Source organism: Coloeus monedula (genome assembly GCF_965178545.1).
Source record: "Coloeus monedula genome assembly, chromosome: 3".
NCBI classification, from domain to species: Eukaryota; Metazoa; Chordata; class Aves; order Passeriformes; family Corvidae; genus Coloeus; species Coloeus monedula.
Window position 1 is genome coordinate 103,047,564 of NC_138783.1, and position 110,749 is coordinate 103,158,312.

Consider the following 110,749-nt stretch of genomic DNA (forward strand, 5'->3'; position numbering starts at 1 on the left):
GTGAAGCTTGATTTCATCTCAGAAATATCCAAGAAGGTCTCTGGATGCTGATTGCTACAGATTCTTATCACACCACGGGGTGTAAGAAACTAACTTCAGTTTCCATGGGTGCCCCATAAAGCATCCCTTTCCTCAGATTGTTCTTCTAGTCTTTGCTTTGTTTTTCATGGCCAGTCACTAACTATCCAATTGATTGATGCAGAAGGCTGTGAGGACAGGTTGCTTTTGGCATCAAGCAACTTTTAAAAAAAAAACTTGCATTAAGGAAAGCCGGAGATGAGGTTTGTCTGAGGCCCATACGGACAGAACCAAAAGACCTGTTAGACCCCCTAGTAAGGTAGAGAGCAGAATGATGTCATGTTCTGTACTGTCATTAAGAAAATGCACCTCAGCAAAGGGTTAACATTACTTGAGCATGTCTTACCCAGGTTTTTGTGAGAGCACTTAGTGCACTACCCAGCACACCTTAAGCTTTGAAGGACTTACACAGAAAGGGAACAGAAACAGGTTCAGCCTGCTGCAGGCACCCTGCCATTGTGACTGAATTGTGGTGTTACACAAGTGTAATCCCAACAGCCCCAGTGCTGTTCAGGCATGGACATATAAATGAAATGCAGTGTTCAGAACAGAGGCATTACGCCTTGCCTTGCATCACAGCACACAGCCCAGCCCAGATGCCTTTTGCGCAACCTGGCCCCAGAACCTCTGAATTCCTGACTCCACAACAACTCCTAGTGCTCAGCAGCAGAGCAGAAGGGCAGAACTCGAGCTGTGCATTTGCCCCTAAAGGCAGCTTTCCTGATTCCCAGCCCAGCCTTATTACAGAGCAGGGTTCCTGTAGGGCACAGAGGAGGGTTTCTGAATCCCTGGAGGAGGAGGAGGAGATGAGGTCAAAGATTATGCTGGAGTGAAGAGCTCGGCAAGAGAACTCATTGTACGACCTGGAATTGCAGTGTTCACTGTGGAGATACATCACAGGCTCAATACCTCTCCTTTGTTCCTGTTCCAGCTGAGCACTCAATGTTCCAATTCTCTCCTAATCAGCATCACCCTTTGTGAGCAACACAGAAAGTTTCACATTTTCTAGATACATCAAAATAATGCCTTGATTGAATCTCCTCCCTGTAGAGAAGCAGAGGGAGAAAGACCTTCTTCCCTCTCTGTCCCCATACTAAGAGCCCTTTAGTGCAGCCTTATAAAAAATACTCAGAAAAAAATCTAGCTCACTGCCTTCAGAGCTGAAAAACAGGACAATCGGGAATAGCATAAAATCTACGCGGTCACTGCTTTAAAGTGCCCTTTAACAGACAGCTCTTAAACCAGGCATCAGAACAGAAGCATGTCCAGGCAGAGAATGACTTAAGATGCAGTGTGACTAGTTTACAAAACCTAGGCCACTTCATCTCATTTGTTCTGAAGTTTATCTCCATAGTCTTGGACTCACTAAGTAACTGCAAACACTCAGTGAACACAGATTGTCTTCTTAAAATGAGGGTCTAGTACTCTGTGACACTCAGCACTAGTAGAACCATAGCTAAAATACCCTAGTTGGATAGAGACAATACACGGCTGCTAGGCAATACATATATTTTTGCAAGCAGTTCCTCTTGGAAGTCTTGAAAATCATGCAATATGGTTATTTAAACACTTGGCTTGGCTACTGCAGAGAGACAACTTCAGATATAAAAAGATAGTATCAGTTTGTGGGAACTTTATTCCATGGTCTGATGGTCTTTGGGGCAGCACAAGAGAACCTGTGCACGGAACAAGGAAACAAGCAAGTAATCGGTGATCCTGACAAATTGCATAGACATTTATTCTAATTAACCAAATTTAATTGCTGGAGTCAGAGAAACTGTCTTTCTACAACCAGCCAACAAAATCAATACCGAGGATTTGTCATAGCAAATTTAGTAGTGAGGCCTGTTAGGAAAGTGGCTGGACATTTCATATTAGAAGACCTGCTTTTGAGCTAATTATTCCTTACACAATTTCATCTGTCTGAACTGAAATTGTCCATATGTGATATCTAATTCTGACTAATTCTTCCAGAAAATTTTATCAAGAAGAGTACAACCATTTCCAAGAATCAAAGCAGTGAACAGGATACTGCTTAGCCATGTAACTTTCCAGAGCCTTTATTTCTACCTTCTTACCCTTTGGTTCAGAGGAGGGACTTAAAATACAGTAGAAAGTGGAAGCTAGCATCAGAAACTACAACTGTCCTTCCCATAGGGTCTAGATAAACTCAGCTAAGCTTCACAGTCCTCAGACACTCCACAGATGCTCTGGAGAGTTTGGCAGCTGAAATGCCCAGAAGTGCAGCCCTCTCTGAGGACAGTGCACCCATTTCCCTCACTGACACAACCCAGAAAACCTCTCAATGTGCAGGAGCACTGGGAAACTCCCCTGGACAGCTGCTGTAAGTCATTTGGGACCTACCTGGGATAAACAAAGAATTTGTACTTAATTGTACCTTCAGTGGCATTCAAGCAACCCGAGGGAGGGACCAGCTCTTTATGAATGAGGATGCAAATCAAAACAACAAGAAATAAAAAGATTGTCCAGGTACAGCAGAGTCAGACCTAGGTCTGGGACAGGAAGAAGAGGAGGCAGGGGCAGAGGAGCCAAAGGACCAGAAGCTCAAGAACTGGGGCCATGGAAACCTCATGAGGTTCAACAGAGCCAAGTGCAAGGTGCTGCACCTGTGTGAGGGCAATCACCAGTATCCAAAGAAAAGCTGGACATGAGCTGGCAAAGTGCACTTGCAGCCCAGAAAGCCACCTGTATCCCAGGCTGTATCAAACACTGTGTGGCCAGCAGGGCGAGGGAGAGGCTTCTGGCCCTCTACTCTGCTGTCATGAGACCCTACATGGAATACTGCATCCAGCTCTGGGGTCCCTGACCCAGGAATGACATCAGCTTTCCAGAGAGAGTCCAGAGGAGGCCATGAAAATGATCAGAGGGCTGGAGCACCTCTCCCATGAAGACAGGCTGAGAGAGCTAGGGTTGTTAGGCCTTGAGAGAAAGTTATGGGGTGACATCATAGCATCTTCCTAACGGGAAAGGTACCTAAAGGGAGCTACAAGAGAGCTGGGGACGAACTTTTTACAAGGACATGTAGAGATAGGACAAGGCGTAATGGCTTTAAACTGAATGAGGAAAGGTTTTGATTAGATATGAGGAAGAAATTCTTGACTGTGAAGGTGGTGAGGCACTGGAACAGGCTGCCCAGAGAGATAGTGGATGCCCCATCCCTGGAAACATTCAAGGTCAGGCTGAATGGGGCTCTGAGCAACCTGATTTAGTTGAAGATGTCCCTGCTCACTGCAGAGGGGTTTGGTCTAAATGACCTTTAAAGGTCCCTCTCAACTCAAACCATTCTATGATTTTATGTTGAGACAACTACCCGAGTGGTGGCTCAAGTCCATATTCCGTGGAGGCTCTCACACGTATCAGTGTCCTCTCCAAAGTGGTTTCCGTGTGGACAAAGTTCCCTGGGTGCAAGCCAGACAGAAACTTCAGTGCAGTCCAAGAGGTTCCTCAGGGCAATGAGGAATGCCAGGACAAGGGGAAGAACAGGGACTTGAAGGAAGCAGAGGATATGGCACATCACTAGGCAGGAGAAAATACTGCTGTGAGTGACAGAAAAAAGATTAATATTTCTTATAAAAGCAAAATTCCAATCAATACATATTAAAATGTCAGTAAGGCAAAATAAACACATTAATTGTTATTAATCCTCTTCTCTTCTAGCATGTGTGCTGACTATTCCTGGCCCACAACAGAAGAGGCAACCAAGCTTTATCCAACCAGGCAAAGAAGCCATCAATAACTGTTGCCACAATGCCTAAGGGAATTCTCTCCTAACCCATTTAAGTCCCAGCGAGCTTAGGAGTAGCTGTCAGAGCAGACCTTGATGATCTTTCTAATAATCTTTTCAGGCCACTGGGGAAGAAATAAAACTGAACATTTTATTATCTGGCTTGCTGTGGGTTTGGGCTTGGCTTTTTTTCATTTCTTGCTTGAGAAATCCAGCCTTTCAAGGACAGTCTTCAAAATGTTTCTACTCATTTCCTTGGGTGGGGCCTTCAAAGGGAAATATAACCATGGTCATACATGCTCTACAGAAATGACTGTTGAACCATTTTTTATCCCTTCCCTGCTGAGAGGAACACTTCTCCATCCAAATGAGGAGAACTGATTTGAGTTCTTTTTAATCAGTCCTGTACCAGCTGCTATGTTGATTTAATATTCACTAGAAGAGAATTTTACCTGCTCTGGCTTACTTTACCCTGAGGGGGACAAAAAGACCTTGTATTTGCTCCACCTGGGGGAGCAATCCCATCTGAAATCATCACAGGTATTCCAGCAGGACTGATCTATCTCCAGCTTCAGCTTATGTTGTGCAAATGTTTAGCACAAGTTTATGTCCCAGAGCATCTGTTTGCTGCCAAAATTTAGTCCTAGTAATACCAAAAAAAAAAAAAAAAAAGAAAAAAAAGAAAACAAAACAGGTGCTGCTGTGTTTCAGTAGTTGTCAAACATTTGGGCTGGAGATGTTGGGTGGCATACAAACACCAAGAGATAAACAAAGTAAACTCCGGTCTTTATTCACATTAGGGTTCCCTGTCATATCTGTCTGTTATGGGAGAAAGCCAGCTTATTGCCTGTTTCTCCTCTCCTGTGAATCTGAATTCTGAAAACGTATGAAAAAAATCCAGCAAAAGCAATTCAAACATGAATTAAATCATGCTTTGTAAAAAAAGTGACATAAATTTGCATGGACCAAAAAGGCCACACACAGAGAAAACATTAGAATGCAGCACACAGGCAATTCTCTCTTTTAGTTTAATCTCAGAATAATTTAGCTTTAGTGTTCTTAAAAAGCAAGTGTCACTGTAGAATACTGAATCAGACATGCAGAGCTGTGGCTGATGAGAAGTTCAAACAGCAGTCCAACCTGGCATTCCTGCTATTTTGCTTCATCAGACAGAGCCCCTGATGTGTCTGCTACTTGTCTATAGCAGTCATGAAAACAGCAGTGTAAGTACCACACCATCTCCCTTCAGCTTCCCTATCTGCACTGGTGGGAAAGGAGCCATGAAGCAACTGGAGACACACTTAAATTCTTAGAATCTCAAATCATTCTTCACAAAATAGGTTGAAAACCTGGAATCTTGTTTCAATCTATGCTAGCTATCAGATAACCTGATGTTTTTCAGGGCAGGTTTTTAGCTGTCTCACATCTTGGAGAAAAGCCATGGTGCAAGGACTGTTCCACAGCCACATTTAGAAAACTGTGGTTTCAGACATAGCAAAGGACTAATCCCATTTCAGGCAAGTATAAGGAGAGGGAGGGGAGAACAGAAACCCACTTTCCTTTCTTCATCTCAAAATACAGCATTTAATGGTGTAAGCACTGCAGTGGTCAAGTCTGGCTGAGAGCCCCTCACGTAAATTGTTCCATGGAAAAGAAAGACGTTCAGGAGATGAAAGCCCAGGCAGGCATCACACCTGTGATTCTCTTCCCTTGGCAGGCACTTCTGGCTCTAGAGAGTGTAGGGGTCATCTTAAGGAAACTACAGCAAGCAGTGTGAATAACTTTTTCCATGCACTAGTTCACTTTAGATTTGCTGCCATTTTTTTAATTTGGAGCATTGCTATAACACTTTGATACAAGAAAATAATCACTGATGGGAGCTAGTAATTATCTATTGCAGAGATCACAAGGAGAAAAGAAAGAAATGATAAAACATCGGCTGTGTCGTAGCCCATTACTTTGATGCCTTCAAATTCTCCTCAGCTTTCATCTCAATTTTTTTTTATACTTTCTGCAACTCATCTCTGTGTGGCCTCCTATGGTTCCTGATCCCTTCCATCCAAAAGGCATATATTAAACCTCAGAACTGTGTCAGGCTTTTTCCCAATGAACAACTGTCAAAAAAAAAGAAGAGAAAAATATGACAAATCAACAACTTTTTTAAGTCACTGCATAACCTTACCCTCTGGCTTATCTTACTTCCAGCTCCAAACATCTCTTATTCATGTAAGAATCAAATAGGGAATATCTTTTGTTTTCATACAATGTGTCTTCCTGGTCTTATTGCAACACGCATTTGTTGTCATCCTTGTAGAAATAAAAAGTGCAGCTGTTCATTATAAAAACATGAAGCTTTAGGAGAAAAAAGCCTCATGGGGCTCATATATCTCTGTTCCCTCTAGTCCTAGTCACTCCCTATGATCCTTGGGGTGAGGCTACAGACAATATGGCTGTTTGAAGGACACTATGACCTTATCTTTTCAAACCCCAGGTGGCTACACTGCTCCCTGATTAATGCCATAAGGAGTCCTTCCTTGCAGCTGTCTTGATGCACAGATGCTTGACTCTCCACAGGACTGGTTTGCTGGTGACAGGACAGACCTGTGTGCTCTGTGCCCCAGCCCCTGAAAGCCACCAAATGAACCAGAGCAAGGATTTAGATATTTAAGCAGCACACGCTCTCTAGCCCTGAGCCCTGTGAATAATGACGAAGTTTAAATACCAAAGCTCTCACAGCCTCATACCTTTGTCATCATGAGTTATTTCACTTTGATAAACTGTATTAGTGCTTCTGTGTCTCTCATGACCAAAGCCAGCCTTGATCTAAAGACTCAGTAATTCTTTTGGTGACACTTATGCCCAGATTTTCACAGTGTGCTAAAATCTTTGTAATATCTGGATCCAATTATATCGAAGAGGAGATCTGGCCTCTTAATGCGTGTATCATAGTGAGACTAGAGAAAGTCTAATGAAATCCATGCTGGGATATTTCATTATCTTGCAGGCAATAAAGCCATCAAAACAAAGCCATTCATTATCTTTCCTATTAGGGAAGAAAACAAGTGATCTATATCATTTAGATTATCTCATTGTCCTCCCTGTTCAAAAATGATAGCAGCATAATGAACATTAAAAAAAGCAATGTATATTATTCACTTGTTTCTTTCCACAGTAAGAAAGCAGTGCCTTAGAAGGAAGAATAAGCTTGAGGGCTCAGCTGCATAAAAATTGCCTATTTTACAGCTCATTGCATTGTTAAGTAACATTATAGTGTAATTTGGCCTTTGGGATATAGTTTTACATAGGGTAGACTAGCACTTGCAAATTTTTTAAAATATTCTTTTCCCCCAAATATGTTACACATAACCAAATTCAATATTTGGATTTTCAAATCTGCACTAAGTGGAAATGACTATGAGCATACATGACAGTAGGCTGCTTCTGGACTCCAATTCAGAAAACATAATTGTTTCTAAAGTGATATATTAAACACTTCAGAATTGCTCATCTCTACTGTCTATCTTTTTAAAACAGATTATAGGGTCTTTATGATAAGAGCTCTGTCACATTGACATGCCATAAGGCTGTGATTGTAGTAAGAGATTTGGGATGTTAAAAAATTACAATTATTATAATAATTTTTGTCCTGTTTTCATAAGAAAAAAATTATTTTTGTGACTGCAGCATTTTTCCCTATCCCTTCTCAGTTTGTCAGTTCTCACAGCTTCCAGGAAGTTTTCAAACAAGCACAACACAGAAACCTGAGTGTCATAAATGCTAAATTCCTCAAAATCTTGTGGAAATAGGCTAGAAATGCCTAGGTAACAGGCAGCTATTACTGCCAAAAGAAACCAGAGAGTCAGGGAAGTGCATTGGCTCCACTGCTATCAAAGCAAGCCTTGGTAGGAGCACTTCTGGCCTGAAGTCACAGGCAACTGCTCTGGGCTTTCCTCTCATCTCTGATGGCAACGAGAATGCTTAAACAGGGCATTTAATGTGCTCCAAAAACCACATCTTCCACAGCTGTCTAGAACACTGGGGACAAATAAAAAAACACCTCAGCTGCAGAATCGCCATTGGCAGCATGGCAAAGACACTCGGTATAGACACTGTAATGAAGATTACACTAGAAGCAGACCAAGGCAACAGTGAGGTAGGTTTAGCCAGTATTTCAATTCAACAAGGCTAGGATTTTACATCTAGGGAATGCCTTTTCACAGTTTCCATGGCATTTTTATTTCAATTAAGCCAAAATGAGATTCTGGTCTCCTTGACTGTGGGAAGTAAACCAAAGCCAAAATATATTGCTTAGAGGCAGTAACTGAAATCAAATGGAAATTCAGAAGAATGCATCATTATATTGCCCATTTCTAGATGACTAAAGAAAACAGCATATAAAAGAGCAGAATCATATCTTTTACTTCCAGACTGGATTCTCTTACAAATAAATAGCTAAAAGTCCTGTTGGTAGTAAGGACAACCAGACTGTGTGAAAGCAAAAATGTTCCAGGTTCCCCCTAATAAGAAATTGCTCTACAAAGAACATGACCAGCACACATCATTTCTTTAAAAGCTCACTTGCAATAAGGTATTTTTATTTAATAGAAGAAATTAAAATTAGGAAGAAAATAGTGGTATTTCATCTCACAAGGGGAGTGGAAAATCTGGATTATGTTCTGGAATTCAGTTCTTAATAAACAAATGGATTATTAAATAATTATTAATTCCGGCAACTAAAATGGTTATCCTGTGGTAGCACCTTAGTCTTGTATTACAGATTCACCATAATATACAAATCTTTAATTGTAAGTTGGCAGTAAAAGGTCCTTTGTGGTAACTTAGCTTTAAATCAATTAAGTTCTTAATGCCACTGTAACATATATTTTCCCTACCATTTTCAGCTTAGCTGAAAGGAGAAGGCCAAATTTTTCCTTTGGGCACCTGAAGGTGGAAGTAAGGAACACGGTTAAAAAAACCTCTGCCTTGGACTTCCAGAGGGTGGCCTGTTCAGGACACTGGTTCAGAGAGTTCCTTGGGAAATAGCCCTTAGGGGTCCATGGAGGCTGGACATACTTTAAATAAGGAAATCTTAAAGGCACAGGAGCAGCTCATCCCGATGTGCTGAAAAATAAGCCAGTGGGGAAGACTAGTCTGGCTAAACAGGAAGCTTTCTCTTGGGGGGGAAAAGAGAGTTTACGGTATTTGGAAGAAGGGGCAGGCAATTCAGGCAGAGTACAAGGATGTCGGCAGGTCATGTAGAGAGAAAATCAGAAAGGCAAAAGCTCAGCTAGAACTCAATCTGGCCACTGCTGTGAAAGATAATAAAAAGTGGTTTCATAAATACATTAACAACAAAAGGAGGGCTAAGGAAAATCTTCATCTTTGGTTGGATGTAGAGGCAAACACTGTAACCAAGGGCGAGAAAAAGGCTGAGATGGAAAGGCTGGAAAATGCCTTCTTTGCTTCAGTCTTCAACATAAAGATTTATTAGCCCCAGGGCAACTGGGTGAGCTGGAGGACAAGGATGGGGAGCAGAATAGACCCCCTGCAATCCAGAGGAAGTAGTTAGTGACCTGCTGTGCCACTTAGATGCTCACAGGTCTATGGGGACAGATGGGATCTGAGGAACTACAGGTCTGTCAGCCTGTCCTCAGTGCTGGGGAAGGTCATGGAACAGCTCACCTTGAGTGCCATCATACAGGTCAACCAGGGGATCAGGCCAGCCAGCACGGATTTAGGAAAGGCAGCTCCTGCTTGACCAACCTGACCTCCTTTTATGACAAGGTGACCTGCCTGGCAGGAGAGGGAAAGGCAGTGGATGTATCTACCCAGACATCAGTAAAGCCTTTATAGGTCTCCCACAGCATTTTTCTGGAGAAGCTGGCAGCCCATGGTTTGGACAGGTGGACTCCTCGCTGGGTTAAGAACAGGCTGATGGCTGGGTCCAGGGAGTGGTGGTGAATGGAGAAACATCCAGCTGGTGCCCGGTCACCAGTGTGGTCCCTCAAGGCTCATTATTGGGGCCAGTCCTATTTAACACCCTTATCAATGCTCTGGACAAGGAAATCAAGTGCACCCTCAGTCAGTTTGTAGATGATACCAAGTTGTGCAGGAGGGAGTGTTTATCTGCTGGAGTGTAGGAAGGCTCTGCAGAGGGATCTGGATTTTTGGGGTGAAGTAGTGTTTTTATTATATCAAGACATATTGCTGGGGAAAAAAACCTAAATTTCAGGTACACAGGCTCTCCTTCAGATGACCCAAAAGCTTGTCAAAACACTTCTACATAAATATTTCCATTTCATGAAGACAGTTATATCTGCTATCAAGTTTGCTTCTCCTCTAACTTCACAGTCAAAGTGTTAACCCATGTGCAAAGAGTCAGCACAGCAGAGGGTATTGGTTCAGACAGCAGCAGACATACTTTTATCAGATTTATGTTCCTGAACACTACAGCAAATATTACCAGAATTTTTTAAGCCTGTGCAGTAGGAACAAAAATGACATAAATTAGCAGCCTTGTAAATTAGGGCTCCTTATTGTTAAAGAACAAAACAAACAGACTGAGTCTTTTATCTTTTTCACGCTCACATATTCTTCTCACACAATGAGATGACCAACAGATGTTGAACAAATCATCTTGGAAAAAGCAGTTTCAGAGGACTGCCACTGGCACATTTTGTACCTAGATTTTGACTTTGCAGTCATATTTTAAGCTATGATCTTGGCTGAACTTTTACATGTGCAGCACTGCAACTTTAAATATAAAAAGTACATAAGCATGAACTTTGTGTGATTCCTCTGACCCGCCCTAGTAAGCTTTCTGTCAAAAGTCTCAAATAACACAATCACCGTTCTTCTACACACTTCTCTAATTAACAAGCAATCATGTCTTTGTTCCACAGCAAATTCAGAGTAAAGAGCAAATCATTACATGTATAATCTCATCCCTAATTCAATTAGTTATGTGAGTAGCAAACCTCCTACTTCATGCCCCTCAGGAGGTCTGATTCTCTCTAGCTCACAGTATTACACTGCTCTCTAACTTCATGTAGTTAGAGGAGAGCTCTGTATCTTCAATGAGTTGGAGAGAAACCTTTGTTGGTCAAAACCTTTCTTTCTTAAAGCTTGTGTAAAACTGAGGAGAGACTCTCAAGAGTGATATCCCTGTAAATTTGTAAACAAATGTCTGGCAGTAAGATAACATACACAGAAAGACCTTTAGATTTTGAACCTGCTTTATATTCCACTATACACTAGCACTGACCAAACTTTGTAAAAGATGGCACATTATGCTCCCAAGACTAAACACAGGGAAAGTACATTAGCCAGCCACAAGCCCTAGAAGTCAATGTTCAAAATTTTGGATGCTTTCTCAATTTCTCAAACCTAGAGACTCAACCAAGGCATATTATTAGGCAGCTATGTCAAGAAGAGTTCAAGCTCTTCCAGGCATTGGAACGACACTGAGAATAGTTTTCTTTTATGTGTATAGGCTTCCTTCTATCCTTTTTTGGAATAAACTAAATTAAAATCCTGGGTAGGACAGATGATGAGTAGCATATCCAGCAAAGATAATAAGCTAGTGCCTGAGGCTGGCACTAGCAGAAGTACAAGCTGGCACAGGCTCTCACAAGCCAGCAGGAACAATAACTGGATGGACAAAGCAATGTTGCAGCAACTTCCATCCATAGGAGAGAAAAAAGAGGTTGAGGTGCTATCACTCCTTCCTGTTCAGTCTGTGCCACCCCAGAGAACAGGGTTCAAGACTTACTTGCCCAAAACCAGAAAGACTCTTTGTTATGGCACTGGTTTAACAAATGAGAGTCCTGTGCTCTGGCTCCTTTTCCAATCACAGTTTCTGTCTTTTGTTCAGTATCTACTTAAAATTCATACACAGTCTAAAGACATGGGCTCAGGTGCTCTCCCTCCCTCCCAAGGAACCTCTTGTTGCCTCACCTATGCTGGCTGTTTCTCCAACACAGGACCAGTGAGGATTTTGGCAGATGGTCCTGATACTATGAAGCTATGAATGCTGGTACTGAGAACTGGCTTTAACCTTGTGGAGTGGGCAGCCCCCAGAGGAAAGGGGGCCTGGCTGCTTCTGAAACTCAGGAAGAAATTGGTCATGTCTCCTACATCCTGGGGGAGTGCTCTGGGAAAAGGATTATTATTTGTCGAGGGAGGAAGGCACTGCACAATAACTCATGACAACAGACTCTGCTGCTGCTGCATCTTGTGTGGAGCTGGTCCCAGCAAGGGCGGTCAGAACGTTTACCCAAGCACCCACACTGGGGACACACAGGGACAGGCCCCTGGCTGGGCTTCAGCAAGAAAGGGTTGCTAAATTCAAGACTTTGACTAGCACGAAAATGGGTTTGAGGCCCAAGAGAAGAATGAATTTTGTACTCTGGGGAAGTTCAGGCTCTTCAGGGGTGAGACTGTAATACTGTCCCTGCCCGGCTCCGTGGGGTCCCGCGTGCCCCCACAGCCGCACGGGTGGGTTCAGTGCTGCAGTCGGCAGCAAAGAGTGGAGAAGGGCATTTGGGTGCGTTCTGCCAGGAGCATTTATTGCTGCTACACTGACGAAGGGTGCAGAGGCAAATCCAAACATGATCCCAAAGCTCACAGTTTTATCTGGGGGTGAGGAAAAGGCCGGACTAGGGAACGGGGGCCAATGGGGAAGCTCTGGGGGAGTGACAAGGGGTAGAGGCTGACAGGCAACCGGGGAATCCAAACTGGGATAGATTAACATAACAGAACAAGCATCCTGGGAGAAGCCTTTCTGGTCACCCTAACATGAAGTGGTTCTTGTGGTACTGGGGACTTGTCTTACTGAGAACTCTCTGTCCTTGTATGTATGTTCACTGGCCCACCACAAGACTGCTCAACTGAGCCCCCAAAAACAAGGGAGACAGATATATCTAGCCGATTAGTAACAATGAGCTGATGGTAATGACTGATTCCCAGTTCAGCACCTATACATCAGAAATAGAATCATCTCACCAAACGTATGTATCTCAGACATTTAGGCCAGGCTCTTTAGTAAGGTTCATGCCAAGAAAAAAACAATATCCACAGGTGATTCATCTGATCTGCTAAGGATGACTGAAAAGTTCCTGGTTTGTCTGCCGAGTGCAAAAGGAGCCTGTGGTGAGTAGCTCATATATAGGCATCAATATTTAGTTGTGCAGGTGCTTATGTAAGCCTGGCCCACAAGGCCCACAAGGACTTTCTGTGATGCTGCATTTTGCAGTGTCTCATCACTCAAGTAGGACACTTACCAAGCTCAAAGAGGACTCAGGTCAGGCGACTCCAGGACTGTGCTGCCTGGTTTCTGGTCTTAGTGAGAACACGTCCCCAGCAACTCAGAGCATGGTGCCTGTGTGGAAGCTTGAGGAAGCTTTCAACAAGAATGACAAAACAAAACAAATCAAAACAAAACAAAACAAAGATGATAGGAAGGTGAATACAACACCCATACAGGATAGAAAAAATTTTTGGGTATCACAGGAACATGCCATGGTTTGAAAGCTTTCTGTTGGCACACACTCACTGGATGCACATCAGAGGCATCTGTGGCAGTGTTCTTTCCTTGGGTGGGTTCAGAACCGAATCACACCAGGTTTTTGAACGAATCTTCAAATTTTATTTCCTCTGAAAAGATCTGAGGTCTGGTGCACAACAACTGCTGTGGGAAATCAATCACATGAAGTAAGACAGTTTGCTCCAATACTGCACTATTTCTCCAAATTGCAAATCTATACTGAGGCAATGAGGAGCATGTTCTAAAAGTAGCAAAAGTGTTATTCAAACAAAAAGACACCTAAAGTCGTGGTTTTATTGCTCTGATTGACTCTGTGATATCAGGGGTTTATTGAAGCTGCTATTGGATGAGGACATGTTATGCAGAAGCTCAGAGCAAACTATCCTAACTACTCCTTTAAACATATGGAGTCTTGGATTATGCTTTAATCCAAGACTTGGGTCAGTACTTAGGTGTCTTGGTTTGAAAGACAGGTGTCTGCTAAGGAAGGCAGAAGCCTCCCTTGGAATGGCAGATGCAACCCCCTTCCCTCCAAGTTATTATAATTTTGAAATCAAGGGGCTTTTAGGCAAAGATATGGGAAATAGTAATATCAGTTCTTTGCTATTATATATCTATATGTGTATAACCAGTCAAACAAACAGCAATAACCATGGCAGTACCAGCAAACAATCACAAACCCAGTCCCAGCCTTCTCGGCTGTCGGGCCCTTTCCCCTCGGGTGCAGTTCCGCTCGCAGCCGGCAGGGGCGCTGGCGGCTCCCGGTGAGCAGGGCAGGTGCGATGGTTCCCCCGCGGCTGCAGGGGGCGCTCCGGAGCGAGCTCGGGGAGCACGCGGCACTGGCGGCCTGGGATCCCGGGAAGGGATGGGACAAAGGCTTCACAAACCCCTGGGCAGCCGATCCCGGTGTCCGGGAACAGTTCCTCGGGAACAGCAGCTGGAGCGGCAGGGACGAGCACAAATCCCGGGTGGCAGACGAGGTGTATCCAAGCGGGGAACCCCCCGGAGGTCTGGGCAGGCAGCGCGAGCGCGGCTACAGCGCAGCGAAGGCTCGAAGCAGCGGCGGGGCAGGGCGGCCACGGCCCGGCTCCCAGCGGGGCAGGGAAGGCGGGCTGGGGATCCCGGGGCTTCTGCAGCAGAAGGAAAAGCAGCCGAAGAAAGCAGCCTCCCTGTCTGTCCGAATGCCGGAGACCGACTGCCCACACACCCAGGTGAAACAAAAGAGTAGCGGTCCATAGGAGCAGAAAAGATAGCCTTACCTTTCCAGGAAAATTCCTGAAACACAGAATGTTGTCCACACTTCAGGAATAGCTGGTTTTCTAGACTCTGATCCAAATTTGTGAGAGCATGTTACCGGGAGTCCAATAAAGCAACCAATTTCTCTAAATGAATTAGGATATTACAAGCAGAGAAAATATTCCATATACAAACAAATCATCAAAGTATAAAGATTAAAGTACACAATTTTTACAAGATGAAAGACATTTTAATAGACTTTATTCTAGCAGTAGGTCAGCTAGGTCACAGCAGGATGTCAAATCCTGCAATCCATGAGGTATTTTAAAGAGCAAGAAACCAGACAGTACTGAAGATTGCTTACTTTTATACGAATAAAGAACAATAGAACTGGTCCACTTTTGCATTTTAATGAAAAGTTAATTCACATTAAAAAAAAAAAGGTTAAAAAAAATGTTTACAGATAAAATCAAGACAATCAACCAGAGACTGGGAAATCAGCATTTCTGGAATTGCTATTCAGAGGGAGTTTCCAACTGAGGCAACACAGACATTTTCTTTGGACATCTAATAGTCACTGATATAAAGATTCTGAATCATTTTAGGGGAGCTATACAAATATGAGCCTTCTACATAGTAAAACACATGTAGACTCTTTCAATAGAATTATTTTAGATGAGTTCTTAATTCATTTCACCCTGTTAGAACATGGTAGTTACCAATTCAGACACAACTGAACACCTGAAAAATCTAGACAGTACCCAATAAAGGGAGAAATATCTGAGATACTAAGTTCATTGTCATCAAAAATACAAAGGCTGCTACCTGGGAAACTGTGAGAAATCCTTGAACAAAGTACCAACCAGTGGGGACAGGGTGAAGTGGTAAGAGGAAGAGTTTGTCTGGAAGTTATCACAGAGCTAACAGCTACCAATTCACTTTGCTAGCAGGGAAAAACTAAGCACTGTATGGGATAAGATGCCGAGGCACAGAAATACACCACAACTCCCATGCAGACATCCCAGAGAAGAAGCCTCCTACTTGTGTGCAAGGATGAGGTGTTATTCAGCCTTAGGTACATAAACAATTGTATCATTTGTTCACTTTCCCTGTCATGTTGCAGTGAGTTTCCGCAGGATGCTGGAAGAGGTCACATGTTCTCCCAAGGGCAATATTATTCTGCTTCCCCCTTGCTCCACCTCGCTCCCTTTCTCAGCAGATTTTAGTCACCTCATATATGCAAACAGTGAAGTTGTGGGAAATGAGCTTCAGCCAGTCCCACATAGGTTTGCACAGCTCCTGTTCACTTCTGTGCTGATCTGGCTTTGCTGCCAGCTCAGAAGTCCTCTAGGCTGGAATCAACACTCCCTACTGTCATTGATACACACAGGGTTTCAAACTTTCATTTGTATTGCCATGGCAGCTGTAACACAGCTCTCATGAGGAGGTTAGCTCAGGTTGGTAAGTCATTTGTTGCTTTTACACTTGACTCTCTCTTATCTCTTCCACATCCTTTTGGGCAGCAAGCCCCTGCCCTTGTGATTGTTGACAATCTGCCTTTTCTTTCCCAAAACCTTCCTTTAGCTTGGGGCTGCAATTCCTGCTTACACAGGTTCTTGCAGAGATCTCAACCTCTACTTTTAAGGCATTGCTAAAAACCTCCAGTGTCTTCCTGGCAAGCCAGCCTCTAGAGGATTTCAGGAGAAGTATGCCAGAGTCCCATGAATCTCGGGTCACAGTAAGCCTTCTTTGGTACTACTCTGAATCAACAGTCACACTCTGATATTAATACAGCTTCAGAAAAACAGCAACCTAATGCAGCATCTGGCCCACCCTCCCACAAGAACTGCCTGGTGAGGAATAGTCTGTTTGGTCAAGCAAATCCTCCTCAATAGATCCAACCTCTGCAGGCATTAAACCCTAGCACATGAAGGTTATCTCTCTGAGCAGGTAAATAAGGGAAGGAGGAGTGGACGCATACAAAGGATCCAAAAGGATCTGAGGTCTGGTGCACAACAGTTGTTGTGGGAAATCAATCACATGTAGTAAGACAGGTTGCTCCAAAACTGCACTATTTCTCCAAATTGCAAATCTATACGCAGGCAATGAGCAACATGTTCCAAAGGTAGCAAAAGCGATATTCAAACAAAAAGAAACCTCAGCTTCAGGGTAGGACATGCTAAGTACGTTAGGCAGGTGCTAAAGGACCCCACCTGTAAAGCTGACAGTGAAACAGGAACCCATGCTGCTGAGATGCAATACTTGACTGGAGATACTCACTTTCTCACAGACAATAAAACTGGGACATGATTAAATGATGAATTCTCTCCTTAACACCACAGTTCACAAATGGCACCATGATTCTTTAGTAGATAGCCAAACACTTCCAAATAACACTATTTATTGAAAATGTTTTGAAAATACATTTGCACATTACAGACAATCTTAGGAAATTCTTCACTTTTCACAAAGCAGTGGCCAGTGTCTCTCATGGGGGAAGACACACACTGACACCAATTCTGCTGTCAGTACTTCTAAGGCACATATTCACGAACTACTTGAGGAAAGTGCTGCCATAAAAATACATTTTGTTTCATTACCATTAAAGCTTCTTTTAGTGAAGAGACAAATTTACTGTGTAACCTGAGATTTTCGAGAGCAATGCACAGCCCTCAAACTTGCTGTTTTACAAAGCTGTAATAATGAACATGGTGCTTTTTATTTTTGTGCAGATACTGACTTTTGATGAATTAAAGAAGCCACTTTGCCCAAAACCAAAATGAAACACAATGGTCAAAATGCAGAATTTTTCTATAAAGTATGTTCCAAGCATCTGGAGCCCATCAGTTACACAGCCCGGGTTCAGCTTCTGTGACACATTTGATGATGCCCCACTGCTGATGGGATCCAGCCTTACACCTAGAACAGCACCTCTCACCTTACACTTCTGTCCCAGTGGCTCAGGCTCCAGCCCTGGTTTGCAGGGCTGCCTGCAGTTCTGATGCAGTGGAATAACCTGTGATTTCTAAATTAAAATACATCATTCCAATCTACAGGGGAATAAGTGCCACGACGATGGAGTGGTCACAGGATGCAGGAAAACGAGGGTGAACCTTACTTAATTTGCTTCATACTTATTTACTGCAATTAACTAAGTGTGGCACAGCTGGAGCCCAGATAACACCCCAGGTTTATGACTGGTTTTTCTACGACTTTCACACAAGTGTTCAAACTAGAGTTTAACATATGAACATACTTACTTTCTCTCTTACAAAACCCAAATACAAAACCACCTTCTAATATCACTTCTGCAATTTTGTAGGTCAGAATTACGTTCAGTATTATCAGGCTTCCAGGAGAAATAGAGCAAATGAATTTATATGAAATTAAATTGCTTATCAAAACAAAGTGAAAAATTTTGTATCCAACATTAATTATTATAATCACAAAGAGCTGAAATACAGCAACCATTTTTCATTTGTACATATTGAACAGCAAATAAAGTAAACAATATATATACAAGCTTAATAAGGAAAAAAACCTGAAACAGTTTTCTACTGCTCAAGAATACGACAATCTTCCCTTAAATGTTTTAGTGCATTCCCCCTCATTCCCAAGAACTAATGCATTTTGTCTTCCTGTTCTAAGGCAAACTGAAACCAGTCGAATTTTCCTTCAAATCAAGAACAGCTGTGAACCAGGTAATTGATACATATTCACCTGAGATCACTCTGAAATATAGGACAAGATGAATGGTGATTAACAGCTAAGGTGCACAACCTTTTGGTAACTTTTGAAGAGAAACAGCATTTATACAGAACAGTTTTTGCTACAGAACAGTAAAACTGTCATCTGTAATGAGAATTATTGAAAACAGTAGACGAAGAAACAGTATGAGGACTGCAAGCAGCTTACTCTTCTACTTTTGTCTATTCAACATTGTCCTGTTCCCAAGTTTCTGTAACATAAAAAGAGGGAGAGGAAGGAAAAATCAATGCAAAAAAAAATCAATTATTAAAACTATTTCATCTGTAACTCAGTTTATTTCATGCTTTTGTAATTTTCACTCAAATTTGTTGACTGATTTCAAAGTAGTCCTATGTAAATAGCTCAAGTAGTTGCATTTCATCTGGATCAAACAGCAAAAAGCAAAACCATGAAGCTAAATGCAGTTTACATGTGTATCCAGCTCTGATTAATGGGTAGAATTAATCACAAGATAAAAATAAATGAGACAATGCTTCTATCATTCTTTTATATCTGGATTTAGTTATTTAATCCTTTCTAGAGTAACTCTGTTGAATACAATTGGTATCCACTAGTGACATGTTCCAACAAAATCAGCTTGGCTACTGATAACCATTTAAAAGCATCACAACAGTACATTCATCCAAGCACTGAGCAAGTCACTCTGAGACTGTAAACAGAGAACTACCATTCATAAATTCCATTGAGGGAAGCAAGGGCTTTTCCAGAGGGACTATCCTGTACCTTGTGTTGCTCTCAAGAAACAGAACCATTGTGATGTTTGGACATGGGAAGGATCCAGGAAAGAGTGAAAAGGAACATTTTGTCTGCTTATTTATTGGTTATTTTGGGACAGGCATCAGTACTGTATGTACATGTACCAGGTCATTAACTCATTTAACATTCTGTTCTTCACTCTCATAGTTTGGGGATGGATAATTATCTGTAACACATGGTACATGAGAGCGAAAAAATTCAATTGAAAATCACAGGAGAAACCCATGCCGCATCTAAGGACTGAACTCCAATTTCTAGTATCTCATGCTACTACTTTGATCAGGAGACCATCAGGCAGAAATGCATCATTCATATGTAGCCTTAATTGTCTGCTTGGCACAGCTGCTTAGCATCTACACCATGTGAAACATAATCAGAGGGGAAAGCTGTGCCCTCCTTACAAAAGTGCTCAGAAATACTGAGAAGCTGAATGAGTGCCATACCAGCCCCAGCTCTGACGAATCTGCATAGGAAAAATAAAGTAAGACTAAGTTTCAAGTCCAGATCCTGCAGAGATCAGGTGTCTCACAGGAAATACAACCTCCAAATTGAAAGGAAATATACTACTACCATGCTTACAGGTGAATAAACAACCAATCCAACACCACTCTGGCAAAGCCTATGGCAAACAAAGCTACAATTTTATAAAACTTGTTTGTATCTCTATCACTGCAGATTAAAACCAAGTATTTATGTTGGGATGTCTTTGTGGTATCAATGCATCAGATGCAATTACAGGTGAATATTAATGCAAAATTCAAAGTCATCTCTATATAGTGTACTTGAAGTGAATCCAACTTGTAAACTGAAGACATGAACTGTCCCCATCCCCCCCCCCATAATTTAAAAATGTATTTTTAATGTATCTTCAAACTCTAACACATCTTGGTTTTGTACAGCATCCTACATATAAGATGTACCCCAAACACTTAGCAGATTTTAGCATCTCAGTTGCAGATTTAAGCAGCAGAAACAAAAACAATTAAATGCTACAGACAAGAAAGAAGACATAAGCTCTCAGATGGGACTTTAAACAAAATTACAAGAATTAAGTCAACTTTATCTCCTGTTTTAAGTCTAGAATAAATCAGTGTCATAAAGCACTACCAAAACATTTCAGCTTACCTCAATAGCATCATCCATTTCTGTGCTCTCATACAATCATTTCAGCTTGTGTCAGAATAAGCAAACTCTTTTTCTGGAGAGCTGTCATCGCTTAGGTCACTGTAGCTGTCACTGTTGGAACCAATAAGAATTCAGAAGGATCTAAACCAAATATTTTATTACAAGCCCTCCAACCCATTATGCATATGATAAACACTTTCCTCAAATGCAACCCATTTCCAGAAAACTTCTTTAAGCTCATGCTTGAAGTACAGTATTTTAGAACACCTTCCTCTAAAGGAATGGGGTGAAGTTTGGAGTTTAAGACCTGATGCTAAAGAATGTTCTACCTAATAAATGTTCAATTTCTTTTTGCTTGGCTCCTGTACTTTCGTTCTCCATTTTGCTGGTACTGTGTGTCTATGATCATGGTTAACAACATAGAGAATAACAGGTATTCAGAGCTAAACCAAAAGGAATTTCTCCCTTATGGTAAAGAAAATCATTGTTTTAACAAAAAAAAAAAGTTAAGACAACTTTATTAGCTCAGAATTCTTCAATTTACACTTAAATTATAATTCTTGATCTTCTAGTCAGAATTCAAATAATTTTCATTGCACCAAGCAATATCCTGACAGCTTTTCTAGAGGTTTTATTCCTTTTTGCTGTGTCCTGCAAGAAGCAGACTGGTTTTCACAGACCAAACTGCCATGCAAGTGATTGTTTTGTAAGCAGCAAGGACAAGGAAACTGTGAAGAACAGGAACACCACAGTGACTGAGAGAAAGAAGTGCCCACAAACCACATTTTCAGTCACTATGATGTTTATTGGATCTCCAAGTTTATCTTAAACCCGAGTGCACTTCAGAAGTGCCTCCAGCCTCAACCCCTCCCTACTATACTAAACTTCTGCAGTCTGCTTCCCAGATACTTGAATTTCCCCAGATGAGAAGCCAGCAAAGGGAACCCAGGAAACTGACAAATACATTTGAGCAGCAGTAATTCTGGTCAGTCCTGTGACCCTTCAGAGCACATGGTTAGCACAGTACAGGTGGGGATCTCAGACCTCATTCGCATGGGAACATTGTGACAGCCTTGGGTACCAACTCTACTGCACAGCTGTCTTGTCACATCTCCCTTTCACCACACACCCCTTCATCCTCCAGACAACAGGAGCCCACTCATGTCGAGTTCTCATCTCTGGGGATCTCCTACTGAGACATCAAGCACATGACCCACGCAGACAGAGCCTTAGCAGTGGATCCCAGTGACTGCCTGCTGGGTAGTGCTTCAAGGGAGCCATGCAGCCCCACAGCTGGAGATCTTTGATCGAGACTGCACTGTGGAACAGTGAACAAACTGCACTCAGCTACTCTGGTGCTTGTTACTGAGCACTGCTTGGTAGCCTGAATTTCACCCCCTCTTCTTTGAGAGAAAAGGAAAACCAAAGAAAGAATACGTAAAAAACCAGACACTTAAACAGAGTGGGACAGGAGAAATGGCACCAACAGTCACCTTGTTTAATTTCTACTTCTGTTAGGAAAGTCTCCCACAGTTACAGCAAGTCACTGTACCAAATTTGTGTAAAACAACACAGATATTCTGGCTGTTCTAACATTAAGACTTTGTCTACAGCACTCTGCCCTTTGTCTGCATGCCACACACACTGTTGATGTGGTTCTTATAAAGAGTGTGTCGTATCAGGCTAGTGTGAAATGCTCAATTTGATCATTTCACCAGCTGGTGATCAATTACACAGTTCAAGTGAGGAAAGTGTTGTTAACAGTATGATCAAGCAGGCCAGATGCACACAGACAAACACAACATCACCAATGTTCTACTTACTTTTTTCTGAAAGTATCCATGGAAACAGGGAACAAAAATTCAGTATTATTAAAACAGCTTTGCATTTTCACATCACAGCAAAATAGCAAATACTGTCCACAGAACAGAGAGTAAAACCAATTGTAGAGAACTGCTTAATCTTATGACAGCCCTGATTTAAGTCCAAAGTCTTCAGAGAACTTCTCTTTTTTAATTAGCCCTGCTGTCCACTGGCAATAGCAGCCAAAAAACATGCCAGAGCTCTGTATACAACACAGTATGGGAATCAGATGTTCATGTACAAGTGCCCATGGACCAGTGAGGTGAGTGGAGAACTGCCAAGCTTCATCTCCTGGAGGCAGTAAGGTGTTGATCCCCACCCAGCACTCTCATCACAGGTTCTCCCCCACTCAATGACACAGGTTTTCGAGGATTTGCCCACAGAAGCAGTCATACAACCTGGATTCCTCTGTGATTTCACTGACTTACCACCCCAACTTCCTAAGCCTGTTTTCAGTTTGCTGAAGCTGAGGCTCACTTGGCCACTAGCACAGAGGCTGAAACACTTACTCAGCTGGTGACAATTTTGCTCCTGTTTCTACACTGCCCAATTTCTGTACAAGATCTGACACCACATCCCAGAGAAGAGCTGTCATCATCACATTCTTGACTTCTGCAGTAGTACCTCACAGTCTCCCCTACTTTAGGGCTGCTCTATGGGGTGTAAGTCTCACAAGCAGGCCACAGGGCAAGAAAGGTAGGGGAAATACCCAGGTTAGGATCAGCCCTTGGGCTTCAGACTCAGGTAGCTGTCAGTCTCTCAGTTTCAGCTGCTTGAATGATATCTCTAAGTACACCCAGAACCTGTGGCATCATCTTAAAAATAACAACTTGGACCGCAAGGAAACCAGAACTTCAAGAGTTAAGCTGCCAGTGGACTTGAAATCAAAGAGGAACTTGTGAAACTTGGCATATCTACATCTGTGTGCTACAGCTTCAAACCAGCACTGGTGTCAAGTTTCTAAGATTTATTCTGATGTCAAACATATTAAACTCATGTAATCTGAAGGAAAACTGCAGGTGGCATTAACCATAAACAAGCCATCTTTTCTCTTTGGAATAAATGTGTACTTTGTTCCAAATTACAATGAGTTGTATACAGATACTAAACACAAAACCCAAATCGATGCTTCGTGCTCACAGCTGGTAATATTAAGTAACCTTACTTAAATCTGCTTGCTGTGAAAGTGGTAGGGGTGAGAAATCAAATAGACCCAGCTTCCCTTTATGAAATTCTTTTTCACACTGAGCCAACTACTGAAGAAATATGCTTACATTTGCTTCAGCAAGTTTTCTCTCAGTTTGTGTTCAAATAAATTATCTTCGGCAGGAGCCTGACACCCACTTCATTTTATTTGTGACAATTCTTACAACAGCGGACTCCAACAAAAAGAAGCTACTGAGCATATTTGAGGCCACCAGTCCTAAAACCTAACCCAAATGGGTTGGTTTTTTTGGTGGGGTTTTTTTTGTTTTGTTTTGTTTTTTTGGGGTTTGGGTTGTTTTTTTTTTTTTTGGTGGGATCTGGAGTATAAAGAAGTGGCCAAGGATAAAAAAAAATAACAAAACTCTATGCAGTGTCACTGCATCTAATCAGTCACTTTAGTTTTTAAGATAAAGAATTTTGGTCACTTTGCTCCTGTAAAATGGGTACTCTTTGAACATTCTGTTTTTCACTTGGAAAATCCAGATCAATATTCTTTAGAAACAAAGCATTTGGCAGTTTCAGGGGAGCTTTTCTTTCATTCATTTTTAATGTAAAATTGACAAATAACTCCTTTTCCAGAAACATAAGGAATTTAAACAATTATTCAGTAATGCTATGCCCTGCAAGGAGCCAAGCAAAGTGCATTTCTTCCTCAGTGCAAATTAAAAATACATGAAGTACAGATAAATTTAGTGCAGGCTGCAGTTGTTTAAGTTGTTTAGCTTTTGAGGACTCACTGAAAGGAAATCTGTAAATTACTATCATTTATTTCCCCCCAAAAGCTGAATTATTAAATCATTAAAACATTATTTTGAATAAATGCATACTTGATTGTGCAATTGTTACAACTGCAGTCACCCATACCCCTGGTGTGTATTTTATGATCATTATGTGGTCATAAAAATCATAGATATAATTTATGGTCATAAAAATTATATATATCATTTATTATGATGGTCATCATGATACAATCATGTGCTTCCATAAAACATCATTTCATTTGGGAGTCCCTCACCACATACCCAAGACTCCCCAGTTCTGACCTGCCAGCCACCTGCACTCACATAACTGGACCTAGGATAACATCTTCATCTGGGATAGGCTCCAGCAGCTCCCTACAATCACTGGAGAGAAACAGGCACTTGCAGCATGTAATGCATGACTGACCCACAGAACAGTTATAATGAGCTATTTGCTTCTTTAAAGTGCATTTTCACTTAACAACTACAGAAAAAGACTTGAGGTGAGTAGCTCAGAAGGGTTTTCACTGTAAACATCTAACATTTAAATGACAAAGTTAGCTGACATAACTAACCATTACTAAGTACCGGTATGGCTCAGAAAGGATTTCCTTTAAAACTTTTCCACAGTTTTCTGTAAGAGCTCAGAGGGTAACAGGGTCTTCGTTGCCCCAACAGGGTCTTTGGTGCCCTCACCTGGGACCTGCGCCACTGGAAGGTCACTGGAGCCAGAGCACTTGCCTTCTGTGGTGATTGTGTTACTGACTCCTGCTGGTGAGGATGCCATCCCTACCACGACAGCTCCCACCCCTGGCTCCTGGATTGCCTTCTTTTGTGGAGCAGTCCTTCCCTTGCTGCTCTCTTGACAATCTTCAAATCACATTTCCTTCAATCATATGTCTGGATTTGGCCAATGCCAGAAGCATGATGCTGTGCCAAATGTGTTCTTGATTGGGGACAACATACAGGGGACATCAGGCACCAGAACGTTTCACACGGGTTGTTTTCTGTTCTCTTCATAGGTGCTTTCCTCCACAGCTGATCTGGGAGAGAGCTGGACCATGATAATGCAGTAAGCACCATATGGGCAAATTTTCTGAGTTTTTTGGTGTTTTATTTAATGCACCACTCCTTCTGTCCTCTGGCCACTTTTGTTCCTTGTCTCTGAACACAGCTCATATGTCATCTTTCATTAATAACCTGCCCAGAACTCAAGAGTCCTCTGTGACTAGCTGGCATTGGATTGGTGCCTCACATTAGCATACTCACTAATGCTTTGCGAAAGTTTCTTCTGGCACCAGTCAGAGCTGCCCACGCTTACTTGCCTAGGAACACCTCTCACTTCCTGCATTTCCTCCCATGTACTGGACATTTGTGTTTAAATTATTTATCTTTAGCTTATCCTCTTCCTCCAAAGATGTCATTATATTCAGCAGAGATGACTAAATTCCCTACATATTTTTTTGTTATTTCTTTGTTCTGAATAGCGCTTTCAGCTTTAATTCAAATGACATTATTTGAAAATATAATTAATGCACTCTGACTTACTCTTGCAGGCCATTAATAAAGGTGCTGGTTTTAGACAAAGAAGAAACAAAGCCTGCTGATGCTAAACTGGATAAGGAAAAAAAAACAAACCAAACCAAAACAAGCAACATGGCTTTATTGTACACCAGTGGTTTTGCAACCCACATTACACTGTTCCCAAAGATAAGTCAGTTTTTATTGATTTTTTCAAATGAAACTATGTAAGTCTCAGTAAAAGCCAACAACATTACATGTGAAGTTCTCTTCTTCATCCACTAGTTTCCTATTAAAACCTTTTGTTTTCTCTTATAAAGCAGTGTATTTTTGGGTATTGTACACTTCAAGTCTCATGTGGTTTTGGTTTTCTCTGTCCTTGAAAATGCAAATGTAAACTAGCAGCCTCCCAACATCTTACTCACTTCTCTATGAAATGGTGACTTCAGTATTTCCATGGAAAGGTTTGGAAAAGGTCATGATCTAAAACCATTCACAAGGAAATGAAGTGCACAGCATTGTTTGATGGTTGGGCACTCGTGCCATAAAGCACAAGAGGCTGAAACCACAAAGACAACTTGGGTGCCCAACTACCACTTCAGGTAAATAATTAACAATTAATCATCAAGTTACTCTGATCCTTTTGGTCAGTTCTTGACTGCCTCTATATACACCCAAGTTTCTGGGAACTAAATTTACCCCAGAGAATGCATTCCAGTCTCAAACTAGGTATGCTCATGCCTATGTAGGCCTATGTCTGTACCAGACTAGGCCTCACAAAAATTTAAGAGAAGGTTTATTCACTTTCATTTATTTAGGGCACTCTCCTGGAAGTTGTAATGCATCTTTAAATTTATTATTAGCTTTGCTTACAAGCTAGGGCTTCTGTCCAGGTGTCAAATATTCTAAAATTGCACCCTAATTATGGGGCTGTTAAATGTTCTGCAGTAATAGTTTCCTGTTAAGACTCTCATGCTGAAATACATATTTCCTTTTGTCTCAGGACTTCATCATTCACTCTCTTTTTAGTGTTTATGGTAGCCTTGCATAGGTAATCTGCTCAACTTGCTGGTCTCCACAAATTCTCTTGCAGCTTCCTTTGCTCTAGTCAACAGCACAGCCACAACTCATGTGGGCAGTGCTGGCTGAGGTGTGCAGAAAATCCTCTCCTCAGATTTCTTTCAGCCTTGTTATGACATGCCTTAGCTTTACAACTTAATGAAATCATCAGCATTCTGGGGTTTAAGGGCTTACACTGGCAATCTTTCCACTCAGCAGGTGGGTATGTTAGTATGACTGGGTGTGCTGTAACTAGCACTATGACTCCCTCCTGAACATTCTTCCCTACAAAATGTTCCCCTTTTGGCCTCAAAATGCTTTCCTATTCCAGTGCTCTTTCTCAAGCCACAGGGGTTTTGATTGATTGCTGTGTAACTAGGTAAATAGCAAAATCTGTCATTTTAGATACTAAGTTTTGGGGTGTGGATTTTTGTCTTTGCTAAATGTTTTAAGATTTGGTAGGAGTTTATTCTACTAATACGAAGAAAAAAGAGATGGGTATACATTTTGAATGGTTAATTCAAGTAAGTCTAAGTGGGGCACATTCAGTAATGGCTGAAACTTTAGGTCAAGGTTAGATAGCATAGTTGCTATAATGCTAAGGGATATAAATTAGCAGGACACATGCAGATCACTCATTAAAAAAAAGTAATTTTTCAATATCTCAGAGAAATAAATAGGTTTACTTATGAGACAAAGCAGTGTAAGGAAGTATACTGGGAGCTATGAAGCAAGATGAATTGTGAGCCAGAGTGCCCACCAAGAGGGTAAGACTGAAGATAACTGTGATGGAAGACTCTGCCTTGCCAAGCACCACAAAAATTTGATCTGTGTATTGCACCAGCAAAGATTTTAAAAGGTCCTAACGTTCTGACCACTACTAACAATGGCAGGCTAAGGTAACAGGAGTGTTTCAATCCAGCTGTAGTTCGCAGATCAGAAATTCATTCTCTTTGTATGCACGTCATTCCACAACTGGGCAGAGTGAACAAAACCTGATACCCATAAAGGAGTAGGGAACCAAAACAGATTGGTCTGACCTGGCTAGTTTCCCATTACTACTCAAACTTGAATAAAGCTTCTATTTCTCTCTTAACAAATGGACCTCATTTTAATAAAACACAAGACTCAGGAAAAAAAAGAAAAAAGCCCAACCCACAGCATTAGTAAGTTTGGTGTCTTGTTTAGAGGAAAAGCCAACATGCCAAAGCTGGATCTGTTCAATGTTATTATTCAGTCATTTTATGATTTTTTTTCATTTTTTGTTATTGTGCCCAATCTTCCCTCTGACTTATTATTGCTATTATAATAAAATTGTAACTGCTATTAATATCATTGAAATAAACAAGAATTAGTTAACCCTGGCTAAAAAAAAAAACATTGCCACATTCAATAAACCAAAGCCTGTGTGTCCAAGAGACCAAGGACAGAGTTTTGGCTGAACCATCCAGTTCTGACTGAGATCCAAACCCTGTAAGTCTAAAGGTATCCCAACTGTTTTATTTAAGGCCTGTCTCTGAAAGACAGTATTTATTATTTAGCTACTGCAAAATAAAATCAGTGTTTTCTTTGTTATTGCTATCATCATTCAAGTACAACTAGGTAAGAATTTCACTTCACTGCTTGATTCTCTAGCAAATCTCTTTCCCTATGAAGCCATGGAAGTTAACACAGGAGGCTGCTATCTTCATTTGAATTTACTAAAGGTTTTTTACTTTTTTTCTGATTGTAATGTGGGGTTCTGGCTTTAGCCCTAATAACCTCTGAAAAGGAAGAAGAGAGGAACTGTACTTCCTGCTTACAGTTATTTTACACCTGGGTTTATGACAGGCACACACAGCAGCAAGCAAATCAATACATCCTTTTCCTCTTCTGGGCTTCTGAACTGAAGGATGGGCTAGTCCCTCCAAAAATGTGACTGTCAAACTGCAGGCAAGCAACAAAGAAAGATTACCTTGGAGACAATTTACATCCACGCTGCAGGTATGCATTCAGTGTCCCAGTTGCTGCTAGCAACAGTCCAAGGTACGGAGGTGAAGGCTTCATAGGTCTTGAGGAAAATTCTGGGTGGAACTGAACTCCCACAAAATATGGGTGATCTACAAGACAGACATCAAGGAAAATTACACAGTTTAGGAAGAAGATAGTAGAAAAACTTTCAGGAAAAAACCTTATTGAAGATTTCAGGCAGGTGTCCAGAAGCCAGAGCAGCACATGTCAATTTAAGGGTGAGGCAGCAGCAAACTTCTTTCCACAAAAAGCAACTGACAATAGAGGCAGAAGGTTAGTAGGTCAAACTAAGGAAAAATCATCCTGTGATTCATAAAAACTGAAAAATAAACCTGTACCAACATGTAAGGGTTGGAGGAGGGGGGTACAAGTGGAAAAGTCACAAAGTTTACATTTATTTCTTTCGATTCCCAATATCTATTTAGGCATGTCTATTCAGAACAATATGCTGCTTCATCCACTCTTACATCTTCACCTGTTTCTCACGCAAAGCACCTTTTTACTACTGCTTCTGCTTCCCTTCTGTCTTCTTCAAAAGAATAGAGGAGGAAGAAAGTTTTTGTACTCTTTCATGCTGAGAACCTGTTCCTTCTCTGTTTTAAAGGAGCTAACATTAACCACTTCTAGTGCCAGGGCATTGGACAAAACTAACTGCAGATTCTTGTTCAACAGTTTCCAAAATAATTCCCAACATTCAAGGAAATACTCTGCAGTACAAAGTAAGTGATGAGAAGAAATCAGGGGTTTTCTTCTAGGAAGGTAAGCTATATGGTCTAGTATACTGTTCTCTCTGCTGCTGTATATTAAAGAGAACCTGGATCCTAGATTTATCCCATAACTTCAACAACAAAGCACCAAATATTTCCTGTGGGGATATTTTGCTTAAAAGCATGGCCTAAGCTAGCTGGTGTACTGTTATTTCTGTGCTTCTACTCCAACCCACTCTACTCCCTATGATGATTGTTTTTCTTTAGTAACCCATCTCCTTGCAGCCCACTGTGAAATAATTTCAGATTTTACTGCTGCTTTTCTTTCTTCCACAGTAACATGCAATTTAAAATTTCTGCCTGACTGATTTCTCAGTGCTCTCTACAGAAGTTTTTTCATGCAGGGCAGACAAAATAACCTCCCAACACCAGCACGTGTAACAGAGATAATCTGTCAGGAACAAACTAATCCAAGAACATCCATGACAATTAGTAGTTCACGAATTCACATCTATCCTTTGCTCTCAGATTACTCTCTGTGGCACAGTTGCTTGACATTATATGTCAGTGGCCACATTCCAACCCTGGTTCAAAATCACAGCACTGTTCTTCAACATACCATGGAATGTACTAAATGAATTCTCAGGTGCATCATGCCACAAGTAGCACTCCACAGGCTAATAATGTATTCTGATTATGATTTTATGTTTCTGTGCATGGAATTTATCTTGACCAATGGCAATTAGGGGTCACGTAAGAAAGGGGAATAAAAAAAACTTGTAGTCTGCATCTTCAGGTGCCTGATAATTATCTAGCCAACAGTGACTTAACACTAAGGAGTTAATCAAACATCCAATCAAAATCAAAAAGATAGTTTTGAAAAGCTACTCTGTGTACCATTCAATGAACACATGCAGTGTAACTCTTTTTTATTTCAGAACCTTTTAGAGAAGACATCAAGTCTTACTTGGTAAAGTAGTATTTCCAAAGTATCAAATACTCATCTCTCTGAATCTTCTTCTTTCACTTCTGTGAAAGAAAGGAGCTTGCTTTCTATCTGACTTTCATACTTTCATTTATATGATTCTAACCAGAGGGTAACTGAAAGAGACAAAATGATTGGATGGCACATTGGGAGGTCTCTATTCCCTACCTCCCGCTCAAAGCAGGGACAAATTCAAAGTTAAATCAGGTTGCTGACAGCTTTGTCTAGTCAAGTTTTGAAGGTCTCTACTGCAAGGATGAAGATTTCACAGACTCTCTAGGTAATATACTCTGTTATGACAGCTAAATATTGTGCCTACATGTTGTTTAACAACCTATAGTTTATACAGTTTTAACAGATGAATAAGTATTACAAACAAGTAAGACACTCACTCTCCAGTTCAATAATTTCCATCCTGTTCCCTTCTGTATCATGGCCAACAAATTTCAAACCTTTCTCTTCAAAGCAGTGAGTCAACTCAGGGTTCACCTGAAACATTGAAAGCAATAGTAATTGTCGTTCTGTTTATTTTTGGATTTAACAAACAGTAGCAGTTAATTGTAATGTTTTTTTACATGCATACAAGAATGAAAAGAATTGGGTAAGGGTTGGGAAATTTTCCTTTCCTGTTTTAACAACTCTGGCATAAATTTGTAAAAGTGGGCATGTTTATTAAATAAAGATATTAATCAGTAAAAGTTACTATGCAACATTCAAAAATTAAAGCCAGGGTCCCTTCTGCTTGCTGCCCACCTGAATCCAAGCAGCCTGCATTCCCCCTTTTTTTAAATGGCCCACTAGATGTAGGTGTAGACTGACCTCCCCTTCAAACACTGCATTTCAGTGGTTATGACAAAAGCTGTGATTCAGCTCTTCCTTCAAACTGAGGAGCTCTGCAGTGAGCTGTTTCATTTCCTTGATGATGTTCTACCCACTCAGTTAACAGCCAAACTTTGCGCAGGTTTACCACCATCACACTTTCCTCCCTTTTAAGGAAGGTTAATACTGTCTGAATCAGTTATAGCATGCACATATCTGATAGTTCACACCCCTTTGGAGACACTGATGGAGTCAGACCCCTTTTGAACTACCTCAGAGATAACTCCAGAAGTCCACCTCTTGCCTGTCTCCTTGAATGACAATATTTTGAAAGTATTCAGGCACCTTTTCTCAGATATTTGCACACAGAGGAGTGGTCCCATACAGAGGAGTTGGATGGCAGGAAGCAAGTGATCTGAACCAGCCTCTGAGCTGCAGATGCCTGAAGTCTCCCCACATTTAGACCACAAAAGAATGTGCACTACCCAAACATAATCTGTGCCTTTAAATAAGCCAAACTGGCCAGCACATTTAAGCATTACAAGCCTTTACTTTTCAAATATTTCCCAGGAGGCCAAGCCAGGTAATCTCTAACACTGCTTTCCAAGACCATTTTTCTAGATACTGCATCTTCTCTCCCACAAAAACTGCATACAACATTATTCCCCTCTACTGAACAACTGCAGGAACACCTCAGCAATAGCTTGGGTGGTGTCAGGCCCCTCAGCACAAGAAAGAGATTGACATGAGTCCATAGGAGGCCCAACCACAATGGTTAGGGGCTGGTCCACATGCAACATAAGAGGAGACTGGATGAGCTGGATTTGTTCAGCCTGGGAAAGGGAAAGCAATGAGTGGATCTCATGGCTGACTTCAGCTATCTATAGTATAAAGAAACTCTGCTCAGAAATGCATAGCATGTGACTGAGACCAAAAGAGAAACACTCAAGAAGTCTCCTATTAGATACAAGGGAAAAGGTTCACAATGAAGTGGTTAAGCGTCGGAACGAAATGTCAAAAGATGCTGTGGATTCTCTCTTCAAAGAGATTCAAAATTAGATGGAACAAAATCCTGAGTGATCTAATTTTACAGATGGCTCAGCTCCAAACAAGGAGTTGGACCAAAAGACTTATTGAGAGAGGTTTCTTTCAATCTAAATTATACTACCTAACCACTACTGAATTTTGGTTTATGTTTATGTAAGAAATCTCCCACTAGCTTTTTTCTGCCTACCAAGGGAAACACAATATGTCAAGCTTTACTTTTGAGCACTAAGTACATTAGCAGTGCTTACCTCATATCGATGCCTGTGTCGCTCCTCTACAAACATTTCATCACCATAAAGTTTCTCTGAATATACAACAAAAGAGAAATTAATGCCAATGTGTTGCTTTAATAGTTACTACAATTATTTCTTGTAATTTAAACCTCAAAAAAGTCACATTTAGCACATGTTAAACATAACAAGACATTATTCATCTCACTGCACTTTTCAGTTTTTCCTGAGTGATGACCAGTTTCTTTTCATTTACTGTTACCTGAGTTTATTCAGGATTCATATTCAACATTCCTTGACTCGAAATACCTTAGGCAGACTAGAATCTAAACAGGCTTTAACTAATTTAAATTGTAAAGCTCAAATAAATAAAAAAATGTCTGAGTGAACCAGCAATGTAAAATCCCTTTAGGGTTTTACAACAGTTGCACACAAAAGATTCAGGGAAGGAAGCCTTAGCATCTGTTCCATTTTAATAGATTATGCATGGCACCTGGCATAATACCTCCAAAGAACAAACACAGAATATTGCTTTTCTCTGTTTTCCTGATCTCATTACCCAAATGACTCTTGCAGTCCTCTGTGCGTAATCTTGAACACTCCAAATTTCACAGCAACAAGGAGCAAGTCAGAGGTAGGCAGTAAACCAGATCTTAATCATATCTCTCACTTATCATCATGGCTCAAACTTTGCTCTCAATTTACCCTAAGATCATTAGGATTACTACCTTGCTAGGGGGTTGGTACAAGAACTAGACTGCCCGGAACATCTTCAAAAATTGCAGAATAATAGTACTGCCATTCAAAAAAAAAAATGGTGTACGTCTTAATTTTAAGACAAATTACTTATGGGATAATACTTTTTTTCAAAAGTATTATTTCCATTCAAGTTGTAGAGCATAACAAAAAGAAATCAGATTTCCTGATTAAATTACCAGAACTTTTTGACTCTTTCTAAAGAAAGATCTAAACAGACCTAAACAGCTCATAACATTGGTCAAGAGTTACAACACATGTCAATTTTTATTAACTTTTCCAAGAAGTGCTTAGGCCACAGAACAACTTGGACATTGTGATATGCACATCTGTATCACATGTAGGCAAAGCATCACCCAGGTTAGTTAGATCACCACTATGGCCATCTCTAGAAACACAGATTTTTCATTAAATGTGCATATTTATTACACTTTGGTCTCCTACTGAAGTAGATGTCATTTTTACACACTCAGAAGGATATATTCCTAAGTTCAACATAGCTAAATAGAGAACAGCTCAGCTCAGTATCAGGGGCAGGGCAATAAAAGAAATATGCACATATTTAATCAATAGACAAGAAACTACATTTGACACAATTGCAGCATCACCTGTATTACTACTGTATAAAGGGCTGATTAATAGGAGACAAGTATTACTTCAATTTTAAAATACACATAGATCAAATTAAACAATTTGTTCTATATTCTGGGGTTTTTTTATTTTGTTATCTGAAGCATCCTGTTACAGCAAATCATGTGCCTTTCCTGCAACAGATACTTTGCTTTCCCGAAACAAGACTGCTTCCAAGGCCAGGCTAGAAAATAGGAAGAAAGTGCTCTGACCTTCCCAAGGATATAATGAATTAAACTGCCATGAAATGAATTTCAGTTTTCTCAACATTTTACTCATTGTTTTTAAAAAAGCATTAGACCCTAACTGACAGTTTCACTGGGAGTTACGGATGTCTCTCATTTCTTTTTTACATTCCAATTCTCAATAAATGTAAATAACAGGATCAGAGTGAATGAGCTCAGGGAAGCTGTCACCCAACTGTTTGCTTTAGGTTATAGCATTTTTGATTTTCCAGGTTACAAAGTTCCTATCCAAAAGGCAAGTCATAAGAGCAGAAAAATAACTTACTTAAAACAGAATTTTCAGTTTTGAAAACTGTCCTCCTCTTCCCCAGTCTCATTGTTCCTCCCATATCTCCAGGATTGTGTTCTGGCATGTCAATAACCTGTAGAGAAAAGTTGTATAGACATTGTTTCATTCAACAAATAAAAAAATCCCTAAAACAAGCTTGCCTTGCAAGCTGCACAGATGTATAAGTGGAACTTTATGTATTTTACCTCCAATTCCCAATTATTATTTCTCTTTGGTTTTTCTAATGCTTTGTTCTTCAGTACTGGCAGTGTAATAGACTGACATTGTTAACCAATTGGTAACAAACTTTTTCAATTAATGTTAAGGTTAACAAAAGCAACTTACTAATTTCTTATTTTAATTTTTGGGGTAGAAAAAAACCCCTTCCTTTTAAAAATTATACCCAAATGTTACCAATAGGATAACTCTGCCCAAAGCTTTCTTTGTGGTAGGAGTCCACAGATTTTTAAAAATTCAAATCCACAGACCAAAAAAATCCACCAAGTGATAAAGACACGATCTCTGGAAAAACAAAGTCCCTGAACCTCACAGTGTTAGAGGCTGAAAGATTATCCTGAGCAAATATTCCTGTAAATTCTGCCATTTCTTATATTGCTCTTTCTTATGCTAAGAGGCCCAAACAGCTGTGTTATCAAGTGAGAAGACAATCTCCTTCTTGGGAAGTGGGAAGAGGGAAAGGACAGGCAGCAGCAGAGCGAAGAGGAAAGAGGACACTTGTAGGGAGACTGTAATGTTGTAAAAGCAGAGTATGAGAAGAGGTGACTCCAGTATGTGTGTGCTATTTCAGATTAGAGATGTAACTAATTTATCACAGGAAATGGAAAACCATTCCCCCCCTGCATTCACCTCTACTAAAGGGTTTCTCAGCTTGCTGAAGAGTTCACAGAATACTGGGTTGCCTTGTATGAAGAATATGCTATTTAACATAAAATTTAAAGACAAGGATATACAAATACTGGGTTTGAGGACTGAAGCAGATGGGTCAAATGGCTGCTAGGTGGGTCAAGTGAAACCCAGGCTGGTGGGATTCAGGGTACATGAGAAACCACAGCTTAGTGGAAGAAGTGCACTTAATTTTGCTCAGTTTGAAAAATCCTGCAGGGTCTCACAACCCTGTTTAGAGGAAACCCGTCCAAGAGAGGTAAAACAATTCAAACTTGTAGAAAAATGAGCCGAAGCTTTGACTTACATACTTGTATTCACATATACACGGTCAGTGAGGAATGTAATTGACAAAGAAAAGTTCTAAAAATACAAATATTCACATATATGGGTAATCTAGAATGGATTTTTATTAACCTTAATTTGCCCTCTGTGAGTAATGAAAACAATTTCTGAGGATACACTTCATAAAGTGAAGTTATTCAATATAGGAGGGATGGTGGAAAGTGCTTAACCTTTGGCCTTGTGCCAAAGCATTTCAGCTGTGTAATTATCTCTGTACAAGCTTATACCTTCAAAATGTTATTTATAAGCTATATATACTCATTATAAAATGCTAGGAGCAGGAGTTGTGATCAAACCAATGGGATATTACAAATCCTTCAATTACCACTCAAATCACAAAGGTGAGGACTGTGGAAAGACACTGAGCTACCCACCCTTCCACAAATTCAAAAAATATAAGAAAACCCATTAATTGAATCCTTATTATTTTAAAAGTATGAAATTTACTGAATTTATTTTATTTCCTTTCATTTAATTTCACTTTTTTCCTGAAGTAATGGCCACCAAAAAAAGAGGGCATCAGAAACAGAGCATCTGTTCTGCTGAAGCCTTCTGTCATCCTCTGGGTCAGACACCAATGTGGGGCTGCAAGCCCTGCAAAATGGCCTCATAAGGAAGATTCAGGTGAGTTTCAACACCAAGTGTGTGTGTGTATGTGTTTTCAGCTCTCCATCTTTCCCAATACTTTTAGATTTATAGCAAAAAATGGAAAAGGTTTGACATATTAACTTTTGTAGTCAGGTGACAAAAGGAGCTACTTATGAAGTAACACCTTGGAACTGTGTGGCTCAGATGAACTCCAGCAACTACAACAGCACAGCCCTCAATGTTTACTTATTACTTGAGTTTCTCTGCAACAAAGTCTGTGCAAGAAGCTTTTGAAACCAAAGTGGCACTGCTGCTCTACAGCCCAAAGGAAGTAACGAGAATCAGAAAAGCAACTCCTATTAATGAAATATTTTGCCATATTAAACAGAATTTATTTGATCAGAAAAAGGTGAGCTTTCAAATAGTGGTCATTTTGAATAACTGTGCAACTGAATAGATTCTTCAAAGAGCTTATGCTTCCTGGCACAGAATAAATCAGCTCTTCCTATGCATTAATTCTTTGAAGGGTAGAGAACAACACAGAACAGGCACCACAAGCAACAAAAAATATCAGTAGGGAGGATGTAAGAATAGACAAGGCATCAATTAGGTCTTTTTTACCCAAACCTCAACTGACAACACTACAGGGATTTTACAGAGAACATGTATTATACCAGCCAGCAAACATGAAATTAAGAATGAATCACTGTAACACCATACAAAGCACATTCTAGATAGAAAGCAATTTGATCAGTATTAAATCATGTTACTAATGAATAGTGACTTCAACTATTAATGAATAGAAATCTTCTTTCAGATATCTACTGCTTGGATTGTTTCATTGCTGTTAGAAAACATATAAAAGCTAATGAGAAAACCTTTCAAGCCCTGACACACAACACAGAGCAGCCAAGGCCCTGAAAGCCCCACACCTATCATTTTAGTAATCACCCCAGGAGCATTACATTTTATCTTTGTTTTGCCTCATGTCTTGCAATGCCATTTTGAGAAATACATCTACTCTGGTTACCTTGGCAGGGGAAGAGGGGATGTGGGGGGTGTCTGGTTGGGGTTTGTTTGCAGGCCTGGTTTTCCAGGAGTTGGGGAGGGAGACGAACATTACTTGATTTGAACAACTCATTGCTGAACTGCTTTGGAAGCATGTTTTTACAAGTTTGGGGGCTGGGTTTTTTTGTCTTTTTACCCTGCCCTTGACTGGTGAGCAAAAGATTTATCAATGCTGAAAAAAATTACTACACATGTAAGTGCTGATCAAAGCATCCGGAGATGCCACGACCCTGGAGATTAACTGAACCCTGAAAAGAGGCTCTAAACACTCAGCACACAAGAGATGTGTAGAGAGAAAGCTGACAGGAGCAGGGAATACAGTGACAGGTACTGATGAATACTAATCCCTGCTGAATACAGCTGTGAAAAAAAATGCAGCAGCACAAACTGACAAGGACTTAACCCAAACTTAAGGAACTAATCGTTTTATTGACTCTTCCATCATTTCTCTGCAGGATTTGTCAGGACTTGCTAGATTTGATCTGATCAATCAATCACAAGTTCATCAGTAAACAAACCCAGACACCTACAAACGGGATGTTTGTATTAACATCTACTCTGTTTTAGAAAGCAACTTAGTACAAACATTTTAAAGAAAAAGCTGACAACTGCAACACTACTACCAGTGGCACTGAGAGCTTCCAACTTGGCAAGGAAACCAAAAAGACAGACTTTCCCTGTTCATTAAAAAAGAGGGTTACATTTTCAGTTACTGAAAGAATGCGCAAATATTACATCTGCCTTTTCCCCCAGAGATATCCTAGCTCCAAGCAAACCCCATCACTGCCCACCTATCTAAAGCACTCAGCCCACTAGGACTGAATCAGCTGCCAACAAAGCCACTTGCAGATTTCAGACTACTCAGTCCTCCATTACTCTGACTGACATAATTCTGTTTTTAAAAAGATGACCACCATCATGTATAAGATCAAAGCAGAAATCATCAACAGGTGATCCGTGCAGTTACATACTGATATGAGTAACCAGCTTGAAAAATCCTTTTCTCTACTCTCTTTACTAAACTACAGCACAGTATCCAAACATTCCAGCAAATACCAGTTTAAATTTCTTAGAACTCCTAAAATCCCATAGAATACTACTGTCAATTATTTTCCAGTTTGGGTGATCACCTTCTCCACAGATTTGCTGTTTCCTATTTTAGAATTAAGTAACTGCCATGGACCATTTATTTATAAAAGTCTAAAAGCTCTCTAAGGATTCTCTCTGAATAAGCAGAAATTCTGCTACAGAGTGTTTTGTAACATTTTCTCTAGAAGTATTCATAAAGGGTGTGGCTTCTTTTCAAACAGTGCTAACACACTTGTAAGCAGAGTGCAGTGAACTGAGGAAGTTAATGGAGATGTTGATATGCAAAGCCCATACAGATATTGCTTAACAGCATTTTGAGAACTCATTCAAGTTATTCCAAATGTATGTCACAGAGTCAGCTGAAAGACTTAATCAAGCAGAAAGTTTCAGACTGTTAGCATTAGTGAAAGGCACAGGACTGGATAGTGCTGGCTATAGAAATACACTGGAGTGTCAGTCACGCCATGCCACGAAGGGCAGGATTTGCCACAGACTTGAATAACTAAAAAGAATGTGGAAGAATGTTTTCAGACTTCAGACTGGCCCATCTCACATTATCATTAATCACTGAATACTAATTTAATTTCAGAAAGATCAGCAAATCTGTAGCTAGGAAAAATCCTTCATCCTATCACATACATCTTTAAAAAATTAGAACTCTGTTACTGTTTTTGAAGGGGACTTATCCAGCTGCAATTCCTAGTAGGTGAAATTTTGCCCTTACCAAATGCCCTTAAATCTACATCAGGTATATCAGAAAGAGGAAAGCATGAAGCAAGTCTGTGTCTCTGAGCATCCTAAAGCATCCTAGAGAGTGAGATAGAGCCTGGTGCTCTCGTCATCAAACATCCCAGCCACAGTGGTGAGACAGGAACAATCAAACACAGCCTGTTTGAACAGTACTGTGCTTGGATGGTCTCTGACTCAAGAGAATTATTATATCCTGCAGGCAACTGCCATGGAAGACAGCGCCACGGACAAGCCCCATTACCTAAACCACAAAAAGTAGCCACACAAGCACAAGATTGTCCCTGGTAGAGACAAAGAACAGCACGTGTTCTACCCTCAAAACTGTCCAGTGTTCTATGCTTGCCCTTCCCCGAGTTATCATGCCTGAGCAAGCATCCATTCCACTTGTTTCTCGTTCACTAATAGAGCTGTGCTAGTTAGAACAACGTCATTATCAGTTATCTCTGCCTTCTGCAAGCAAGACAGAAGGAAAATTGCTTACTTGAAGGAAAGTAAGCAGGAAAACAGATTATTTCAGGTGTCACTGCTCCAGACCTTCACTGAGGAGAATTACTGAGATCAGCTTTCAGGAAATGCTCAGTGCCATGTCCTACACTATCCTAGTACTTCTTGAAGAAATTCTGTTCATCTGTCGTAAAAAACACTATCCTCACAGGGAAGATGAGAAGAACTAGCAACTGTTCTTCATCCCATTTCCCTAAAGTAATGAGACCACCACCAGACTTTTAAGAAAGACTGCCTGGATTCCAACCACTGATCCCCCTCACAGAATGGTGTCACCAATCATTCTGATATTCTGTCCACCTTACAAATGTGCTCAGTGATGATTTGGTACTTGATAACCAGGGACACAGAAACTGAGGCATTTCTTTTAGAAAGCAAGTGAATGGGCAGCAAGTAGAAAATTACAGATTGACCCATTTTAATTCTTATTCTAGTTGGAAAGTACTTTTGTTGTAGTGTAAAACTTCCCAGATAAATGTAGAGCTGAGAACAAATCCCTGAAGGAAGTCCTGGATCAGCTGAAAGACATCCGTGGACTATTTATTTTATTTACTGGATATGGAAAAACATCCTCTCAAAAGCACAAAATTCCTATTTGAATAGAAAAAAATATATATATATAAGGTACCTTAGTTGAAAAGTTGAGAAACAGACTGGAAGTTTTCAAGTAAGAGCTCTACTCACACAAGAAAAAAGTGCAAATGCTATCTAGAGCATGAAATCCATGTCAGTCTTAAGAACACAAACATGAACATCTGTACTTTTTTGTGGTTTTGCTTCAGTTTTAAGAGAAATTACTTTTTATGTTTCAGCCTGATAAATTGTTTTTACATTATCAGACAACACATGCTTGATTGAAGATTAAACAACTTCTAGCAGCTAAAGTGATTTCACCAACTAGGTTTACTTGCATCTGATTAATATATCATTAAATTGAGGTTTTAAACTGAAAGAAAAAAATACACAATCACACTGGTTGGTACTGACAAAAGAAATTGCCTTACTTAAAATTTGGAGTAAATTAATGAAACAGAAAGAAAGGATTCTAGCTCCATAAGGATTTCTCTGCTACAGATATGTAGGAAGCAGCCCAGCACCACTCCTAATTAGGATATCTTGCTTCATATTATGCCCAAAGATCAGTGGCTGACCGTCAGCTTAATGGCTGATTCATCACCTTTTGAAACAGACATCAGAATTTAAAATCTGACATTTCCATATTAAAAAGAATTTTCTACTAGTTGGACTAAATTGGTATCTCTGATGAACATTCTATGAAAATCAGATGAATAGAAGGATAAACAATACATTTATGCGGAAAAAAATGCTAATTTTTAACTCTTTTAAGAACAAAATACCCATAATACAATTCAAGATCCCAGGGAAAAGCAAAGTAGTGAGAAAATATCTTGAAATGTGTTAAAGACACCACTGAGCAAGCATGCTAAACTGCTACAAGGTATTTTGCAGGCTGTATGTCTTTGGGAAAAAAATCCCACTAAAGATAACTTCAGACAGTTGTGAAAGTAAATCTTGATCTACACCCAGTGCCAAAATCTTGCACCAATCTGATTGCTTTAACAAGCAGCTCAGCTGAGTCCACTCTGGAAAACCACACAAAGCAGCCAGCTCATGCCAACCACTGTAACCTTTAATTGAAGCAATTTGTTCTCATACACACGTCTATTTTCTCTTCAAACTGTTCTTTTACATTTAAGCTGCAGCTTTTTAGAAGTGAAAATAGATGTAGATAACGAAGCAATGTAGATAATGAAGGCTGGAGTAGTTCTCATACTAATTTACAGTATAGTCATGCCTCTTCCTACCTTCCACCCCATTCTTTTCTTCATTTACATCTTTGCATTTTGAAACAGCATCTCACTAAGGATCACAACCAGGAAGAATACTGTGCAAGCTAAAGTAACTGGTGTGGAAAGGCATGCAGGATCACTTCAACTGTTTAAACCAATTCATATCTACCATGTAGATATCTTGAAATATTTTACATGCATTTTTGTATTGTCATCCTTCTCTCTTCCTCTTTGAACCCTCCTGGTTTGGTTTAAATCCTGTGTCATGCCAGATGTCATGCCAGTTCCCTCTGCTACCTACTCCCCATAACAAAGCATACAAAATGAAAGGCCCTCTAGAACTGAACCTGACCACTCCATTATTTAGGTCCTCCCACTCAATTTACTAATTTGAGAAATTCTAGTAATGTTAATCTTATGGATTAAGAGCAGAACAGACATATTATAACAGGGAATTTCTAGGCAAACATCAGTCTGGCACAATCACTCTAATTTTAATTACTATTCTTGTCTTCCATTGCATGCCCAGAACAATAAATGTACTTTGACCTATCGTCTCCTTCATGTCTGTAACTTTTCCTAAATTACAGAGAACATGAATGCTGGGTGTCTCGTTAGGCATACAGTACTGACATTTATTCTTCTGGAAAGCTCTCCAGCAACAATGAATGGGATTTTCTTTCCCCTATGAATTCAATAGCGGATTACTTCCATGAGTCCTTACCCTCCCTCCCACATATACATCATCATGTCTCTCATTCCAGCTGAAGAACTGGGAGAACTAAAGGAAGAGCTGGATATCATATAATGGCAGTCAAGGTGCTGACTTGTAATTCTAGGATTTTCTAAATCCTATCGTTTCCTATTGTAAACTATATTAGGAAAAAAAGATAGCATAGGGGGATAATTACAATGACACAATTTTAAACAGATTATCTTGCAAGTAAGTACTTCGGCATTTTCCTTACTGTCTATCCAGTAACAGTAAACATCAGCTTCAGAAAACCAAAAGTAATGATATATCTTAATATCATAGCAGAGATTAATTACCTTGATTACCTCTGCCAAGCATTTCAGGGATGCTTTGAGACACATGCTTTACTTTACAATTAATAGCTTCCTGCTTCCACTTCGGAAAAGCTTCAGTTGGCCAAAGACCATTGTGTCTGAAAGAATCTTAATTCTGGTAAAATACACTAATTTTTATAAAATTCTGAAAAAAACCATTTATGACCTACAATCCAATTTTTTTTTATTTCAAGCAGAAACCATGATGTTTTCCTTCTGAGCAGGATCCCTCCTGTCTCACTTTGTCTGTTCTACTTCCTCCAAAAACCTGATAAACATCACTGTTCAGATCACAATTTAATTCTGCACTTCCTGTGATCTTTTCCACCAGCACATTAACTCTATTTCCTTCACCATGAAATGACAAGAATTCTTTGGAATTTGCTTTCCTTAACTGTGTTTATAGGGTACATCAGGGGGTCAAGTTCAGACAGCATTTAAAAGGACAAGTGGCTTGACCAGTTCCACCCATGCCACCTAGATCAAACACTAATTGCTTCCTTCCCCAAAAGGGCACCAGTCAGCACCACTGGGATGCCTGGATTCATGTAACGAGGTCCAGAGTTAACATGACAGTACTGACATGCCTTTGCAGTTCTTGTTTGCCAACAGAGCATAAAACCAGAATTGCAAATCTTCATATTCATTTTTAGGGATGAACATGGTACACACTTTTAAAATATAAACCAACAGGAAGAGCTACATGTGAGGAAGTAAGAAGAGAGAAGCAGAGAGAATATGTGCATGCATATGGCAAAAAGGTCAGAGAGGAGGAGAAATGGATCTTCAGATCACTTCTTATTTACCAACAAGATGGTGAAAGCCTATAGGAAAAATTTTACCAATATTGTTTCCAATAAAGTAACAACTATAGAGTCAACTTATACTAATGCAGATCAAGCAGGCATTTAATTAGCATGACATCAGCCCAACACACCCAGCAGAATTCCAGACACCCTCTGTGAAAAGTGTGGGTGGCCAGGTACAGATTAATTCAACAGATAATGCAGTGATCTACTCAAATGCTACAAATGTTTACTAAGCAACCAAAAGACATTGCCACACAGCCAAAGTTCCAGGCTGTGTAACCACAGTGGCACACAGCAGGCACCTAGCACAGGCAATCTCACAAAGGCGAAGTTTTTCAATGGTGCCCATACAAAAACCATTTTTATCCTTCACCTGCACCCCAGATAGTCTCCAACAGCAGAATGAAGAGTCAGAGAGTGTGAGAAAAAACTTACTTTAAAAGCACAGATCTACACTGAATCATTGTCAAACCCATTGCAAATGCAGTTCTGTTGTTTAGTGCCTAACTCTCCAGTATGGAACATCATATTATCACATACAATGAAGGATGGAAGGCAAATATATACAGAATTAAGAAAACAGAAAACCTCACTAACAAGAAGGTCTTCCTTTCGGGGAACTTCCATATTTTATTCTATTTCATGTTAATTTTCTTCCATCAGATTAATTCGGGGGGGGGGGGGGGGGGGGGATGGGAGAGGGCAAAGAATTTATTAAAAATAAAACTTTAGCTACTAGCTTCTCATTCATTTTTAATAAAAACTAAATACTTCACAACATAATGTAAAAGCTCTTCGCATCTCATAAAATACACCCTCCAATACAACCATTCAACTGATTTGAATCCCTTGGTTTTTATTGCCCATGCACTTCCAGGCACATGTTCAATTCCAGTACTCACTCCCAGGTGTCTACAAGGCTATTAGGAAAAGGGTGGAAGTCCTCAGCTGCTGCACAGACCTTTCTCTGCAGCTACCAAGCCACTTTACAAAAGCAAGTGTGTTTCATTTCCTCCATTTGGTACGGGAAAAATAAGGTAGATAAAACAAATTTTTTTAACCTAGCAGAACCAGGACTTCTGTGATATCTAATCTTGTTCCTACACTTTAGAAACAAGGCAGCTAAGAATACAGAAACCACACATTCCCCAGTGAGCTTCTAACAAGGCCAGTGCCTTAATATAACTTCATCCCTTATCTAGGTAAGAGAAGCTTCTACAGAAACGGCATTCATAAAATTGGAGAAGACTTCATGCAGTTTTCAACATATGAACTCCAGTAACGTATTGAATTATGCAGAAATCTGTGAACAGGCAACCTAGTTCATGTTCCTTAATTTTTAAATTTTTCAGTAATACATAATTTCTGCAAGCTTGTTTTAAGGCCAGTGGGTGGAGGAGATGTTTTGGAGGTGTTACATTCATCAATATAATCCCATCATTAAGGGATCTGGACAATCTCTTTCCAAACTTCCTTTCTTTACATTATTAACTTGTCAAACAGGACAATGGTGAGGAAGTTGTCACTAGTTAGACTGCTTCCCCTGTGTATGGGAATCATCTCACATAACTTCAGCTGCATAACCTTTAGATAAATAATTTAAGGGAACCACCTGAGTGCTTCTCTCTGTAGGGACCAGAACACAGACAGGGGCCAATACATTCCAAATCACACCAAAACATGTGGCAGCTTGAAATGCTCATCTAAGCCATGTGGTAAGGAGTGCTGTTCTGCCCTAACATGTACTACACGCTTGCACAAAAACCTATTTGTGAATGTCCCTTCAACATCCATTCTTTGTCAACACTATATATACCATCCCAGAGCATCCTTAGTTCATTCTGAAGTGACACACAATATATTGCAGCATTACCAATGCAGACTTGGGCATACAGCTCTACATTAAATACAATGTGCTCTGCTTGTTAAATCAAACACTGAGAGACACTCACCTATGTCCACTTCATCCAGAAAAATGTTTTGTACATAATATAAATTTCCCTATTTGTTTTACAATTAGCTACACATAATTCCTTTTGTAAGTACTGGAAAGGGCAAAGCTTTTTTGATAATTCAACATGCAATTCTTCTTAGACAAATGCTTTTTTATGAAGAAAATCTTAAGAAAGGAAAAAGGTGGGAGGTTATTAACAGGAAGAATGCATTTTTCACAGAAACTAAATGTCTAAATGAAGAAATGCAAATACCTTTAAGTTAAAGATATAAATACCAAATCATTAATCTCATTCCCCAAATATTTAAGAAGAAACTTGTAAAAGGCATCAATAACTGAGATTTTTAATTATTTTCATTTGTTTTCATTTAAGGACAAAAATGGCATTGTGAAGTTAATCAATTATCAGGACTAAAAGATCAAACTGATACTCAGAACTATGACCATGGCATAAAAAACATGAGCATTCTGTTTGTGTGCAGTGTCAAGGAGTTGAAAGACATTCCCAAGCTAAAACCCATCCTATGGGGAAACTCTGATGTGCCCATCTCAAATTGGAGTGTTAAAAGAAGTGGTTCCAAAACAGACAGTAAAGAATCACTGGAAACAGATGGTACTCATTCAATTTTGTGGCAGTGGAAGGGTGAAACAGCTGATCCAGTACCTGTGGTGAGTTAACTGCCCATTGATTGGCCTTGTCACCCAGAGCTGCCCAAGTGGCAAATGCCTCAGTGGAGACACAGAGACCCACAGTCTGAACTACCTGATGGCCATGCCAGGCAATGTAGCTGATGCTTTAACAGAAATGTAGAAGTACAGGGCACCTGGGCAGCTATAACAGTTTGGGACACTGCCAACACAGATTTTGTAAAGGGAGAGACAGGTCATGGGCCAAGTGGGCCTTTGGTCTAGATGGAGCTGTGGTCTTACCCAGTGTGCTCTTCTTAAAGTAAAGGGGATACCATAATATGCCCTGTAGAACACACACATTGCCTTTCTGTGATATAATCATAGGTGTGCTTAGCTCACAAATGTATTTCATCAGCTCAGTTTGGGTTCTAAGAGAAAAGCAGGGTTCTCTCCTTTTAATTCCTTATCCCAAATAAAGGTCTTCCCAAGTGCTGTTTGTCACTTGACGTTCAGGTTTTGCTGAGTTTGCAAGTATGTGGTGGAACGAAGAAAATAAGTTCACTGACAAAAGGATTTTTAGAAACTTTTTCAGTTGTTTGCTTAAGTATTGGCTCTCTTAATGCCTCCAAGAAGACAGATTTTATTAAATGTCTCATTACTTAAGTTTCAGCTCAGAAAATGCAGGTAAAAGTGAGTTAAGTTGTATGAGAAGGTGATAATATAAATATATTCACCACATAACGGCGTTAATGATACTAAATCTCAAAAATGGTAATTTACTTTGTATTAGTGAATTCATGTATTTTCTTTATAGTATCACTTAAAATTCCACATTCACAGTGAGAGAAACAGCAAGACAACACAAACCTTGCAAGAACTCTAATTATCTCTACGTAGAATGGATTATTCTGAGAAAGATTAGAATATTTCTTTGCCACAAGACAAAAAAGTTGTGCACAAAGTCAAGCTGTGCAAGAAAGCACTGTCACTGATCTGTGTTGATTGCAGACACAGCATGTCTGCTGTGATTTGTCAAAATTAATTTTTCATTTTACAGATTGAGCAATACTGAGGTTTTGGTGTTTTTCCCAGGCTCTTGGGCAACTATTGGGCTTCCTTCTCATCAGTGAAGACCAAAGTTAACAGTTTCATGGCAAGGTTACGTCTCTGATGCCTACACAGGCTCTCCCTAATTAGCCAGGCCAAATGACAATGTCAGTGGAAGCCACGGCTAATCAATCCTATTATCTTTCAGCTGAAATGCAATAATCACCAAGTGGTTTTAGACATATATTTTCCTTATTCAAATTTATAATTCCAGACTCTTCACAGCTAGATATTAGGGCTTTTTAATACTAGGATCCAGTGGGCAATAGAAGGTGACTGTGCAGAGGTGCTGGGAAAAATAGACTTTAGTAATGCCTCAGAGGAAAACCAATGTTTCTCCCTTTTTGACATTTTGGCATAGCATGCACAGGTATCTTGGGGTTACACAGGTCTGTTCCAAACTGATGCCAGCCTTAAGGCTGAGCTCCACATGGCATCTGGTGCACAGCCTTACAAGCTACAGACACTTAAAACTTCCTTATAACATTCTCTCCACTCTTGATTTTGAATCCTAGTAAATTACTTAAGGCTCCAATTTGTTACAGCTTAGCTGTGAACTCCTGTGTATTACAGGAAGAAAAAAAAAAAAACAAAAAACCAAAATCCTTTTGTGTTGAAGTGAAGACTAGTCACTAAACTGGCTTTAAGGCAAACTCAACTTAATTGATAGTTGGTTTCCCCACCAGCACAGCCGAGAAGTGACTTATGGCTGAGGTGGATAATTTGTTAATTTCAGCTTACAACAAAATGCAAATTTACTTCTTCAGAAGTTCTAGTTTACAGATGTTTATAAATTCCTCACTTGATGCAGTTGTGTAAACTGAGAAATTCCAAACTGCTACTGCTGTTACTTATTGAACTTAGCATAATTTGATTTTGATTTAATAATCAAATTGGGTAATTAGAAAATCTAAAATTAAGATAGGTATACAAGCATTATCCTTTCTTGACTACAATCACTGTAAGTAGCAATAACTTAATTTCTTTCAATAAGCCATAATCACTTATAAGATAGTTAGAAAACTGATTGCTCTATACTGTTAGTTAGACAACTGCTACTCTTCTCATAAGCCTCACTAGTCCCTCTAATTTCTTTGATTTTCCCTCATATCCCACTCTTACTTGGTCAAAACAGATGATGGGGGGGAGACTTTTCTAGCAGCTTCTTGCTTCCATTGTCCTAAATTCCCTTATCAGAGAGATCTGAAAGTTATTAATGGTAATTCTGACAGTTTTCCTTTGGAAATAATTTAGCAAACATCTATTATATCTAGATACTGATACATCAAAATGCTAATAGATGAGGGATTTCTATGCCAAGGTAAAGCCATTAGTCTGTAGCATCATTTTTGTTATGTTTCCCATTGGTAATGAAACATACCCCAGAATACCACTAATAATCTGATTTTACATGGCATGGCTTACTTGTAGACTACTGACTGAGAATTAGTAACTTCTGGAGCTCTACTGGTGCATGTAAGCACCTCTTTCTTTGAATCAAAGAGAGAGCTCCACAGTTCTTACCACTGTCCTATTTATTCCCCTGCCTTTGCATTTTGTGCTGCTGAGTCTGATCAGGCCAGCAAGGCTGACCATGCAGGTACACAGTGCTGAAGGTGAAGAAATTGAACAGAGATTCAGATGTTTCTAGCCAAAAATGACCTCCATTTCTTTCTCCCTAAGGGCACCTCTCACGGTTGCTGCTGTTTTCCCAGTACCTGTTCGCGGAGGAACGCAGGCGGTCATTATCTAGCACAAGCGCCTTTAGCTCAGTGTTGTGGCACTATCTCAGTAATTCCCTTCCACTTCAGCAGCAAAGTCAGCACAGCTCCAGCAGGGTCACAGGGACTAAAGGGTCACTGCAGCACAACTCTGATAAAAGACCTCAATCTCTGATTTCTAGGGGCTTGAACATTGTTAAATGTGCTGAGAGCCCCCTGTCCCGACCCAGTCTACACCCACAGAGGAGTGCACACTGGTCCATGGGGTCAAAACACCAGAATACTCATTCTCCCAGCTGTTTAATAGAAAAGCCAAAATTGTTTTAGAGAACCCAGAATCCAGGATTCCCCATCTTTCCCACATGCACACAAAGCAAATCAAGAGCATCCTATCATGTCACCATACCATCATCTCAAACTGTAGGCTTTACAAGAAAGTTACACAAACTCAAATGGTATCAGATTCCTGTCTGTCAAATCACTTTAAATAAATCCTAAGAATACAAAATGGATTATACCCTTCCAGGATCAAGACAACCAGATACAACATTTCTGACTCACTAGTAGGATTATTACATTAACAGACAGTAGTCCTGGATTCACATGAGAACAGATTATAACTATTTCTAGCTAAAAAGTATGTTGGGCAGGGGAGTTTCTTAGCAGTACATTTCCCCTTTTGAGAAGAGGCATCTCAGTGTCATGTAATCCCTAAATTATGTGCCCATGTGCCTTATTAGATGCACCTCTAGACCTCTTTTAAACAATCCATCAGGTTTGCATTGTTGAGAGCAACAACATGCTCTGAAAATGAATTACAAACTTGATTCCAACTCTCCTCATCGATTTTTTCTTCAGGATGAAGAAAGGTTTTCAGATAAAGCTGTGACATCTAGAGACTCCAGGCATCTCCAGTGTCAAAGGAGAGCTGAGAAAAGACCTAATCTCACCAGAAATAACAAACTCACTAGTGCCTCTTGTACAGCATTACCTTAACTTTGCCCTACCTGAAAACTCAACCACAGTCACTCCTCCATAAATCCATGTATGTTTTGCTGGAATGGAGATTTACACATTTTTGAACACTCTAAAGAATTTCGAGAAACAAATCCAAGTTTAGTACTGAACAAAAAGGTTTAGGGTTTTAGCAACTACGTAACTGTAAATTTCAGCTGTGGCAGTAACAACCATATTGCACTGCTGCACAAGTCAAGGTTCACAAAACGGAAGGATAAAATCTGTTATTGAAACACATTCTCCCTCAAAACTATCTTGTGCAATATAGAATACCTACCTCACAGGGAGTTTCACCAATAAATTAGTCTGCCAGATGTGTATGTATGGCAGCAACAGCTGACACATATAGCTACAATGAATAACACATCACCAATTTAAAGCTGACTACAAACAATGCATCTTATTAAATCATTCATCCCCGTAGCAGTCGCACCCAGTCCTGGTTAGGGAGACACCTTCAACAGCTCATTAGGTATATGTCACAAGGGAGGGTCTGCAAGAGACTCTTGTCAGGATAACCCATATAGCTCAAGTTTAATTTGTGAGATGAGACAACCCTTTTACACATCGCCACTACAGGTTTTACAAACAATGACAATTTTAACATAGGGAATGCATCACCTGTGACACATAAAGGATTTTACAACTCATCCCAACTTCCATCTAACAGTTCCATCCCTCAAAGCAATGCCATGTTCTCTACAATGGCTGTGATGCAGTTTGCTGAACTTCTCACCCGTAATTATTTCATCTTTTTCAGAAAGTTTGTTCACTGGATATTCTTTTTCTCTCAGTCAGTCCTTTGTCTCCTCCTAGACTAACAGTAAGAACCAACTGACAACACTGAGAAGTTCTATCACAACTCCCCTATTTCCACTACAGAGCTAGTTCCCACATCTGCCAGCCACCACACATCTTGAAAAAGTTACCCATGTGTTAGACTGGCTCTCAGTATCCCAACTTAAAAGCCTTTTCCTTTTTGCAGACAGGTCAAGAATGTCTGAAGATGACTGCGTGAAGTTGCAGGACTGATTCTCCACAAAACTCACCAAAGCCCTTAGAGCTGAAATGAATACATCCCGTGATAGTAGCAGACATCTGCATCTCCATGGTTTTCATTATTTGCAAATTATCTACAGTACAGTGCATCCCATATTTAACTTCAGATGCAGCGTGGGGATCAGTAATTTACACAGGCACAGACACATGTACATTATTTATACTAGCCCTAGTTCTATACAAATTCTACTCTGCTTTTTCACTCAATAAGAACCAAACTTACTTGACACCTGTGCAAGATTTCTTTGCAAATCAGATAGGACTCATATGTTCCACAGAGTCCCTGATCCAACTCAATTTACTTTAATTGTCCCATCATCTTTCTCCCACTACAGAAAATAAGCAAAGTCAACAAAGGGCTTTGATCTAGCGATGGATGTCTGCAAGCTTGAGATGATGCACAAGCACTACATAAGTAGAAATAAGTGAACACTAAGCACAAAGCTGCTTCCTGCTCTTTCAAGTGCTCAGCATCCACAAAGGTATGTTCTCCATTACAGCAAACTTCACCTTGACAGCAGGTATTTCAGTACTGTGACAAGGCTGTAACACAAACCTCACAGAGATTCCTCAACTAGCTTTAAAGCTGCTGGGGTCACATACGAGTACGTCTGGTGCTGCTACAATAAAATATACCAAAGAAGGTGGAAAAATACTGGAGGGTTAGGGCGTTAACCCATCACCAGGGGATTAAAAAAGATAATGTGAGATAGTTGCTGCCCTCAGGTGACGGCCCCACCCCTGTGGACAGTGCCCTGTCCCTTCCAACAGTGTCAATGAATGGCATAGAAAATCACTTGCAGACCAACCCAATTTATAGTCCAGCACCTTAAGGTAAACAACAAGCACAGATCCACATAACATTCAGCCATCAGTGGTGGCAGGAAGGATGTGACAAGGGCAAAAGAGACAGCACCTGAATTACCATCCCATTTAATCTATCGTTAAATGCACATGACTGTGATGCCATAAACTTCACCCCTCCTACCACTAGTGGTGTTGCCCAAACTTCGGTCATCCTTGCAGCTTGTGTTCTCTTAAGTCTCCAATGTGACTGGAATTGTTTACTCCAAATATGCCAACAAACCAGTTTACTAGAGAAATATTCACCAGTGGCCAGTTTTGAGTGAATACTGAATCTGCACACACCATCACTGAAAGAAAATGACACACAACCATCACAGGGACATGTGATGTGCATCCTTAAACAAACTTAGAAGACATCACCCACTTAGTCCTCTTTTTGCTAATGGCTTTGTGTCTAAACTAAAATAAAAATGTCAATTCCAAAAGGATACTGTGCTTACTAATATGACTTCTCTAGCCCAGGGCAAACCCAATTGAATTATGTCATGGAATGATATATTTTCATACATGCAGGAATAATATATTTTCATACAAGCGAGAAAGAGCAGCAAGGCACTGTAACCAAAACTGGATTGCTGCTTCTATGCTGGAAGTCAGCTTGCACAGACTTAAAAGCTCCAAGTGCTGTTCTTTAGCACAGATAAATGCTGCTGTCTGCTAGTCACACATCATCTAACAGCAGCAACAGTAACATACTATCTTCCTCTACTTTTGTTCAAATTCTTAGTGAGCAACCAGAATTCCTTACACCTGGATATCATTCTGCCATTGTTGGGCTGTGCTGTGTAAGATGGATGTATTTCAGAACAGCACTTAAGTCCTACAAAGAGGTCTTCTGGAAAACACAATGTACTGGGGCCTGTCAAACTGAGTTCTGTGGCTGATTCCAATACAGAGTTCAGAGATGCCACAAACCATTGGAGGAGGGCACTGCAGGCTAAATGAGAATGAAGAGAACAAAGAGTCAGGAGACCAAACTCTAAATCCCAGTTCCACCAGTCTTTCACTCAAATAGCCTCATAGATTACAGTGCCTTGTGAATAAAGCTGATTTGAGGACACTGGATTCATCCCCAGATTTCGCACACAACTCTTGAGGAAATCACCCAAACTTCCAGACGCTAGTCTCTCACTTTCATGGGAAGATGTTTCAGTCAGACCGGTTACGCTATTTTGCAATTAGGTGGTGTTCTTTAATCAACCCTTAGCAAATTAACAAGGCTAATGTGCTGAATTTCCCGAGTTGTGATCCCTCGAAATGCAGCTTTTCCATACTACTAAGCATCTTACTACTGCATTTTATACTCAGGGAGGTACCTTAGGTACAAAGAGAAGTCATTTGAATACTTAAAACAAATCTTGCAAATACTGTAATGTCAACAGTACAGAGCAGGCACACCAGCTTGCCAGCACTGCTTCCAAAAGGGATAAAGCAGTAAGGATGGTGAGGCTACAAGACAGGAGCTGCAAGGAGGAATTAGCAGATCACCTGGTCATGCAGTACTACTAAAATTTCACCACCTACCAAAGGTGGAAAAGAGGATGAAAGGAGAAAGAGATAGATATTTCTTTTTCATTTTGTTGGCAGAAAGAAAAAGAAGACAAAAGGACTTATGGTTATCTTATTGTCATGAATGACCACAGAGTTCATGCCCCAGTTGATGAATGGGACTCACCCTAACCCATACAATGCATTCCAGGCCATGAGTCCCACACCTTCTTGCACTGCTACTCCCATATCCCACAGCAGCAGGAGAGGTTCTGCAAGTATAGACAGCAGAAGCTCCTGAATTTCTGTAGAGCCAAAAAGCAAACACAGGAGAAAGTGTATTTCCAGCTTTGTCCCTCAACAGGACTGGACAGATACTGGGGGATGCCTTGCCTCAGTACTGTGAACCTCAAGCTAATGCCAAGCTTTTGCAACGAATATGAAATCGGTGTATTTGTTCTCTCCACAATCTTGAAATTAAGTGTCAAGAAACTTGACAAAGTCTTCCACTGTTAAAAACCTGTAGCTGGAGACCTCTGTGTAAAATAACATAGAGATTGTTCTTATCAACCAAATGCCTCTGAACTATTTAAATCTGCAACACCATGAGCACCCAGAGTGGTAAACAACTGGTACAACTTTGGACATGGCATCTCAGGCAGAATGGGAACCAACGGAATAAAGTCAGGAAGAAATTACCAGATCTAAGCAGCAGAACTCACAAAGGAAGCCCAAACCAGCAAGGATTTCTAAATCAAAAAAAAAGGAGGACAGGGAATTTTGCTGATGTCAAAGGCCATTTTAAGAAGGAAGATGATAGGTCTGTTCTGCCTATCTGTGGAGACAAGGAGAATCAAAGGGCTTAAGTGCAGCAAGGCTTGTGGAAATACAGTCTAAAAAACCCACAAGGAATAGACCAGATAAGGAGGCTGTGGATTCCCCATTATTTAAGGTACTTAAGTTCAGCAGACATCCAGCACAAATATTGGTGATCCCACTCCAGGTAAAAGGAAAGCATTAATTATATGATCTCTAGGGACTCTTCTAATACTCTTCTGACACTTGGAAGTCAGTACAAGTACATTCAAATGGGCAGCTAATGCAAGGTATCTATGTAATTCATCTACCAAAGTTTGCCTGGTCTTCTCAGGAAGACTCTTACTATTATGGAATCCTACATCCATGCACCTGCAGTTCCAAAAACAACCCTTCTATCCTATCCATCTCCTACAGACCCACAAAGCTCTTGGTTTAGAGGTGTAAGTGATGCAATGACAACTGATTCTCAAGAAGTGATGAACAGGGTGAAAAATCTAGTCAGTGGGTCTGGAGCCAACCATAAAAAAAATTACAACAGACAGCAGGCAGATTACAAACCACAAGGAGAAACCACAGCCAGAGCCAGCAACTCAGTAGTTGCAAAATTAACAGTGTTGGGTCATGAAGCATCAACCACAGGCTGATTATCAACTCCAGGATGTTCCACAGAGAATCAATGGAACATGATAAAACCATTGGAGCATTTGGAATGGCACATTCAGAACCTGCAGAACACAATACTCAGTTATAAAGGTGTTCCTGAGAAGGGACTGTTTGTCTGAACCTTACATTCAACTCTCTCATTTAGAACGCTTCTGGTTTTTTCCATTAACATCGTGGAATATTTTGATTCTTAACACTAGCAACCAGAATTTTATTCCAGAGGAAATTCATCTCTTTCCAGTGCTAAGAAATAGTACAAAATTTGGGTAAGTGTGATTATGTACTCATACAAAGAGTGAGTAGCTTCTTAATATTTTATTTACATATCTGGATATTTTTAAAAAACCCCTTATATTTGCAATTTTCCAAAAGGCCACTGTAATAACAAATGCTATACATATCCCCATAGGAGTCTTCTTCACACCTCTTTGAGTGTAGTTCATCTTGAAGTGAAGAATACACAAATTCAAGCAAGAAAACCTCTCCAGCATCACCTATAAAGACCAAGTAAATATACATCAAGTGCAGTGGAGGATGATGACACATTTCAGAGATAAAAAAAATATTATTCATTTCTACTGCTAAAGTATCCAATTCCTTTGACTACTGAAAACACAATAACTAGTGCACTGACTCAATGACACATGCTAGTTTCATAATTAGGGTGGAGCATGCAAGCAACTATAAAGGTTGCCCCAGTCTGAGACTCTCACTGCTGGATACATCTGAAAGCTCCGGGTTCTGAGTGAGGTAAGCATAACCTAAATATATTGGATCTTTCAAATCCTTAAACCTAACTTAGATCATTTCCTTTCTTGGGAAAGTTGATCAATTTTACAGAAGAAAAACCCCAACTCTTTTCATCTAGGTTAAGTATTATTCATTAAACGGTTAACTAAACAATGGAAAGAGTGTCAGATATATTTCAAATTCTGATTGTTATTGTCTGCTTTGTTTGCAGTTATTCTTCAAGACAACATCTGAGAAAACATGGAACATCTACTCAACGAAAACCTTCTGAAGTATTTTACCCAGTATGCTTTACAGGAGGGCAGCACCAGTGCACTGTCCATTGATGGGCTGAAGAATCTCCTTCAGAATCAGTTTGCACAGTACCTGAAGGTAAGTTTTGCTCTCACTGTATTCACTGTGCTTCCATGAAATGCATAGAAAAAGGAAATACAGGCAATGATGTTCAGGGCAGATTACTGTGCCTAAATGGTTTCACTAAATCCCTAATTCTTAAATAAGGTTTGGCTTATAAAACTTCATTTACATTGATGAACAGTAGCTCCAAACAGATATTTGAGCACAGAGTTTTAACAAAGTCCTATGAAACAAAACGGAAAAAATCTAAGAAGCTGTTCTGTTTGGGTTTGGTTTTTTGGTGTTTTTTTTAATGCAAGCCAAATTTCACCTGAAATATTGTAGCTGAATCTTATAAAGTATTTTTCATTTCAGTCTAATTAACTAATCTTGAATCTATAAAATATATAGGAAAAATATCTATAAATCAAGTAAAACAGTAGAACACATTTAAAACCAAGAGACCTCAGCCAATTTCTATCTAGGTTAAATTACCACCATCACAAAATAAAAAAAGTTTTGCCATTCCAGAATGATGCCAAGTAAAGTAATGAGATGCCACCAAGCTAGAGAGAGAAATACTCACTTCCTTTAGCTTGAAAAAAAAGATATGTTCTGATTTTAAATATATCCTCTGCCAAATCTTTCCTGAACTGCATTAGGACTCAATTTAGATTCTTTTGCTAGACAAATCTTTAAATACTGTGGTTTGGATATCTCACAAAAGCAATTTTTGCTGAAGATCTGAAATAAGTGGCACTCCCATAGAAAAATATGTATTTTGAGAACTACAATAATCCAATTTAGTCATTTCAATTAACGTGAAATGGCTTATTAACAACAGACTCCCCAAAAAACTGCAATAAAACACAAAGGGTTTTTTCTTTCCCTTAAAAGACAGCTTAGAAATTAACTGCCGAAAATTAATAGAAATGTGATAGCAAATTCAGAAAAATAATGCTTTTTGTGTTAGCTGAAGACAATTCAGCATCATACCCATTTTCCCAGATATGTGGAAATGGAACTGTTCAGAAAAAGCAATACTGATGTTTTCTATCTGGACCTCAGACATTTTCAAGCAACCAGTCTGTTTGCAGACATTTATGGCACCATAATAAATCAATATCAAAACGTAACAGGATGTTACAAAACATGCAGAGATTCATGGTATGAAAAAAAGAAAACATTTTAAGAATTTAAATTATAACTCCAGATTTGGTTGATATTATTTAATTAGCCTGATCAGGGTTGTTATCAGAATATTCACTGCATGCATAAGTGCCACATGCACTCTTACCAGACACAACAAATAAAAGAAGCTACTAATCTAAACTAGATTTAATACATTAGCAAGATGTTTTTCAACAGTGAATACAGTATTCCTACTAAAGAGGGGGGAAAGGGAGGGAAAGAGACCCTCAGATCCTGGCCCAAAGCATAAAGACAGTAGCAGTATGTTTTTCAAATAGTGCATGCAGGGCCCAATTTAATACCTAACAAAGGATTAGGTGACATGCATATTAATTTTTACTGGTGATTATGTACCTGCTGCAGCTATTTCACCTGCTCTGTTTCCCATATTCCAAATTTACCCAGAAGACTGAAGTAACCCATCTGAGTAACACTTCATATTTCTCAAATGGTTATTTATCTTTGTTAACATTTTTGGCAGGCAATAGCAGACACTGTCCTACTAGTTTAACCAGTCAAACTAGTAAACACAACACCACCAGTAACATCTTCAAGTAACACTGTTATTGACTGAGTCACTTCTTGGCAACACTCTTCATAGAAAAATGCTCATGGAGATCTAATTATTTCATTCTTTCTTTTTTTTTAATTCTCGTCCCATAAAAACAGGATCAATTCTCACTTGATAACATAATTAAATCGTTGGACAAAAATAAGGATGGATCTGTCAGCTTTGATGAGTTTATGATGATTGTAAAAAGGATAACTAGCACAGGACAGTGAGGCATCTGCAAGAACGAGTACCACTGCTTTGAAGAAGAGCCTGGCATTTGTTTACATTGTGTGTACATCTAAACCCACAGATTTGTTATTATTTTGAAGCATATGGAATAAAGATTTAACAGATAACACAGTATGTCTGTATTGTGTTTCCTCCACAGTCACCAGCCACACATTCCAGCTGAAATGCCTTCCAACTAGCTCAGAACTACTGTTTCTATTTCACGCTACATTTGAGACTTTATTTAACAAATCCTGCTTCACCTGGGCTATTATTTGGACCTCTAGAGAAATTCAAAGCACACAGTTTCTAAAACACACAGTAAGAAAGGTGCAGCATTCCATTTCAGGAGTGTTTCCTAGTGTATACTATTCAATTGTCCTCCCAGTTCAGTTTCATCATTCACAAAAGATGACACTTCATACAACAAGCAGTTCAGATTTTTAGAAAATGAAGTACTTATCTTCAATAGCAATGTAACAAGGCCAAGTATGATAAGCGCAACATAAGATGCTCATTTTAAATTATATTTACCTAAGTATGTACTTTTTTTGTTATGACTCTGTAAATGGGAACTCGAGTATTTATTTATAAACTGTTGTAGTTAAAATTCATTAGCTTTATTTGGTGCAGTCTTAACCTTTTCATTGCATGGTGCCTGTAACAGATGCGTTTTCACACATGATTCATGCGCATTATTATTTACTTCAAGAAGAAATTAGTGAAAGAGAAATATGAAGAACAGACATTTTAAAGACAAGTAATCAGTGGATTAGGCACTAATCCTACTAGATAACGAATTTTGGACTGAATTTTAACACCAACATCATCCATTATCTTGATAAATCACTTAGATCTCAGAGTTACTTAAGGACTTAAAGACTCAGCTTAATTACAAAGCCTGTCAAGTGCATTCAATATCCCATACTACTGTGGTTCCTAACCCTGAATTTCTCCCCCATGAAATGAGAAATATAGTACTCCACACCAGTGATGCATGAATAGAAGCCCTAAAAATATGATCTTTAAACATGCTATGAATGTCCTAACATGCTCCCAGGCCATTCTTTTACAAAAGCCCTTTAATTCATGAAATGTATTATTTCTTGGAAGAAAGAAAATCATATTTATTACTTTTTTTCTGGTTTATGAAAATACTCTAAATTAAGAATATGCTATGATTTCAAAATTAAATACACTACATGCACATTATGTTAACTAAGCTCCACTAGGGACTTTACACACACACCTAAGTACAGTAACAGAATTTTAAGAGGTGCTTTTGCATGTTTGAGACATACATACCTTTTCATCTCTTAGACAACCTTAGAAATTTTGGAATTCAATCAGGTTACTGACACCCTGAATAAGAAACATGGGCACCAGGAAACTAACATGTTTTAAGAGTGTCACCTACTGGCAAAATATACTTCTGCACAATTTCTTGAACATAAAGAAAATGCAGTTATTTTACCCAGTGCAGTTAAGTTCAGGTTCATGATCCTATACAAGGTGGTCATGAAGAACAACAGTCACAATTAAAATTAGTTTTTTAATCCAAGAAAAAAAAAAAGGAAAATTATTTCCAGGAAGAGTCTTTTTTTATTTCAGAACAGTATTAGATGCAGTTGCAAAAAAATTGAAAAAGAACATAATTAAAAGGACCATTAAAAAAAAAAATCCAAGTTTAATAGTAGAGGAAGATGAGGGAAATGGAACAAAACAAATAACTCTTCATCCATCCAGCGAATCCACTTCACTAGCAGTTCAGACTATACAGTTTCCCTTTTAAAGGAGCTCTTTTTGAAATTACCATTTGCATGAGAAAATTCATACCAAGCTCTATGCTCAAGCAAATGCATTACTTTTCTGAACAGCCATCCTCTCCTGCAAAGAACACTAAAAATTTTAAAAAGGCTAGAAAGCAAAGCAGAAAGCTTAAAAATACATAATGGGAAAATCACCTGCAAATAACCAAGATGAGAACAAGAACTTGGGCTGTGCTCAGAGTTCACATACTTCCCTCATCTTCCCTACCGATCTAGGGCAACACTCCAGGCTTGGGAAAGAGTGGCTGGAAAGCTGCCCTGGGGAAAAGGACACTGAGGTGCTGGAGCATGTCCAGAAAAGGGCAACAGAGCTGATGAAGGGTCTGGAGCACAAGTCTGATGTGGAGCTGCTGAGGGAGCTGGTGCTTATCCTGGAGAAAAGGAGGCTCAGGGGTGACCTTATCACTCTCCCACAAGTGCCTGACAGGACATTGTAGCCAGATGGGGATCGGGCTCTTCTCTCAGGCAGCCAGTGACAGGATGAGAGGAAATGGCCTCAAGCTGTGCCACAGGAGGTTCAGGTTGGAAATCGGGAATAATTTATTCATTGAAAGGGTTGTTAAGCATTGGAATGGGCTGCCCAGGGACATGGTGGGGCCATCCTCTCTGGAGGTGTTCAAGACATGACTGTACGTGGTACTCAGGGCCATGGTCTAGTCAACAAGGTCGCATTTGGTTTAAGGTTGGACTTAATGATCTTGGAGGTTTTTTCCTATCTAAATGATTCTGTGATTCTGTGTAATACTGAGTTATGTGAGTACTTCATAACTTGTAGTTTCTATTTGCAACAAAAAGGTTCAAATTTCCATAGATGCAGACAACAAAGGAAAACAAAGGAGACTGAAATATTTTCTAAGCCCTTTAGAGGAAAAGATCAACTTCAGTAGTACAGTTCTGAGTACCTGAATGCTTAGCAAATTAAGAAGCGATGTAAGTAGCTGCATAGTTTATGATGCTACTCAGTTCCCCTGCCAAACTACGTTTCAAGTTTTGTCTCTTTTTAAAAAATAAAAGGGAATGTAACTACTGCCTCACCAGTACCTTTCTGCTCCCTCTTCAGTTTCCAAAGAAGGGGAAACCAAAAGAAAGGTACACTGCTTCAGTCCTAAGTTAGCACACAGTGGCATCACAAGGTATTATCAATGCTGATATATTCCAATTAACTTTCTTGGACAATGAAACATCTACATCAGTTTGGTAGTTCACAAGCTTCAGTAATCTGCTTCTCTCCCAACTGTTTTTATTGATTATATAGAATATCCAAACAGCTTTCGCACAAGATGGACTCTGCTAAGGCAGATTATTTAGCAGCTCTAATTACTGGTAGTGCAAATCTCCCACTTGGAATGATTTACATCTGTTTCTTGTCCAGAACTGAGGTGTCAAAGATCAGATTAAGATGCTGAAATATGACTGTCGATAACCAATTTCAGAACCTTACTGTAGCTCAGAAAAACAGAACATCCATTATACATACTGCAATGATGACACTTCCATTGTAAACAATGTATTACTCTTCTACAACACATACCTTCATTCCATTATTTTCTTAACTTTATGTCCACATAATTTTCTCTTTAACATATCTACCTTACTTGCCCTTGAATGCAAACTGCAAATCACCCAAATACAGTTAAATAAAACTGGCACTCAAAATGCTCTAGAAGCAAGGATGCCCCAGAATCAGTTTTCTATTTTGTCTCTTCTTACAACCTAGAATTTTACAGTAAGCTTTCAACATCTTCCACATTTTACAACATATTGCTGTTATGAAATTGACCCCTGCAGTGAAAGAGTACATGTTTGCACACATTCAAGGAGGAAGGAAGAAAGCTCTAACTATGGCAAGGCCACAGATTTGATGCCAAAAGCAAAGTTTACCTTCACACACCTGAGGATTTCGCCAAACTCCACCAAGTTTTAGCAGCAAGTCTCACATTGAAACTCTGAAGGTCTTTAATTTACCTTCAAAAGTTCAGACTAGATTCTCTTTTCTATGCAAACAAGCAACTTTGACAGACAGGGCAAACGCTCTGAAAACCCTCCTATTTGCAAATTTCAGACTAAGCAGACATGAAAAAAAGTATGTTTTACTTGCAAATCCCAACAAAATTCTTTTGAAGGAAATTCATACAGAAATAGTAGGTCACTGTGAGCAACCCACCTAATTTGTCTCTAGAGCGGATGTTTATATCTCACACCAAGATAATTGCTTTATTTCTCATATTTATTTCTGTTCATCTTCTTAAAAACCCTCTTTCACTGATCACTTTTAAGTTTTACTACATTAATAGTGTGACAAAATCCACTCTAAAATCCTACCATCAGCCTATGATGCAGAGAGCCCTGCCATATCTGGGGCATTGAAATTTTTGTCAAAAAATAAGATGCATGGGGAGGAGGGGTGTAGTGGTTATTTATACTATATATGTAAAGGAAATATAAGAATTTTTTTAACCCATTCCATTTAATCCTTATCTTGTCATATAAATTTTTATTTTGGTAATAGCTTTGTGCTACACCTTTCAGTTCCCTTTTATATTTTATTCCCTAGTAAAGACAACCTAATCATTATTGTCTACTCCCAGCATGAGTTTACAGACAAGGAAACTATTAGAAAAATAACAACAATAAAGCTAAGGCAATTCACAGAAGCAAACAGACAATGGCAAGAGACTATCAAAAGAAAATACCTTTTGAAATAATATTGAATAAGGACTGGCACCATGAGATACCACCTCATGTCCTACCACATAAAAATATAGATAGATTTTAACTCCCTTTTTAACAAAGATGTATGCTCACAAAACACATGCAGGAAAAAAACAGTACTTACAACGGGGTTTTTTGTGTCTGGGTCAAATTCTGTAGAATTTGCATCTGGAATAGAAGTTCAGAGTAAACACAGTACATTTGCTCTACATGCACTACAAACTCAGAACAGCTCTGTGGCATTTCAAGGTTTGTCCACATCTATGTTACAATGTCATGTGCTGAAACGCATCCTGCGCCACGTTTGAAGCGACCACAGGAAGCATATGACCTCAGACACATACATTCCCTTTCCTGCTTTACAAAACACTTTCCTCTCAGCTCTTACTATTAGAAATTCATTGATAAGTTAAATCTCTTCATACTACTACTGCAATTGCTCTTGTTTGGCTACTCTGGGAAATGAAGGCAAGTGAGAAAACCACTCCTCCCATTTTACTCCTCACTGCCTGCCCACTTCAGAAAGAGACTACAGAGGTAACTCTAAGCACACTTTCTTCTACACTCTTTAGATCAAGAAGCAGGTTTCAAGCAAACTGCATAACAAAGAGTTCTTAGTCCCTTGCACAGAGAGGTAGCACAGGGTACTTAGCTGAAAATCATCTTGCTGCAAGAGCTAAGTATCTAACAACCACAGGATCTGTAAATGGTTCTAATAATAGACATACATTTCACACAGAGAATAAAAATTCTTCTAAATAAATCATATTCACACTAGCATACTAAGCTCACCTTCCCAATTCAAACAGTTTCTTGCAAATTCCACAACTGCTAACTGCATTCCCAGGCAAACTCCTAGAAGAGAAAACAAAAACTCCAGAATTTACCAGGACAAAGAGTAGGACTAAGTACTTGTTGTTCTGTCTTAAACTTGACTGCTTTGAAATCTTGGTATTCATTGCATATACACAGACTTACAAAAAGTTAAACCAAAAGTGGCTGCTCAGTGTAAAACTCACACTTCAAACTTGGCACACTATAAATACATGTGATACAATTATGTGCTTTAAGCCCTTTCAAAGGTATTTTTTTCCTCTCATCTATTTTACCAATAATTACTGCAAAGACAAACAGAAGCTGAAAGCCTGGGTATATCCAGATTCAAACTTTGCTTTGGCAACTACTCAGACACTTAAAAATAAGTAAGAAATGTGGAGTAGGAAGCAAAGCCTCAGCAGCACTTACACAAACAGCACTTAGCTTATAGGCCAGATGACGCCTTTAGACTTTCCCATAACATAAACCAGTAAATCAAAAAAAAAAAAAAAAACACTTAATATAGCAAAAGTGGTCCAAAGATCCCTGTGATTTCTGCACACTGTTTAATAAAGGGAATGATACTGATTTAATTACAATGAGAAGCAAAGACTCTCCATTTTTGTACATAGCAAATTAAACCTTTGCAGTAGGGATTGTCTTTTTTCCTTCCTTAAACAGCAGACGTGGTACACAACTATGATCTTGGGGATTCTTTACATGGCAGATAGTCACAACAGCACACACACTTCCCAAAGACAGGATCCCTCCCTAATGTGGGGATTTGGGGGTTTTTTTAATCAAATCAATTAGTTTGCTATACATCTCCTAAACACAGTCATTTCTCACTCTAATGATCTTACCAAGAAAAGGCTTTTTCTTTGTTCTTGCCCAGGAGATAGCTTGGAGTTTGCCTTCTGTTCCCCTAATTCCAAAACCTCCTGGGACCAGAATGCCACTGTAATGACAGCCATATATAAAAGAACCAACATGTAGAATAAAGCCAACAGAGTAATCCATACAACTTGAAGGCTTTTGAGATTATAACTAAGCAGGCACAATGCATGAAAGGCATGTTTTATATGACCACTCAGAATACAAAATTAACTCTAAATTTGGAGATTTGTTTCATCTACCCACCCTGATTCTCATCTGACCAATACCACACTTCACAGTGAAATTCCCGCTGCTTAAATAAATACTGCTCAAATAAACTAGCTACATATTCACTACTTAGAATCTTAACACCCAAAGTTTAGATCTTCTAATACCAAAAAAACTGAATGCATCTACCCAAGAAACAACATCCCTTTAAAAATACAAATTGAAATCCTGGCAATGATTCTTAACAGAGACATTTGCAGAGTGTCACTAGCATTTACAAGCACCTCTCAATATGCTGAATGTTGACAACAAAACCTTTGTCAACTGACCTGCACTCTAAAGAAAGTCCAGATATCTCAAAAAGCAAAACAACAACAAAAACCCCCAAAATCCTTAACCAACAAACTAAAAACTACTTTTCTAACGATATTAGGCAGAGTTTGAGGATATGGGTTGATACTTTAATTTGCTGAAGCTTGTCACCAACCATGCAATCTATCCTTTCATGTAAGTAATAGAAGTTTGGATGCATTGAGAAATTATTTGATTTATTGAAGCATTTTTCATCACATGAAAGAAATATCATGGTCTGCACCTGGGATACAGAATGCCCAATGTCACTTACTCTGCTTTGCATAGTTTGTGCCATGCCTGGTGATATTTCACTGAGTTCTCTGCTTCCGTAGAACGTTCAAGTTCTGTTGAATCTATGTACTAACAAAAGAAAAATATGCAATGAAATGGTTTCTTCTTCCACAGAAAGAGCAGCAGACAGTATATAATCAAGCATTAAGAGAAATTATTAAGAGTTTCAAGTGAATTTGCCAATAAAGCTGTAACGACTTCACTGAAGACCCAGTATTTGCTTTTAAGACCGAGTGTTTGCTCTAACTGCAGCAAGCTGTGCCCCTTTCTTTGCACATACCTTAGGAGTTCTGCCTGCCTTCAGCTCTGTCTGGCACCCTCCAGGCAGGCAGACTTACTAGAATGCTTTGTAACTGTGAACCCAGGTTATCTTCCTATGGCAACCAGGGCCAAACAAGGAGTGGTGCTGACCTAACTTATCCTGTTATCCCAATGGGATGTGGCCAGGACGTTTCTTTCCTGGCTTTTGGGTGCCACAGCTTATCCAATCTTATTATGAGACTGGAAAAATCTGTATTTTCCGTGAGAAAGGAGTTCCTGAGGCCTCTTCGCTAGAAAGGGAGACAAACTCATTATCTATGCCCTACTAGAAATACTGCATTAGAATCCCCAGTGCCATTAAAAAGCACAGCTCCTGAGGCACTCCTAGAGTGAAGTGAGGGGATAATGCACTGCACTGGGGACATAAAAGATCAGAGTTTGATTCTGGGTTTTGCCAGTCTTTTTCTCAGATTAACATAATTAACCACATCCTGATGTAGAGTCCATCCTCTATAAAAATGACATCATCTGAAATGGCAGAACTCACCTGTGTGCAGAAAAATGCAACTGACAAGGAGATTGCTGAGTTTCCCAGACAGGACTGCTTTCTAGCAAATATTTTCTACTTTTTCCACATTCCAGAAGGCATCAAAAATACAACAGAAAAATAACTACTTTTGAATGTTGCTATTCTATACTAGAAGGATATTACAGGATAAAAGGACAATATAATACTGCAAGGTTGGAAAGAGAAACTAATGACAGTTGGAGTTAATAGTATTTTCTTTGCCAAACATACTGAGAAAGCATATTTATCAGTTCAAGAAGTATCAACATTTCATCATTCAGATTAAGCAGTTCCTTCAGAGCAAGGGATTATACTGAGAGCCTTTGGGCATAAACACTAAAATGAGGTTTGGACACGCAGGTAAGTACAGTGGGAGTTGTGTCTTTTAACATTTCAACACTGCACTGGAGCTCAGCAACCATCAGTTCTCATGTTTGTTAATGCAGAAGCCCCACCAAACTTAAGACCAGCTGCACACGAAGCTTGCCATGCATTTGCAGACAGGGCACCTTTCACCTTTTTTGCTATAAGCAAAGCTATTTTTCATATCATAAAAATTTCCCACTCTGCAGCTGTCAGTACAACACACTACAGTGACACAATAGCTCAGAAAGGACCTTGGGAAGTCTCAAGCCCCACTCCCTGCTCAAAGCAAGTCAAATTAGAGCAGGCTGCTTAGGGTCATTTCCAGTCAGGATCTAAAAATCTCCATGGATCAATTCTGGCTGTTCCCACTTTCTTGTTTTTTCATGCACAAAGAAACAACTTTTTGGAGTATTTGGTACTAATCTTTTAGGGAACAAGGAAAGGCTGACCACCTGCCACTTCCCCAAATCCTAATTTTTGCGCTATTTTAAGATTGGTACATTTGCCCTTCTCTAGTCACAGAATAATTAGACTGGAAAGGATCTCTAAGATCATTGAATCCAACTGTTAACCCAGGATTGACAAGTTTACCATAAAACCATGTGTCATGAAAACAAGTGAAATCTAACTTTGATAGTAAATACAAATTTGCAGACAAAGTCTGCTTTTTCATCAGATCCAGTTTTGGGTAACTTCAGTGTTCCTTTCAGATAAGTTTAGTTACAAATAAAATAATTAAACCTGTAAACATTTCTTTTTAAAAATTAGATGCTTGGCCAGTCTATTTATCTGCATGATCCATTTTCTAATTTTCACATGAATTAAAACTGCCTCACATGATGGCAACTAGTAGGTTACCAAAGAGTGATACAATAGTAGATTCAAAGTATCCTTGAAAGCAGAAACCAGAAATATCCTCACCATTAAATCCAGTTTGTAATTAATTGCCAGCGCAGAGTGTTCCAGAGCTTTGAAAACAGATGCATAGCAGTCGCTTAGTTTTGTGTACTTGCCAACGAGAGCTATGGAACACACCTTCAGCAACCTTTCGTATCTGACAAAAACAAGGTCTTCAGTTACTACACCAAATTTCACCAAAGAAAACCATTTTAACAGTGTTTGCTTTTTCTTTAACTCTACAAAACATCTCCTAAGATTTCTGAACTGCCAATGGTTTTAAGCCCAGGCCATTCACATGTGTTGATCAGCACTATCCCCTGTCCAGTTTGGTGACTTCACAGTAGCTAAAAACTAAACTAAAGCACTTCTAGAGAAAGCAGCAGGATGTAGAATACCTGCAAGCCATTTTCTTCCACTTCATTAGAAGATCGCTTGGCTGGTCATCAATAGGTAAATTTAGCCTCTGTTTAAAATACTTAATGATGCCTTGCTCCTCCAATAGGATTGGTACTCGGTAAGTAGAAGAAACATCATGAATAAATATCACCTGAGAAAAAAAAAGCAGAACATAAAAAACTTATGTAAATTTTTCGTAGGAAACATTCATTCTATTTTTGGATATTGCATGTATTTTTTTATTCTACACACATTCTGATTTCTAAATACCTTCTTTCTGAATGAGCCAGACAGCACAGCTAATATTCTAGGCTCCATTAAATCTACAAGAACAAAGTTACTCAAAAGGCAAAAATGTGTTTTATTTCTCCTTCATAACATCATACAGGCTTGTCAAGCCTATCAATGCATCAGTTTCAATGCAAACATCTGGCCCCACAAGCACTCATGCTTGCTAGCACTTCCTTCCCCCTCACAAACTTGAACAGTATTAACCATGAAAGCAAGAAAACAAATTAAATCTAACAAAACAGACCCAATTTGATCGTCATAAAATCTCCTAAATATATTTTGTTAGCGAAGTAGGCTATGTAATTACTGAGTACAGCCCATTTAAGGACCTTTTTGTTAAGAACACATTTATAAACTGCATCCAAGCTCCAGCAATTAAGGTGATTGTGCTTGGCTTACCTGAGATCACAGAGCTCAGAATCCTGAGCACAAGTGTTCTCTTCCCTGACAGATATGAGCAGTAGAGGACACTCGCTTTGTTACCCTTGAGCTGCTTCTGTTCATCACATAACTTTGAACATGTGCGTGCTGCCCCATGCCTCCCTATGTGCCCATTCAATTTGAAATGCCACATAACCACTTGCATCTGTCCTACCTTTAGTATTACTCATTACATTGAAGAGTAAAATGCTCTCACTTGCAAAAATATTAAAGAGCAGTTGATTAATCAAAATTAGTATGTGAATAGCAATTAATTGCAAACTATTAAGGGAAAAAATCACACATGAATTACAAAAGAACATCTACCTACACATTGGATGCATGCTTAAGGGCATAAATAGCCTACTACATGTTATCACAGTAAGAGTGCCCATGTGACTGTGACCATCTGCGGACATAAGCACATCAGTTAGCTTTAACCACACTTTGTTCATCCATTATGATCACCTGAGATGATTTATGGGCAATAACCAACCACAGTTGTGAAAACTATGCAGTTTCATGCTATGTATAACAACTAACCATGCACTCAAAATCTATTCCTTTTATTAGCTTTTACACAATATGCATTTAAATTATAAATGACCGTTTGACATAAAACTTAACATGGATACTCCAGATATTTTGAAAATGCTGTAACATCCATAACAGCAAGACAAGAATTATAAGAACAATTACATAGTTATGAAGCAGTCTGAAAACAGAAATGCACAGAAATATTTGTATACTTTCCCACATGTAGTATTGAAGTACAGACCTGCTCAGGCTCCACATGACAAAACATGGAAATCTTCTCCTTCACGGCCATCTCTATAGGTTTTGCACTTCTGCAGACTATCTGTCATAACAGAAGGAAAAACTTCAAATATTTACTAGGCAAACCAATAGAACATCCTCAATACTTCACAGAGAAAGTAATCTCCTTTAGAAGCAGAGCACAAACAAATGTGCCTTTTTCTACTCTTTCCCCTCTTTTGGAGCTCTATGATATATCATAGCTCATAAATATCTACCTAGCAAGGCAGAAGTACATCAGTCACTTGCCCATACGGACCCATTTTCATTCATCTTTCACTGACATTCTCTGTCATACTGCTTCCTCGTGTTCTCCTTTCTTGCAGCTACTATTGTAATACTCTTTGCCTCAAGTCTAGCAGCTCTGTAAGTACTAGTATGATGAATCAAAAGGAATACTGTAATCTTATCGGGATCAGATTTAAATTGAAAGCAATAATACTTAGCTTACATGCATAAGTATTTCAGCATCTTTTTAATTTACACATCATGACAAAAAGGAAGCCAAAGAAGAGAAAACTAATTCATAATTGTATGGAGTTTTTACTGGTGCAATTATTCTGCTAGTATTTTGCTGATACATTTAAACCCCAGTAATTTTAGAAAATACTGATAATTTTTAACCAACGAAGAAAGTAATTATATGTTTTGGTGTTTTTTGGAAGGGGTCCTTTTTTACACTATGTACTTCCAGGCAACTAAATCAAAATGCAGGACTGCTCTATCAAAGTGCCTATTGATTACTCAGTCTACTCCCTTAAGTTATTTTGAAACCTGAAAGTATAACAGAAAGTAGGATGATCCTGTTACAAGATTAGTTCATTACTTTCCCCATCCCTCTAGCAAATTCAACTACTTAATGCATTAAGCCCTTTTGTTCAGAAACATGCAGCTGACCTTTGATCACCTTGTTAATGCAGCTTTACTACACTGCTACTGATGGAGTCTAATTAACTTACCCTACTCTCACAAGTAATTCCAGAAACAGAAGAAAAATGCTAAGTATATGGGAAAATTAGCACACATTCAAATCAAAATGTAATTAGGAAACAATTCGTACGTCCTATTCACTTAAGCACAAGTCATACTTAAAAATTTTGTACAGTTTGAAGCTGAAGGTGTAATTCATAAACCTTGATAGTATGAGCACATGACTAAACCCACTTTGAAATCTATCGTCCATCTTGTGGAGACAAATTTAAAGTTAATGCAGACACAGAAATCAAAAACATCACAATCAGCATGAAAATAACAAAACTACAGTAACAGTGGCAGAGATGCACCACAAAGGAACATAACACACAGAAGACGAGGGAGGAACAACTGAATCCAACCGGGCAGCACTGACAAGCACATACTCCAAGTGCTGCATCAGAGCACATGATCTCTGCAGCTCCAGCGTGTTCATTTGGCACTCACAACACCCCACAGAACAGGATGAGCCAGGCTCAGCTTGGCAGCACAGCTCACCAAGGAAGCTTTTCTGGCTGCTGCTGTAGGAGCTGCCCCATGTGCTGCCCTGGCAGCAAGGATTTAAATATTGTCCTGAAGCAGAGCTCAAGGAACTTTATGAGGGCGCCCAGAGGCTGCACCTCGAGTGAGATCTGTCCCTGCTTCAGGTGTCAACAGCAGCAGTCAAAAGCCAAAAATGATACTGTGCTCCTGGCAGTCCCAGAACTGGCCTGTGCAAGGACCCAAGATGTAACACAGTGACTATGTTTGTCTATTCTCCTTTTATTATACACACCCACTTAGCAGGCTTTTTTTTAAAAAATTGTTTTTTGGAGGGGAGGGAGAAGTCAGGCCTTAAAGGCCTTCAAAAAGCACTTGCAACTTTCCCTATGCAATTAGCACTTCAAGAGGGATTTTGGAAATTAGGAAACTTGGAATACAGTACAGCATTACATTAATACAAGTCTCTCCTTCCACAAGCTGGTTACAATTACCATGTCACAACCATCTGACACCAAACACATCTTTCACATATCCTGTTTACAAATCCATTCGTTTTTAGTTAAAAACACACTCATTCATAAATGTAAAATGCAAGAACTCAAAAAAAAAAAAAAACAGAAAGAACACAAAATTTAGTTCTGTGACTATCTTCTTAAGAATCATTTTTCTGTTTTGAGGATATACACATTGCTTCTTCTTAATAATGCATTAAAAAAATTCTGAATGTTAGAAGACAGAAACATTCTAGGTCTTCCTACAAAGTGAACTGAGATTTCAATTACTTTTAGCAGCGAAGAACTATTTTTGCAAAGAGATGCCTTAAAAAGAACATAGCTACAGTCCCAAGATATTACAAGAAATTAGTTGAATTAAGTTAGCTTAGAGTGATTTTGAGTAATATGATTTCCTGTGGCTTTAATGGAGCTATGCAGCACATATTTTGCATTTTTTATAGAAGTATCTCCTGAGAGACTACGGCTTGTTCTTTGAACACAGGTTATGCAAGGACATTTCTAGATGACCTATAAATAAAAATCTGTATTTATTGACTCACCAAATCTGGAGACAAGCCTAGACCCCTCAGTGCTCGAACACTGTTCTGTGTTGGTTTTGTCTTCTGTTCACCAGTAGCATTAGGCTGGAAAGGCACATTTTGAAAGCTCAAGTATCAACTAACATCTACTAACAAAGAAAGCAGCTACAGATTAAAAGAGAAAATTCATTGCAAGTAACAATATTTGCAAGAAATAAACATATCCAGAGAGAGCCATAGTATGCCAGAAACAGAAATGGCACCACCGTTACTACTCGTATATGAAATACTGTGAAGAAATCACAGGGTCCCAATTCAGGTCAAGTTTATTTTGTTGTTTTTGTTTTCACAGAAAAATTTCCATATAATTGGCTCAGGTAGAAGAAGAACAATATTCCAAAAGTTGGATTTGGCTAATAAAAGGAGACTGTCCAACACAGCACAAAGCCTTCAGTGACTGTCCTTGGAATATTCAGATGTAGTAAATAATTCTGTTCTCAATTACATAGAATTAATCGTACCAATTGCTGTTCAATCCTCTAATCCACAGCTGTAGTTGGTAGCTTTTTATCTAGAGGGTGAAATCTATCATCATTACAAACCTTTGCTTACCAAAATCTCCCCAGTGAGTAGTGAAGTAAAATTTAGAGTTCAAATGAAAAAGTACTTTTAGCCCTGTACAAAGAGTTATAGTGGTCTTGACTTGGCTCCAGCATGAAAGGGTTAATGAGACAAGTAAACAAACATAAAGCCAATATGGAGCAAAATTTATTTTATTTATTATAATAACTTACCTGTGGCACTAGGCTAACATGGATATTACAGAAGTTCTCTCTTTTTGCTTTGAACTGAAACTGTCTAAATGCTTCAACAAATGGCATTCCTTCAATATCTCCAATGGTTCCACCCAGCTGAAAAGGAAATGAATATGTCAGAGTGGCAGAAAGCAAAAACAAAAGAAAAAAAAAAGTCTCTTATCTGTTCCAAGATGTTTTCTGAAACTTTTATCTCAAACCCCTGACAGCTGAAATCTGCAAGCATACTCTACAAAGTGCTTTCATCTACTCTGCACATTTTGTTTCTTGTGGAAAACATTAAACAATTTTCCAGTTTTGTTATGTTCACTTTACACCAGATACATAAGCTTCCCATGGGAATATGTGTGGTGCCACTGAATAATACATGCTTCACACTGCCTTCAAAGTGGTGAACCAGTAACCAACAGTTAAGCTGATGTGAAGATTTTCATATGGAAAAACTTTATTTCCTGTCAGATTCACAAACATTTGTGATTAACAAGAGACAGACATTTCTCAGTATTATCACGGCTTTCCAACATCAATAATTGTTTATTACCAAACCAAAATGCAAGACTAAGTCCATGCTGAAATTTATTTACAAAGACAGAAATCAGATGCCTTTCGAAGACACAGCGAGCTGTACTAGACTAAGCACTGAATAAAGCAGTTTTGCACACAAGTCTGATGAAATAGTTGTATTGCAGAATGATCTTTTTGTGCCACCAAGTGGTTTTTGACAGAATTACATATTTCTGTTCATCCAGTACCAGAAAAACTGACAACTGCATTTGTACATCACCCACATGTTTAGTCTAACTCCTTCAGGATTTTATAACGGAAAAATGTTACAATTATTTTTAGAGTACTGAAGAAAAATAATTTTATCAGGCTGGAGGTATAAGTGTGTAACAAAAAAAAACCAAAAAAACCCAAAAAAACTGAAGTTAAAGGACTGATATGGCCATCGCTTATTAATGTTCTTGTGTGACTTTTGTATTTACTTTTTCATATTTGTTTTAAATGAAACAGTTGACTCTCACTGTGCACATCATAAAAAGATCTATAGCTATACTGGTAAGTGTACTTCAATAAAGGCAGATTCTTCTGCATTAGAAACACTGAGCAATTCTGCTGCTGGGTCACAAAGTTTATGGCACTATTGATTACAGTGGTCACTCCTGGCATTAAATCTGTGACATATTCTTCTGTCAAATCCTTAAGTATCATCTTTTTCCATTATTTTTCCATTATTATTCCATTATTCTGTGATTTTCTGCTGTAATAGTAATACTAGCAATTACTGGCTTTCATCCAGTTGTCTCAGTGCCCTACAAAGGGTGGGTAAAACTCATTGTTTCCACAGTGCAAAACATCAGCAGGTTAAGTGATTAACAAAGTTGCCTCCAAAGATCTTAAAGATAACATTAGAAAGTGGGAAACTAACTTACACATTGTTCAAATACATTCCTTTAAGCATGACTACAAGCAACAAGATGAATATTTGAAGTTCTATGGAAAGCTAGAATGTGAAAGGCTCTCCTACTGACCATAGGAGATTTCAGGTACTAGACAAGTTTTCTCAATACTATTAACATTATAAAGCTTCAGTCAAACATCTGGATCTTGGAATAGACAGTTCACATTATGGTAACTGTCTGCTTTAATTCTCTAAGTTAATAAACTCTTAAGCAGCTCAATTTCAGCCGTATTCTAGAGTGGATTTAGTCAAGTAAATGGAAGCTGTAGAGATAAGACTATGCCTATCCCTTTCAGAACAAACCAAAGAATATAAAATGTGTCTTGAATTTCTGCTCTCCATAAAACTTGAGTCTGACCTTTTCACAGTAAGGAGCAAAGAGAAAGCAAACAAGCTCGTTGTGTTCACTGCAGATATACAACCTAGAAGGTTCCATACTTACCTCAATTACACAAATTTGTGGCTCTTTTTTGTCATCATCCACTGGAACTTTTGCCTGATTCATTACCCATTCCTGAACTGCATCAGTAATGTGTGGAACAACTACAAAACAAAACCAGAGCAGGCAAGCATAGCTTACTTTAGGCCCATACACTAACTTTTGCATGCAAAAGGGGTAAAGAGAACAGAAAGCCAAGAGGAAACTACTAAGTCCTTTCTCTAGTTCTTCCTTCCTTGAGCCCAGAAGCCAAACATTACAGGAATATGCCCATATCTTTTGGAAGAGAGAAAGGAGTAAGGTGGTGCAGCACAGAGCAGCGTGTTTTAGCTGATCCCCTCTTTTGTGAAAACTGAATAGACTAGTAGCCCACAAAATTAAAAATATTACCTTGAACGGTTTTTCCCAGATAATCGCCATGTCTTTCTTTATTAATGACATGCTGATATATCTTTCCAGTGGTGATATTGTTATCTTTATAGAGATTGATGTCCAAAAATCTCTCATAATTTCCTAAATCTAAGTCAACTTCTCCACCATCATTCAATACAAAAACTTCACCTGAAAAAAGAAAGTGAAAACAGTGAAAACAGACAGAAAAACAATAAAATAATCAGAAATTATTAAACACACAGCAGGAATATCACAGAGATCTTAAAATAGAAGAAAAAAATTTTAAATTATATATGACAACAACACATCAATAAAGCCCATACTGCAACTCAATCTGCACTGTCATTCTATATCATTTAATATCCAAGTCATCAGTTTTACATCTAATGTCCATCCCTCAGACATATCTAGTATTGCAAGTAAATATAAATTATATTGCCAAAATATTTAATCAACATAAATATTTAATCAGCATTTCAACAGCAGAATAATCCTTCATAGGAAGGAAACAATCTCTAGGAATCATAAATCGGAAACAAATAAAATATTAATTCACTTGCAGGAGACAAAAACTGTGCTTTTATAAGCATGAATTATTATGCATGTACAAAGTGTTTCACTAGAAATTCTTGTTGTTTGGATCTATTTTAATGATTAAGGCTTGCATCAGGAGTAAAGTTATGATGAACATAAATGCTTCTTCAAACATGATCACCGTTTCTGAGTTGGCTGTTCCATCCAGTATATTTGGTTCACTATGTCCACAGCAAGGGTTACTGCTGACCCTGAAAAATCTACTTAAAATACCCTTCAGGTTCAGACTTTTCTTAGCCCTCTAAAGAGTCTCTAAATTCTGAATGTAGTCAACTTCCGACAGAACTAAAGTTGCTAGATCTTGAGGTAAGGCTGGAAAGCTCTTCAGAAAAACTGTAAATATTTTGCCATGACCCAATAAATCAATGGCTAAACAAGTTATGTGACTGATGCATAAAAAAAAAAGTGGACTACAGAAATATATATCCCACCAAAGTACAACACTACACTTCAATGAACTGCGTAACGAATCACCCCAGTGTGTGCAACAGAGTGGAAGAATTATGCTTGACTCTGTGAGGCACTTGATACATCCTCTACACTAAATCATCACTTAAGCCAACAGAAGCAGAGTGGAATCAACACTTCTCTTAAGCAGGCCTTGGAAGAGAAGAATAAAAAAAAAATATTATTAAAAAGCCTCTACAGTTAACTGGAAACCACTAAATTAATCATATCAATTGTATTTCTGTCAAAATGTTAAGGAAGGAGGCTTGCCATTCTGGGTCATGTAACTTCCATGTACTACCCAGCAAGCGACTGTTTCTTCACAAGTAGTAAGAAAATTTTCAGTGAAAAAAAGAATTACATGCCATAGTGTTCCCTCCTCCCTGTACCAGGTCTAGGGAAGGAATACATCCTCCCAATCTCGAGTCATCAAAGGAGTCTTACAGCCCACTCAACTGCCTAAGTAGCAGCACATGTGCTCCTTAAAGTGCATTAAATTTTGCTTTTTAAGAGAGGTCTGATGTGCTCTGCTCTGTCTACTTAAAAAGCAAAGCAGTGTTTTTTCAGTTAAGGAGATACACATATTTATTTTCAGTACCAAAAACTGTGGTGTGGACTAAAAGTAAGCAAATAAAATCCAATACATAAAAATAATTAGAAATGTCTTCTGGCTGAAGGCACTTTCAAAACCATTACTTTTAATAAATGTACAAGTAACAAGCCACACAGCAGAAGGAAAATTCAATATTATAAATGCAATGTCTTGTAACCATCAGCAATAGTCAATACAACCGACATGGCTTAGAGAGCCAACCAACCAAACTCGGCATCTACTTCAAAATCACATCACTAGTAGGCGCTCAACGCTTCACTGATGTTTTTGACTAGATTATTTTTTCCTAAAATGAGAACTTAAGCTAACTCATGAAGGCACTTACATTAGAAAGCACTGATACCCAGAGAACAGCACTCTCGAGTAACTGTTAAGGACTCAAGTTTCAAGTAAGTTTTATAGCACTATTTAAAAGGGGTTTTCAATAAAGTTGAACTGAAGATAGCATTAACTGAACAAGGCTTACAGCTAGGATTTTCCCAGTAAAGTGGTATTTTAGAGAAAGGAAGCATCTGCTCATAACAGTATCTTCAAAAAAACAGGCCTGTGTTTCTTAACTTAGAGCAGTGTCCTTGAGAACACACAGTAAGCAATAAACTTTCAAAATAATGATAAAACAACTAGTAAACACCATACTATTGGTTTCTAAAAAAAACCAAACCAAAACACGTTATTGTAAATACCAATATTTTTGTGACAGGGAACAGCACTAATCTTCATACCATGTTCGTATGGTGAAAAGGTTCCAGCATCTATGTTTATGTAAGGATCAATTTTGATTGCAGTGACACGTAGACCACATGATTTCAGAATGGTGCCAATGCTGCTTGCAATGATCCCTTTGCCAATGCCCGAGATGACACCACCAGTTACCAGGATGTACTTCATTGGAAAATCAGCACACACGCACAGACCTTGAGCTGGAAACCTAAAACAACGCAGATGTACATCTGATGAACATAAATTCATGTCTGGGAAGATTACAACTCAATCTGCTAAGAATCTAAATTGAAATGACCTTCAGCAACATACAATAAAAATGACCATTTTGGAATCTGGGAGCAGGATTCACCTGTCCCAGCTTAAATACTAATATGTAAGATAAACACCTATGTTGTCCCTAAACAGGTTCTGATGAGGCTGATCAACACACAGAGTTGAGGTATTAATTTACAGTTCTATACAGAAAGGGCTGCTGGGTGTGAAATGCACAAAAGGACTACCAAAACTTTTTACTATTCACACATTTTAGCAAACAAAGGCATGCGTTCTTCCACCCATCTGAAACAGGATGATGTGTATCTCATCTGTAAATGAATTCACATTCCATTCAGGTGGCTTCGGAGGCTAATCACTGAACAATTTTCGAACAATGGCTCAACACAGAGCAAGAACTCTAGAGTCAAGAAAATCTTTCCTTATTTAAACACCCAATTGATCCAAAACAACATGCAAAAACACATGATTTAATGGCCCTCATATAAATATGTAGTGTAAATCAAAGCAATGTGGCTCTTCAGCTGCTGGTATCAAGCAGTAGCTAGTCAATAACATTTTAATGCTTCCCTTTACTATACTGAAGTAAAATAAATAAGGCCTGGATCTCCAGCAGACTGAGGTCAGGAAAGTAACAATGGTTGTTATCAATGCTCTTACATTTCTGGTAGTAGGAATTAACAAACTATTCGCTTGTCAATATGGTCAAAAGGATGACCATAACCAGCAAATGTATTTAACTCAGGAGAAAAAGGAACATCAGGGATTAACTTTTCCCTGCCATTTAATTTTAATATGTATTTTTTTTAATAGCAAAGATTTTAAGACTTGGACCCTACTACTGTGGGGTATGCCCAGTCTACTACCTTTCTTTCAGGCTATTCCTTCAGACCTCAGACAACTTAGTTGTCAACATTAACATCATAAACCTCTAAGCCATTTTCAAAGCTCTTTTCAGGAAAACTGGGGGTATAATTTCAACAACGGTATAAATCTCGAGTACATGCCACTTTAGAACTCTTAAACCTTGCTTACAGGAACCAAAATGAAAAGCTCGCTCTGATTTTAGCAAAAACAGCGATTTCGCAGCAGCTTCAGGAAACGCGTTTACTTGAAATAGATACAGAGAACTCCAGGTGGTCTGACAAGCCACTTGTAAAAGATGAAGGAAACAGAGTTAGGAGAGGGAAAGCTGAAAGCGAATACTGGAAGAACTGAAAGCGAATACTGGAAGAAATCATTTTGCTGGGAAGTGGCACACGAATTACTCTCTCCAGCCTTATCTACAGGAGCTGCCGCCTCCAGCAGGGATTTGTGGGCGCTGCACCCCAAACGTGCCGCACCACGGGAGGGCTCGGGGCGCTGCGGCCGAGCAGGAACAGGCCTCCGACTTACGTAGGGGTTAGAGGCGGCTGCTCCGACCAGAGCCCGGCAGCGCAGACGAGGAGCGGCCGCTGCCCACCGCGGGGGAGCCGAGCCCGAGCGCACCGCCGGGGGGGAGGAGCGGCACCTGCCCGGGGGGCGCAGCCCCGCGGCAGCGCCCTGCACGTACCGCGCCTCGGAGCGCAGGCCCGGCAGCCGCGCGGGGACCGGGGCCGCTCCCCCCGGGGCCACTCCCGGCGGGACAGGTGCCGCGCGCCCCGCTCCGGCCGGGCCCGCCCCTTCCCGCGGCCGCTCCCGGCGGAAGTGGCGCACGCGGAAGGAGCGCGGAGCGGCCGCCCGGGTTTCCGCAGCAGCGCCGGCACGGCCCGAGCGCGGCCGCCGCCCCTGAGCCATGTTGCGCGGCCTGGGCAGCTGGCTGGGGCTGGAGCGGGCGGGCGAGGAGCAGCTGCTGCCCGCCGGCAAGAGGGGCAGCCCCGCGGAGCAGGAGCAGGACCAGGAGGAGGAGGAGGCAGGGCCGACCGGACAGGAGCAGGGCGAGCTGCCGGGGGACTCGGAGGCGCTGCTCAGCCAGGCCAAGGGAATCGGCAGTGAGTGTCCCGGGGCTGCCGGCTTTCGGATACGAACTTAGGAAACAAGGCTGCAAATGTGTCTTTCGGTTATCGCCTCTTTCAGAGCTGTTATTAAAGGAGCAGCACTTCTTTAAGTATCTGCTCTGTTGGCACTATGGGAGGAGGTCTGTGTGTAGAGAGAATAGGTCTGTCTACGTAGAATAGTATACTTCATGGATTGCTGTGGGGTTTTGTGATTTTTTCATATGAAAATAATGGGGATTGATGATTTTGTTGAACATGTGTGCACTCTTAGAATCATAGAATGCTTTAGGTTGGAAAAGACCTTCAAGATTATCTCGTTCCGACCCCACTGCTATGGGCAGGGACACCTTCTGCTAGACCAGCCTGCTTAAAAGCCCAATCCAGCCTGGCCTTGAACGCTGCCAGGGATGGCGCAAAGCTCTAATTTGCTACAAGTAAAATTCCTGCTTTACCGTAGTGGATTCTTGGATAAAATTAATCCGAAGTACAGATCTAAAGGTTTTGGGGTTTTTTTTAATTGATGCTCTGAAATTCTCAATCAGTATTTTTCTGGGGCGTTAGTCTGAGCTGGTTCTTACTGTGCTTTGTCTTGGGCAGTCTGAACTGCAGCAGTTTAGTCTGTGTAGTTTGGTCAAATATGCCTCTTGTTGTGGTAAAGTGATTCTAATCTGCTAATTGCTCTGATTGTTCAGGAAGGAAAAAGGGCTTTGAATTTCAGGGGAAGAATAAATATTGACTATTATCTATATAAAGATCCATCCCATAATTTTCTCTGTAAGTGAAAATTTGATTTAGTGGTCCATGGGTTCATTGTCTGTGACACCAGGGTAGATTGTGGTGGAAAGGCTTTCTTGCTGTTTTACCACGTAATCCTAGAAATCCTAGAAATCTGCATGGCCTACAACCTGGGTAGCTGTGTGAAAAGAATCCCCTGGCAGATAAAGAACTTTACTGGTAAAACCGAAGCTTTATAGACATTATTTTTCGGTCATTATCATGCCATTATAGAAATTATGACTGTTTTGCCAATGAGAACTAATAATAGAAATCTTGCTAGATACACATTCTTAATACAGGCATAGGCTTGTAAGATGGAGGGTGAGTTTCTTAGTCATTTGAAAGTGTTATTTTCCCCCACTAATCCTATTTTTTTAAGACTAAGTACCACCCCTTCAGCAGCCTTATGAGTACCTTAGTTCAAAAGAATATTTGCACTTAGTGAAAATAAAAAGCATTTTGCTCTTCAGCCTGGTTCCAGGACTGGCCAAAACCACTTTGTGCAATAATGCCAGAATATCACAGCAAATATCTCTACATATTTTTGCACCTAAAACAATTGTATATGAGAGAGTTTCCAGGGCTACATGAAACAGCCAATAAAAGCTGGTATGGAGTAAGCAGTCCAGTAGGCTGCTGCTTCCTCTGCTCTCATAAGGGGAATAATACATGTCTATATCTAAAGTATAGAAGTTAACCTTTTTTTTTTATACTTGAATCATGTGATGGGTTGTAAACCCTGATAACAGACATAAAAGATGCTAGTCAGTACTTGAAGGATGTTTGGTTATCCCCATTCTGTGACTTGTAAGTGAAAGTTACATGTAAAAAATTGTCTTGCTTAAGGATTGGCTAGACCTCTGCATATTTTGGTATTGATTTTGTGATATCATAACAAGAGAACATTTTATCCACCACAAAGAATACTCAGCTTTCCAAAAGATGACATCAGTGTTCCAAAGTAACTCATTCTACCAGTGGCTAACAACCACATGTGTTACAGGAACTTTTTTTTTTAATTCTTTTTTGCATTATAAGATTATTTTTTCCATTTCTAACCCATAGGGAAACTGGATTTTTTGAGAGTTCTTGAGAAGGAAGGTGGTTTTTTGTTTGAAACAGAAGTGCTGGGATTTGGTTTGTTTGGTTTTTTGGGGGTTTTTTGTTTTGTTTTTTGTCTGATAACCCCCTGTATAAAAGTCAAAGGTGATTTTCTGGAATAACTGAAATACGTGACTCCTATTGAGCTGACCAGCAAGTAGCACCCCCTTGATCCCTTTCTGCAGGGCTGTTCTCCAGACACTCCTGTGCCAATTTATATTCATCCCACGTGCAGAATCCAGCATTCATTCTTGTTAAATTTCATTCCATTGATGTTTGCCCAAATGTTCCAATCTATCTAGATGCCTCTGCAATTATTTTATTTACTGCAGCACTGACATAATGTGTGTACTGTAACTGAGGTACTGCAGTCGTAACGAACCGTTCAGACAGAATAAAGTGCTTGTGACATCATGTCATCTGAGAAATAGTACCAGTGTTTTAAAATCACTTGTCTATAAGCTGATCTTTAGTGTTTCTGAAGGTTTATGATACACATCTTGCTTCTTGCAAGTTTGTTCTCCTTAATTAAAACAGAATAACACAGTGCAGATGGCCGTGCTATGTATACGTAGTTCTTTCCCTGCCACCTCTCATCATTTCAGCACTGCTAATATAAGAAAAGTGAGTCTTTCAGAATATTTGTCATTGTTCTTCTGACACTGAATATATTTAGAAAAATGAGCCAACAGGGCCACAGTGCTTTTCATGGAGATAAAGAGAGGAAGACAATGCAAAATAGATAAGGGCAAACATCAAGAGCAAGCTTCTGTGCTAAAACTTACAAAGGAAGTGTTACCTTCCTGAAATTTTTCATGGATTTGCTGCCTCAGTTTATGAGACTTTATTGTGCATGTCAATTTTCTTAAAAAATAATATAATTCTGTTTTAATACTGTGGCTAAGTTACTTTATAGCATAATGTCTCCAAAATACTTACATGAAATCAGGAAAGACACATTGCTTCAGAAAACTCATTGGAAAGGAGTATTTCAAGGACCATTAGGAATGTTTGATTTAGTAAATAAGGTTCATGTATAAATACTTGATTTTACAGAAAGCTGTGATCATCATCTTCATCGTTAAAGATTGTAAACTAGAAATGGATAAATAGAATTTTAGGAATTTTTTGTAGGCCAGAAGCTGTGTTATTTTGAAAGAAACTTCTAAGTAGGTATCCAAATGTCTAAAGAGAAGGAAAAATAAATGTAAAAAGGGAACTGGATGTAAAGAAATCTATTCTCGGGTCTTTCTTTTTTTGTCTGTGAAAGGTTACCTCTTCAATTTTGCCTCTGCTGCTACAAAAAAGATATCTGAATCCGTTGCTGAAACAGCACAGACAATAAAGAAGTCTGTAGAAGAAGGAAAAATTGACAGTATCATCGATAAGGTAATTTATTTCTAGATACCGGATCTGAAAGATCTGTTTGCTTACCATTGTTACATGTGGCAAATCTGACATTTGGTAACATTTCTTTAAGCTGTCTTTAGATATTGCCTTTCAAGAGATATTCTGCATCTCCTGTCGTGACGATGTGACTGAAATGTTTATTCATGGTAGACTTGTCAAAAAATCGTCACCTTGCTTTTCTCCGTGCTGCACCTGTGTTTGTTCAGTTCCGTCAGGCCGCTGATACGCTGCAGAAAGACCAGAAGAGATTATGAAAAATGCTGATGTAGGTGGAAGGGCTGGAAGAATTTGAGACAGGCATTTGGGGAATACCTGTCTCAAGATGTGTGGACTGGTTTCTTTTTGCTCCACAGCTTATTTAGTTGGAAAAAGGGATGAGGTAGCTTGCATCTTAAATGCATCTCTGCAGCAAAAGTCAGAATTAGCTCGGCATTGTGGATGTTATATCCTAAGACCCTAGGGGTATACAGGTACAGTTTCCCAAGAACCAGTGAGCTAATGGAACACCTTGTTACTGTCCTGTTCTTTTCCCCACCCTGACCCTGCCACATACTTCTTGCCCTCTCTGTTCCTTTCTGTCAGCTCCAGTTGCTTAACTTGTGCCAGCAAGTGTTCTTCCAGTGCTTTAAGCCACAAACTTGGCAGAAGGCAAAGAAAAAAAGAAAAAGGCAGCAGTAAGTGCCATGTAGTGTTCTGTGTTTGCTATTGAGAGTAGCTTGGAAGGGAAAGGAAAGGGAACGGGCCAAAACCATCCCAGCTGTAGTAGGGTTGTGCATCCAGGAATGTCTCACACAGGCAAACCCCTTTTCCTGCTCCCGTCTCTCAGACAGCCCTTCAGGGGAACTACAGCATTGCCTGGTTTTTTTAATACAGTAGAATTCTGTTTCTTGATATAATTACTGTTCATCTTGTCTTCCAAACAAATCATCGAATGACATCAAATGAAATTCTGTTATGATCACATTTTACATTTTGTCTTCAGATTTCATTGACAACTGTCCGTATGATAATAGCAGAGATTTATTTCTTTCTGCAGCATAGCAGAGTCAAATGTAATTTTGATCCATGTCAATGAGGAAAAATCAAGTAACAAGGTTATTTGTTAATTTAATATACTATCAAGAATGCTCCTAAGAAACTGTAGCTAAGTACCTACAGCGTATTTTATGCCTAAAATACCATTTTCTTTTTTCTGTGAATGTCTTAGAGTAATATGAATTCCCTGTTTCGATTAATAAGTATTACATATAGGAGAAACAAGATCATAGTTGTATTATAATAAAGCTTTCTTCTTATACCATAAAAATTGTTTTATTGCATAAATAGAAAGAATTCATATAACTTAAAACCAGAAGGAACCACAATGATCTGTTGTATAACTGACACTACTGTAGTTCTCTCACTGGTAGTAATCTTAAACTGAAATACTGGGTCACTGAAGGGAAAAAAAAAGTATAGGAATTTATCAGGATTTAGCTTGAACACTTCTGTGCATTTTGGCAACTTGTTGGTCCACAGACCTCACTGCATAAAATTTGTATTTTGTGAGTGGTTTAAGTATTCATTTCTAGCTTCATCTTTTTTGCCTCTGCTTTCAACCACAGAACATTTGCATTCTTACTTCTAGATTATGGCATGCCAAATTCTGAGACCATTCTCCACTTTTTTAAATTCTAAATTCAATGTAGGATATTTCTAAATATGATTTCTTTAATGAAAATTTGTCAACAACATAAATGGGGAAGTATTTTATTTCAACTAAGCAGTTTGATTCTGAAATCCAACTTTACAGTTTTGGAAGTCCAGTTTCTTGAAATGGATATATTTCTTAGGCAACTCTTGAAACTTCTGTAAGGCCAATGGTATCTTTCAGTGTTTAGTGCTTTAAAAATACTTTTAAATAAGTCTAAACAGTCTGTGTTGTCTGTATTTGATATGGTAAAACAGTAAGGGGATATGCATAGTATGCCAATGTTCAAGTTATCAGCTAAGATTTTCCATCTTTTTTCCCTGTCCCCTGAACTGATAAAACTGATAAAACTGATAAAACTATAAATATAATTTTGAAGCATACACAATAGTTTTAAATGTAAAATTAAATGTTTCAGTAAAAGGAAATGTATGATTGACATGAAAGACCTTTAACTTACAAGAAGAGCCACCATGGATATAAGAATATGCACTGTATTTGAAAGCACTGACTGAACATAAAACAAGAAGAGTGAATTTTTTTTTTTTTTAATCGTGATTCCCTAATGTTTATTTTAGACAATTATTGGAGATTTCCAGAAAGAACAGAAGAAATTTGTCCAAGAGCAACAAACCAAAAAATCAGGTAATGTATGCTTTTATTGGTGATGTCTGACATCACATAAGTGAGACCTTCCAGAAAGCTGGATAATTGAGCTATATCTGAAACTAATCTATCGAAACATGATTTAACGAAACACATTATGGCAGAATTTAATGCATATGGTGGAATAGAAAGATCATATTTTTAAGTGAGGCTATTATGTTACCTAGTTGGCTTAGATTTGCTTTTTTAAGCAAATTCTGCTTTATGAAATAAACTCAAAGATCACCATGCTAGCAAAGTTGTTTTCTCACATTGTGTTTCATCGTTGACTTTTATCTTTTTTAATGTGCTACATGAATGCAGTAATTTCTGACAGTTTGAATATCTAGTGACTGCTAATCTTGAAAATGAGCTAGTTTTAAATGGATTGTGATAAAATTTTTCATGGTGCCTGTACTTAGTATGTTAGTCTGGTTTCTTCTTGCAAGATTGCTTTTGGGATTGTGTTGTCTGTATTTCTGTCTTTTTGTCTGTTAGTAAACTTGGGCTTCTCTTAATATATTTCTGAAAGCTTCATGAAAATAGATAGCTAGATTGGACAAAGGAGGAGTAACAGATGAAAGGAGCATTAGCATCAGATATGAATCCATGTGGGTGAAAGATCTTGCTGATACCAGCTGCACGGGCAAATAAGCATTGTTAGTTTAAGGGCACAAGAATTACTTAACTGCTACAGATGCATCATATTGTCTCTGTAGGCTGAATTTGCATTGACAGTGAAAAGATTAATAAATATCTATTCATCTATGTTAATTTATTTTCCTCTCTGTACAGACTAAAGAACTATTTTGAAAGTATCTGCATAAAGATACAAACCAGCTGAACTCAAGTAGGCTTCCTCAGTGTATAATGGGTTGTAATTCGTAACAGATTTATAACATTCTTCTCCATTGTTAAAGAATTGGTGTCTTCTGGGTGTAAGTTACTTTGCAAGCTTAATTTAGATAAAGTTTACACATTTAAAGTGAATCTGGATATACTATTTGCAGGCAAGTTAACCAGTTGTACAGCACTACCTCAGTAGCTAAACTAAGAGGCACCAAGTTCTGACTGGTGCAAAGAAATCCCCACAGTTTTATTTTTACAATAACAGAGATCAGCAACTATTTAGTTACTACTTCTTTATCTCTGATAAGCAAAGATCCATTCCTAGGGTTTCTCTCTTATGCCATGGACTTAGTTTAGGAAAAGGCACAGTAACGTGGCCTACTGGTGTAACTCTGCTTACTTTTGGGACACTATATGTTACCTTATGTAAGGTCTGTTATTTGGAGTGGGGTTTTTTCAAGTGATACATATGCAATTATCTTCCTCCTTTCAACACTAGAAGCAGCAGTGCCTCCCTGGGTAGACAGCAATGAAGAAGAGACAATTCAACAACAAATACTGGCCTTATCAGCAGTAAGTATTTAATTTCCTCTAAGATTCGAAATTTTCTCTTGGAGAAATTAAAACTACTGGGGTTTTTTAAGTAAGTCTATTAAATTACATGTTTTCAAGATACTTTTAATATGTCTGTCACTGCACTGATCATGTGCAAGAGCAAATAGTTCTATCAGTTTCAGCTTGAACCAAAGCAGATCCTCAGTATAGTTTTTGTTTTTATAAAGGCTTTTCAGATTGCTTTGCTGCTCTTGTGTGTGAAATAAGTGTCCTTTTTCTGATATCATTTAATGACATTTAATATGTTCTTCAAAGGATAAACGGAATTTTCTGCGGGATCCTCCAGCAGGTGTGCAGTTTCATTTTGACTTTGATCAAATGTACCCTGTTGCACTGGTGATGTTGCAAGAAGATGAGCTTCTTAATAGGATGAGGTTTGACCTTGTTCCCAAACAGTAAGTAATTTCTGCTGGTAACTGTATCATCATGCTTTCAATGTGTCTCTAAATACTCATAAATTACTCCCTGTTCTTTTCCCTTCCTTCAGTTTTTTATGTTCTTACGATGTGTACGTATACTTTTATCTGCTAGTGCCTAACACATGGGATATTGCATGTGCATTGCAGTTTAGCAGTTGGAGGTAAGAAAAGAAGTATATCTGTGAGACAGAACTAATAAGGACCTGTTGACTTCAATATGGGAGAGGCCTTCAGTATTTCATTGCCCAGTGTGCTAAATTAAATGATTTTTTTTTCCCCTAAAGACCTATAAAGCAACAATAAAAATGTTCAGATCTCTTGGTGTAACTGACATCCCAAAAAGGTGATTACAGATAGTCAGAGACCCGCCCCCCTCCCTCTCCAAGAAATGGTAATAGAATGTGTCACCAAAAAAGCAGCAATGCAAGCAAGAGAAACTGGATTTGGATAGGAAATGGGAAAAGCTCTGTGTTGCAGAGCTTTATTCCAGAGCAGTTATTCCTTGTCCAGTCCCAGACTCTCCTCCCAAAGGTGGTTTCACAAGTCAGCTTCCTATTTAAGTGGGAGTTCCCAACATTAGTCTCCTTCTTTTAAGGATGAAGACAAGAAAGAAAATCTTTCCTTGTTACATGTTCTGTCTTAAATCTCCTCCTTTTGTAAACCTTCCCAGCTCCTCATTCTATTTACCTTCTTCTCTATTGTCAGTTCTGAAGATCTGTCCCTATTATTTGATGCTCTGTCTTCAGCCTCTGGTCATGCTATCCTTGCCTTTTCTACCACATTGCTTAATTTTTTTTTTTTTGCCTGGTCTTAGTCTCAGTGGTCACTGTTTGCTTGAATAGCTGCAAAGGTAACTTCACTCGTTCTTAACCTGCCCAAGTTCCTCCCCACAGATCTTGCCATTTCTGCCTTCTGTTGCCTCTGGGTTTAAGTTGGGTCTTTTTTTTCTTGCTGGAGGGATTTCGAGGGAAATGTTACCTGAGGCAGGGGACAGTGTCCCACCTATCAGAGCTGGTCATTTCCACAATGGCAGTTCCTAGTTACTAAAGGTTCTGTGGACATGCTGAAAGACATGCAGGTAGTGAAATAGTACTGCTGCAATCTAGGAATGGCTTCTGCCACCACAGATGTTCCAGTTCCACCTGATGTCTAGGGAAGATGTAGACAATTATAGTTTGACAATAATAGAGTGTTTGGCTTAGAGGGGAAGAGAATGGGGTTGTTTGGCTTGTTGGGTTTGTTTACATAATTTGTCAGGAGAGATGGAACAGTATAATATTTTTCCATACCATGTATTGCTGCATGCTGTTAAGCTTTTCCTAAAGTTATAACATATTATTATACGTTCAAGTCAACTGCAAATGCCTTGTGAAAGGTCAAGAACTTCTAAAATGATGGACTTTTTAAAATGTGTTAATGTCACAGATTTCTTTTTTAAGTTTTTACTTAAATAACAGCTATGTCTACTCCTCCTCTCTGCATATTTAATTTCATTTCACTGCTAGATGGTAAAAGGAACGATATTCCAAATGTAATAATCAAAATCTGTTTGTTCTCTCTAGTGTAAAGGAGGAGGTGTTCTGGAGAAATTATTTCTACAGGGTGTCCCTAATTAAACAGTCTGCACAACTCACCGCGCTTGCAGCTCAACAGCAAGCAGTAGGAAAGGAAGAGAGCAAAGGCAAAGAGGATAGTGAACTGAAAGGTATGGGAAATATTTGTTTTAGCACAGTTCATTAACTTAGTGTCACGCTGTTGCCTAAAATCGGAAAAAAAATTTTCAAACAATATTAAAATTGGCAACATAAGGAAGAGTCTTTTAATGAAAGCTTTCAGTTGCTCATATAATACATATCTGCATGTGCAGCATCAAATTTTCACAATTTTTATAAGTTTAATTAATTAGCATATCTAGCAAGTACATTCAGTAGGAGAACAGCTGCCCTGGTAACCCACCTTTGGATCTGCTGCACTGGAGCCCCTCCAAGGGTTCTTAGCCCTGTATCTTGTTATATCTACAAAGTATCTTATTACTTCAGCCCAGGTGCTGGTGCAAAACAGGATCTCCTTGTTAGAAACCCTTTGTCTTGAAAATAAGACCAAACAGAATTTCAATACTGTGGCATAATGTATGAGAAAGGGTAACTACTGTTCTGAAGTGTGAGGAAGTGCTAGAATCTGTACAACTATATATTAAGAAATCTACAAAGCTACAAATATTTTTAAAAAGCTAAAAATTTTTAGACATCAACAAATGTTCATTGTATACATCAGGTGCCATCACATTTTTATCCTGGATTGCCTATTAAATCAGGGCTTCTCTCACCATACTTGGTGTCTTTGTGTAGACTGGGGAGGAGGAGGCTCCTGGTGCTTTTAAGCTGTTCTCCAGTTTCAGCCAATTTTGTCAGAAGAGTGGAAATCTCAAGAGGAGAAATGTACTTGGCTTGTGACAGCTCATGACCGTTATTGGTCCCAGGTGTGATTTTTGACTTGTCAAAAAGAAGTAGGAGATACCTTTGGTTCAGTTGATCAGACAGCAAGTACTAGCCAACCCAAACAGAAGTTAGTGAGTGATACAGGAGTAGAATGACTGTGATGCTGGAGGCAGAGACACATGCAGGATGTGGAAACAGAAAAAATGGGGACCAGGAGGCTGCCTGGGATACAGCCTTGAAATGAAAAAGCTTTTTCAACAAAGGTAACTTCAGTTACATTGATCAGTTTCTACAGGTGATTCTTACTGACCCTCTTATGAACCACTGGACCTCTTTGCATGTTAACAAATTCTGCAAGCAGGAATATTTGCAGCTTAAAGAGTACAAAGCAGTTACTGACAGAAATGCAAAAGATAACCAGTAGCTCATTAAATCTAGGCTTAACCTAGGTACACTCACCAGCCTTGGTAAGACACCTGAAGGATCTTGGCAGGCTGGGTAGGCATTGGGCAGGAGGAGAAAGCCTTTGCTTCACCTTGGAACTATTCTCATATCCCCAGTATCAATGAATTGTCATCCATGAAATCCACTAATACTTATGTCCTGTTGACACTGCTGGCCTGACTGACAGCCAGCTGATCACTGCCAAGTTAACTTCTTTTTCCTTCTTTTTGAATATAATATCTTTCTATATAGGTATTTTTCCTCTTGAGTTGCCTTTCTTATTCTTTTTACGGACTTTTTCACAGGTCTTTTGCACAACTTGTTTTGCACACTCTGAGCTAAGGTTACTCAGGTGGGCCTTGGCTCCTTGGACAGGCAGCTGAACTGTGGGGTGAAGGGGAGGCTACAGATGGCATTACAAAGCTGGGCTTCCATGTTGCATATGTGCCTTTGTTGTCAGTTTGTCTCGTGTTTCTCAAGGATTTTGTTTGGAATGTGCCTGTGTCAGCCTAGGCAAGGTCCCCATGTAGAGTGAAAAAAGTAGTTTTCTAAAAAGTAGTTTTTTGAGTTAATATCCATGCAATGCTGACTACTCCAGAATCTACTGCAGACCAAGAGGCACCCATTCCCACTACTTTTATTCAGGACAGTTGTTTATTGTCCCAAAACTATGGCTGTTTGAAGTGTCTCAACTTTACAGGAGATATGGCATCTGACCCTATTGAACAATAAAAATGTTATGTTTGAGTCATTCAAACCCTTGGAAAGTACCATTCAAAGTGAAAGTTGCTGGATTCTAGTAAAATTCCCTTTGAGACTAAAGCAAAACATATCTTCATTTAAAAAAAAAAAAAAAACAAAACAAAAGACCAAAAAAAACCACCAACACTGCCTTTTGGCCTGTTGCAGCTTTTCTACAGTTCAAACCACCAGTGTGGGATATGCAGATAGATTTTCTGTCCTAGTGACTGTATGTTCTGTAATGGCAAAGATACATGTACCAGACTGTAGTAAATGCATGTTTTGTTTGACTCAGAAATTGCATCAATTTGGGAAGCTCTGAATATTACGTGTTATTTTTGGTTTAAGTAAACTTTTTGAGGGTTGGATTCCCTAACTGGAGGCTAAAACTGGAAGTAATTGCCTGTTGGTAGTTCTTCATAATGTTCAGGGTTTCTTCTCAAAGCTGAGTGTCTATAAAACAGAATTAGCCTTCTGTTTCTCTGTCTCCGCCTTACCTGCTCTTTTCAGAAAGTTAAATTAACATGGTTGATGTGAAAGGAAGAGAGAAGAGACAAATGGAAGACATTCCACGTTCTAGTGTAAAGGCTATGTAAGATCTATAACAAAATGCCAAGTTCTAGCCCTTCTCTAGGTATTAGGTAGCTCTGTAGATGTAAACTGAGTTACCTTGGGATGGGAGCACACCAGCAGTGGAGGAAATGATGCCAGGCCAGTATGTCCAGAATAATGCTAATGGTGCATCAGTCACACCTGACTGGGGCATGGCCCAGTGCAGAGCAGCCGTGTCCCATCTGCATGAGAGCAGCAGGTGGGGCCTGAGGCACCCCTCTTGAACAGCAAAGAGTTACTGCCATGTCCTGCAGCTTCTCCAAGCAGGGAGTGCTAGAGCCTCTTTGGGTATGGTGAGAGATCCTCTGGAGATGGGGAAGTGGAAGGAAGAGAGAAGATGGGACAGAGGAGTGGGCATTGAGTAGAAGAGCTATAAAAGCAGTGACAGCTACCAGTTGGGGAATGATTTTAATTAAAACTGGTCTTAATTTTAAAAATTAAACACAAAAAAATTCCCCATTCAGAAATTGCTGAGTTATCAGGAAGAGTCCACCTGGGTACCCTGGAGAAAGCAGAGCTGCAAGCTGAGAGCTGCTTTGCATGTTTGAGCAAAGAGAACTGCTAAGCAAGCACTCCACCACTACCACAGCCTCCCCTGTATGTTAATTGTTCTTGCAGCCACCTGACTCTTCATTGTAAGTCCTCTCTCGTGAGAGTTAACACGAGGAAGAAAGCTGGGGTGTTCCTTCACCTGCCAGGGAAAAGATCTAACCTTGCTTGTAAACAATCGTTGTCTTCCTAGCACCATGCTCTAAATATGGAATGCACAGTGAGTTTTCTTAGGAAATTGGGACCAGCTTCTAGGGTTTGTTTCTCAGTGACTTCCTTTGGCTGTGTGAAACAGGCCTTTGCAGAACACTGTTCTCCTGTGCACTTAGCGTTGTGCATAGTCCATGTGCAGTCTGGTGTGCCCGAGAGCTAACCGGTGCCCATGTCAGTAATAGTACCCAGCCAGGGGAGTGGGAGAACTGTGATAGACAGTGACTGGATTGCATGACCAAGTCTATGCATTTGTAACTTTAAAGATCTTGGGATGTCATTTTGAGGTTCAGAGAGGTCCTGTTCTTTAAGTGGAGTCATAATGAGGAAATGGCTTGCTAAATTTGTCTTAATTAAGAATAGAAAATTGCTTCTCTTTGTTTTTAAAAATGGTTCACCTGTGGCTAAATTCAGCCTTTAACCACAAGGATTCCTTAAAATACAGTATTTCCTTGTATATTTAATAGCTATGCAAATTAAACGAGATTTTTATATATTTAAATGTAATCTACCTTTTTTTTTCCCTCCCTTGACAGAAACAGTACGGCCAAAAACACCACCTATTACAATCAAGCCTCAAATAAAATCACAAGAGGTAAAAATGCTGTTATATTTTATCTGGTGTTTAGTATGTGAAGCTGTTCCTTAATAAGTAATTATGCATCTTCTTGAGTAAGTTCTGCTATGAAACCATAATAATACAGTATCTGACAGTCCTAACCTGCTGCTGTTTTGCTGTATTACTAATTTTTAGCATATAGCCTTGAAACTCATTTTCAGTAGCAGAAACAGTAGTTTATCTGAAGAATGCTTTCCTTAGTATCCTGCACATTATGATAAGATGTGATTTTACTCTCAAGAGTGAAATTCCCAAAATGTTTGGAATAGAAGGTTAGCATTGCACTGAGACACTAGCAGTACCTTCATAAAAACATATTTGTGTGCCATGTTCTGTCCAACTCTTCAAGCAGTGGTCAGGCTGAAGTATTGGAAATCTAAATGATGCATTGCAATAGCAACACTGTTTTATTTCACTTTTGGTTGGTACTGCAAAAACCTTTACTTTAGACACATTATGACCCTTGTTCATTTCTGGATTGTAAAGTTGGTGCCAGAGAACACTCTTGGCAGAAGCAGAGCTGTGCATTCACTTGCCAACAGGCAAAGATTTCCAAAGAACAGTCCTCTCTTAATCTCACTTTGGTCTAGAAAACTGTTACTGAATTGTGGTCAAATTTTTAATATTTAGGTCCTGTTCTAAACTACTCAGGAGTTTATTGTTGTTTCTGAAGGTTACAAAATCAGAATTAAAGTTGTTAAGAGAACACAAAAAGACAACCTAGAATGTAAAGCAGATCATTTTCAGTACAGCTGTCTTACCATTTTTGTTTGTACAAAAATACTCTTAAGGACAAATAGCCAATAAACAAAAATAGTTGTGAGAGTAATGCCATAAGTTTGGGTTTTGCCAGCTCTATTTAAAAGCAGTCACGAGTGGAAGTATGTATTGGTGCCTTTTTTCACCCTGTCTGGGTAAGTTTATACTAAAATGTCTTGTTGCAGGATGAGGAAGAGATTTCCACAAGTCCAGGTGTATCAGAATTTGTGAGTGATGCTTTTGATGCCTGTAATCTGAATCAGGAAGATCTCAGAAAAGAAATGGAACAACTAGTGCTAGACAAAAAGAAAGAAGAGACTTCAGTAGTAGAAGGTAAAGCTACTATTACCTCTGTTTCTTACATAAAGCAATTCTAAGGTTGATTTAAAAGAAAAAAAAAAGTTGCAATTCAATTTAGGAAAGTAGATTTGTGACAGTTTTTTCCAAAGTGTATGAAATGACCATCAGTGAGATATTGCAGAAATTAATGATAATCTTCCCCATGGTCAAACCACATCTTACACAGAATGTTAACTGTGAGTGGTTTAAATCCAAAGTACCTAAGAATTTTAGATTGCTCTTCTATGAAAGGGAGTGTGGGGTATTTTTTCTGTTTATCTCCTCCTTTCCTTGCCTTCTCTTCCATAGGTTCTTCTGCATATTAATTTTTTTTCTTTAATTGACATCCTTGTAGGTAAAGTACAGTATTTGGAAGTCAGGCTCTGTTTTTTTTGTTTTGGCACCAGCTAAAAAGGCAACATTTTCACCAGACTATGAGCCTGAAGAGGCCGCTGCCTATAAAGGTTTACAGTTAAAATGTAACAAATAGTTCTGAGAATCATGAGAAGAGATTAAATGGAGCTTAATATTTAAAATAGTTCAGATTTTATAAAATCAGTATAAAGAGCATAAAAAGAGTCTGTGATGATGTGGCTCTGGCCATACACAATTTACTATGTCAACACTTGTATATGTAGATGCTTATCACAACATTTGCAGAACTTTCTTAAAATGTGCTTTGGATTTTGCTGAATCATTGTTTTCTCATTTTTTTTTCTTCTGTTCAATACATAGCCAAGCTTGAGGAATTGTAATGAGTAATATCACTTTCTTGCATCTAGTTCTTTGATGGAAGTGTTTCAGTAGGTCATGAATGTGTTATTTGTTCAGAGAAATCGCAGCTGGCCGTACTGACTTGGACTCTGGAATTGCGTACCTTCCTATCTAGGCTGAAGTACCAACCAACGTGTAACACATCAAACACCCATCTCCTCCCCCACACTCTTGCCTATGATAGGTAGAGCTAATTAAAACAGAGATTAACAACACAGGAATGCCTTCTGACTAATTTTTTTCCATGAAGTATGAAATATGGTTACCTTTAACCCTGATTAAATGAGCTTGCCTAGCTACAAAAGTCAGTGAGGAGAGTACCTTCTTCTTTGTTTTAAACTAGCCACAGTATTTGATCTTGATTTTCACGCTTCAACACTTCTACAAACTAATTTTTTTTAATGGAGATTTAGAACTGGAAAAGGAGATTCAGTTGATAGTAGAGTAGAAAATTACCTTGCAAAGAGACATGCATAATGACTTAGCTGTGTATTTGCTCTTTATATCTTTATTATAGTATGCATATAGGAATATAGCCTTGTATATTAATTAATTCCTACTTGTGATCAATAAGAAGGTGAAATTTCTGATCTTGAAGTTTCTTTAGTTTTTAAGGAGACTAGCCCATGAAGTTTAGGGGATATAAGAGCGATTCAGTGCAAATTTATCTAGTTTTATATAAATAAGCAACATTCAGTATTATCAGTTAAATTCTTACATATCATTTATCTCTTGTAGAAGAAACTGCTGATTGGGAAAAGGAATTACAACAAGAGCTTCAAGAGTATGAGGTGGTGACAGAATCAGAAAAGCGTGATGAAAACTGGGATAAAGAAATAGAGGAAATGCTGCAAGAAGAAAACTAAACATTTTCACAAAATCACTATAACCCAGAGCTTTTTCGGAGGACTGACATGGATTTCTGCTTTCATATTTTGCTTACAAAAATATCTTCAGAAGACATAAAAGAATCTAAAGTTGTTATAATTCCATATGGGAATACAGCCAGTATTTCTGTTCTTTATATGAGCAGTTTCTGAACTTCTATATTCTTCAAAAGAAAAAAAGAGGAGGCAGACACTGCAGGTTATATCTCATAATTAAAAGTGATAACATTAATAGATGAAGCAATGGTTCCGTTTGAGGCATTTTTAGGTGATCAAGAAGCTCTTCAAAGAGATTTCTAAATCTAAGAATCGCAATTTTTTTTGTCTACAGCCTTCTGTTTGGGATGTAAAAATGGATGTTGTAAGTAACTTAGTCCTTGAAAACAATTCTCTCTTGACATTTGCACTCTGATCCCTGTATAATCTGTAAATGTGTACTATTTTTAAGGTACTTGTAGCTGGTAGATTTCACATGTATTTAACTTCCTTAATGTATGTAGCCAAAGAATTTATAGAAAACCTTATCAAGTAACTTTCAAGGATTTGGTAAAACATACTAATGCAGACTCCAAAAGAAGCTGATTATTTATCAGTCAGGCAGCAAACATTTAAGCATTTAAATTGGGATAGAGTTAATAACTGCTTGAATTAAATTTGGTTTTGTTAATCAAACTGAGATACTGCCTTTCCCCACAGAGAGGAATGGTTTAATGCATTCTTTCTGCAGAAGGCTATTATGTTTCCATTTAATTTTACTGTCTGAGCTGAGAGCAAATTAAATGCTTCTCCTTATTTTAAGTGCTGAAACATTTATGTAAAAACTTTTGCTGGTTTGGACATCTTTATTAAATACTGTAAATATGTATAAAATTGGCTCATTTATTTGGAGGGAGGACAGTGAGGAGCATATATACTTCAGACATAGATTTTAAAAATACAGTTTTTCACAGTGCTTAAAACATAGAATTTAAGTTTAAAAATAGGGGGGTTTTCTCTAAAAGGTTTTTGATTCTTCATAGGCATCTGGATGTTTCCTGTGGTTATACCAGTAAGTCAGTATCTTTAAATAGATAAACGAAAATTTTATGTTCTGTTTGTCACCTCTTTCATAAACTTCTATGACAAAGCATTCATGAAATTCCAGATACAAAGGAAAATAGGTAAAATTAAGTAGGTCAGAGCCATTAAGCACAATTGAATTATAGGCATGCTACGTACAGTAAGCTCTGTCTTAATGACATCATTCCGCAGAAAACTTTTGTAAAGAGACTGAAGAGATTATAGCTGTAATTACTCAGTCAATATTCATCTGTGGGAAATGAAAAGAGCTAAGTAGTTTCAACTGCTGTTATTGTAAGAAAGGACTATTTAAAATTGTCTCCATTAGCAACTTGGACAGAAAGTTCTCCTCTATTTCTCACTATGAAAAAGGAATTGTTTTAAACCTGCATACATTTGGCTTCTCAAATTAGTTTATTGCCATACACTTTCTCAACTGCAAACCATTTTAAGCACAATTTGTGTTTTTATAGTGTTTTTCACTTAGTTAACAGATGCAAGGTAAGTCATGGTAAATAAGAGGTACTTAAGGAGCTTTTTATATCTGGGATTAATTAAAGACCACAAAAGTTAAATCTGTTATGCTCATAAAAATAAGACTATTCACAGCTCAATGGGTACTCTTGACAAATACAACTGCTGTAGATTTAAGCTGGAGGTGTTAGGATCTGTCTACTGTACAGTTTGACATGACACCTTCTAAAAAGATGGGCAGTTCTGATTGTGGCAAATCTCCCCTGGATGACTGAGATTCCAAAATAACTGCTCCAAAAGTCCACTTTCTTAAAAAACAAGCCTGATCATTCCTAGCATTTTCAGTTGTATGATGACCTTATTTGCATGGGGCCTCAAGCTTCATCTTTCTTTTCATGTATGCATAACCTATATAGTGGTCATAGATATTAAACTCCATTTCTCATAAAAGATTGTTCCTTCATATAAAATTGTCATTTTTCAAGTCTTGTGAAAAGCAAGTACATCTATAAAATAAAAGAAACCAACCCACTGTTTAAATTTGCATTTAAAAAGACAATAATGTAACAAGGCTGAATCTGACTTTAGCTCTGATATTTAAAGTCTCTTATCAAAAGTCATATTAATATTTTCAGATCTGGGGATCTGGTTTTAAACTGGAAAACTGAAGTAAATTCTCCATAATCCTGCAGTTTTCAGGCCTGGCCTATGTCTTTCATTTAGGTAGGTGCTACAAGTGCCTAGCAGTTCTTACTGTACATGGGAAGAGGGAAAGTTTCTGCATTCCACTTGCTACATGAGATGAACACAGGTAGACCTTTTCACGTTCATGGTGAATTTTGCATGCCTTTGTACCCAAATGTGTCATAATAGTATATTACATAAGCAGGTGTGCTGGTCTTTTTTTAACAACATTGTTCCAAGCGCTGGAATGGTGCAGATGCTAAAATCCAGAAAAACAACACTGTGAAATCAGTGACCAATGAAACCAAAAATGAATGTAAATACCATCATCCTGTGGATACAGTGTGACAGAAAGTACAGTTGTTCAAAACATTGAGAAGAAACAACCAACCAATCAAAAGATTGTTAACAAATTTTCTTAGAAGATAAACTTGCAGATTTTTTTAATTAACCTTTGAGAAGCAGGGCAAAGATCACCCAGGAATCATGTAGGTTAGCTTAGAATAGCTCTGAGATACCAACATCTCCAGTTATTCTATGTGCTGAAGAATCACCTTCAGCTATTCATTTATAATTCCAGTTGGTATTAGTTAATACCTGTATGGAACATTTTGTTTAATAATCTGTCTGGAGGAGGAGGAAAGATTGTAAAATCCTGGAATAAGAAAAGTGTAGTGAAAAGTTCCACTTATTCAATCAATTACAGGTGATCTCTTACCAAAGTTAATCAAAGCTTTCAGTTTCCTGAATTGTTTCAGTAAACTTTGATTTTTTTTTTAGTTTGTTGCCTCAGTATCTTATTTTTCCTTGCTGTTTGGTGATCTTGGTGTTCAGTGGGGTGATGTATGTAGTACTGAAGTGCAGGATGTCAATTTTAACCTCATGCATTTTAATAACCCTATGTGCAGGAGCCTGTTGCAGGACTGTGAGATGCATCCTTGAACTGTTGGCCACTCACATATTATTGACTTTTACTTTGCAATATCTATTGCATAGAAAGGAGCAAAGTGTGTCTGGTTACTTCTCTGCACTGCCAAGCATTAGCAGCCGCATCGGGCCCTCAGTCCCAGGGCTGTGTCAAGAGTGTGGTTGTACCATTGATGCCTTTTCTCTGGTCCTAAAAATATGAGCCAGACACAGTTAGGGTGATAAAAAGGGGTACCTTTATATAAGGATCCTCAGGTGCACAGCTTGTTAGGTGGAAAATGATGAAGATACATACCCTGTGTGGCACATGTACAATTTTTATAGATCCCATGCATTAGCATAGAGTCCCCCAGTTAGCAACATGCCGTGTGAAGTAATCCTTCCCAGTTCTAGTATCATCTAAATTCTCCCCCCATTCAGGGGAGACCAGGCCCTGTTTATAAAAATATGTCTCAAAAAGCTGGTTTCAACCTTGGTTTCAAAGGAGGACCAAGATAGCACAGGGGTCCTGGAATTTTTGTCTTTCTGCCTAGGAAAATGCTACAGCAAACTACAAAGCTGCAAATATATATGTAAACAATACAGAGAATATATAAAAGAAATATAGGTAAAAACCAAAACAGCATCATTTTCCTCTTTTTAAGAGACTAACAAGACTCTACCTTGTCTAGTCTCTATTTCCACATTTAACCCCAGCACCAGTTTACACAACCAGCTATCCCACCAGCTCTCACAAAGATGCCAACTATACAACTATTATGAATGCTTCTTTTATCCAGGCCCAGTTTGGTAACCATGAGGTGAGGGTGTGAAAGATATGGTCGAAATTCAAGGTGTTATTTCTGGAAGCTACTTCATGAAAAATTTGAGTTCCCTTCCAAATTTCAGCCAAATCCTTCCTAATTCTTCCACTCTGGTCCACATAAGAACAACAGGTGCTATTAATAATAGCACATACATGTCCATGTGCAGCAAATAGGAAACTGAGAGCTATTCTGTTCTGCATAACCACAGGAGACAGACCATGAACTTCTTCCTGTAAGGCCAAAATTGCACCTGTAGTATGCTGTTCAATATGTTCAATAATGGCTGAGATGTTTACAACAGCCCTCTCCAGTTCAACTACTCGGAAAGAGGGAAGCAGAGCTCTGACTATACTATGGAAAAGTGTGGGACATGCAGTAAGGGGATTAATAGATCTTTTCCTCCTTCTGTTTGGATTTTCAATATGATCAAATATTGTTATATTTGGAATTACAGCCCCAAGGGCCCAAGCCTGATCTTTATCTATGGGCAGGATTTTCCAGGCCTTATTGTCACATACCCAGTACCAGCCTGTCCCAAGTGGTAGACCTGGTCTCCATGATGTCAGTTCCCTCTTTCTTACAGTTCTTGGGTTTGTTCTTTTCCTGAATCTGGTCTTGCAGCAATATGAAGGAAGAATGGCTTTTCCTGTGGCATTTACGAGTGTGCAGGGAACAGTATTGTTCCCACAATCTATTAAGCTGCTCAGGGGTATAGGAAGCAGAAGGATCTCATTGATTCATTCCCACCGTTTGGTACAGTTCACTTCCATTAAAATGCCAATCAGTGGCCAGTTACTACTCCCATCTAGAGGTGGCACTTGGGTACAAATCCAGCAATTGTTGTTATTAAGAGCTTTGGATACATTTTGGACTAAAGTCCCACGCAGATCATGGGCCAACCCTGAGTCACAGTTACCAACTGGGCGGATGACAGACATGTAAAAAACAGTTTAAACCATATCATCCTGATTTGTATCAGTCTCTGTTTTTCCAATGGTTTTGGGAGCAGAAGCCTTCTTCACTCTGGAGTAGTGGATCCACAGTCCTTTGCCAGCAACCTTGACCGCAGTAAGAGTGGTCAGCAAAACTTGGAATGGTCCCTTCCACTTGGCTTGTGAGGGTCACTGTCCCACCATTTAACATAGACCCAGTCTCCAGGCTGGAATGGATGAGCAGGTGTGTCCAGTCCTACCAATCTAGATAACACGATGAGTCTCTGGAGCTTCTGCAAAGTTTAACTTAAAGCTGCTAAGTACTTCCGTAAATCATTTCTACCCTTCATGTGAATTTCCCCGTGGGTATGTGGAACCTGATACAGCCTGCCATATAATTCATTGGGACTTACGTTGTCTCTCTGCCTTGGTTGTATGTGGAATCTCAGTAAGGCTGTAGACAAGGCCTGATCCCATGTTTCTTGACAGATCTTACTGATCTGGGTTTTAAGGATTCCATTCATACGTTTGCCACTTACTTGGGGCCTGTATGGTGTGTGTAGGTCCCAAGTAATTCCCAGAATCCTGGTAACTTCCCTGACCACTGTTGCAACAAAGTGTGGTCCCCTATCTGATGACATCCCCAAAGGAACCCCAAACCTTGGAATTACATGTTTGAGCAAAACTTACCACCTCCCTTGCTGTGTTGGTGCAACAGGGGTAAGCCTCAGGCCATCCACTGAAGGTGTCAACCAATACCAATACATACCTGTATCCCTCCTGACGTGGCATCTCAGCAAAATCTATTTGCCAGTAATCTCCCAGGAGATCTCCTGTTTTCATTATTCCTAACACAACTCTTTTGTTCATGTCAGGGTTGTTCCTACAATAGATTTCACGCTTGCTTGTTATAGAGTGTACAGTATCAGCCATTCCTCTCCCTATTACTACCTTCCTCAGATTTTGAAAGATTTTCTGCTTCCCAGTGGGTACTTCCATGCTCTTGCTGCACTACTTCTTTAAGGAGCAGGGGTGGAACTACAACCTGTCCCCCTGGGGTGACAGCCCACCCACTTTCTTTAACCTCAGCCTTAAGAAACTTAATTAACTTGTGGTCGTCCTGAACGTATTTGGGGGTAAACTCTGACAAATCTATTTCTTTCTGTGATATCACTGCAAGAATGCCTTTTTCTGCAGCCCTTTTTGCTGTTTCATCAACAAAGCGATTTCCCAGTTCAGGAGGTGTTTTCCCCTTTCCTGCAATGCATAATGGCTACCTCTGAAGGCTTCCAAATACTCTGCAGGAGCGCAAGGATCTGTTCAGCATGCTTAATTTCATCACCTTGAGCAGTTAGTAGCCCCCTCTCCTTCCAGATGGCTCCATGAGCATGGGCAACACTAAAGGCATATTTAGAGTCAGTCCATATATTCACCTTCTTTCCCTCGGTCAGTTCTAGAGCTCTTGCTAGTGCAAGGAGTTCAGCTTTCTGTGATGATGCATCTGATGGCAAGGCCTCTGCCCCAATCACCTTATCCGTGGTTGTCACTGCATAGCCTGTCACTCGCTTACCATTTCTCATGAAGCTGCTTCCATTGGTATACAGTTCCAGTCTGGATTCTCCAGAGGCACATCCTTCAGGTCTGGTCTGCTGGAATAGGCCTCTTCTATTGTCTGTAAACAATCATGCTCAGGCACGTTGTCAATTAATGTAGATGACAAAAACATTGCAGGGTTTACAACAGATGTTGTTTTTAGGGTAACATCATCTTGTTCCAACAACACAGATTGATATTTAAGCTTTCTGCTCGGAGATAGCCAGTGTCCCCCCCTTTTGTTCCAGCACAGTTATCACTGCATGGGGTACATACACGACAATGTGCTGCCCAAGGGTGAATTCACGGGCCTCTTGTATGAGGATGACAGTAGCCACCACAGCTTTCAAACATCCAGGCCACCCTTGGCTAACATTGTCTAGCTGTTTTGAAAAATAGGCCACAGCCCTTCGCTGGTCTCCCAAGGTGCTGCGCCAGTACCCCCAGAGCAACATTCAGTCGCTCATGTGTAAAGAGTTCAAAAGGCTAAGATAAGTCCAGCTGCCCCACAGCTGGGGCTGACATCAAGGAACATTTCAGCTGTTTAAATGCAGCCCATGCGCTCTCTGTCCACATGATGGTTCCTTTTTTGGCTGCTTTAAGGACTCCATACAGAGGTTTTACCAGCAGCCCATAATTTGAGATCTATAAGCAACACCAATCTACCATTCCCAGGAAGGCTTGCATCTCTCTCATGGTGTGGGGCTCTGGAAGATGGCAGATGGCTTCCTTCCATTCCCTCCTGAGTTGTCAATGTCCACAGAAGATTTCTAGCCCCAAGCAGTTTTTCTGGCAACCTGTGCTTTCTCTCTCAAGGCTCTACAGCCACTTAGTCCCAAAAAGTTCAACAGACTTACAGTGAGCTGGATGCAGTTGTCTCGCATTTTAGCTGTTATTAGGATACCATCAACATACTGAAGAATAACCACTCCTGGTTCTTGTCTTCTCCACTTCTCCAGTTCCTTTGCCAGCTGGTTTTCAAATATTGTTGGGCTGTTTTTGAATCCCTGGGGTAGAACTGTCCAGGTGAGCTGGGTTTTCCTCCCTGTCTCAGGACTATCCCACTCAAAAGCAAACAGTTCTTGGCTGTTCTTATGCACAGGAATACAGAAGAAGGCATCCTTAAGATCTAAAATGGTGAACCACCCTAATTCATCTGTCAGTGTGGTGAAAGGAGCGTAGGGGTTTGCTACAATTTGGTGTATATCCTCTGTTATTTTGTTAATTTCCCTTAAATCCTGCACTAATCGATAACTCTTACCATGAGCCTTCTTTACTGGCAGGATGGTGTGTTATATTTGGATTCACATTCCACTAATAACCCAAATTTAAGGAACTTCTCAATAATAGTTGCTAATCCTCTACAGCCTCCTAACTTCAAAGGGTATTGTTTCTGCCTTACCAGTGTAGCCCCTACTTTGAGTGTGATACTTACAGGCTCAGTTCTTTAGGATCTCCCAGGGAAATCATTGGCCCACACTATTGGAATGACAGCATCTTCAACTTCTTTGGGAATTGCTCCATAATTCTTCTGTATGAAAATAGCAGCTGCTTCAACAAATTTAGTTTCAGGAATTATAACTTTCACTCCCCCTTCTTTGGAAAATTTGATTTCTGCTTCTAATTTCTCTAATAAATCCCTACGCAATAATGGCTTTGAGGAATCTGGCATATAAAGGAGTTGATGAGTCACCCAGTGTTTTCCTAACTTCAATTTTAAAGGTTGGAAGAAAGGCCTTGATTTGCTTACCCCTGTGGCACTGATCACATGTACAGTATCTTGACTCAGTTTCCCTTTTAAAGTATTTAAAGCAGAATATGTTACCCCCATATCCACCAGAAATTCGGCATCATCTTTCCCCAGCTTAGCTACAACTGAAGGCTCTGCTGGGGGTGATGCCTTCAGTCCCCATCAGTTCCCATTCACAGCTAATTCAGGAGCTGAGGGCATCTTTTTCTCCTGCATCAGACACTCGTTCTTCCAGTGTCCCTTCTTCTTACAAATAGCACATTTATCTTTGTCTAGAGGAAAAGGAGGAGGAGGGCCCCTTCTTCGTGGGCAAGATGACGTTCCCTGATCACCCCTTTTCTTGTGCTGGTGTCTATCCCTATCTGCTGAATCTCTATTCTGATACACTTCCCAGGCTGCATTCAACAATTTACATATGTCCTGCGTCGCATCCATCTTTTTCAGCTTTTTTCTTATGTCACCTGCAGATTGGCATATAAACAAATAAGCCAGGTAGGTCTGTTCTGCAGGTGCTTCAAGGTCCAAATATGTATATTTTTGTGCAGCTTCTTTAAGCCTATTCAAGAAGTCTGTAGGGTTTTCATTTCTGTCTTGTCTGACTTCATATAATTTGGACCAATTCACTGCTTTAGGGATGGCATGTTTTAGGCCAAATACTATCCAATCCTGATAACGTTTTAACTTTGCCATTTGTTCTGCCACATTAGGGTCCCATCCTGGGTCATTTAAAGGGAAAATATCATTAACTGACCCTTGAAGACTTCCAGCTGTAATTAGAATCTCTATAGTAGATATAACAGCCTTATTAACCATTTCTTTTTCTGTTTCATCTAGTAATGTGTCTAGCACTACATTCAGATCTTTCCAGTCTGGGTTATATATCTTAATAGCCCTTCTCACAAGGTTAGCTACCTTCTCTGGATTGTCTCTATATCGTCCAACCCAGGCTTTCCACTGCTGCACTTCTACCAGTAAAAACGGTATTGTTATGTAAATCACACCTTGATTCCCCACAGCCTGCTTTGAAGATGTTTGTATGGTAGGCTCCTCCCTTTCTGATTCCCCTTTTTTAGATCTGGTTTGTTCTGCCACTGGATCTGGTGCTTCTGTGGCCAGAAGAAGCACTCGGGCTGCTTTTCCCCTCTTCTTTCTGGCTACAGTGGCTGCAGCAGCTTTATCCTCAGTTTCATCTTCTGAAGAGCTATCTGTGTCAGAACCACCCTGCTCGCTTGTAATCGGGGCTGTCCGGCCGGTACTGGGTGTCACATCGGCTGAACGCCAGCTGGGGACAGCTCCCTCAGCTCTGGCGGGGACCGTGCAGCGGGCCGGGGGCAGCGCCCGGGCCCCGGCCCTGTCTCCGGCCCTGTCCCCACCTCTGGGGCAGTCGGGGACCGTGGCAGACCCGCCTCTGTCTCCGGCCCTGTCCCCACCTCTGGGGCAGTCGGGGACCGTGGCAGACCCGCCTCTGTCTCCGGCCCCGGCTCCGCCCCCGCGGCAGGTGGAGGTGGCCGTGTCGGGTCTCCCTCCCACCCCCACCAGTGGCGCTGGGGGTGGCAAAGGGGGGGTTCCCCTCTCCCCCCGCAAAGCCGGTGCCACAATATCCACATCGGACATGTTGGATTTATCAGCACAGACTGGGTTAGGAAGAGGCTCCCCTTTTTCATCCTTTCTTTTCTCTCTTACGGCCATCTCAAAGCAGTTTTTCTCAGGTTTATTTGCCTCCGGTCTGTTTATGAATATTGCAAATAATTCTGCATATCTTAATTCATCCCATCTCCTCTGAGACCTAAGATCTAATAACAATTCTGTAATTAATTCATCTTCTAGGCTGCCAAAGCGAGGCCAGCTCCTTCCCCCTCGTAACCTCTGCAATGGCCAGATCTGTGTCGAGAGGCGAATCAATTCTTCCATGATAAGAGGTGTTCTTTCCCTGGTTAGCAAATGCCAATGTTTTAATATTAGATCTAAGGGGCAGTCACGGGGTATCTGCGTGCCTTCCTTGGAATATGCACACCCCATGTCCTTATTTATAAACAGAAAAACTGCTGAGAAAAGAGCTGCTAGTCCCAGAGTCCAGCCCAGGATTCGAACTTATATTCCCCCCTCACCAGAGCTTACAAACTGATCTCTATACTACCCCTGGAGCCTACAGAGAAAGCAGGAGGAGCGCGCACAAAAAGCTCCCTGGCTGGGATTCCAGCTGCCCCACTGACCCTTCAGCCACCGGAGCTTTACCCCCACACCACAGGCCGAGCTGTGCACCTGCAGTCTTCAGGCCCTGTGAAGAGGAAAAGGGCATCCCCCTTCCCCCCACAGCTTCCTTGCGGGAATGGGATCCCCCGCTGCAACCCCCCTGGCTGCTCCCCCGCCCTACCAGGACCACCAGAGATCTCTAAATACAGAACCCCCAGATGCTAGCAATGAAATACCCCTTTTATCGTACCTTCCTTCTGTGCAGGATTCTTTTGGAACTTCGACAGTTTCGCGGTTCCCCGGACCGCCGCAAAACCCCCGTTGTAAAATGCCAACACAAGTGCGTGTGGGAGGGGTGGGGGAGCGGGATGGTTCTCAATCCGAGAAGCTGGATGCAGAAGTCCCTCCTGTCCCACTGAAGAGTCACCAGAACTGATGCCTTTTTCTCTGGTCCTAAAAATATGAGCCAGACACAGTTAGGGTGATAAAAAGGGGTACCTTTATATAAGGATCCTCAGGTGCACAGCTTGTTAGGTGGAAAATGATGAAGATACATACCCCGTGTGGCACATGTACAATTTTTATAGATCCCGCGCATTAGCATATTTGACAGGAGTCCCCCAATTAACAACATGCCCTGTGAAGTAATCCCTCCCAGTTCTAGTATCGTCTAAATTCTCCCCCCCTCCAGGGGGGACCAGGCCCTGTTTAAAAAAATGCGTCTCAAAAAGCTGGTTTCAACCTTGGTCTCAAAGGAGAACCAAGATGGCACAGGGGTCCTGGAATTTGTTTTGTCTTCCTGCCTAGGAAAATGCTGAAGCTAAGCTACAATAAGAAGCTACAAAGCTGCAAATATATGTGTAAAGAACACAGAGAATATATAAAAGAAAAAAAGTAAAAACTGAAACAGCATCACCCTGATAATGGGCTGGGTTTCAATTCAGCAGAAGTCTACAAGATGTATTGTCTGCCCTGATACTCTTATATAAGTCTCACTAAGTGCTGACTGCTAGATCTGTAGCAGCAGTACAGTAGCCTAGCCTTAAATAACATTATCCATTAGTAGATTTTTCTTCCAAAATACTAATTTTCAATGCTTTTCTCTTTTGTTTTAAACATTTGGAGTGTTTGTGTGTGTTAGATCATAGTTCTAATATTTTAACAAAATGGCAAATAAACCAATTAATTTCTTGCTATATTTTCTTTGTATGTATTACAGTTAACTATTGGAGAAAACAACAATTTCTACAAAAATATCAAAAGACATGCATGGCTTTGTTTTATTCTCAGTATATCCCAGCATTTGCTATAGACAGATAGAGAGAGACCATGCATACATATAAATGCAAAACCACATGTATCAAAGTGTCTAAATATATTAAAGAAATTATAATGTACTTTTCCATTGTTAACTTTTAACTAGATACCATTGAGAGACACGGGGCAACCAAAATAATTAGCATTAGTTTGTCACACTATCATTTGTAATGAGATGGCTCTCTGTAGATATTAAGAATGAAACCACTTGCTTCATTTCCTACAAGTCTGGTTTTCATTATGGACAGGTTGGTGACATTTTCCTTTGCTAATTCAGGAATTCATGAATCTATGACAAACCTCTCCAGATAAACTTGGGAGGTATACTTAACACAAAACTACATGGGCAGATAGGTTGTCTCCGTGTGATTCTGGCAAAGTAGGGAAAGACAAGAGAAACACCTTTAGTTAAGGGCTTTATATAAAATTAAAAGAGTAAATATTTGATGCCTGCTCTGATATATGATGCTCTAAAGAAAACCATGCTTAGTGGGGGTCTTTTTACTTGTATGCCTGCATAAAACCTTAATTCCGGGGTAGTTTGTATTTCCTTGTTCTCATGGCTATGGTTTCCATATGCAAATGTGAAGCCTTCAGAGCCAGATAAAACTGCAGCTTTCCTGTATTTCCTCTCCTTCCAAAGTAAACCCATTTAACCTCACAATCAAATAATGGCCAGAGAATGGGTTGATTACACCTAGCTTCTTGTCCCACTTACTTCAGAAATGTTTTAATGCTGGCCTTGTGCCCTTTCATGACTTTGATGCCAGCAATTTAAACATCAAACAGTTTTGGTTGTGCTGTATCATCACCACCTTTCATCCTGTATCATGTGTAACAGGACTTTCAGGCCCATCATGTGTTGGGTGGATGAAAGGTCCTGCTTTAAGAACATTACTGGGGTGGAGAGGAGCCTCCACAGATATTTGTTGTGGATGTGGAAACAACAATCCCTTGGTGGGATGTAGTGTCAAAAAAATTAGTGGGCATGTACATGAAAAAGCAGGAATCATTGCCTAAGCAGGCAAAAATACTGGTGCAAAGGATCTTTCAGGTGGAGGAATGTTGTTATCCAACCCACTTGGGGTTTCTCTGGCTATGGATATACTTACTAGTCAGCTGACATGTCTGAGCACATGTTGAAAACAGAATGGCTATAAGCAATTAGAAAGACCACTAATAATGTTTGCCCTGAGTAAGCTAGCAATCTCTCCATCCTGACCACTGCACTGTTCCCAGTGGAGCTGGCAAGCAACCCAGCTTTGGAGGTCACGTGTCAAGGGGTGTAGTAGGGAATGGTCTGCATCCCCTTGGTCTGGGGAAGAAAAAAAGAAGGAAGAAAATCACCAGCACATTTAAGTCACAAGTGCAAGAGTTGCTTCTGGCTTGGGTGTCAGGCCCCCAGTTCTGGGCGCTGTTAACACAGTAGAGGAGCAGTATTAGAGTGAGCAATGCCAGGTTCACCAGAGCCCCAGACCAACCACCTGCCTCCTCACCATAGGCCAAGGCTCCCCTTACTACCCCAGTGGCTGACATCTGAATTCTATTAAAAGTATGTTTGCACAAATATGCAAATAGATTTTGGTTTTATTCATAAAAAAGTACAGCTCCTTTTTAAAACAAATTCATTGCGTCCCTGGTATTGTGGGGTATTATTGATGTGTGAAGGGGGAAAATCTTTTTATTGGTTTTGAATATGCTGGGTTTTAATTTACCTGAGCAATGTGTAACATAGGAAAACAGAAGAACTTGACTTTGCCTTCTTTGCAAGGTAACTTATGTCCCACAAGTTACTTTCCTGAGCCAAGCAAGACATTTCAAACTTCACTCTTTTCAAATTTTAATGGGGGCATTTTTCCATATACCAAATAGTGTGTGGCAGCTTTCTTTAAAACTTACTCACCTTCAGAGGTCATTTTCTGGGAGGAAGGTGCGACATGCAACAAGCACATATAAGAAAGCACCACCAAGCTGACGCATGCTGGTTCCATTTTCTGTATTTCTCCTCATCTCATTCCACATGTATGCTGGCATCTTGTTTGTTTTTATCTATAGCTATACAGTATGTTCAGCCAGTACATGTTTGCCATGTTGTCCACAATGGACCCCAGGCAACTTCCCTAGTAGCCATCACTCAATTTTAGGATCCTGTAAAGTGTGATGATTTGGGTTGGGGGTTTTTTTTTGTCTGTATTTTTCTGCTTCCCTCCTGCCTTCATTTTCATTTTTGATTAGTTACTCTGTGAAAAATAACACTGGAAGAATTACTGCTCCTACTCAGTGTCATGGTTTAACGAGGAGGGAAATGTTCCAATAAAAATTCTGATAGTCCCGACCTTCTTCAAAGTTCCAATGGAAGCAATTATCATAATCATCATGAGAAAGGGACAAAATTAAATAGTTTCCTGACTGCACTGTATGTTGTTACAGTGCCGCAAGAAAAGAAATTTTATTTTTATTTCCCAGTTTCTCAATTGTCTTTGGTTAAAGATTTGAACGTCTTGTTCTAGTTGTCACCTTGCTGATGTGTTTAAACATAATGAAGGAACTAATTTTTCACCCAGTTGCCTGGGAGCCCCTCTGTAACAAGGGCAGTGAAGTAGCTAAGAGATGTGTCAATCTGGTTGATAAGGGTAGAGGGCTCATGAAGACAGACTACTCTTATCAGGGTGATAACCACATAACTTGGCTATCGTTCATAAAAACAGAGTGCTCCAAAAATTTGCAAAAAGTTGATGACTAAAGATTTCTACCAAGGGATACTTAGTTATATCCTAAATAATAATTTAAAAGAACTAATTTTCCTAGAATTTCAGCTTCTTGCCTGTCAAAACTTGAGACCACTACACCTTCTTGGCAATGCCAGTTGGGTGGAACAGCTACTTGGCTGCTCCTGGTGCGTAAGATTGCACGAGCAATCTCCAGCAAGGTCATTTACAGGGCACAACTGAAAATATGTTCTCAGTACATGTATTTATTTGCCAGAATGGAATATAAATTTCCCATACTGTTGACATGCACTTTGTTGGTACGTGCATTTTTGAGGGAAAGCAGTTCACAGGAACACAAGAGACACCGGGAGAGAATGTTAAATGTAATTTAAAATACTAAAAGTAATTCTTTTAATTCAATTTCTCATTTGTGTTCTCCAGAGGACAACAGCACAGCAGGCAAACAGTGCACCAGAGATCTGAGTCCTGAAGCTGATGGCACCTCTCCCACTACACCTGCATCAGCTATCCTCAAAAAAACCTGAACTTCTAGTAAACTGAGTTATTAGGGAGACCATCTTTCTTCACAAAACAATTATAATTCATCTGCATCACTTTATCAGCAGAAAAAAATCCAAAAGAACAGGCAGTTCATGTGTGAAAAGAACTTTGCTGGAAATATATTCTCAGGCATCTGATAATTTTTGAAGAAAACTTTATTCTCCTTGACAGAGCAGCCTTGTGCCTGCTTCTGCTGCACAATGTATGCTAACCTCCCTGGCACCGAAATTCACCAAAACAGGCCTCACAATTAATTTTATACAGACAGCAAGAGCTCTGTGATTCTTTATCCCATTCTCTCCAAGTAGCTCATACTTGAAATTAATCTTCCTTCCATTCAAAAAGTGTCTGAGAGGGGGAAGGTGCAAAAGTAATTTATGTTTGCTATATATATAGATACTTTCATATAATGCTTGGGAGAAATTAAAAATAATCTTAAAGCCCTATTTAAGGATTGCATGAACTATCCAGGGATCAAACAGAGCATGTCTGATGAATGGATCTCTTGCCACTCTCAAATGGAAGGGATGCATGGGAAAAATACTAAAACAACAAAATTCTGCTGCAGAAGAGTGGGCCTTCTTTCTTTCTCCAAGAATTTTTAGCAGTATTAGGCATGTTTGTAAAAGAACAAGTGTTTTGGGGGGACAAAACTTCCATCTAAAGATTAGGATGGTACCAAAATATGTAAATTGTTTTTCATCTTGAAATTAAAAGTTGAATACTTCTGGTAAGTATAGGTTTAAGATGTAAGAACAAGATATTTTAAGCAGTTACTGCCCCACTGCAGCTACTTTAGTCAACACTAACTCTAGACCTATTCTCTGAAGTAGTAAGTGCTTAGGGAGGTTTAGAGTCATT

At 39.5% G+C, this 110,749-nt stretch overlaps 2 protein-coding genes across 4 annotated transcripts; one reads left to right on the forward strand and one right to left on the reverse strand.

The window, feature by feature from the left end:
• Nucleotides 1–15,023: 15,023 nt before the first annotated feature.
• On the reverse strand, nt 15,024–78,695 carry CTPS2 (CTP synthase 2). 3 transcript variants are annotated; one of them, XM_082279116.1, is made up of 19 exons: nt 78,423–78,695; nt 76,754–76,959; nt 74,375–74,545; nt 73,988–74,088; nt 72,063–72,179; nt 71,290–71,373; nt 68,743–68,823; nt 67,253–67,404; nt 66,879–67,011; nt 64,743–64,831; nt 63,877–63,971; nt 62,990–63,052; nt 62,322–62,365; nt 34,336–34,432; nt 32,458–32,513; nt 30,736–30,832; nt 28,596–28,740; nt 20,253–20,363; nt 15,026–18,561 (listed from the first exon to the last, which is right to left on the reverse strand). In XM_082279116.1, the coding sequence occupies exons 2-18, from the start codon at nt 76,917–76,919 to the stop codon at nt 20,294–20,296; spliced, it is 1,761 nt and encodes a 586-aa protein (XP_082135242.1). In that variant the 5' UTR covers nt 76,920–76,959; nt 78,423–78,695; the 3' UTR covers nt 15,026–18,561; nt 20,253–20,293. The 3 variants fall into 3 exon arrangements, with proteins under 3 accessions (XP_082135243.1, XP_082135242.1, XP_082135241.1); XM_082279115.1 differs by having other exon boundaries at nt 78,580–78,612; XM_082279117.1 differs by lacking the exon at nt 71,290–71,373 and having other exon boundaries at nt 15,024–18,561; nt 78,423–78,552.
• Nucleotides 78,696–78,707: 12 nt separating this feature from the next.
• SYAP1 (synapse associated protein 1) lies at nt 78,708–97,877 on the forward strand. Its single transcript, XM_082279118.1, has 9 exons — nt 78,708–78,997; nt 82,152–82,270; nt 84,560–84,626; nt 85,975–86,048; nt 86,346–86,485; nt 88,072–88,214; nt 92,040–92,098; nt 93,067–93,214; nt 94,733–97,877. The coding sequence occupies exons 1-9, from the start codon at nt 78,802–78,804 to the stop codon at nt 94,858–94,860; spliced, it is 1,074 nt and encodes a 357-aa protein (XP_082135244.1). The 5' UTR covers nt 78,708–78,801; the 3' UTR covers nt 94,861–97,877.
• The last annotated feature ends 12,872 nt before the right edge of the window (nt 97,878–110,749 follow it).

Coding starts and splice junctions, on each gene's coding strand:
- CTPS2 (XM_082279116.1), bottom strand. CDS start 76,919: ATGAAGTACATCCTGGTAACTGGTGGTGTCATCTCGGGCATTGGCAAA. Junction 74,546..76,753: donor CTTTTCACCATACGAACATG/GTATGAAGATTA, acceptor TTCTTTTTTCAG/GTGAAGTTTTTGTATTGAAT. Junction 28,741..30,735: donor GGAAATTATTGAACTGGAGA/GTGAGTGTCTTA, acceptor TCTGTCTTGTAG/ATCACCCATATTTTGTGGGA.
- SYAP1 (XM_082279118.1), top strand. CDS start 78,802: ATGTTGCGCGGCCTGGGCAGCTGGCTGGGGCTGGAGCGGGCGGGCGAG. Junction 82,271..84,559: donor TTGACAGTATCATCGATAAG/GTAATTTATTTC, acceptor TGTTTATTTTAG/ACAATTATTGGAGATTTCCA. Junction 92,099..93,066: donor CTCAAATAAAATCACAAGAG/GTAAAAATGCTG, acceptor GTCTTGTTGCAG/GATGAGGAAGAGATTTCCAC.